The sequence below is a fragment of the Pseudopodoces humilis genome, chromosome 11, assembly GCF_049639895.1.
Source record: "Pseudopodoces humilis isolate 2021_Gansu_Grassland_sample_001 chromosome 11, ASM4963989v1, whole genome shotgun sequence".
Lineage (NCBI taxonomy): Eukaryota > Metazoa > Chordata > Aves > Passeriformes > Paridae > Pseudopodoces > Pseudopodoces humilis.
The window spans coordinates 18,284,509-18,406,059 of record NC_142210.1 but is presented as its reverse complement, the minus strand read 5'-3'; the positions used below and the strand labels follow the sequence as shown (position 1 = coordinate 18,406,059).

At 38.8% G+C, this 121,551-nt stretch overlaps 1 protein-coding gene across 8 annotated transcripts; it reads right to left on the bottom strand.

Annotated features, from left to right (window-relative positions):
* Positions 1–1,692: 1,692 nt before the first annotated feature.
* Positions 1,693–108,066, bottom strand: PEX5L (peroxisomal biogenesis factor 5 like). Of its 8 annotated transcripts, XM_088061023.1 has the most exons (16): positions 107,804–108,066; positions 42,100–42,204; positions 40,762–40,800; positions 30,078–30,189; positions 28,095–28,304; positions 26,909–27,035; positions 26,304–26,400; positions 25,802–25,876; positions 20,127–20,222; positions 13,630–13,746; positions 12,565–12,708; positions 11,663–11,733; positions 10,698–10,895; positions 9,195–9,360; positions 8,669–8,826; positions 1,693–8,067 (listed from the first exon to the last, which is right to left on the bottom strand). In XM_088061023.1, the coding sequence occupies exons 1-16, from the start codon at positions 107,822–107,824 to the stop codon at positions 7,863–7,865; spliced, it is 1,941 nt and encodes a 646-aa protein (XP_087917149.1). In that variant the 5' UTR covers positions 107,825–108,066; the 3' UTR covers positions 1,693–7,862. The 8 variants fall into 8 exon arrangements, with proteins under 8 accessions (XP_087917149.1, XP_087917151.1, XP_087917154.1 ...); XM_088061025.1 differs by lacking the exon at positions 25,802–25,876; XM_088061028.1 differs by lacking the exon at positions 28,095–28,304.
* Positions 108,067–121,551: the final 13,485 nt, after the last annotated feature.

The window sequence follows — 121,551 nt, the reverse complement described above, 5'->3', positions numbered from 1 at the left end:
GAAGACTGAGGGGTGACAACTTTTTATAAGAACACGGGATCAGCAGCTGGAGGAGAGGTAAGAGGTAAATCTGGGCTCAGTGACACTTCTTGACATAGAAGTAGAGGACATGTGACATGTCAAGTGATAAGAAATGTAGAGATGGTTCAGCTTCTGAAGTCTAAACTTAGTGGTCTGTTTTGGTTTCTCTTCTATCACAGATGTCCTTTGTGACCATGGCAACTCAAGCCACGCTGTTCACACCACTTGTGGTGACTGGAAGAGGTGGGAGAGTGGCTCCCTGTACAAACTAACAAGCTCTTTCAGAATTTCCAGGAATTTCCTGTATAGGATTTGTGCCTGCTAGCTTTTGCAGACTGTTTGTGGGAGGCAATATTGGATAGCTGACAAGTTACCACCCTCTGCTTCTCCTCACTGAAGTGGGAGGTAGCCCCTCGGTGCCCCTCAGGTGTACTACAAACTTAACCTGAACAAGGGCAGCCTTGGTGGAAGAGAAATGCTGTAAAATTATTGAAAACAATTACTGCATGACTGACAGCTGTTTGGAGAGGGTTATTATGCTTTCAGATGTCTTTACCAGTGATTTTTGAGCAGTTTTGTATGTAGATTTGGTACTGATGCTTTTCTCTCACTGTGTTTGGCTCTAGGACAACAGTGCTGTGTTCCTGATCTGGGTTCCCTGTGGAGCACATAACCGAAGGATTTTCCTGCTGCTGCTTTGTCAGTGCATTTGAGCAAAAAAAACTAAACTAACCTTAACATCTTCCAGCAAACACACCAGTGTCAAGAGCCCACAGTTAATTTCATCCTAACCTAAGGGTTAGTGTGGATTTTGTGTCTGTTCCCTTTTGTTCCTTGGCGGAAGGTTCTGATTAAAGCCATAGGTTTTAGCCATTTGGTTTTTCTGACTTTCTTCTGAGCTTTCCTTCTGCAGGCAAACCATGGCTGTGTCTGCTGTTTTTCTGGAGCAGCCCAAATGTCCGTGGAGAGAGCCCTGCTTTTTCCTTAGCCCTGTGCTGTCACTGTCGCAGCCCTCATTGCCTGTCAGCTTTTCTGTCCACAGCAGCACACAGGAGTTTTTATCCCTCATGTCTGTGCTTATGTTGGTGTCTCACAGCAAAACCACAGAGTAGGAATGACATCATCCTTGTCAGCACTTTCACCTCATCCCATGAAAGACAGAACTGAAAAATGCTGAGACCCAGCTCCTACAGCAAGTTATGGGAAATTGCTTGAGCAATGATTTCAGTCACTGCATGTTGGCTTTGCTTTTCATAAAGGTTGGTTTGTGGTATTACTTCTGTTTTAATTATTGCATGATCTTCAGGAAATATTCTTACCTACTTTTTTCCCATTTTCCTCATACAGGCTATATGTGCAGAGCCCTCTGGGCCAGGCCTTAGCTGGCACAAATTTCAGTTTTAAGTATAATTGATCAACATGTCAAAATAAAAATCAATTCCTAAAATAGCTCTGACTCAGAGAAACAATTATTTTAGGAAAAATGAGAACAAAAACATCTTCAGGACTAAATATTTATGCAGAGAAACATGTTCATTTGGTAAACAGTAGGACAGAAGACCTCACTGAAAAAATTCTTTCAGTTGGAGACTTAGATCCCTCCCAGTTTAAGTAATTGAAGTCAAGACCCTTTTCTAGTTGAAAAAAGATTTTGAAATATTTGAAGCCACGGACAAAGTTTATTTTTAAAACATATTTAAAAATTGCACAGTTATAAATACAGGTAAATAAATACAATTTAATATGTGGAAAAGAACCCAAGGAAGGCATGCTTCCATTACAGTACAAAAATACTACATTAAGTGTGGTGCTCTGCAAATAGTCATCTATGACCTTAATAAATTTAACACATCCAGTATGCACATCATTCGTTTTTGAGGAAATATAGATTATTTTAAACAGCAGTGCAGGGAAACACCAAATTAAAGCATCAGTAAACTATAGGTCTGTGTTTAATATTATACACAGCTGATAATGCACTAAGCATACAGAGGCAGAGTTACCTGTAGTAAGAAACTGACCTTTTACCCCGTATGTTCTTACATTCAGATTCTGAATCTGGGTCAGTATGAGCCTTTGTGAGGGAATGTAAACATTCAGGTGTCAGGCTGAGCTCCCACCTCGGCAGCGCTGCCAAGCCCTGCCCCTGCACTTCCCCACGGGCACCAGGAGCTCCGGGAGCACTGGAAGAGTGTGCAGCAGCAGGGCTCTTCAGATGGCCCTGGTGAAAGGATCTGCCAACCCTGTAATCACTTCTTTCCTCTACGTTGGCTTAAAAATAAAGCCAAAAGAACTGATGCAAGATTGCAAAGGTTTTCAAACAGTTTACAGCATATAGAAGAAGCCACACAGAATACCTCTCAAAACTATATAGTTTTATTTTACTCTAGATATGTTATACTCTGATATATAAAATATATTTATAAATTTTTTTTATTTTTCTGAATTTACAATAGCTTACTGATATTAAAAAGGCTATTTAAATTGAAGGTTTAGCCAATGTCGATGGCATTCTGAAAATGTAGAAGGGGAAAAGAGATCAAAGCACATCAAGTCTTGACCATGCAAGCTTGCTTAATGGGCTGTCACATATTGCAAGCATTTGTAAAGTTACAGCATATTTTAGGAAAATTTAGATTCCTTCTGTCTCTTTACCTTGCCTAATGCCTGTTACTTTGTGGGCTGAGGCTCTGAAACTTCCCATGGATTCTATGACATGCCTGTTTCTCGTGTTGCCTACGTTTGTTCAAAGTTTCAGTGATCTCTTCATGCATGGCACTCCTGTTTTCTGACTTATTTCACCAGTCCAAAAATCAGTAGAACCATAATGAAGGAATCTGATTCTAGCCTAGGTAAGCTTTGAATAGTAGATAATACTGTATTGCATATCCACCATTTTTATTTTTATTTTCACAACGTGCAGTGCATTTTGTCTTACCACTTTTGTGAATACTTGGTATATTATTAACATTTATTACATAAATTCACTGTACAGACTGCTAAGCTGACAACACTGGTGACCAGAAATCACATTTTTTTCAACTGTGCAGGTAATTCATGCGAAAATAACTAATATGTCTCCTTGTGCAGATGCATGTTTGGGCAAAAGAGATCTACAACCAATTTATGCTGTGCTCCATTTCTCACTGGCTCCAACAGACAATGATTTAGGCCTCAGGCTTTGGCTGTGCCAGTAAGGACAGCAGTTGTTATTTCTGCCATGGAGGCCCGTGCTCTGTGGATGTTCCTAGGATACCTGGCTCTTCTGTGGTTGACACTAGAGATGGAGATGTGAAAATCCAAACAACCCAGATTCACTGTGAAAGCTGTGCAGATTTAGCTTTTTAATTCTTGAGAGGGTACTAAAACATGTCTGCAAAAGCTGTTATACAGATGTCTGTTATTAATTAAACACTTGGAGCAAACATGAAACCCATAATACAAAGTGAATTCTAAGGATGGGATTTTAAAAGGGCTCTGTGTTTGGTCTAGTCTGTTCCAGATAATATGAACAACTCAGATTTGAGTCTGGCAGGTGCAAAGGACTTGCAAAGTGTTCCACAGATGATATGAATCAATAGTTTAAAAATACCCTATGTGTGAGCCTTCTGCATGCATTCTCTAAACCCATGCTCAGGTAGCATTGCTGCATGCTCAGGGTTAACACTGCATAGTGGTTACTGGTTAATGTAGTTGCATGCAATATTGTCCTATGAGGTTTTGTGTCATTTGAACCTCCCCCTTGATATTTTTACAAGTGCTGTGATTTATCAGATCATAAGAAAATACCACCAGATACAGATATGTTTATGTGTGTGCCTACAAGTCAAATCAGTTCTTCAAGCTGACATAAACCAGTCTGTGGCCACAAGGCTCCTGTGTTCATTCCAGTTTAAAGAGGTCAGCCAGAAATGAGCCTTTTGCCTTCATGGCAAAGCCTCACTCCCTGAACAAGCCCTGTGATTCCAGTGCCTGTTCAGCACGTGCAGTGGTACCAGAGCCAGCCCTCTCCTGGTGACACCTGCATGTGAGCTGATCATGCAGAGTGCCGAGCACTCTTGTGCAGGCTCCAGGCTTACAGGGTTCAGCAGCTTGATGGATCAGGCTTCTAGGTCATTCCTAAAGCTTTGCAGAGGACAAGGACAGTCCCAAGCTGGAGTTAGGAAAACGTTTCGTTTAATTGCATGAAATATAAAATTGAAAAAAAAAATAATTCAAAAACTTGGAATCAGTTACCTGGCAGTGATAAATTACCTCTGGAAAAAGAGAGGAGTAACAAGAAAGGGAAACAGGGGTGGGACATGGTGATACACCATTGCAGCACTCTAACTGGGCCTCACCTCACAGATGCTCTACAGCATCCTGAAACATCTGAGTCTCTCCACTGCTGAAAGCAGTAGTCTGTATGTGAAAATGCTTCCCTAGACCTGATCAACTTTGTGTTTGTGATATCTTCCTACCCAGAGGAGTGGTGGCTTCGCCCCTGCAGTGTGAGACAGTGATACTCCCCTGGTAGTGCAAGGAATGCTGGCTCCCATCTTCCTTCCTTGCACACCTGGGCAGGGCAGGGATGGCAGAGGCTTTGACTTGGTCGAGCTCCCAGGGAGTGCTGAGAACAGGACCCAGATTTGCTGTCTCTCACTCTCAGGCTCAATCTGCTACTGTTCAGCACCTGCCTTATTTATCCCACCTCATGCTTGGTTAGAAGCACAAGTAGATGAATTTTCCATTCAGGTTGTTAATATGCTGCAGCCTCCTCACATATTTCCTCTTGCTGTTTCAGGCAAATATACAAACTTGTCCTGAATATTTAAGGAACACCAAGAGGAGGTCAGCTCAAAGCTGTAGCTAATCCTGTCTGCTGCACTGACAGTGCTTGCAGAGGGGGCTAAAGGAGAATGATAAAGCCCAAGATCCTAAGGAATTGCCCAGAAGCCCCAAGAGTTGCTGGGCCTGGCCTATCAGCCAGTCCCCCACAATGACCTGTCCAGAAGTGTGTGAGATGTGCCACTGTCCCCCATCATCTGCCCTGCTTCAGCCTTTCCCAGTGCCTCTGGCAGTGGCACATGGTTGACTGGCCACAGGCTACCTACAACAGGAGAGAGCAGCTGGGATAATCTCCAAGGCCATGCACATCTTTGGACAGGCTTTGTAGCCCATGTCCTGTGCAGCAGAGCTCAGGTGGAACCGAGCCTGCCCTGGGAAGGCAGAGTTCAGCCCTGGTGAGTTGTCTCAAGGTTACACACAACTCATGGCAGTCCCGTGGGTGTGGACATATATCAGCAGATAAATGTAGTTTTGAGCAGTGCATCCCAGGATAAATTGAAAGCTACCTACTTAGTCTGTTCTTTCTGGACAGGCTTGGACTTGCATAAGGTTTTCCTAATAATTTCTGTGTTACTCATCCACAGGCAGGAGGAGATGTTTAGTGAATTGCCATGAGAATCAAATACCCCTTGTCATTCTGACTTTGAGAAGTACTTCTTTTTTGTTGTTAATTTCAAAGATATAAAAATAAAGTCCCTGAACAGCTAATTCCTCTGGGTAAGCACTGATTATCCTACACCACAGCATAAAGGATATTCTAGAAGAACTTGTGTGATGGCAGGGCATCAAGCAAACTCTAAGCACATATGCCTTTGCTTTACAGCCTCTTCTCAAAGCTGCCTCCCTTCTCTCTTATCACTTCCCAGATTCAATTGCACTGCACCTTCTGCTCTGCCTTATCAATAAAGAGCTGTCATCACACATCGCTGTCAAAGCAAAAGAGCAAACTGTTGTCAGCAGATATGCATACAGCAGCCCACTTAGCTAAAGTGACATTCCCAGGCAGTCCCATCCTTAGAGAAAGCTGCAGGAATCAGTTATGAAACACCTGATAGATAAACAGGAATATATGTGCAAACAATGAATCAATAAAGAACTCTTAAAAAATTTTAGTAGTTTTTTGGCATTTCTCTTCAGTGGGAGAGTGAGGGGCAAGCCTGTTATTTTTCTAATGACAATTATTTTTATTTTACAACCTATAGATGGTGATTAGATGCAGTGATTACACTGTCTTAGATGGAATTTTCCTTTAAGTGGTGGCTCAAAATAACAGACAGCTGCAAGAAACTTTAGGTTTGTACTGGTGAAACTGTCCAACTCCCACAGAGCATGTTTCTCTGTGATCTGTGCAGTTGGATTTCTTTTTTTATCCCTCTGAGCTGGATTTTTCTTCTAATGTTGTTTATAGGAAATGTGCTATTTGTCCCACTTTAACACATTCCAGTAGCTACTCTGCACATTGAATTCCTGACCACAGATCAACACATCTAATTACACTTTTTATCTTTCACTATTCAGGAAAAATATTTAAAATACCAGCAACTCAAAATCACCTCCTAAAAATTTCTCTTCCCTCTTTGATTGACGCATTCATCCTGAGCTAAATGTGTTTGATTATAGCAGAATCAATCCATTCATCAGGGATTGGTACTGCCCCAACCCTGCTCCCCATTCATCCAGCCAGGGAAAATGAAGATAGTGTGTTTATATACACATTTGTAAGCAGCTACACATACTGGTGTTATCTAAGGATTTTCTCTGGTATCATGGAGGTTGTGGAGACTTTTGCTGCCGTTTGCCATGAAAGCAGGATCAAGCCTTGGGCTCGATCCTACAAGCATTATATAGACCAGTTTCTTTAGGGAAAGTTCTCCCTTGAGTGTGGTCTGCAGGCAGTAACTCCTATGAATATTTTTCTTCATTTTCAATGAAGATCTGTAGCTTGTTATGTTCTGAAATGACATTTGCATACAACATGTATGTGCATGCACATGCATGTATATGTGTAGTACGTGATGGATGCATATAATAATCTTTCTAGTTAATGCAGTTTATACTCTATTTGCATTTTTAAACATAAGAATACTGAAAACCCTCTCATTGCATTTCAGGAAATGATATTTGGTCCTCTCTGCCAACAAGGCTGTCCTGTACATTCCATTGTTGGTGACTAAAATAAAAGCATAGCACTATTTTACAGGAAGAAAGATTAAAGTGCATAAGTACATAGAAAAGTGCAGACCCTGCCACGAGCTCCATCAGGCTGTCCCAGATCAAGGACAGCTGGTTTCAACAGTAACAATTCCAGAGTAAATTGTCTCTTCTGCTGGCAACACTTGGCTTCCCCTAATGTACCTGGCCTCATCCCACAGCCCTCCATGGACTATGTTCCTCTTGATATTGCACATGGCTTATGAGCCTGCAGAACTGGGCCCAAATTAATCCAGGTACCTTTGGTAGCAAAAAATTGATTGCCAGCTAATAAATATATTAAAAACAAAACACATCCTTTTTACATGCCTCTACCTTCAGAGCTGTGTTTGAAATGGACCTTGAGAAGATTTTTCATCAAAGAAACCAAAGGATAGGGAATCCCCACTGTGGGGCAAAGTGGTGTCAGCATAGTACAATGAGATATTAAGCAGGTTCCTTGGATGCACTGCTTGCCATTCTAATGTGCAATAACCATTATCTAGGTTTCTTCTTAAGATACTTTTCTTTTTACAGCTGTATGTACATAGAGAGATATAGCTTGCATGGGATGAAGATTCTTCAGAAACTGCTATTTCATCTAGTTCAGGGCTTTGTCCGATTAGCCACAGCTCATTTCAACCTTTTGAATTTATTTACACTGTTTTTGTGCTTTTGAACTTTTCCTTTATGAATAATGTCTGAAGGAATTCCCCTACCGATCTACAGTCATGATCTTTTGGAAAATGTGGTCATTGGGGGATGAGTAATAAAAAAGTTCTCTGTTTCCTAACACAATTTAATCAATTTTTGAATCCTTTTTATTACGGCTCTAGATTAAAAGCTCTTAAGAGAATGTCTAGATCACCCACGTTGGCAGCTTGAAATAGTTCTGGCTGGTCCATCATAGACAGAGCAATCCGAAGTGCTGCCCAAATATTGCCTGATAGAGCGGGGTGAGGAACCTGCTGTTGATTTCTGCTTTTCCTTTGCAAACTGAGAGCAGTGAGGAAATTGCTGACAGCCTCTCTGTAGGGAAGAAGAAAAAAAAAGAGAAACAAGCAATGGAATTTGCTTAACAACTACAGGCAAACTTTCTAAAGTTCCATGCCAGGCTTAAATACATTATTTTACTATGTTCATCAGTCCCTTTGTGTTGTTCTTGCTTGATTTTCATCAATCAGGAGGGCATGGCTTGGGGTAACACAAAACTCAGTCTAACCAAACATTTGGGAATACTCCCTGTTGCAGCAAAGCTCCCCTTCATCTTTCCTGACTTAACCTGAGAGCTGGGACCCTGGAATATCACCTTTATTCCTGAAGGATGTTTTTGATGGCATGGATTACTTGAAGCAGTTTAACTCATTTCCCTTTTAAAGATTGGCTCTTACATTTTCTTTCACAAAACTTTTAAGAGCAAGAACAATCCCACTGATTATAAGAGTACTTGCAGGTAAAGCTACAAAAATGCTTTTCAGTCCTTTGTAAAAAGTTACGACAACATTTTACAATAGCTGAGATTATGTAGCTACATTCTGATTATTTTTTTCTTAGATAACCCCAGCTTGAAAATGAATTTTCACTTGGTAGTTGTTATGCCTGACTTTGTTGGCACATTTTTCATACTCACCTGTATGCCCCTAGGTTGATGCAGCTTATCCCCAGGTTGTATCTGGACCTGATGAAGCCAGGTTGTATTTCCAAAGCTCGTGTATAGGCCTCCACAGCTTCTTCACTGCGATCCCCGTTTGCCAAGGTTGCCCCAAGGCGGTTCCATAATGTATAGTCCTGGTGAGAAAATGAGTTTTCTACTGTAGGTGTCAAGAACCAGGCATAATATCTCATTTTGGCTTGCAAAGGAAGGAGGACTATAGAAAATAACAGTATTGTATCTTAATTGACAAGGAATGTGAGGTTCTGACTCATGATCAAAGGCAACTTTATATATCTAATACCATTAATCAGCTCACAGGTAGGAATTGGACATGCATAAATATCCTTCTAAAGAGGGATGTCTTGTAATTAACATTTCTATTTCAGGTCTTAAAATTTTAATGGCAGAAGTGGCATGTCATTAATAATAGCCTGATCCAGACAGGAAAAAGGAAATGGCCTGTAAAGCTAAATTTTTAAAAATGTAAAAGTATAAAATGTACCTCTGGTCGAACCGTTAAAGCAGCACTAAATGCATCTATTGCTCTGTTAAATTCTCCATTCAGGTGAAAAAGAACCCCAAGTCCTGTCTGCAGGTCAGGGTCTATCATATCACCATTCTGGTGAGCAGCCTCCAGGTACAAATCCTTTACTTCTTCAAGTAATGAGCTGGACAAGGGAAAAAAATAACTTAAAGATCCATCATATGGTCATTTACAAATATTTCAATGTTGATTGTATAGCCTGAAATTAAAATCTTTGTAGTGGATTTATCAGAAATGTTATGCTCCTAAAATTTGTGAATGAGCTTCTTCACCATGGCCAAGGTTTACTTCAGGGTGCTGTTGCAAACCCACGTCTGAAATAAAAAAAGTGTGTGAAATGAGGTCAAAGAACAGCCATGAACCCAAGTGGAGTGACGCGAAGGTTTATTAAAAGTATTCAAATTAGATAAGTTTCTCAGACATAAAACAGAACTTAACTGGCAAAAATAGTAGTATTTTTAAGAGGAATAGATAAAGGACCAGCCAAGACCCTTGAAGGAAGATGCCAAAACATAAGAAGACTTCTGTGCCCACTGTAGCTTCTAAAAGCCTTTGCACTGACAGCACCAGATGTCAGCAGGGTGAAGCCAAAGTGGAATAACACACTTAGCAATTAAGCAGAACTTGCATATTTTATTTTCGCTCATACAAAATTATCTTGTCAACCCAGGACTTGTAAGTGATGAGGGTAAAACATAAGGCCTGTCTTCAAAATGACAAGCAGTGAGATAGCCTGAGTGGTTTGGTTCTCTAAATCATGTTTATGCCTTTAATGACTTTATTATGCATCTCACAGTCCAGAGGTACTTGTTTAGTGTCCTCATGAAATCATGATGAAGGGCTGCCAAATGATGATTTTTTTGTATTTAAGATGATTGAAGATGAATCAAATGGCTGTGCTGTCTCTTGGTTAGAAGCAGAACAGGTTTTAAACAAGCAGGTTCCACCTCTCAATACTCTCAGTGAACTCAATTTGCACTGCAAAATGGTTCATTCCTGGATTCTACTGGGTTGGGGATATGGTAAAACAGTAGGAACAATGAACAGCAGGAAAAACACACACATGTAGAGCTGGATAAAGGCTTGGAATGGATGTGGAAGCAGCTGAAGGATGTATGCAGGATGTGGGAATGCAAAGGCAGGAGACAGGGACAGAGGAAAGTGATGGGAGTTGAGGAGAAGTATCCTTTTATAGTTGGTTTTTTTTTAGCTTTTTTCGGGTTTTTTTTGGTTTCTTAACTTCCAGGGATGGTGTAAAAGATAAAGCCTTCAGTCATTAAATCAAATGTTCTCTGCTGGCTTCCCTCTCCTGCTATTAGAGAGACATTAGAGACATTAAAGACATGTTCTTCCATCATAGGGAACAGGCTAGATTTCTACAGAACAAGGGGACACAGTAGGCACCATCAGTCCTAGGGATATCATTAGTATTTCCTCCATGAGGTTTTTCACTGCATTTACCTTTCATCTGCTGTCTTAGACATCCTCCTGGTAAGTGCTGGGGACCCTTTTTTGCTTCTCACTATATACTTGTATTTTGGATTTTGCTTTATCCAGTTTCTCAGGGCTTGATAGGCTTCTTGTTGATGGCCAGTGTTGGTATAACTCACAGCCAGGGCCATCAGAGCTTTCAGGTTGTTTGGCTGCAGTTCCAAGCACCTAGGCAGAAAATATAAGAATATATTAAGATATTTCTGCAGCCAAGCACAATGCTTGAATTGTTCCAAAATAATTCATGTAAAGAAAATCATAATCATCGCTGTTGCTCTTTTTGAAAATGGGATGAGCAAGCTCCTAAATCAAGCACCTCTTAGATTTCTATCGAGGTAAGCTAATAAGGGACATATAAACAAGATTGAGTATCCTTAGGTGAAACAACTTCATGGTTATCAGTGCTGATGCAATGGAATATTGCTTCAAATGGAAGCATAAAAACCCATTACAGAAAGATAACAATAATGATGATATTTTGGAGCTCACATTTTATGTGCAACAATTCTGTGATCTTCACATCTCCACCAACCTAAAAATGTTGGCAGTTTAGCATTCAGCAGCTGAAGGGAGCTCACTCCAATTAAGAAAACCACTTCATTAAAGGACAGACTACAGAAAATATGCCAAGTGGCTGGAATGTAAAAGAGGCACTTCATTTGCATCATGCCTAACTCATATTTATCAGGCCATGTAACTTTTCTTTTGTGCATGCACTTAAATTACTCCATGAAATATTGCACTTATTTAATAAAACAGAAATATTAATTACTAGTCATCCCTCTGAAGTCACTGGGAGTTTCTGTATCTGTGTCAATGCTCTACTCTGCTAAATTAATGCTTCACATTCCAAGACAGGAATGACATTAAATATCCCCAGGTCCTCATTACCCAGTGCTCATCAGACCCCAGATTTAGGACTCATCTCCCCCTACCTTTGGAGGGCCACGATGGCTGCCTGCTCATTTTCATTTTCTGCCTGTGTTATACCCAGGAACTGCCAGGCCTGCAAAAATAATAATAATTTAGTTTGTTAAATATATCCAACTGCAAACAGAGTTACAACCATTATCACTGTTAAATGCAGGGGTGAGGAAAAGCAGCAGATATGTCCAGCACTAACCACAGATTTTTCTACAGTGTGCACACCAACAGTTCCAATCAATGTAGTTCTGAATATCTTCAGGCCTAATAAATATTTACAGCCAATGAATGCATGGGTATTCTGTCAGTGTATAATCAAATGCTGATTTCTTAAATTTGAGTTACTGCACATTTTAAATTTTGCCACAATTTTATGGAAAATAGAGAAGAAGAAATATTTAGTTGTATATTATATATATTAGGGGTTTTTAGGGAGCTTCTGATTCTCAGCTTTTTTAAAATATGCTGTTTAATTTAATGTAGCAGTAGATTCAAAGAGCCCTAGATACAGCATAAATATTTTTAACATTTCACAGAAAACAGACTTTAAATATAAACTAGTTGAAAATAGCAACAGTGAAGAAATTTATATAACTTAAAAAATTTTTTCAACAATCTTATTAAATCAGAAATATTCATCTTTTTTATAGCAGTGTTTACAAGATAGTTTGAAAACATCAGGATATGAAGGGAAGGTTTGAAATATTTCAAACAACGGTGTTTCAAAAACAGTCTCATCCTACGAAGAACTCATTGTTATCTATTTTAAGGCACACATTAATTCATAACCCTTAGAATCCAATGTTTCAGTCAGTCATGACTGGCAAAGGTTTGAGCTCAGAAATCATTCCATCATTCCATGCAGAAGGGAGTTCCCTTTCCCTTTGCCAGGAAAAGGCACAGCAGCGAATACCTCGGCATCGTTGGGCTCTTGGAGAATTGCAGCCTCCAGGTATAAGATTGTAACAGGCAGGTCACCTTCCTTCATTTTCTTCAGTCCTTCCTCAAAAGCACCAGGCCAGTCTTTGAAGGGGTTGTCAGTGTGGAAATAATAACCCTGGAGAAGAGAGATAATGGACCCGTGATGAGTGACAAGTTGCAGGGAATGACAAGTCTAAAAAAATGCAATGACTCACTATTTTCCAGCTGGGTGTAAACAACCTTTGTTCCGTGGAAATGGCACGAGCTCCCCCGTGGAATTTCAATGACAAAAAGTGTAAAAAGTCACATCACCTGGCATTTATGTTTCTGCTCTCTTTATTTTGACTTTAGCTCCATTTTACTTACTGGTACTTGTGCTGGGCTCTCCACCAAAGATAATGTCAACAACTCAAGGTGGCTGAGGAAGAGCAGGACTGACCTCTGAACCCAGGACATCCAATGTGATGAGCACACACCAAGGAGCTGACTCCCTGCAGTGCTCATAACCTCATGGCTGCTCAGTGGAAGTCCTGAAATCTTCAATTAACCTTCCAGAACAGTGATGCAAGCACCTGACTTTATTTTAGTATTCTTTTAAGTTTTGCCTTTTTCTCTTGTTAAGAGTAAACTCTTAAGTTTTTATGCTGCAGTGTAAAGGGTGTGTGGTAATATCACCTGCATAACAGAAATCCAATTAAAATATGGAGTGGAAGGAATGAAGAAAAGGGATGGAATCTCCATAACTTCTATCCTCAATAGTTCTGGCCCAGGTATTTTTATTTGCTTTTCCTTAAGTGGCTGTCTTCAAAAGTGCCCATAAATCCAGAGCTGCTTTGTGATCTTTTCAGGTGATTTTAGGCTGTGTTCAAGTCTAAATATATTCTCACTGTTCAAGGTCTTCTAATCTGCCCCACTCACAGGCAATCAAAGAGGATGAGCTCTTAGGGGTAAAATTAGCTTCCTTGTCCACAGAATTTCCTTGGGTTCCCTGGAAAAGCTGAGGTTCATCTCAAATTTGCACAGGGGGGATGTACTGCAATAAAAAACTTGGTGTTACCTTCTCAATGGTTGAGATAGTGACTTGCCCTGGTGCTTCCTGGTTCTCTGAAATCCAGTTTCTGCGAGCCATTTCTTCCCATTCTGCTTGCATTTTATCCCAAAACTCTGTATCAGACTAGAAGAAAAGGAGGAAAAGAGAAAATGAACAACAAAACTTTAAAATTAAGGTATTTTTTTTTTGAAAAAAACCTTTTGTATTTCTTTCTATCGGTGGTCTCAGTGTCACTTTTGCTGAGCAGTATTAGTTCTATTAATAATCACATGGACTGAAATACTACAGCTCCTGTTTAGAATTTCATATAATTAAATTTAATCTCTTATATTGGAAAGCATTTTGTCAACAGAAAACTCTTTATCTCAGAGGCAGCGTATGTCCTGTTTGAAGCAGGATTTGCAGCAGCTTACACTGCATCTTATTGATGCTAACAGCAAATTGTTACATAAAATTTGAAGGCAATTAATGGTGCAAGTCCCTGGACAAAGAAAAGAAAGAAAAAATAAAAGGAAAAAAAAGAAAAAACCAACTAAGTGCATATGCAAAAGAATAACAATAGATAAAACAGTTTAAAGAGAGCAAGCATTGCTTACTTTGTATATTCAGCATAATTTTCAGCTAAGAGAAAGAGAAATGTCAAAGCTTAGAGAGAGGGTGTTTGCATAAGAGATGTAATACAAATTGGGCTTTTTGACATAGTGGACAAATCTTAATGCTGCATTGTATACTCTGCTGGTGAGAGGAATCTACAAGAGATTATAAAATCACACAGTAAGATTAATATTCAGCTCAAAGATGAGGGAAAAATGCACATACAAGGGAAACAGAAATTATGAAAAACAGATGAGATTTAGGACAACGAATGAGATTAGCAACAACCAGAAGGAGGGAACAACTGTGGCTACTAGAAAATGATGCCAAGAAATAGAAATAGAATTAAGGAAGGGGAGAATCCAAACTGAGGTGCTACTTTTTCAGCCTCCACACACCAGTCATGGGACTCTGAAAAGGCGATCTGTAGCAGAGTATTTGCAGAGAACTACAAGCCTTTCCAAAATTCTCCAGTTCCTACAAGGACATGGCCAGTGTTTCAGTGAGCTGACAGCACTGGGGGCACAGTTTCTCAGCTTATTTATATCAACGACAGCAGCACAAATAAATCTATTGAGATTTTGACAGAACCATTTGAGAGCAAGGTGCTGATCAAAATTAATTGGAGGTTTTGTGAACTGGTCCAGATAGTTTTGTGGGAATCTTTGTTACAAGGCTGACAACTTTGGTACAACTCCACAGCCAGAAATGGCTGGAAAAATAGAGCTTAGATTGTGATTTCATGGTTTGCTGCAACCCTCCTTAGGTGCTGGGGAAAAGGAAAGCATACCATCTTCCATCCAGGAAGAAATTCAGGATTGCCTGAATTCTGTCTTCAATACAGGATGGTCTGAATCATGCAGTTATTGGATGTGTGAAGGTATCTGCTATGCTCCTCAGTGGAAAAGAAAATAAATTGGGAATCATTCACCCTTGGAGAGGAGATTTCACTCCAGGTAATAGAAGTGAACTGCCCCTGACCAATCTGTTACACCACTTCAGGATCTGCTCTCATGCCAGACTTGAAGAAAATACATTCATATAAAGAGTTGTGAGATTGTACTGAAATGTCCATTTAGGGTTTGAAAAGGCTGGGATGAGTCAGATCACTCCCTCTTTAACTCCTATCAGCTATGACCAGAGGCAATTGGATCCCTAAAAATATCCTGTTCAACAGATGCCTCCATCAATTGCTTCTCATTCAGCACAAATCTGCGCTGCACTGAAATAAAAATTATGTGATCGTGTTTTAACTAGCAGTAATTTTGAGATTCAGCATGAAATAAAAAAGTGGAAATTTCCCTTTCCTTCAGATTAAAATTAATAAAACTACCAAAAACTAATCAGTAATGGCCTTATTTAGCCAGATTAATTTATAGAAGTAATTATATATATATATATATATATATAGTATGATATTTATATTGGAATTTTTGCTTGCATTTTCCCCCCAAAAATTCTTTATGAATCAATGGTATGGAAACATCAAATCATATTTCTGCAGATAGTAAGCAAGCATATAAATGGAATTAGGTCTTAAATTCTGCTGTTCAATTATATATTTATAATTCTCACAGAAATTCACAGTGTTTATACTCCACGTAAAAAAACCAGTGAATTACTGTGCTCCCAGGTAACCCTCCTGAATGTCCACCTACAGAGAGTCAAAGGAGAAGGGAAAATGCAATGAGGAGAAGACCAGCTTTGCTATAATCTCTCAGTTCACCCTACACTACTTGGACACAGGACCATTTTGCAATGCTAAGGAAAGATTTGCTTGTTTGGGCCAGGCTACAGCATCCTGAGGACATTCAGCACGAGGGGTTCTGGTACAGAAAAGCTGCACTGAGCCCCTGGACCAGGCACTGACCCAGTGCTGCAGTACCAATGTCAACAGCAGAGCAGTGCAAGGTCCTTGAGGAAGAGAATTGTAAATACTACACACATTTAAATATTGTAAATATTACACTCTTTGCTGAAGGTCTAAGTCTATTTCAGCTGCCATTAGTAGCAATTTTTTCATTGGTTTCAGTGGCAGGAGGGTTAAATGAATACTGAGCCTTATGAAAACCTGGCTTTGGATCAAGGCTGCTAGATCTATTTTTAACTCTATTTGCTACACCACTGCTGCCAATTAACCTCATTTCAGTGTTTTTGCCACCTTAAGGCTGGTGAAGAACTTTGCACGAGCCAAAAGTTTTCAGACCAGTTGAACACATTTAACACACTCTTAGATCATCTGCAGCAGTTAAGAGGAATGACAACCAGGAAAAATGTTCATACCATCTGACTGCTTCCAAGCAGAAAATTCTGCATTTTTTCAAAGAGGCTATTTTTACTCTTAGTATTTAAAAATATGCTGAAGCAGTTAAACAAATGGGAGGCAAAATATTTCCAGGCTCTCTATTTCCTACGATCCAATGAAAGGGGGAAGGAGATGTATTTATAAATTTACCTATTGTCATAACTTTTAGAATTTTGCCTCTCCTGTATTTCCAAAAATTACTTTACAGTATTCCTAATTGACCAATGCATAATAAAGGTTCTGTCATTGTTTTCTGAGTTATTCTATTACAATACTCTGATGTGAAAGACACAGTGAGTTAAACTTGTGTGCTTAACTAGGCAACATTTCTTTGATATTGTCTTGAAACAAAATCTGAAAATTTTCCTACATTTTAAAGATAAAAAATGTTTATCAAGGCAAAGATTCCCACTGTGTTTTGAAAGAGTATCAAATGAAATGCATCTGAATGACTCAAGTTCCTAGTTGCTAATTTAAAATATGGTTTGCCCAGTTTAAGCCCATCCAAAGAAATGTTGTAATAGTGAGACAGGAACATTGTAGGTACAGAAAGGACTCCAACCAGTACTCATGGGAACCATAAAGCTGATGGTCCTGGAATATGTTTTCCTAGGCTAGAACAAATTAATCCCATCTTTTTCCTCCTATTGTCACATAATTTAGCTGTAATGTGCTCTGATGCTTCAAAGCAGTACACTACACAGCAGATGGTTCATGTGACATTGTGTTGTAAATAAAATGATGCTGGGAAGGACAGCTCAAAAATTCTTACGCATAAGCTCACAAAACAGTGTGGCATCTGCAGTTTAATCAGAGAAATATGGGATAAGAAAATAACAAAACACCTTTTTTTCCATCTCAGAGACACAAAGCTGGAAATTTTTGCACCTCCTTGCTTTTATTTTTATTTATTCTTACCCATCACCAGGAGAATGGTGGTTGAGAAAACAATTGTTTTAATGGAATGTAAGTACAGGATGGATTGGAATTCCCATCCTGGCATTTTTTAAAAATTCAAAAGTAGCGATTTTTGGTGAAATAGAGCTAATTATTAGAAAGATTGTGTTAAAAAATAATTCTATTTTTTATAATAATAAAGTAAGAATAAAAGTTCTTACAGCACTTAGAAATTATTGAGACAAAAGATCATGAGGCAAAAATCAAGTACAATTTCCAGAATAACAGAAAAGGTAGTGAGGTCTACAAGCACCCAAACACTGCAGGGGGATCTGGACCCTCTCTAGTAAAAAGCTATTTTACTCACCACTTTATTCTTAAAAGATTCCCCAATGGCATAGACATCTTTAAACCTTCTTAAGAAAGAATTACCTCACAAATCTTCATTAATCTCAAAGTTTGACATCTTAAAACCATTCCCAAAGCTCTGAAGTGAATACAGGGTGGAGGATAAAGTTTGGTGTCTTCATTTACTGAATTTTTAATTAATTCCTTTTGAACTAGGCCACAAAGAACCTGAGACTTACTTCTTTTTCTTGATCAGTTTTCTGGCTAATCTTTCCACTTGGAGCTTTCCCAATCGAAGAATATTACAGAAACATCTAAAGCCTAAAAAATGAATTTTTGACCTGTATCTATTCTCTGCCTAACAAAGCACTAATCTTGCTGAGATGGGCCTCAATTTATTTCAATCACTCCAGCTTTCTTACCACTTCATTTTAGCTAGGATGAAAATTCAGCCCTTTTCATATGCAAATGGAAATAACTGCTCTATAAGGTCTTGAAGAATTCCTTTACATTTTAACTACCTGGCCCAAGGTTCTATTTTAAGCAGAAAGAATAACTTAAGGCTGCCAGCTACATTTGGGGAAACATTTAATTTGATTCTTCTTAATAGCCATTTTTGAGACTACTCTAAAGTATTTTAACAACCTGTCTCTGTTGCCTCAGATTGACCTTTTAGTCTGCAAGACTTTTTATTTTTTTTTTACAATATATTCTCCTCCTTACTTTACTCTGCAAAGTAACTCAATAACGTCTTGTAATCTGTTGTTGGACTCAACTCATTTTTCTTTCTGCTGAGTGTCTGGAACTCCCCATCACACAAGTTGCTGGCAGTTGCAGGAGCACTGACATCATTTGCACCGAGATGTTCAGCATCACGTTCCCTGTGCTGCCTGCACAGGTCACAGCATAGGATCAGCCTGCAGTGCAATTGGGAACATCTGAAGTATTTTAAGCAGTGGCAATCTGAAAGCAAGTTCCCCCCTTTCCTGCCAGGAGCAAATGTGTATGATGTGAGACATCAAAAACATCTCCTGTGCCTCACCAGCAGCTGTTTATGAAGAATTCATTTGATCTGGAAATAAAAAATGCCTTCCATGCTTAGTTTATGAAAGAGCTAATTTACTGATTGTGTTCAGTTTTGTGTGTGCAATAAAATCCCGAGAAACCATGCTAGAAACCCTGCATCTTACCATAGCATATCATGAAAAAAACCTACAAATCAGATTAGTTACTTCAACAAGAAATTCTCTTTCTAGCTAGAAGCTAGTTTCAGGTTTAGGCATAGTTTTGTTTCTCATCAGCCAATATTAATCCAGAATAGTTTGATTGTCAACACTGGAATTAGAATGGCTTAGAACGAATTACAAGAGTATTAAAATACATGTCTAAAATTTAAATTTAAGCTCAAACATCCCTAAAATGTTCTAGATGGTTTGGAGACTAATGAGCCTGCAGTCCATGCTAAAAATAACCAGTTTTGAGGAACTGGTTTCACAGCTTCATCCTCTGCACCCTAAGAACTCATTTTAGCAGCTGTTACATAATTTAGCCTGAAGCTCTGTCCTTGCTGGAATTGAGCTCTCTTGGCTCTTTGTGGCAATGGGGTTTTGAAGGGTTGCCCATGGAACCCCTGAGAAGATAATGATGCTCCAGATCAATGCTTATATCTAATTTTCTCTTGAGTTCTATTAAAAAACCTGCATTCTACTTTGTGTCTAGACAGGATTAATTTGGACTAGTGGTGTAGGACAACACTCAGGAGAGGTTTTAGATGCTGGAAATGTAGAAGTTAGTGAAAAAGAAACCAAAAGTGCAATGGGAGAACTATCCAAATACCTTTATCTTTTCAAACCAAATAGATTTACCAGAAAACAAGAATACTCCTGTGCTTATCATTCTGCCACTAGTTGTAAAAATGTGAAAAATTGTGCATGGTTGGTGCTTATGTACAGCTCTGCTTTACACCAGGCAGTTCATCATTCTGAGCTCTGGTTTCACAGTGGAGGCTTGGTTTGTGTCTGGGCTTAAAGAACTGATGGCACAGAATTGCTGGGGAGAAATGTTTCCCTCTTTTACTTGTGGTTTGGATTAGCTCCATTTATGGGGCATTTATCCATATGCTCTAACAAATAAAAATCCAGCCTAAAAACTTGGTTCTAATGTTTTTTATAGCTAAGGGGTTTGGATTTCCTTTATTTTAAAGAGACAAGCTGTGATTTTAAATTAATAGCTTCATGAATTGCATCTTTTCTCTGCTTTAAATAATCCAATTCCAACTTTCTCCTCTGCTTGTGCTGCAAGATAAAAAGGAAATCTGTAGAACATCAGCTGAAAATGAAAACAGTAAATGAAATAATACCTCAACAGCTGCCTTTGCTCTTTCAAATTCCTCCTCCAAGGAGTGATTTCTGGAGAGAAGAGGTGTTCCCCAACGCTGCTCCTTACTTGACCGTGCCTAAAAAACAAAAGAGTAAATTAGAAAGGGATGATAGACTCTCTGTTACACTTCTGAGTTATTTCCCTAATTGTCTAGAGCCCCAAATGGCTTTTTTCTTGGGGAAAACTACTTGGTTCCCTGCATGAATTCCTCTGAATTCTCTTACACTGTAGCAGAGACCACTTCTCATGGGAAGCAGAGTAATTTATCTTTTCCAGATTTTTCTTTTCACTCAAGATATGTGAAAGATAAGAGACATCCGAGAAAAGGCAATGTAAGAGTTGGACTACAAAAGGAGAGAGCTGACTATTTTGGATGAGACTTTTATATTACTTGTTCCTTCTGCATTATGACTGTAGGAATGCATTCCACTGACTAGGATCCAGGAGGAAAACATTTTTTTCCTTGCACATTTTGTTGGTTTTCCTTCAGGTTTTCTTTTGGGATCACATTAGAGAGCCAGGTTTGCCCTGGATTTCACTGGAAGGGCAAATCCTTTTTACAATCAGCGCCTCCCTTATGTAACATTGGTCAATCCCACTGGAAGCACATAACAACTTTTTCTCTGTTCTTTTTCTAAAAAAAATTTTTTGTTGTTTATTTTATTTTATTTTTGCAAAAAGCACTGTAAAAAACCAAACAATATTTAAGGATGGCAGAAAAGGCACAAAGTGGCCTAATCTTACTAAACAAAGCTTTGACTGCTAATCCCTTCCCTAGTGTTTGTCAAGAGGTTAAACTCATTAGCCACTTGTGTGCCCGTGCTTCCAATTGCATTAATTTCCCTGATTATATTTCTGATGACTGTACTTGTAATATTCAATTTCGGTGAACAACACTGCTAAAAGACTAATTTTGATCATATCAGACTCCTTGGGCTGTCTCTGCAGATGTTGGAATGGTCACTGACATCAGACACGTTTCTGAGCTCTCACATGTCACGTGTGATGTATGGACAAACATTTCTCCTGGTTGTACACATATGGCTTCTCTCCCAGGAAGGTGACATTCATTTGCCAAATGAGCTCTAGGATTTCTGTGTTGTTCCTGAGGCTTTGGTCTCCCAGAGGGTGATGAGTGAAATGCACATTGAGTGGGTGAAACACACAGGGTCAGAAAACAGCGATACAACACAATTTCTGTGAGAAGCACGTGGTGGGCACTGCGTGGGTTCTGCGCTGGCCTCTGGACTTTGCTCTGACAGGAAACTCAGAGTGTGAGGGAATGTCTGCCCTGAGGATCAATTGCTTCTGCTTTCACATCTTCTACCTCTAGTCCCTGTTTGGAAAATGTTATTTTCCTTTGGTGAGGCCAGGAAAATATTTCAGGTTCTCATTTGAAACAAACCAAAACCCAGTCTTAGACATAAACCAGCTCTTTTCCAGATGAATAGAATTTAGGGCAGAAGAGATAAGAGGTTCAGATAATTCATTTGTCTGCGTATCACATGATGGCATTTGTCACTCAACACCCATGGAACCAAAATTATGGTCTTCAGAGAATAAACTAAGGTTGTCTGGAGTAAATATCTTTGAGGAAGCTGCTTGGGTTTAATTTAAAGTTAGCAAGAGACCTTAATGTCATCACTTTGTTTGCAATTTGTTTAACTGCCATCTTCATTCCTCTTATTAATTTTAATTCCAGTTTCCCTCTATTACTTCTTACTTTTTCCCATACTTTTTAATACACTATATTTTCTCTGTAGAAAGGTACTGACTATTTTAATCAGGTTTTAGTGACATGAGGACATTTAATGATATAAAAGCATCGCAATATTAAATGTTCTCAATATAAAACATTCAGATTTTAACCTTTTCTGTCACTTTTACTGTACCTCTTAATTTTTTATAGCCATACAGACAAGCAAAGTGAGCCCTTTATTCCAGTACCTGTCTTGCTGCTTCTCTATGCAGAAATCAGGTGATCTCCTGTCTCCCACTAATTATGTTTGCTTCTACACACTGCTCTTCCCCCAGTTCTGCACAGGGAACACTCCTGTTGCTTCAAACTGCCTTCCAGCAAAGTGTTGTAAGTGGAGCCTGCATTCTTGATCTGAAATGTGTGATTTTCCAAGGGATAGTTTTGCAACAAATATATTTATATATAATATATTTGTAGAGATGCCTTGATCACCAGCTCCTTTTTATATATCCCTTATTTTAATTGTTTTGATTCCACTGTTGCATCATATGGAAATATTCTGAGGAATTGGCTAGCATGTTTATTTTCAGATCAATAAAACTGAAGAACATTGTTCCTCTTTGGAATCCCAGAACAAATCCCTATGTGATTATAATTCCTAGTAAATAACTACTGCTCCTGAGACTGCTCCTGAGGCAGGTTGGCCAGTTTTAACAACTGGCTTTATTCACATTGTGTGGTGCCAATTTTACAATCAGAGTATGACATGGTAATTCAAAACCCTTGTAGAATATCACAAATCAACATTTATCAACTCAACCTGTAATCTGATCAAAGAATTAAATTTGTTTTTCTTGACACAGAACTCTATTGATAGGCTCTAATTGTGCTCCTGGCCTTTTCATTATTTATGATTGGCTCCAGCAAACCATTTGATTACTTCTGCTTTTTACCCTTTTGTTTCCAGTGACTGCCATTCCTTAGGTGAAGGACACTCCTGGAAATGAGGATGTTCAGACTGAGCTGTACTGCAGGAGGGCACAGTGAGCTTCCAGGGGCAGCACAGGGGCGAGGGGGAAGAGGACAAGAAGCACTGAGATCCCCTCCACATGTCAGAGCATACATTGTCCCCACATCATCCCCACAGAAACAGATTTTCTCCTCCACTACAGCAGGAGGGGGAAAAAGGTCGTTAACAAAAGCCACATAAGCTGCATTTGCGTGCAGACAATGCAGAGTGCTCCTGTGGGTTGTGACACCCAGTAGTGAAGAGCCCATGAGAGCCCAAACTTGCTGCCTTTTGCCAGCCCAGGGTGAGGGGATGGGAGTGGAGTGGCAGCACAAGACCTGCACAGCTGCAGCAGGTGTTGGGGTGGCACCCTGCCCTCCCCTGGGGAGCCCCACCAGGGTCAGCCTGTGTCCAAGGCTGGACACTGGGTGCTGTGGTTTGATATTCTCACCTCTCTGCAATGGAGATGCTGTGGCTGATCATGGCTTCTGTGCTCAGGGACAAACCTTTCCATTCCAACCCCTTCCTGCACTTGTATTCTCCTCATGTGCTGTTGGACCTTAACTCTTGGTGAGAGGCTGAAACTGCAATCTTAACTTTTGATCAAGTCTTCAAATAATGAACTAAATCTGTCCCCTGCAACTCCTCATTTCTTTAGAGTAAGCGGCACATCCAAGCAAAGTTAGGGCCATTAGTCTTTCTGTAGCTATCTGGGAGAAGTGAGGAATTAATTTTGAGTTCTAAATATTGTTGCCTCAAACTGGAGATTTATGAGTTTTACAAGATTTTCACTATACCTTTGTCTAAGAGCATTGACATGTTAGAATTAGGTACAGATTTTTAGCATGACAGGGCTTTTGTACACTCTGTGTGAGAAATTAAATACTTAAAATGCCCAGGAAAATATTTAAAGAGTTAAAACATGAGCAGACTTTATGCATAAACAATGAAACATATTATCTCTCCCTGCAGTTTATAATTTTAAGATTAAAAATAAACCTTCAGAATCCTCCCCTCCTCCCCAAACACTGTAGGATATCTCAATACCAATAAAAGCATAACAAGGAACTTTTCAGAATGGCAGATAAAAGAAAGAACAAGGATACTTTGGGAAAATGCCATTTAAGAGTTTATAATATGTAAAATATGATGTGAGTAAATGATGAGAAGCCAGATAGCCACATCCAGTGACAGCCACCAGTGACCTGACCATTACAGCCTTCAAACACATTTCTCCCTTCGTAGTTCAAAGCTTATCTTTTGGATTTTTTATTGGCACAAGTGTTGGTAAACAAGGATTTTGTTAAGAAGATTGTATAATTTTAATGAAAATATGACCTACTTAGCATTTCACTTTGAGGAGCTAAATGTAACATGTCAAAGATGAGTGATGAGGTGATTGGGAAACTGCTGATGGAAAACTGCAGCAAGTTTGATAAGATGAAGTCTTTAGGGTATGGCAGAATATGTTGCATTTGCAAAGGTTACCCTTAAGTGAGATAGACAAGACCTACAGAGGACAAAGTATGGCAAACATATGCTTTGATAAAAGCCCTAACGTGATTTCTTTTGCAAGCAGATTAAGAACTCGCTCAAGACAGATGAGCCTGTGTGTTGGGAGCTGACAGCTTTGACAGTCCAAGTACGAGCAGGATGAAGCAGGCAGTGAACAAAACCACATTTCAGAGTAACCTACCTAGAACAGGAACACATTGTCACTTCAGGTCATTTCTCTGCATTAATAATTGCCAGTTTAACATTTTGTTGCTCAAATGGACCACAAGTTTGAGACGAGCAGGTTACAACAAACCAAAACAAAACATGAAATGTACCGAGACAACAGATAAGAAATTTAGTCTCTGCTTTTTTTTCAAGTTGGCTTCTTCAACTTCATGGTTTTTTATTTTGAAATATCAGTCATTTTACAAAACATTATGGAGCCCCGACTGACTGAATTTAGTAAACTGAGTGAAAAATGTGGATTTTTGCTTCTGCAATTTTTCTAGTGGAAGATAAAAGGGAAATGGATCATATAAAGTAGAGATACACTGCATTTGTAATTGCTTTTACAGAAAGCCACAGCATTTAAATCCTGTGACTGTCTACTTGACTTACACACATCTTGGTTGATGTCCTTGGCACAAATGTCCTAGAATTTAGAACTATTGGCTGAGGAACAGCTTCCTAAAAAGGGTCAGAGGTGCTTCAATATGATCTGGACAAAGCATGTGAGAACACACCATCCATTTCAAATGGATGCATTGTGTAATAGATCTTTTCCATTACTAAGATGTACTAATCTATTGTAGAGAAATATCATGCATTACAACTGGTGTGGGGCTTCCAGAGGGGAAAAAATCACCCTGTTTGTAATGTAGAGATGGCAAGGAAGTAAAGGACATGTTTTTTCCTAAGAAAAACCCAAAAATTGATCTGGTAACTGGGTTGTGTTTCTACTTTCTCAAAAAAAAAAATAAAATAAAATGGTGTATAATCTCAGGATACACATTTGGCAAGTAGTGCTTCATTTTTCTATTTTCAAATGAGACTATTATTTTTCATTAATTTCCAGATTTTCTATCTGACAGAAAGTTTTTGAAGTCCAGGCCTAAAAATAGCTGTGGAAGGTGAGAAAATTTTCAACTAAAAGCTAATCCACCAGAAAACTCTCTTCCTCCTTCCAGTGGCAATGGTTGAAGTGTTTCAGTTAAAAAGTAAGAAGCAGCCAAGAAGGTATTTGATCTATCACTACAGGTACAAATATTTATATATCACTACAGGTACAAATATTTACATCTGCATTCTGATAGACCAACCTGATCTATTGGAATGCATACATAAACATTTGTACCTGTATGTGCATACACACATGCAACCCTCAGTAATCATTTCCAACAAGACCTGTCCAAGACACAATACAACAGTGGAATTGGGCAAATCTACAAACCTTTAGCCCAGAGCCCTCCGTATTAGAGTTCCTTTTCCAGCAGGAAAAAGTCCTGTGACCACACTGCTCCCCCACCTGTGGAGATAAACTGCTAATGAACATTGGTGTAATGATGGCTTCACGATTTCCTTAGCAATTTCCCAGTTCTGGGGATTCCTGCCTGACCAAGAGACCTAAAGGATAGATATTTAACATGGGCAGGGAACCACTAGAAGCCTGAATTTCAGAACTGGAGGGAGGGAAAAAGATGGTGCTGTAAACTGTAGTTTGAAGTTTTCCCCTCTGTACAGGAAGGTCACAGTTCACTGCAGTATTAAATTCTGAATGTTTCAGATGCTGATAGTTAATTTCATAACCTATTCATTTCAGAGGTGTGTGAAGATATTTTCCCTGATGATCCTGAAAATATCCCTTGAATAGTTCTCCCAGAATGTCAGTGGTTTGCCAGTGGGAAGTTCCTCCTTGCCTTTTCATTGTTAATAAATCTACCAAATCCTCTTACCTGTATTGCAGGTGCAAGTTCTAATTCTGATGCTGAATCAGAGTCCAAGGCACTCTTGACATTAGTCAGCTCAGACTGTGATCTGTTTTCTGTGGACCTAGAAATAATGCATTTACACACTCAGCACTAGGACACACTGCCCTAGGTCTTTCAGGTTCACAAGCACACAGTGATTAATTAGATTATTTCTTTTAGCTGAACTGTTTAATTTGCAGTTATCAAAAGTGCCTGGACCCTTTGTGTTCTCACTCTTCTATTTCATGGGCAGGGAAACTGAGGCTAGACAAAGACATGAGACTGTGCCTCAGTTGGTGTCTAGAAATCAATCACCACAATAAAGGATTTCACTGCATGTCTCTGCAGAATTCTCACCACCATTTATTGTTAATTATTAACACCTGCTACTTTCCACAACATTAAAAATTGCTGACAAAATGGCATTTTATAATGCATTTGCTAATGATACATTGTCCAAAATATGTACTTGAACACATTTAATGCCATCATAACAGGTTTAATAATATGATTTGTTATTAAGCAAGAGTTTCTGTGAATTAAGAAAGCTGAGCTGAAAATAGTTTTTTAGGGAAAGCAAAAAGCTGTACCATAAAATCTCTTTTGATGGAGCTCTGGATGATGATGATGTTCGCTCTGCAGAAGGGTGGACCTTGCTACTCCTGTCTCCATGAAAACTGACATCATCCCATTTCTCTATCTGTGTCTGAATATCAACTGAAAAATAAAGAATAGAAAAATATGAATCTTTTAAAGAAACTACTGCTGAAAATTTTATTTCCTCTGCAGAGTGTGTGTTATAAAGAAAATAATGCCATCAAAGCCTATATTTTAGTAAAGGTCCAACATACAGAAATATTGTGCACCTTTCTAGTTGATATGGTGTGAAAATATTTGCAAATTCACATTTTGCTAAATCTGTTAGCATTCATTGTCAGAATGTCAGTGTAACTCAACTTAAAATCAGTGATTTGTATGTAATTTAGACAAATTGCAAAAATGAAGCTTCTTTTAGAGACTAAAGTGTAAAAATGACTATGTAGGCAACTGATATTATTCAGTCATGTGTCTCACTCACTTTGCAAAGATCAGATGTTCAGTTCCTGTTTGAAGATAAAGGTCTCTAAAAGAATTTCTGTGCTGATGAATGGAAAATTTGCTGCTTTGGTATAAATTACATTTACCTTGCAAATTTCTCAGTTGCACTGCAAGTAATTTAGTTTGGATGGAACTAAATCAAATTCACCTTTTCCAAAGCTTGTCAATAGATCAGACTTGGCAGGATATTGAGCTGTTTTGGGGATTTTTTTTTCTGTCTGTATAAATATATCTCTCTTGTCAAGAATGGATTTTTTTCTCTCTTATGCATAGATAAAACAGTATTTACAAATATAAATGTGCATTTCTGACACCTGCAGTTCTGAAAAGAACATCAGTATGGGCTGCCTCTCATTTGTGTCCTTTACCAATTTCTCATCACACCCCTACAGATTTTTCTACCATTTTACACACCCTAAATTCCTTTTTCCAAAGAAATTTCTAAACTTTATTAGCACACTTAGTGACAATAGGTAGAATGGCAAAGGAAAAATGTAAAATGTGTTCAGAGTATTTAAGGTTTAAAGTGTTTCAAGAAGTTTATAATGGGGAGCAAAGATTACACTGCTGAAATGTGGTGCAGCAAAAATTCTCATGTTCATTATTTTGTGATAGGAGCCAGGAGAAACTTGTGCTAAGCAGGGCCATGGAGCACTGATAAAATAGCTACACTCTTACCTAAATCTAGAGAAGACTTGTCTGCAACTCTGACAGCCTGGACTTTCTGCTCAGAATCCACACTGATCAGGTCAGGATTCTCTGTCTTCTTTCTGTGGGCTGAAGCTTTTAAGCCTTCACTTCTTGAAGGATTCTCTGATTTCTTTGCTTTGTTTTGGGTTTGTAAGACAGGTTCACTAAGATCCAAGAGATCCAGACCTGTTGATAATACTTAGAGACAAAATGTTAAAATTCAATGTGGTTTTAATTCAAATAGCTCACTTTTTAAGATTTTTTTTTATTTGGGGAAAAAATTACTGATGTGCTTGCATTTGGCTAGAATAAGTGTGTATTTCCTGGCTAGAGATGATGACCAGTATATTAAAATATGCCTGGGGATTTCAAGTGCTTAACTGAATGCAGTTTAGTGGATTTGCAAAAAAGCCTTTCCCTCTGAAAATCTTAAAGATTCGCGGTCTTATGTCTGGGGCCTTCACAGGTGAAGCCCTCTTTTGTTAGGGTTCCCTGCTCATTTGAGCTTTTAATAAGATTTGGTTTAATCTTATGATTTGTTAAGTCCTGGTAGCAGCTGCTTAGGGCAGTGCTGGAGCAGACAGCTCCTGGGGGGGACCTGGGTGATAAAGGAATGATATTTGTTAGTAGTTTCTGCTGTTGTTGTTTGTCCCTTTGGCCACAAATACAAAGTCTAATGACATTTCTATTAAGGATTGTATCAGTATGAAAGGAATGTTCAATTTCAGCTCTTCTTTTAAAATTTGCCTAAAGAGTAACATTCACAATTCTTTAGCATGTAAAAGGTAGAAAAACTCCTTCTTTGTCATTGTGTTACAGGGCAGGTGTTTTTGGCAAATGTATTTGTGTTATCTCTTGCAGTGCTTTATCTGTGTTCTTGGAAATCACTGAATTTCATCAATCTCCATAGAATACTTTTTTATTTTATTATTAAATACATCTAATTAACCCCCACATCAATCTGATAGATATTCAAGGCAGGTGCAAAATGTACAGGTGCACTTTAAAACAAACACCATTCTTAAACAACCTGAAATAGTTCTATTCATCCCTCTAATATCTTCAGCTATCTTTTTTAAAGGGAGAAAATATTACTTACAATATTTATCTAATTCAGTATTTCAGCTTTTGTTACTGGAACTTGCATGCTGCTTTAGACACATTAATTAGATGTCAAGATAATCACTCAGCTGTCAATTATTCATTTAATAATTTACATATATATAAATTTTAATTAAATGGCTTCTAACAAGCCAAGTCCTTTTATGAGGCAGCAAGAGACCACAGCAGAGCTGTGCTGATATTATTGTCTCTCAGCTGATCTGCTCAACAGCATCGATTACCTTTGCACAGATACGGGGTAGGAGGGGGTAATTTCTAAAAATACTTCCAAAAGGACAATATACTTCAAACAGAATTCAGTATAATTCAAAAGGTTTTTGGGATTCACTCTTAGTTTTTATTACCTTCTGTACTGCCTTGTTGCAACACAAAGGAGGTAAGAAATATATAATCATTTCACTAATAAAGTGTGTGAACTCAGCCTGGATAAACTCCCCCTTTTTCTCTCTAACATCTCATCCAAGACTCCATTATAAAAACCTCTTCCTAGAGTAACGAATATGTTTGATTGAAACGTGGGTTTTCCCACAGGTTAAAATTTTTCAAAACCAAATACAGAGAATTGATTCAAACTCACACGTACATCCTGTGAGACTTAAACAAATTGCATTCATTTCAGCCCCAAAGATCTGCTAGAAGTGATGTGATTTGAATCACATCAGATTTTCCCAGAAATGTAATGAACAAAGTGTTTCTTCTAACAGGTCAGGCAATTACAATTTAATGCCAGCTTGTGATTTTGTGCACACAGTAACAAACCAAAAAAATCACTTGACAAAAATGTGCCATAATTAAGCTAAAACTAAAACTATTTTTCTCTACTGAGGGATAGTAAAGAATGTTGTTTACCTGCAGTATTCGATGTTACAGGCCTTGCAACAGCTTCTGGCTTAGTTTCACAGAGAAAGTCATCAATGGAGGGGCTCAGGAGGGGTCTGCTCTCCTGTTGCTCATTCACCAGCTAGCAACAAAGAACCCCAGGTCACAGAGTGTTCTTGGGATGCAGAATTTACAGAAATAAAACATATTCTCACAATATCATGTGCTTTATTTTTAATTGTGAGAGTAAGATATTGCAATTAGACAATGCACAAATAGCACTGGGATTAAAATAATAATAAAAAAAAAGGTTTAGTTACTATTTTGGGGCAAAATGATATTCCAGTTTAACAAATCACACAAAAAATAAAGCAGCAAGATGATTTTTCCTTAGCAGTTATTGCATACTATTGCTTATAGGGCTAAAGTTACAGGGCCTGATGCAGCTCCCTTCAAATCCATGGTGAAGTTACCCTTCTCTATCACCAGGAGGCCAAGCAGGGCTTTGGTTTTTTTTGGAAGTGGCCTTTTTTTTTCCCCAGAGAACTTCCACAATAACATTTCATCTTGCAAATAAGCATTAGCCCATTAAACAATAACCTGCTGAGACAGAAAACACTTCTCTGCCGTACAACAACATGTGCATGACAGTGGATGGAGCCTGGCGAGTGTATGAACTTCCTGCATGAGTTCTGACTGTGGAAAGACTCATAAAACACTTCTTTATTTAGGAAAAGTTTTATGTTTTTAATTGGATGAATGCTTGTTTTTCTGGTACCTGACAGAAATCTCTGTGTTACAAGGAATTTAATGTATCAGGAATTAAAAAGATAAAACTGTACAAGTCTCAGAAATAAAAGTCTCCTCTTTACCATCTATCTCTGCTTAGAGGATCAAAACCTAAGCTGAGCTGGAAGCATGTCTGATGGTGTGCCCTGCACTTACTTTATCTTAGTATCTTAATTTCTTTATCTGAAAAAATGTTTTCCCATTGTTGCTTTTCTCTGGACATCTTTGAGCTTTATTTTATCCTTTCCTTCTTCTTCTTGACCTTCTGTTCTAGCTCTTTTTCCATTGTTGAATTTTCAAAATTTTATTTCAGATATGTTTGAATTTTTAAATTTAGTCCATGGACTAAAACTGGCCAAAAAGGTTATTTACTCATTCTCATATTTGTTAAATACTGGCCCTGAGCTACTCCAGCAGGAGGATTATCTCTAAAGTTATTACAGCAAACCAGATGAGTTTCACTGCTGTTCAGAACTTGATTTCTGTGTTGCAAAGCTGCAGCAAAATGCTGGAGCTATTGAAATAACAAGCCCACTATTTCGATGGATCAAACCTTTAAGCTGATATCTAGCACTGACTTGCTGTGTGTGCACAAATGCATCTGCACAGCACCTCAGAGTTTTGCACTGAAACCTCAGGTTTTTGCACCAGTTTCCATGAGCACCATGGAAGACAGATGAGTGTTTGCCTGCCCAGCTGGGTGCAGCACAACGTGCAAAGGTGGGGATCTGAATTTGGAAATCTGTCAGTGATGCTGTCCCAAACTCCAAATATACATGTGCTAAACCAGACTGCAGATGCAGCTCACCAGGGAATTCACCATGAGGGGTTTAACTCTGGATTGCCTGTCCAGGTTGCTGTCTCATTCAATGCACAGAAGGCACCTGCTTCATTTGGTGAGTCTCAACACTTGATTGGAAATTGCCTTTATATCAACTGCACACATTTGATTTTCATCATCCCCAGGTCTACAAATTTACCTAATGATGATATGTATGACTTAAGTAGATCTAATTTATCTTTTTATGATTTTGTGACAGTCCTTACTCATGACTATTTTGAAAAACATGTGGATGCCTTACGTTAAGAGTTGAGTCTTTTCCAAACTACTTTTAGTAATTTAAAAGTTTATCCCGATATCAGCAAAAATTGCTTGTATATATTTTTCTTTTTGCATTTACATCACATAAAGTCCTAGACCATGTGGAGAGGGACAGGAGGGAAGAAAGAAGTTCTGTAGGAATCAGTGTAAATATAAAAACGTCATAGAAATGCTCTGTTTCTGTATCTATAAAATTATCAATAAGGTACATTATCACAAGATCACAAGATTCAAATGCTCTCATCAAGTTTCCTATTACATTCTATGGAAATTTTCTTTAATAGGAAAGAATGGGGGAAGGAAAAAATGAAGATTATGAGAACCAAAGTACCCAAGATCACTCATTGCAGACAGTGAAGAATAGAAAATCTGAAGACCACCTGGAAAGGCAGTTTTTTGCCCAAACCTGCTGCACAGGTCAGAGGATAAACTCTGGGAAGACCAGAAATAATGTTAAGAATCAAAGCCATGGAGGGGAAGGAGACAAGACTTAATAAAGATCTGAATTTTACCAAAGTCTAACTGAAGTATGAGGTCTAATATTTTTTTTTCCTTTTCAAAGATGGTTATCACATCAGAATTTTCTTTATTATGTTCATTAGATTTATTACATTTTAAAGGAAGACTAAAAGAGTTTTACTTGCTTAGGCTAACAAAATGAAGATTGAGTAGGAATGTAGTTATTCTTCATCTACACATAAAGGGAGAGTCATCAGATGACACTGGAGGAGCAAAATTATTTCAGCTATAGAGAAATATTGGCCTGATAACAGAATGCTAAACTGGGCATGAGAACATCTGGTCTGGGAATTCAAAGAACTGAACTATCACAACAGTGAACTGTGTGAACAGTACTTTTTTTCTTACTGTCGGGGACAAAATGCCCACCTGTTAAAAATGTCTTTTGCCAAGCCTTCTACACTGCTGTTTATGATGTGACTGTGACCCAGAGGATCCTCCCTAGCCCTGTGTCCTCTGCTCCCATGGCTAAGGACTAGAAGCTGTAGGAACATCTTATTGAGAGGTTTGTTCCTGTGAAAAATAATCTGCTTTCAACTCAAATTTTTTTTTGTCAAAACAGATTGCAAAAACATGACCACATCTCCTAATTCTCAATAAACACAAACTACGTGTGAATAGCAATAGAAAATATTAGAAAAATACTATTTTGATGTGAAGCAGACATTTGATGATGAATTAAGACTTAACAAGTTAGAGTGCCATGAAATTATATTTTTTTCTGTACAGAACTTGGCAGTAGGGTAGGTTTCTGACATTAGTCTGTAAGAAATGTCACTTTTTAAGCCCTTGGTCTCACACTTGGAATTTTATTTTGCTGCCTCATATACTGTACCAAATTTATCCCTCGCTTAATACTGCTCAAGTTATTAGAGATATATCAGGCATGAGTTTGGAGTAGTGCATAAAAGATTTATGAGATGAAAACTGTGATCTATATTAAACCAATAATTTATGGTTCTCAAGCACCTTTCAGGTTGAAAATCACAGAATGCCTTAAAACATTCATGAATCAAGCCTGGCCCCACTGCAGAGCTGAGGAGTATTATCTCTGTGTTGCAGATGAGGGAAGCAAAGTGAAATTAAGAAAGTCACCCAACATCCCTGGGGCTGGAGAAGCAGCACTGGGGGCAGGAGCCAGGTGTCTGACCCCACACTGGATTTCTGTGCTCAATATCTGTACACAAGCCAAGTGGTGCAGACTCAGCCTGGGAGAATGGGGGTGTCTCAGTACTGATTTAGCCAGTGGGTGCCATAAATTCTCATAATGTCTCCAGGAACTTAAGTTCTCTCTATAAGATTCACTTTAATTAAAGAAGAAGCCCATGCACTCCTTTAATTGAGGGGTGTGTGAAATCTGTGGAGGCTGATATTCCCTACTACCAACACATCTGAAGATGCTCATCCATAGGATAAGATACTCCTAAATTCAAATGAGTCTTCTGCGAACAGCACAGCAGAAAAAGGTGGTTTTCATACCCAGTACTGCTGGGTATGTAATTTTTCATTCCAAAAAGCATGTAAGTGGGGCTTTTGGGTGCTTGGGAGAGGTACTGTGAGAGTCAAAAGTGTCTGACATCAGCCCCACTGCTTCAAAATATGCAAAGCAAGGATCATTTAGCAGTAATTAAGGTATGGTCCTTCCATCCCATTTTATATCCTCTCTTACTGCATTCCTGATCTTGATCTGTTTGCAGTGCACAAAGCATGCAGGTTTGTTTCTTTGTAAAAGTTTTACTAGGGCATAACATAATGCTAGTCTTTAAGATGAATTATTTAGACTTTAAATTGGGAGGGTTTTCAGTCAGGCATGGGTAGCTAATTAGCACCTATGTTTTGAGCACAGAGTGAACTAGTTCTCTTAAATTAAGTGCCTAAATTCCCTCCATGTTCAATGGGGAGAGATAAATGCCTAGAAAAGCAACTCCAGAGGGAGATCGTTCCTGCCCAATTTAGGCTGTCCCTTAGGAGGCTCTCAAAGGCACCTACCTTTCCCCCTGGCTATATATGGGATTTATTTTAGAAGGACTGGCTCAAAAGGCATCTAAAATTTAGATGTAATTTCCTACTGAAGTGAGTTGGATTGAATTTTGGATTGGATCCATTTTGTTGCCTGAGCCTGATTGAATTACTCATGGCACTAATTTAGGAAACCCCAAACTACTACAGGGTAATCCCCTGTACAGTTCAGCAGCAAAGCTGCTCCTGGGCACCAAGAGCTTTTCCTGCACTGCCCACTCAGTGTGGTGCTGCACCAGTGACATGAGCTGCTCCAGACACCTCAGAGAGTGGTGATGAACATGTGGCCATGAGCATGGGAGAAGGCAGGAAACATTTAACTCAGGTTTTCTACTGGAAAAAGTTCATATTTGAACTTTGCTCTGAGAAACTTGTCTGCTCTTTGGGTGACACTGGAAAAACAGGTAGAAGAGTCAGATCAATTCCAGCAGCTTGTAAGTGTTAGGCAGAGACACCAGCTAATTCCAATCACTAATAATTTTTAGGATACACAGCAATAGTTTCCTGACACACAGGTTCTCTGCACACACCTGGCACCTCATGACCTTTGGTGTCACTCACTGAGATAAGTGGAAACAAATAAATTGATTTCTATCTGGCTCTTTCTAAAAACCTATAAATGGGAACCCCAACTAAGAATGCAGGCTATTGTCTTCTAGAGCATAACTGGAAGCATTGGCCTGTCAGTCATGTCTGTGGATCATTATCTTGGCAGGATAAGAACTGAAAGACCTTTCCTGCTTGCATAGGGGTGTTTGGAGAGGGAACCCCTGACAAACTCAGTAGTCTCATGATAAAAATTAAATTGCATGAGTTTTGTTTTTCTTCTTTTCCTCACTTTTCTAGTATGTTTATAAATATTTTACAATCAAAACTACTGCTTCATACACCTTATTTACTATTGTGTAGTAAGTGTGATTACTTGGCTTTTTGCCCCATCCTTGTGCCAGAGTGATACATTAATTTTTCTCTGTCACTCTACTATGAATACATGTCCCAATGAAGCTGAAATGAGAGCCAAATATCTGGTTTTCATCAGAAAAGAGAATCAACTCACATGGCACATGGTATAACTGACTTCCACTTCATGTGAATTGTGGGAAGCTCTAAAACTGAGATGAGTTCATTGCACCCTCTTGCAAAGAGCACGCTGGTGTTGCTGCTTCTCTGAAGACCAGCCCTGCTCACCAGGTGATAACCAATGCTCTGTTGATAGGCAGTAGGAAGTGTGTGGTGTGGCCTGTGAATCAGGGGTGGCAATTTCTTATCTGAAATCACACAAACCAAGTCACCCCCAGGGCTTCACACAATCAGCTGTCGGGGTTTGTGTGAAGTCAGAGAAGCTGTGGGAGGATCGCTGGAGACACTGCATTGGATATTTGAATTCATGTGCCAGCTGTGCTGTTCAAAACCTTTGCTTAAGTTGCATTTCCATAAAGAGCAGTTGCATTTCTGGGTGACAGCTCTGGTTGTGATCTCTGTGTCACAGCAACAGCCCGCCTGTGTTTCTGTGTGCTGCCCTGTACAAGTTATGGTGTATTATTGCAAGGTAAAATTAAACATCTCACAGCTCAATATCTCCTTCCCCTTGTTCAACCTGGTCTGGCAAATGGGGGTTTAACGTGAGAGCTGGGTCTGGCTCCTGCATTTTGGCCTGGCTTCAGCCAAGCACTTAAACATGCTCTTCGAGACTCGAGGTTAAGCACGTGCTTAAGTGTCCCGCTGGATCAGAGCCCTGGGGGAAGAGGAGGAAAGGTACTCCTGTCAGATTTTAACTGTGACTTACAGTTTGGTCTGTACCCATACAGAAATGTGATTTATTGTAAATCTGCCTCTTGCATTCATGCCAGCCCCATACACTTCTTTAAGTTAAAGGAAGCTGTTATCAAAAATGAAGTGCCTCTCCCTCCTGGGTGTTAGAAGATTTTATTTATCATTTAGCCATGAGTTTTCTTTGTGGTGTTACCTGGTGATTTCTGTTTGAGCCTCTCCCCTGCCCTATATCATTATCTAGGCTGAAGATTTACAGCAGTGATCAAAGACAATATTTTGTCATCACCATAGATAATTTGAGATCCCTGCTATATTTTTGCATATGGGCTGTAACTGCTTGAAAAAAAAAATTAGATTTTTCTAATCCTCTCTGTGGATTTTTCTTCTCAAAGTTCTGCAGCATCTGTGAGTTAGGCCATGGTTTTGGATGTGTTACTGTGTCTGGTCACAGGAACCAAATCATATGCTCTTGTTGTATGGCCTTTCCCTGTCATGGCATGTCTGGTTGCTTTGGGATGTTTTCAGCAGCTTGGAGAGCTTGGAACTCATAAGCTGTTTGTGAATTGCAATTCAGTAGAACAGTTTCACTGGAAAAGCAGCCAAGTTCAGTGAATCTAGAACTGTAGCACATGGTTTGCAACTCTTAAACAGGACAGTATATTCACACTTGGAGTATTCATGAATGAAGAGCCAAGAAGTTTCTGAAAAATAACTCCTATTAATTAATATAAAAGACAGATATAAACTTATGTCTTATATTATTCACAAAAAAAGTTTGTCCAATCTTTCTGTCCTTAAGGAATAGTAAGGAATTTCACAATGTATGAAACAATGTGGTTAATTTTTTTTTTACTTTATTAAAAAAAATTACACCATCAATTCCCATGGTAATGTCAAATTAAAATTGTAATTTTGTGAAAAATGTATTTAATTTATGTGACAGAGAGATCTATATAACTTTAGGAAAGCAGCCAATTTATGGCTTTTAAACATATTGTCAAGGCAATCTTATTGTACTCATGAGAATATTTCTGCTGAAATTATGCATATGGCCCTAAAAGCAATAAATGCTGAGCAATATTTAACTTGGAGGTAAAGAACCAATTAATATTTGTACTGCTAAGCATGCATTTATTCATTTTAGTATTTCTTTCTTTTGCTCTTCAAGTATTTACCCTGTCCTAATAATAGATGAAAAAGAGATATCAGTAGGAATTAGGATGTGTCCCCTGATAAACTACTCAAAGCTTTTATAATAAATCAGATTTGAGATGGACAGAAAATACTGCTAATAAATTTATCATGAATTCTTTAAAAAGAATCCAAAATACAGCATCTCAAGCCTAGTTATCCTAAGATCAGTGAAGAAATTGCCACTGTTCTCAGAAGGTTGATTGGAATTTACAATGAATTCTTGCACTCCACAATTTGATAATGACAATAATCAAAATGGGCATGATTTTCGTGTTTTTTACCTGAATGTGTATCATTCAGTTAAAATGGAGTTAATTCTGGTTTAGGTTGGTGTAGAAGAGGAGGGAAACTAATTACATCCACTGGAACATCCCACCATTCTGTTATAATCTTATTGAGAAAACATTTATGGAGTGGGCTGGAAGTCAGTGCAAGCCTAATGCTAAGAAGCTTAGAATGAACATGATTGATTCAAATGGGACTGTTAAGTTTATATGGAAAACTGTGATTATGCAATCAAATTCATGTAGTGAGCCCTTGATACACACATCAGAAAATCTGCTAACAACATTCGGAGCTGAATATTAGCTATCTTTAATCTGTTTCCTCTACAAAATTGAATGAAAGCATTGAAAAATCTCCTGTTATAGATTAAAAAAATCCCAAACAACCCACCCAAACCCACAGAAAAGCACCAGAGGAAAACAAACGTAAAAAAAAAAGCCTAACAAAGCAAGCAAGAAAAGAAAGCTAAACCTAAGCAAAAACATACCACCACCACCAAAATAAGTAAAAAAATACATACATAGGCACATAAAAACATACATAGAAGCAAATGAAAATCGAAACACCAAAACAATGAAATTTAAACAGTGGAAATGTTTGAGTATTTTATTCACAAGCCCTTAAGCAAATATAAATGTGCTTAGATCAACTAAATATTGGCATGCAAATGAAGTTCACTTAAAAAAAATAATAGTTTCTACTCGGAATGCTAACTAGTACCTTACAGACCATAAAAAAGCCTTAAGCATCCGGTGGAGTTAATTAGGGTGTAGTAATGAAACATATCTCTTTTTCTGACGTGTGCCATAGCCGGCATTTTTCACAGGGGAGGATGAATTTCAGAATGGTTCTTATAATATAATTCCAGCTTTTAAAATTTCTTATTTCCAATTCAAATTCTAAACCCTAAAGTGTTCTGTGGGTTAACTTTATAAATTATAATTGCTCAGCATCAAAACTCTGCTCTGAGCAGTGTCTGCGTGGGTCCCATAAATTTCAAGAGGCAGCTCCTATATTTTTCAGCTACAAACAGAAGTGGGGAATAGCTTTCAAGATGTATTTTGCATTTCTTTTTCTTATTGGTGAAGTTTTCATGAACTCCCATTTCTGTTGTATATAATTCCAGAGTATATTGGCCACAGTATATTGTCATGGATATGAATCCCCTCCTGCAGGTCTTCTTTCTTTCTGTTGTCTTTATAGGGATCCTACCATGAGCAGCTTTCCAACCTGTGTACTCTAACAACGAATCTAAATTAGGTGTGATGGATCTGTGACAAATAACTCCTGTGACACTGTGAGATTTCTTTTGTTTTTGCTGGAAAAGTGTTTAAGCATGAACTCTTTTACTGCTCAATAAAGCAGTTAATCATATTTTAAAGTATAAGTCTGGGTCGAAGTATGTGATTGAATCAGATCCTTTGAAGTTCATTGACCTGTAGTAAATTGGGAATTTCACAGCTGACTGCACAATTAAACTTTGACTTCAGGGCATATTTAGGTTTAAATTTCTCATTAGAAAGTAATTCTGAACCAAGATTTTTTTTTCTCTCCTGATGAATGCAAAGAAGCTGTGAAGAGGTTAAACAAGAATTTTATTTTGCAATTAAAACCAAATTTATGCGTGATTTTTCTCATTTATTTCTCAACTTCAGGTAGAAGTTATTGGCTCATAGCCTAATATCCAGATAATCTTTGAACCTTCAGCAAACTTTCTTACATGTTTTCTAGGTTCCATTAATATGAAAAAAATGTCTTTTTTTCATTTGTCTCAGTCTCTTATGAATTATCTTTTAAAAGATAAAGGGAGACAGCAACATGGATAGAGTTATAGTCTACAAAATCCCATTAGAACTGAAAGATCACCCTCTTGATGCTTAAAGTATTAAATTTGGCAACTACTGAATCCTTTTTCACACCAGTAAGTGTGAAGAAAGTGACTTTTATGGAAAGTAATTGAGACAGAAAGACAGGATTACAAAAAATAGATACTGAAAGGTCCATTCAATTACCAGGAATACCCCTCTGCTCACTGTAGTACACTCATTACTGCTGGAATGGTGACTGAGATTCCCAGTTGCCAAATACTGCCACAGCCCCACAGGAGTCTGTGCTACTTTTTTTGGTTCTTGTTATTTGAAGATTTGCCTCCAGTTTTGATGATATAAAACCATATCTGATGGTATAAAATAATCCGTGAATTGGAAACAATTTAAATTTAATTCATAGTGTTTATTCAAAAAATAGATGTCATATTTTAAAAGCTGGGCTTTGCTAGGAGCATCACAATGAAATGGGACTATTTATCTGTCTTGTTCTGTGCTGGATATGTTTTTACCATTTTCCAGAGAAAGAGAGCAAAGAGACATATTTTAAATTAGTAATTCAGGGGCCTATGTACATTATCACTATCAAAAAGCAGATTTAGAGACTCTTCTTCATGTATCAGATTCCAGTTATGCTTTCTGTGGAGTCTGTCTCCACAGTCAGACATAATTAATCCTCCATTCATCAAGGATTTTGGAAAAGGGGGATTTCACTTTTTTTTTCTCTTAGAAAAGCCAGTGCTCCTCTGTCTGGGCTTGATCCTTGCAATTCAGTTGCAGGTTTTTTGCTTAGGTTGGAGCAGCATAGATACTAAATGCATTAAATTTCTCCCTAAGATGTGGACCTGCTCACACTGGGTTCGGTTGTGGTGAGAATTTTGGAAAGACCAGGCTTTGTCCTCCTGACCCATCTGGCTAGGGAAATTTACAGTCAATTTGGAACTTGTTCCACCCCATGAGCAGCAACCACATCCATCTGTTTCATCATGTAAAGAGCAGAGACAGACAGGATGGGGATGGTTGACACAGCAGAGCGTTTTCCTGCGTGGATGGTCGGGGTGAGGGGTTCACATGGACACACTGCAGTGACAGCACCTCAAACCAACACTTCAGCCAGACAAATAGGGGACAAATGACATATGCAATATGGTCGTACAGCTGCACATCACACATACATGATGCAGAGATGGTTATGGAAAATACTCACTTTTTCACTTGATTCTGCTTCCTTTTGGCTTCTGCACCCCTTTGGTGCATAGCAGGGAAGTAGGTATTTGTGTTTAGTGGAAGAAATTACACTGACTAACAGACACAAGCATTTTACTCATAAATTTATCACAGACTATTGCTGAGGAGACTGACAGACAGCCACTACAAATGGTGTGTTAAACATTTAATGAACCCAGGCTGAACTCCTGGCCCTGTTGAAGCCAAGGGAAGTTTTGCATGTCAAGCTTTTTTGGGGTGCAGTGAAGGTTTAGAGGGGGCTGCATTTTATGTGGGTTTCTAATTGTTTGTTAATCACTTAGTGGAAAATTAGAAATGATGCCTTAAACAGACCATCTTTTTCCTTTGTGCAATTTCTTCATAGACGTTGGAATTCACCATGAACAAAACCTGGCGTTCAACAGGGGCTGAGGAGGAAGTGCCAGACCTGGTTTCCAAATTAGTAGATGGTATTTCTAGAATGTGTATTAGTGCAGCACATCTGTGATGCTCTGCCTGAGAAGTGCGTGCTAGTGTGTGTGGCTCTTAGAACTTTCTAAAGTACAGTAGCTGTTATCCTAAATCATGAGTGGAATAAAACAGGATTGTGGATTTCATTTAAGGCTCTCACATAAAAACAGCTCCCAGCAATTTCCATTCCTGATGAGCTGGAAGTATTTGTGTGCAGTAAATATCAGCAGTATACTAAATGCACTTGCCTGGGGAACAAATTCACGTATGTGAGCAAAATGAGGGAATCAAATCCGCTCTCGTACGAGAGTGCTGTGATTTACAGTAGCGTTCAGTCACTGTCTATAAGAAACTAATGGAACCACCAAATTCTTGGTGGCTACTCCAAGGTATGTGTAAGGTTTAGTGTGGGGACATATGTCCTTTCTTTGACTGAAGGTGTAGAAATGAAAGCAATGAGATGTGCAAAGTCACATATTCTGATCCAGACCAGGAGCAGAACCCCAGTGAGAGTTTAGGAATGGGAGCTGAGACATTGGAAATGACATTACTGTGAACTGGTTGTTTCTTATTTTACATATGCACCGAATGGGAATATTTTATATATGAATTGCAAATGAGTATTTATGGCGTGACAATTGATGGCATGATTAGAACCAAGATTTTACACTAGCTTTAAACAACTTTCACGTAACTGAACTGGGGGAAAAAATGCATTTTTTGCTTAAATCTTCACGTCAAAACATCTAAACCCCCAATATTTACCCCAGGCTATTTTCCCCCCTCAGTGAAGCAGCGGGATGCCACTGGCGGGGCTGGGGACTCGCGCAGCGCCCGCGGCCCCCTCAGAGCCCCGCGCTCTGCCCACCTGGGATGCCACAGTGAGGAGGGGCTTTTCTTCTGCAGACTCCTCCCTCGGAATCTCCTTCATCACCATGGCCACAGCCTTATCGGCCGCCCTAGCGCCTTTGCCCTACAACAGCGAAACCAACAATGGCGCCAAGTCAGCAGCGGGCTCCGACCGCCTCCCGCGCACGCGCTCCCGAGCCGGCCCGGCGGGACGCCGGCCGCGCCCGCGCCTGGAAGCAAAGCTAGGTTGGAAGCAGAACACGCACTGTTTAAAAATAGTAAAAGTAATAATAATATAACAAATGGTCCGTCAACCCAATAGTTAAGGAGGCAGTTGGGGTCTAGCCGTGGTCTGGTGGCTCGTTAGAGTTGCCCCAGTGAAGTCAATAGGAATCCGGCGCTTTCCTGCTGGGCCGAGGCCTGCTGGAAGTTCCCCTGTGCCAGCCTTCCGCAGGATAGGATCCCCAGAGCAGCAGGGGCTGGAGGATCACCCCGTTGATTTAATTTTAGTTATCCAAATGTTTATACCCAAAATATCTCTTTGTGGGTTTTTGGATTTTGTTCTTAAAAATAGTGTCAAGTGGAGTTTTCAAATAAAGCACAGCTCCTTGTTGTTCACTGAGGCAAACTCTCCCTGAAACTTGAATGTATAATCTGGACCCACAGAGTTTATAGCTCTAGTAACATTCTAAAAGGCAATTTACATCATATAAACAGTCTGGGTTTTTGCTAACAGAACATACGGAGCCAAATTCTGCCATCGTAGACATTGCTACAGCTCTCCCCAAAATTATCATTGTTGTAGAACTTACAGCAAGGATTTATTTTTTTTTAAACTTCACTTTTCTTATAATTCACTTAATACATTTTAAATATTCTGGTCAAAGTTAAGATATTTTGACATTATTTAATATACATTAGCCAAACAAAAAGTGTACCAACATTATGTGCCATGCTGTTTGATGCCATTCTTTTTATTTAATGAGGGTCTTTATCATCTTGAATTCATGTGGGTTTCTGTAGCTTGATCTTTGGTCTTATTTTGATCTCTGCCTCTTGCAAGTGACAGAGAAGGTTGGAGCTTACGCATAAAGCATCACAGCAGAGCTGTTTTATGCCAGTGACCCTGGGCAGGTCCTTATTATTATACTCTAAAAGCTCCCATTGATTTCCATGGAAGTTTTAGCTGTGCAAAGACTGCAGGATCTGGCTCCATAAAAGAAGTATTTTACAACTGGACTTAAATATATTTAAATCCTTAAAAGTCTATTAACAGAAGGGATTCTTTGCTAAGACATCATATACAAGAATTATCTTCACTAGCAGTGTATTCTGTGTCAAGAAAAGCCCCACTCTTGCTTATCCCAAACTACAGACTGTTTCAGGAGCATTTCATCAATTGCAGGTAAAACCATTATGTACTATTACATGTTCTAAACTGATTTTATTACTGATCAGGTCAATATTAGATTAGCTTGCTTGTGCAACACATCACAGATACCCTACAGAGAGTTCTTTGCATGCTGCAAGAAATTCTCAGAGCAGAAGTGTCATAAATGATAAGCATGCTGGATTTGTGATGCCTTTGATATCCAAAGAACTGCAAAGTCATTGTAAAATTAAATATATTAAGTTCAATGAAAATTACTTTTAATTGGTAAGCATATCAAAGGTTCTGGGCCAATTACGTGTTTGTTCATGATTCATATGACATATTCCAGGTCTATGAAGCTTGTTTCCAGTATGACACATGAGCTATCATTAGCTAGCACTAATAGCATGCTATTGGTCTTTATAAAATGTAGTCCTTTTGTGCTGAGTGCTAGAACAAAATAGTTTATCAGCTAGGAAGGATGCATTGGAAAGCATGCAGTGCTTTTTATTTCTTGCAGAGTAAAAACCCACCAAAGCAAAGGTCAGGTCACTTTTTTGAAGACAGAGCCACTTTTTCTTCAAGGTTTCACCTACTGCCTGAAAAGAGTCATGATACTCGTATTAGTGCCTGCTGTTCATCCTCCACACACGTAACTGCAAAGCCCTGGGAGTGGCTGACACCAGATATAAAATGTCTCAGCAGTTTAAAATGGCCATGCTACAATGGAGAAAAGCAACCCAAAGGATACCTCTGTGCTATTTTTTTATGAGCAAAGCAAGTGGTTTAATGCTACCTTTTTTTAAAAGTTAGATCTTAAACTTTCCTGTGTGTAAGTCAGCTTGACATTTCTGGCTGCTCAGCCTATGGTATGTGAAACATTTTGAAACTAGAAACTGGTAGCAATTGCCTGGATACCGAAGAGAAAGACAATGCAGTTGAATAGCTTATATTTTCAGATTCTGATAGAGAGGTACACAGGGGAACAATTCACTGGAAAATACAGCTTTTTATTCTATTGACTAGAAATTAATATTGCTGTCCTATGTAAGGTAGGTAACCTTGAAAATTTTGGTCTCTCAGCCCTGTAGAGACCACTGTGGAACCAATTCTTGCCTATGAAGCCATTAGGCTGAAGAATTGGAGATAAATAAAACCAGTTTTCCTATGGTCAGGGTAACCTTGTTACTGTTGTCAACTGCAACTGAAATTAAAATCTCCAGCACATTTATTACAATAACTGTTATAGAATTTTTATTTTTTAAGGTGCTATTTACTTAGTCTCCTTCAATACTAATTGTTGTTTCTTAGCAAGCCAAAGAGTTACATAAATTTACCTGGTACAGCATTTTATTGTTCAAACCCTGTAATTCTGTAACAGCTAATTTTACACTTGCCAGGACTTCAAAATGAACAGTTTGTTGGTGGTGGAGGTTTGCAAGGTAAGTTACTTGCTCATGTAAACCACAGTTTAACAATTTAGTAAATAAATTTCATCATTCCCTATTGGTTTGCAATATAGAAATGGAAACAATCATGATGTAGAACATGACAACCCATGTGCAAATCATGACAAATGTGAATTGATGAAGGAAAAAATGCGTGATTTGATTTAATGGAACATACTGATTAAGAAAAACTGAGAAATGTGTCAGTATTTCAGTATTTGGTACATTAAAAAAATGCAACAGTTCCTTTAGGTAGTATCTCCACAGCAAAATAAGGAGTAGAGCTCAGAGTATTCCCCTGACGCTAAATATTTCTAATAGCATTGGGTTCAAACTTTAATAACAATTTCTCTAAGTTTATCCTTTGGGATCAGGTAATGGATAGTAACAGAGATTTCCATATGAGTATGCTGATTTAGCAGGATTTTGTAAGGAAATATTTTTTATTTTCTGCTGCTGTTTCTGAATAGTTCCAAATTCAGTTTTGTACAAGGCACGCTATTTAGATGTGGTACTTTGTAATGAATATTTAATTAAACTACTGTAAGAGCATATTAATGTAAATTTCTTGGGCAGCATAAAGTTGATTTTTTAATTTTTTTTTTTAATAAGTGATGCATATAGCTTTGTAACCTTGCTCATCTATGATAAAGCCTTAAGTGCTTGGGACCAAGAGATCACCTTCAGGTCCAGATGGGTGGATCAGAATGGACACATGGTCACACTTGAAACATTACTATTTAGTGCAATACTCTATAATTCTGTAATTATTTTCTTCATTACAGTGATTTGCAAATTTGTTCTTGCATATGAAAAGCCAACAGCCAGTGCTTTGTAAATGTTTGACATTTTGACAACAGTATTTAAACTATAATGATTAATTGCAGAAATTCTTTGTTGTCATCTATGCAATAAAAGGATTTTATCTAAAACCATTTCATAATTATAAGTTTGCTTTTGACAAATATTTAAGGTACTTAAATTCACTTTTCAGGAATATTTATAGCATCTGTTCTTGTGAGAAAGTGAGCAGAAAGAAATGATCAGATTTTCTTTTTTTTTTTTATGTATACATGAAGAAAGTATTCCTTCTTTACACAAACCTGTGCTGTTCCATTTATTTTCCAAAGATCCTACCAAGCTGTTTCAGCTTTAATTGACACACTACAATGCATCCCTCTTCACAGATATTATCTCAACATAGGCATGTTTAAATTTAAGCTTCTGTAAAATAGAAATTTTAAGACAGTTTTCCTTAAAGGAATTTGATATAATAAAAAAAAAATTATCTTCAGAGAGTGCAGGTACAGGTATGGCAGGATTTCTGGGCTCAGGGACATCTCCCTTTGTAGCTGAGGAGAAACAGGATAAGACCTCTCTGCATTTATGAATGTAATGCCAAAAAGTATGGCCAGATGTCCTGACCTTTCTCACTAGGCTATTGAATTGAAGTGTTTGAAAACAAAATAAAAATAAAACCCAGCAGTTCAGGACATCTTGAAGTACCGGTCTGCACTTTAAATATCTTTATTGGTTGGGAGAGCCTTTGTAAAGCAAACTTTATGAAAGGTGCATTAGTGAAAACTTTAAGTTTTAGCAGCTGTTGTCTTCCTGTGCTGCTGAAGGTGTTGGATTTGGAAGGCTTGGCTGCCCTCCAGATCCCCCAGCAGCTGATGTATTAGAGTACCAGCTAAGCAGCCTATTCCAAATGGCTTTAGGCTCCACAAATCTTCCCATTTTGTGCAACTTGAAAATAAAAATGAAGGGAAAAACTTGGCTTTATTTTTTTTTAAATTTTGCAGTGCTAAGATATCTACTTCTCAAAATGAGCACACAAAGCTATACAATGGTACAATGGGAGTTCCAGTGTCCACAATACAACTTTGAGCTCTTGATTTGCATACAGTCTCTTTATGACTTCAATCTTTCCCCTTCTCAGGCTTTTATGTTCATGTTTTCTGCATATGTCTTTCTTCTCTTCTATACTTTTCTGCTTTTTTCTAGTGGTGTTATATCTTGCACTTTATATACAATTAAAAATAATGAGGAAACGTATGGTGAGGCAGTTTTATGGAACAATACAAAATGGATATTTAAACAGAAAATTCTGTTTCATCAAAGCTGGTGGTAGTTTTTTATTGCAAGCCTAATGAAGTCAGGTATATATCTGAGATAAATGGGAACACAATTCCTTTATGCAGTACTCGGTTGACCATGGTGAGGAAATGTGAACAAGCTCTCAGTCCTGAACTGGAAGCAGCATTGTCAGGGTAGAGCAGCTTTCAGAACCTGAGCTACTACTTTGATATTGTATTTGTATTATTTGGAACCTCTTATCAAACTCTCTGTTAGTGATTATCCACTCTTTTGACCTGTGACCCTCAGTAGTTTATTCTTACAAGGTTCTGATGAAATACAGACAGAGTTGGCCACAGACAAGGAAGCAGCTATAAGAAGACTTGCCCAAGAAGTAATTTACAGTAAAGCAGCTAAATCCATATTGGCTGAGTTCACAGTGTTCTACTCTTCTTTCATCCCTTTACCCATTTTTTCATTCTTATGTTGATGGAATAATAGATTTCAGTGTTACTATGGAAAGACTTGACTGCATTCGAGAAAAATGGCAAAGAAAGGGACAAAAGCAGATAAAAGGCAATCAGCATAAATATTCACATTTCCCCTTACTGGGCTGTGTCTTATATCTATTTAAAAGTCGGTAGGGTGGTTAAATTGCATTCCAGTTTGAGAAGCATTTGCACTGAAATGGCACTGTAAGGTTTTCTGTTTATTGACACATCACGTGTGCTCCCTTGAGAAGCTGTCTCAGTCTGAAGCCTGAAGATTCATTCCCAAAGCCAAGTGGGACAGTTTCCAAAACATCTCTGGAGGAAGCTCTGCAAGACCCATTTTGCTCTCAAGAACTTGTGCAAAGTTACTGTACTTAACACACCGGAACACAAATTATGACTGGAAATTAATAAACAATTCTGTCAAACCTAACTCATTCTCTATAAGCTAGTATGATTCCTGCAGGCTGAGAGGAGGAGGAGGATGTGAAATAAGGTTTTTCTCACTTGAATCAAAGAGTTTTATTTGGAGTATAATAGGAAGTGCACAGTTTGAGATAACAAGAAGATAACAACACTGTAGTGTTGGAACAATAATGATGATTTAACTGTAAACAGGAAATCCAGCCAGGAATAAAGAGCAGGGCTGGTAAGAAGGAAGTCTGGGAGAGAACTAACTACTTAGAGGTTGTTTAAGGTTCTGATCCTTTTACAAATGAGTTATATAATATATCTTCTTGTGATAGAAGGCTTGGATGAGATGCTTTGCAGTCTTTTCTTTCTTTGCAATTTTCATCTTATTTTAATAAGACCATTGTGAATATGTAGAAACTATTTTTTTAGCACTTATTTGATTGACTTCTTAATAATTTGGAATTGCATCACCAAAGGGATGAGTTCTTTGACTGCACAATGGTATATGACTTCAAAAATCTTAGGAAATAGCTGCAGGATTTCTTTCATCTCTTCTTACTCTGTGTCAAGGAACTTTGTGAAATTGTTGAGTTTAGCAACTGGCACTTTAAAATTTGTTTGGTATCTTCAGCAGAGAATTAATACTGAAGCATTTTCTCTCCCATAATTTCAGTTCCTTTTATGTTGACTTCAGTATCATGATCCCCATTGATAATATACACATAGCAACAGAATTACTTGCTATTATTTGCTATATTGCCATAATGACCCATGTGCTGAATTAGAATAATTTACCTGTTCAAGTGAAATTCCAGGAGATCAGATCACTTTCAAAATAAAAAATTGTGACTAAAGTGCTGTCTGTTGTTTAAATGTTTACTGCACACATGATGGATTTTGCTCCCTCATTTCCTCCCAGCACATGATGTATTGCTCTTTGAAGTGGTAGGGGCTCCTCACCTCCTGCTACACAATTTTTATGGTTTTGTTTCAAGAGACCTCAGACTAACTCTGCAGTCTGTTTAGGAAAAGCAATGAAACAAACTGAGAAGTGGTGGTATTTTATGTGGAAAAATCAGCAGCTTATCGGTGAGCACGAATATAGTCTTTGTAGGAAATGCAGAATATGAAACATTGCTCCGAGTTAACTGGAACAGGCAAGCTGTTACAAGGCAGCTGTTTCTGAGCCTGTCTTTTAGAAACTCTTTTATAGGTGTAGCAGTAAGGTGACCCTCAGTGAAATTAACAGCTGTTCTTCTGTACCCTCAGAAAATGGTTTGAGCTACAGAGCTTGAGACAAACATTTAACTTCTTGCATGCTTGTCACAAATGTTTATAGATGTTGGGAATCTTGTTTCTGACAGTTTTGCTTAGATCTGCTTTTGTATTATCTTTGTCTTTAACTCTGCCACTGTGAGACAGGTTTCTGTACTCCCAGTTGTGCTGTCCTAAGAGTCAAAACACTAATTTATTGACATTAATTTAGCAAAGGCAGTATTGACCAGAGCAAAATATGGAGTCAGTCATGGCATAGCTTAAAAGTCCTATTTATTTAAAGAAAATAAACCCATACAAAGTCAGCTGTTTCCAGAAGCTGTTGTGCCTTAACTGTAGTATCTTGATATCACTAAATTTTCTCAATAATAAAATGCACGTGGATATGGTAACATAGAAGTATTTTGGCCTCATGTGAAAGGTGATATTCAAGTATCTTGAAGCAGTCTGCCTTCAATTTCGGAGAAAAAAGTGGGTCATCTCTGGGATGATCAGTCTGTGGGTTGATTCTCTCTTTTATTACATCTTCACTTGGGACAAATGAAAAGTGTATGATGATACTTGATGTGTAAAAGACAACTGGACATATAACTGTGTCTGGAATATGATGCAAGTTATTTTTAAAAGAAAGTTATGCAAGTTCTGCTGCTTAAAAAGTATAATCTATGCTCTGCCAGCCTGGAACATAGAAATATGCATTTTTTCTGGTGTTTGCAGATTTTGTTGTTCTTGTTTCTGATATCATTATTAAATCCTGAACTTCACAGTTGTACACCTGTGTAGCCAGAAAAGGAATTAGGTCCCATTAGCCCTATTTTTTTTAGTGCAGACTTTTTTGTAGATTGGGCAGACACTTATCAGACATTTAGAATGAGAAAAAGACAAGCAAAGGAATAAACACAATTTAAAAGATAAAGGAATCTCTGACAGCTAGAAAAAAATATTTGAATGCATAATAATATGATCATATCCTACAGATACAATTCTGTGAGAGTTTTAAGATAATTTTCAAGTCCTGAAAATGTGGGTTTCTGCACAGAAGGGAACTGGTACTCCTCTAAAGAATATAATGGAGATGTTTATCAAAACTGCTGGAGGGGAATAACCGTTGCCTGTTGTTTCCTTTTGTTTTACATCACCAGATTAAGAGTCCAAATTGATTATTTTCATAGTCAAGGTTTTACTCTTTCTTTGGAAGTCCTCAAATAATTCAAATTATGTTGAATGAGGGTGACTGTTCAGATGCCCTGTTATTTTAGAATCAGATAAAATTCTGCATACTGTTTTGAAAAATGAGATATGTATTTAGATAAATGAATTGGTATATGTCTCTTACTCGGTACCTAATCTCAGAACCATTTAAAAATTGTATTAGTTCTTAAATTACTTATTTTGATTGTTCTGGTTTTGTTTGTGAAGGATGACAGCTTGGGCACTGAAGACAGTTTGTAATGCAGTGTCACCACTATTAACTCTTATTGAAGATTAGGATGAAAAATCTCAGGATTTGAGTTCTATAAATATGGGGTAAACATTATGTGATCAAAATTCATGTCCTCAGTTTATTGTTTTCATTCAGATTCTTTCATGGTTTGTGTATAATCATACCAGATTTAATTCTGTTTGGGATTTTTGTTTTTCTCTGGCTTGCTTGTTAAACACCTTGCTCAAACGTTATTAAAAACAATGAAAGTTTTTATAAACATGAAATGCTAAAATATATTTAATCCCAACATAAAAATATATGTGCTTCTACCATGTAAAAGGCTAGAAAGATGATTAGGCAGAGAATAAATGGAACAAAAAAGTAACAAAGGGTAGCTGGAAGTTTGTGATTTGGTTTGTTTTGAAGCAGATTGATGTTACTACCTCATCATCTATGATGAGACCTGTACATATTAAATAAGAAAAACTTATCATACTGGATGGCAGGTTTGAAAACAACAGATCAGGATAGTTTATGATTGAAAAATACTTTTAAGATTTTTTTGCTTAACCTATATGAGTTCTCTCCAGCCGTGGTTCTACATGCTGCCAGGATAAATTTTGCCTTCCAAATACAAACATTTGATTTCCACCATAATATAAACTCTTGGTACCCTTTAATTTATTATGTAATATTTTTTCTACAACCTTAAGATTTCAGTCCTTTCTACAGTGAATGATGTAAAAGTAGAACTCTTTTAGCACTTTGGTAATAAAGGGTCTTTATGCTGTATCCTTGACCCAAAATTCATTCTGAGTCTCTTGTGCTGTGTGTTCTTTGCAACAAAGGGTTCAGAATCTGGGTGTACTTACCTCCAGAATAAAACCCTATTTTTAACCTGTATAGTAGAGTATATTTACTCCCTTATTTTTATTCCCTAAAAAGAGTAAATTGTCATTTATCAGACAATGGCGATAGTAAATGAGGAACTGGAATTACAGTGTTGTAGCAAAATAACTTCATGTCCCTGACCTAGACACGGCCTCTGCATGCACTTTCAGCTTTGGAATGATCTCATCAGAAGTACCAAAGTATGTTAATGCTGCAAAAGCAGCATTAACAGCATCATATAAAAGCAGCATTAGCAGCATCATATAAACCCATTTGGAGAGGATTATGCTACTGTCCCTTCATTTACACAGTTTGGAAACCTTCAGGGAGAAATTCTTAAAATTGAGGTATTATGATTGTGCTTTTAAAAGATGTTCCTAATTCTCTGACGTGTACTCTTAGTGTGGAGAATGGACTTTTCTACTCTAATATTGCAAATACATTATGAAAATGAAAAAAAAAAAACAAGTAGGTGCATTAGTAATTACTTCTAGACCTAATCATAAGTTCAGCTGCCTTGGAAAACTATAAGTTCATTCTGAGCAAAGACTCATAGAATGATTTGATTTGGAAGGGATCTTAAAGACAATTTAGTTCCAATTCCCTGCCCTGGGCAAGGGACACCTAGATCAGGGTGCTCAGAATTCCATCTAGCCTGGTCCTCTATCTTTACTGTTTAAGATCATTTATTGGCATAATGGGACAAATCAGTTGCATTTGTAATCTGCTCTTTGGTGTGCATTTGCAAGTATTCTATACTCTTTTTTGCTTTGGTGGATTTAATTTCATTTTCATATCAATGACAGTAATTAGCACCTGGCCTGTTCTACAAGGAGCTGAAAGCAATATCTCTATTTCTGATAGCCAGCACATCACTGATATCAGATATTCTCCATACTGTTCTGCTTGAATAGTCATGTTCCTCTCCTACAGATTTTTTTTTACCTATTTATTTTTGCATACTTATATAGTAAAAAGTATACATTAAAGCAAAAAAGAAAATTATGCACTTATTCACTCACTTTATACACACCTTTTAAATGTGTGCTTTAAGAGTGTATAATGTTTATAAAGTGCAGTGTTTTGCAGTCCTCTTGTGCTTAGGTTGGCAAGTTCCTCATTAGGGAAGCAAGTTCTCTGTTTTTGTTTCTGTAATTCAACAGTATCACCAAATTCAGTTGTTAACTCTCAGTTTGAGGATGTCTGCAGTGCAATTAAAAAGGTGGTGAGTCCACACTTTTTTCAGCAGCTTAGTTTGGCTGGTAGTGTAGCAATTTTGTTTAATAAAAACTCTGTGGGTATCTACAACATGATTTCTGTGACCAAGTAGTAAAAGCAGCTGGTAACAGCAAATGGCCCTTATGAAGAAATTCTTAATTCTCAAAACATCTTAATTAAGATTTCATATGCAAAAAATTTGCTAAATAATCAGTTATATTTTCCAAGAAGCTTCCATTGTGATTATTTTCTTGTAAATGATGTAAATGATGTTACTTGTATTTCAAAACTGGGTCCTGGCAGATACAAAACCCCTTGGAGGTACAGTTGCTCCAATTAATGGATTGTGCCTCTTCAGCTGGGATGTCAAATCTTGCACCAGTCTGTCCTGTGTAGTTAAAGCTAAACTAAATCTCCCCTACACCCCAGGGCACAGTAACCTAAAGCTGGAGAGGTTAAGCAGCCTGACAGTAGCACAATAGCTATTGTCAGAAATACTTCTTCTCAGAGGTTCCATAAAAAAAAATAAATCTATCTCAATTGTGCAGTGCAGTCCTATACTCTGCTGATGTCTCCTTCCACAAGATCACATTTATTTGCCACAGACTGTTCTTGAACATCAAAATCAATCTTGCTCAAGTGAAGGAGCAGGGATGAGGGACCATCTTCTGAATGGCTTGTAGGCAGCCTCAATAAATGTGCTTTTTATCAGAGAATGATCAGGCTCATAGCTAAAGGAACGGGGTGCAGCAGCTCACTCATGTCTCATTGTACCAAGGACTAGCCCAGGATGGGGCTGACAAACACCTGGAGAGGGGTTGGGTATTTCTGGCACCCCAGGGTGGGTGAGGTAGGTGCTAACCTGGGTGTAGAGTTTCAAACATAATTATTTGTATCAAATATGTTTATATATATCTATCTTTCCTTTCTACTCAGTGAGGAAAGCAACTGAGCCAGCACAGGGAAAGAAAGAAAGGTCAATTTGTTGTTATAGTGCTGTAGCTAGTTCACTATCCTGTCTCTTTTTGTATTTAGGAACGGAGAGTGGCCTTAGATAGCTTCTCTAATGACAGTGCTATGACTGACTGAAATCAGTCCATCAGTCAGCACTCTGGATTTTTTATTTACTGAAACACTCTGCTGCTTCATTTTGCTCTGAAAATCTTGTAAATAAGGACGTTTTATCCCAAATTCACTTTTTCCCATTAAGCGTGAGACACTTCTTATTAATGAAACCACAGTGAAATAATATGAAAGATAGCATTGTCAGCTCAGATCGTTAAAAATTACTTGAATAAATACACAGGCATATGCTTAGACTGGCAAAGACTAGAAGATTTTTTTCAGCCCAGATAGCACGAGCATAATTGAGGAATAAAAGAAGCTGCCGCAGATGGTGATAGCAGTGAGAGGCCCAGTGACATGTGCTTCAACTCCAAGTTTGCTACAGGGGAGTTACTGAGGTAGGATAACACACCAGAGCTACTGCCAGAATCTCAGGCTCCAAGAAACTTGCTTATTAGCTAATTAGAGCTGCGTATTCATAAAGAGAGTGAATTGAATCTGTCCTTCCTATGGGGAGGTGTTCACGGGGTGAAAAGCGAAGTGAGAATTGTGTGTCTGTCCCAAGAGATCAGTGCCAGAGAGGATCCAGCAAAGATGAGGGAAGGAGGATTTCCAAGAGTGAGGCAACCTGTGGTACTGGCACTGTGTAGGCACTGCCTGGTCAGGAGGAGGAAGAATTACCTATAATTATGTCAATTGCCCAGTAGGATCGGAAAACACTGGTGCTTCCCTGGAAGGGAGGGAAGGAGGCTACTCCTGGGTCACAAGGCAGCCTTGTTTGAAACCCTACCAAGCTGTGCTTGGTCTCAAAGCTGAACTAAGAGTGTCCACAGCAAGACAAGGATTTTTTTTTCCTCTCCTGTTCACACCTTAACATGAAGTGCCTGTGGAGACATTGGCAACTGAAAAAATTTCAAGCAGCTGATTCCTGGTCAGGGAAGTGCAAAGGATAGCTTGGAGTTTTCACACAGCACTGTCCACTCATCAAACTACACCTGAGTTTTTACACACAGTTTGCCTCATTTCATTAGTAGAGTAAGAGTTTTTTTGGTCAGTAACAGTGCCAATGGTTGAAGAGATTTTGGCTACGGCAGACTGAGAACTTTTATCTTAATACATGAAAAACCATCTCCTTTCAAATGTTACCATGCTATCCTGAAAGTGTTGGAAAAAACCTTTCTCTTTTTCATGCTCCTGTTCCCTGAATAGTGAAATAGAGGAATTACTCCTCATATACCTGCTGAGGCTATTTCTGTTTTCTCCAATGATTTGTTTTTGGGTTTTTTTGGGTTTTTTTTGTGTTGGTGTTTTTGTTACATGCTGACCTTTTATTTCTCTATTGTCTGTGACAATATTGTTGAACTGTGTATTATTTCCATATACAGGCTTGAAATATTTTTTTTGCACTCTATAAATATCCTTACATTACCAAAGGCTGTGAGGTTTTAGAAACTCTCTTAAAGATCTGCTTGCAAATGTAAAAATATGCACGTTCTATGCACAAGGATAGCTGGAAATCGATTGTTAATTAAAAGAAGGCATTGTCTTCTGTGCAAATGTGAGCTCTGAGAGTAAATGCAGACAAGAGACACACAATGAATGCATCAAGTGCTTGCATTTTGTGACTAAATTTGAAATTTCAGTCTGAATTTTCCTGGTTTATTTATGAACCAAAGGCTCTGTGCACGATTGGTTTTCTGTGCACAAGAGAAGGATCAAGAACAAAAGACGGTTTTTCTTGTAGCTGCCTAATTTAGAGCTCCTATTACTGAGCATGACTTGTTTGTGACTATATCAAGTTAGCCATTTAACTCTAATGAGGAGTATTACAGATATCACCAGATCAGCAAATTATAGATGACATTTTAAATGGTTACAAATACTGTGGGAACCACAAGAAGGAGAACTTTCATCCCAAGGTTTTTTTATATCATTGAGAAAGCGGCTTTGAGTTTCTGGGCTGTGTGATACCATGTGATATAGTAATTCTTAGTAATTCCTAGCTTTTGAGGTTATGGCATGCCTTGTGCTCACCTTAGCTGACCTGATATATAACAGATAGAAAAAGTCTTTGTTTTGTACATCACTTGTATCTTGCAGGGAATATCCTCTAAGACATATATATATATAGTCAGAGGAGCATCTTTGCTGACTCTCTGACCTTTCAGCTTGGAGAAAACCAAGCTCAGATGGGGACATTGATTCGCTCCCTCCACCTTCCTCATGAGATACATCCCCAAAAACCATTCTGCTGTTCACATCAATGTGTCAGCACTTCACTTCTCCTCTGGGAGTTGATGGTGCCGAATACTCCCCCGGGCAGGGGTTTCAGCAGCCTGGAGAAAGGATCTCAAATGATCTGGAGGGGAATGTTTTATTTTGGGAAACTGCTACCTTTCTTCTCCTGGGTTCACACTTCAGGGCAGGTGTGATGTGCTGAGAGCATTTAATGTATTTTCAGTTTGCATCTCCCTTTAGTGTCCTTAGGATTCTCTGCTGGACGTCCTCTTTATTTTTTGATGCTACTTTTCTACTCTTTCTAGTGCAGCCCAAAAGGCAGCAGAGCACCTGCTATCACAGTAGTGTTCTATTGAATGTAGTAGTTGAACTCCAGATAATCACTTGCTGTCTGCGTCTAGTATGAGTTCTATAAATCCTCCTAGGAAATAATCTGTGAAATAGCAATGAAGGTTAGTTTTTTATCCTTAATTTTATTTTGCAATAAATCTATTGACACTTGAAATTCATTGTCTGAGAATTCCATGTTCAGTGAATCAGAAATTCTGTTACAGAACTAAAATTAGATATTTCTCTTTTCTTTTGTGACTAAGATGCTTGCCCTGATGTGTATTGCCCTCTACTCTGTTTCTTATACAGAATACCATACCTAAAAACAAGAGGTACTCTTTCTATAGGGGGATGGGAAGTATTCTCTACTGAAACTGCTGATTTGGAGTTACACTGTGGACCAATAAATCTCAGCTGTGGCCTCTTAGCGACACAGATCCCGTTGCAGTAACTATCATACAGTGTTGGCATTTCTCCTTCCATGTTTATATATTGATTTAATATCGTTATTTAGAAAAATATATGAGAATGGTCTGGAATAATGATCACCTTACAAGATGTTCTGAATAAAGCAGTGTTGAAACATAGATTTATCAGAAGAACTGCTGGAACTTCTGTTCATTTGGCACCAGCACCAGTGTAAATGCTATGACAATACCCTTGTAAATGTTCCTATCCAGACTGCATCTGCCTGTTCTGGCTTGTGAGTCTTTGGCTCATTGTCTGACTGGAAAAATCACAATGAAAAAATTGTTTCTTTGACCCAGAAGTGACTATCGATGCCATGCAAAATTATGAAAGTAGTTAGCTTTGAATCAAATGGGATTTTTTACTAAGTCCAAGTTATCCTGTTGCAGAGGTGACAGAAAAATATATAGCTCAGAAAGAAATCAGTAACTGAACATTTGTAACTGATATCTCAAAATATTTTCCAGAGAAGACTTTCTCCAAAAGCTGGAGATATTATAAACCTAATATGTGCTATATTTTTCCTGAAAAAACTATGTATATCTAATGTTTATTAAAATTGTATGCTGAGTCATGCTGAACAAGCCCTCTCAGTGAAAAGAAATATGGACGTTTAAAACCAACTTATGTATATTCAACCAAAAGGAATTTCTTGGTTTTTTGGCTTTTTTTTTAAACAATGCTACATCAATGTTTGCTGCATTAGATGCATCTTTCTTCCTTTGTTTGGCTTGCTGCTTCTATGGATGAACTCCAAATGAAAATCTCCTTTCTCAGTTGTTCATTTTGTAAAAATGACCTAATGTTGGCAGCAAGTGGAATAAAACCAGCAGGACTACAGGGATGTAAAGGAATTTCTGAATTTTATTGCAATGTTGGGGGTTCAGTGGGAAATTTTTGCAATGCAGTTGTCATCTTTACAGTAGAACAGAACAACTTTTGAGAGCTTGATGTTTTTCGCCCTGGGGTCCTAATGGGGGATGAATGTAAGGAAACACATCTATAAAGGACTATTAACTTCTTGAAAGTTGTTCAGAGTTGTGAAGGCCAGAGCCAATACAGCAACATCCTGGCTGAGAGGATTTCAGTGTAAAAGACAAATTGAAAGAAATCAGGGAATGTAGCACAAAGGGTAATGAATAAGCACAGCTTATGCATGTCCCTCACCACTTTAAAGAGAAAATATTTTTCCACAGTCTTTTCTTTTTTAAACTAATTTCAGTTATAAATGTGAAATCAAAGATTAGGCTGTCCTTTTTGCAATAACTGTGTCTGTAGTCTTCTACTCCTTTCACGTATAAAATGATTGAAATAGGAGTCAAGAGCCACAAGCATCATAGAGATACTTTGTCTCATCTAGGTTGCTGGGAAATTATGATATAAAATTAGCTATAGAAGAATAACAGCATTTGTGCTCAGAGAAATCCAGAACGCTAGCTGTTGTTCTCTAGCAGTTATCAACTATCAATTATCAAAATGGCTAGAAGCCAGTTTAAAATACTACAGATTCTCCTGTTGTGAGGTTTTATACTGCTGCCTATCTACAGCTGGTACTGCTGTATTACAAGCCCCTGAGAACATGAATGTGGTGTGCTCTTTAAGTACTTCCTAAGTCTGAGTAATGCAATTACAAAACCAGAAACTATACCCTGGATTGTGGTTGTAGTTAATGTGACTCTTGTATAAAGATAAAAACTTGTCTAAGATATAACAGCCTATTTTGATGTGTGTAAGGACTAAAAAATGTACATTTAAAGCCTAAATATAACTCCCTGTCTGTTAGGGATGGGACACAGGCCAGCCTTGTTATCTGCCCTCAGAGCATTAACCTGGAGGCATTTAGACAGCGGTTGTGGCTTGACACTGTAAGACGTTAAATGCTCCCAATCCCATTGCATCCTCCAGCTCTAAGGGGTGCTCAGTAAATCCCCTAAGCAGGAATTACATTTAGCAAAAAAATAAGTCCTCCTTCTCTTGTTTTAATCGGTTGAGTTCCTGAATTAGTGGAAGCATTTAGAATCCATTAAAAATGAACATTGAAAAGCAGCCCAAGTTTGTATTCAGTCAGCACAAACCCATTTGTGACTGAAATTTCCAACTTTAGGCTTTGCTTGATTCCCTGCGGCAAACAAAGCTCATAATTGTATTGTGAATGATGGGGAAATATGATAATGAAACATCTGGAATATTTAGGTAGAGCCTGGAGATAGCCCCAGTTGGTGTGCAAGTGTGCACAGCTGCAGCAAGCCAGAGCTCCTGGGTGGTAAATACTCCTTATCAGGTCCTTGTACAGGTTTAAAAAAAAATAAAAAATAAAGAGCTGTTGGTGAGGTTCACAATCCTATTACCAGTTTCACCACATCTCCCTGTTCCAAATACCATCAGGGATTGTGTATACTTACAGAGAAATACTTGTCTCCTGGTTTCAGGAGAACAGAGACAGCTGTTGTGAAAACTGCCAACATCAGACAGAGGAAGAGAGAACAGAGATAATAGAAAATGCCAGAAGTAAAGAGAAAGAGAAGACTGATGAGATCATCAGACCTCATGAAGTATGTCATGTCAGAGGTGTTTGACATGAAGTGAGATAACAAGCACACAGCACACACTGAAAGCTTCTCTGCTTACATACTCACATATCTGCAGCACAATTTTACTATTTTTTTAAGCACTTTTCATAGAATGGTTGGGATTGGAAGGGACCTTGAGGATTATGAAATTCCAACCCTTCTGCCACATGCCAGCATACCATCCACTAGCTCAGGTTACCCGATCCAGTCTGGCCTTCAACAAGGATGGGGCATCCACAGCTTCTCTGGGAAGCCAGTGTCTCACCACCCTCTGAGCAAAGAATTTCCAGCACCCCCAAGTCCTTCTCTGCAGGGCTGTTCTCAATGTTTGTCATCAAAAGCTCAGAGGGAAAAACCCCACTTTTCCCATGGACTTTGTCAGTCTAAACTTCCCAAAGGATCTGCCACAGAACCTGTAGCATAGAGAGTTTGAAAGGCATTGGGAGCAATCAAGAACCTACAACACGTGGAGGTCAGCAAATATAGCTGTATTATAAGGAACTCATCATGGCAGTGCACTTTTATTTGCAGTTACAGGAAATGATTAAAACCTGTGGATTTCAGAAGAATTCCACTCAAGTTAGGGCAGTCTCACAGCAGCTGTGGAATTGGAAAACCAGCACAGCATGTTGCTCTAACTTAGCACCTCCCACTTCCAACTTGTCCTATGTACTAACTTTGAGGGAAGCTAAAACAGAGATAACTGGCTTTGGACTTGTTCTATGTGTAGTTGCATCTGCCTCTGTTTCCCTGGTGTGATCTGTTTTGTAAGAATGTATTTTCAATAACTAATAATTCTGTTGAAATGGACAGTTAATTGACATATGCTTGTGCAATTTCTATTTTGTTTCCTAGTCCATGTGTTGTCTTTTTCAGTCTTTTTTATGTTATTTTTAATTGTATTTTTGTATTTTCAGGGAGATAAATCTATGTTTGGCATATGCCAGTGAGACGTGCAAGTATATGGAGTTGTGCTCTGTCAGGACCTTGTCACAAGGGAGGAGGGATGATGTTTGTTTACAACCATGCAAGAATTACATTGGTTAAAGGTGCCTTTGCAAGTTCTCCTGTCTGTTCATTCTCAATAGAAGCTTTGCTGTGATTTTCTAAAGCTCAAAAACATCCTGTGTCCAGTCCTTGGCATCTTCTTGACTACAAATGAACCTGAACTTCCACCTTGAGAAAGTTCAGATAGGTAGTAAACAGTGAAAATTGATTGTCCTAAACTCCAGAGGTACATGGCACAAATATGGCCTGCAGTAATCCTATAGCTCTGCATCTCCATGCACTGCACGTGGTAAGAAAATATTGTCTCCAGCTGCTGCCTGCAAAAGACTTTCTATTCTGAGGCATAACATTTCTCTGTAGGGATACATTAGCTGAATTCATATATATAGCCTGTCAGAAGTCATAATCTAGAGAATTAGGCTTTTAAACATTTGTGAACTACCTTGTATAATGAACTTCTTATCCTGCTGCTTAAATTATTGAAAATACTCAGTGAAGTGAGACACTTAATTTTTGTAGAGTGAAATCTTTTTAAAAGACCAGTTAGGGAGAAAATTCAGCATCTGCAGAAACACAAATATCAGAGTTTCAAAGCTTCTAACTATTGCATGACTGTATTTCAACAACATGCAGACATTTGCAATAAATCACATTATCTGTCATGCTTTCCTAAAAGTACACAAGGATGTAAATAGGTATGAAAACTTCAACTGAAAAGTACCCTTATTTGCAAAATTTTGCAGGATCTGTGCTGCCCTGTTATTTTACCCATTGCATGTGAAAATATCAAACAGAGACAAGTTGCTCAGGGCAACCTCTCTTCTTGAGACTAAATGTCTGCCACATAATCAAACACAGCAGTAAAAAATTCCAATAAAAACTGGAATTGAATTATTAACCTCTAGAGTTCTATATCAGCCTTAAAAGTAGTCGGTGGAGGTTTAGTCTTCACAATCCTCCTCTTACAGGAGATTTCCAGCTCTCAGCGTGCAGTCTGGCAGCAGTAAGTGCACTGTGGCTGGGAGCAGCTGTTCATGATGGTATCCAGCAGCTGAAAAAAAACCCCACTGAGAATGCCAAAAACCAAAGTTTTAAAATCTACTCTAGAAATGTCCCTCCACCCCCCTTCCCTTGAAAGACAATTTATTCACAAAAGTTGAAGTTAATTTTGGATGAAAAAAGCATAAATCAAAATGTAGATAGTTTTCTGCTTGTTTTGGGGTTGGTTTCCCCATCTCCTCCCCCTTTTTTCTCCTATCTATATCTTTGCACCTTCTGAAACTAATCAGATGCCTTGGCACACCAGATTGTGTGGCTCCTCAGCCCTACATATGTTATAAATTCAGGATCCTCTTTCTGAAAGGCTGGGGTGTGATGGGATGTCTCCTGTGAGTCTGCCACACCTGGAAGGCCAGGTGCATCCTTCATCCTAATTCTGTCTTGGTAATTTTTCAATATGCCTTTCCTGGAGCTGGTAGCTCTCGAGTGTCAGATATATCTTCGTCAGGAAAATGTACTTGTGCTTTTGTTGCGGTGTCTTTTAGACCAGTTTGGAGTACTTGTGATTCTATATTCTCCTCTTGGAAAATGTAGGTGGACTTTGACATTCTTATAGAAGCCAGAATTGTTGATGGATGGGTTGAAGTCAGAGCTTCTCGTGGGTGTTTGCAGCCCCTGTGTCCATGAGTGACACTGAAAGACAGCTGGGAGCTGTCCCCAAGCCCAGCCTCCCTTCCTGGGAGATGAGGTGGGAAAATCCAGGTACAAGTGAAGGAGAGCACAAATAATCTGTTTCTTTTTACTGTCTTCTGGTCTAAACCCATTTTATGTAACTCTTACCTGCCCACATTGAGGTCAGTGGAAGTAAGGGGCACTACAGCATGGGGCTGGAATTGAGTCACTGGGAGAGCTACTTATGAGACTATTGGCTCCTCTGACTTCCTTAAGAGCTTTATTCAAAGGAGTTACTAAATCTGCTTTGCCAGAGGGAACGCTTTGGTGCCCAGATGCAAGTAAAGAGTTTCATCTTTCTCAAAGTGTTGTGCTTGGTGTGGATCCACAAGAAAAGCAGCTGAAGAGGTGGCCCAGAGAGCTCTGCCAGGGCTCATCTTTCCACTGGCTTCCCTCTGAGAGTGTTTGTAACCAATTTTATGAATATTGCTGCTGGTGTAATAGCTATGGTTTGTAGGCACAAAAACTTCTTGTGGTTAACTCAAGTGCTCTGATCCTAGTCTCTCTCGAGTCTGGTTTAATTCATTTGCACTAGAAGTGAGAGATGACCTTTACCAGATCTGTACCTGACCATACCTGGCATTGGATCTTTGCATTTTGCTTATTGGTTTCATAGCATTTAATTAAAAATGCTTCAGGGTATGCTCTTAGCTATTGCAAAATTGTTGCAGTAAATGATGGATGTATGGATTTTTAAAAATCATCTTGTCCATTACTTCTTATTTTGACTTGGCTGTATTTCTGTCATAAAAATAATTTTTAAAATGTATTTTTTAATAGAGCACTAATGAAATCTGCAGTCTGCATCAGAAAGCCCGTTGATCTCTTGTCAGTGGGTCACACAATACTGGCTGATTATAATTTTCTTTTTATGTCAGAGAACGTATTTCAGTGGAAGCACTCCAAACTTAAACTAACTTGAGAGTTTTAATTAAATGTCATTTGCATTTGGCTGCTGCTGTCTGTGTGGGGAAGAGTGGGATGACACAGCTTCTTGGTTTCTGTAGCTGTGCTGTGGTGTTGCTGAATGAAGCTTCCTTTTTGCCTACTGTAGGAAGGAAGACAAAGCAAAATACTTGTTCTTTTATTGTAACTGTTCATTCCTGCTGTCAGTGGGATACGAGGGACTTGCATCACGTGAGAGGCAGGAAATCATTCATATTTAGGAAGAATATTGTTAATACTTATCCCAGGAGCCTGATTGCATTTCCCAGCTAAAGCCTATGATTAGATCAGTCACTAGATATCAAAAATACAAAGGTTGTCAATGCTTTTTTGCAGTTGTTATAGGTTCAGTTAATTTCTAGGTCCTAGAAGGGATATTATAATATGTGATTCTGTGTAAGACTATCTCCTGCAGATTTATAGATTCTTTGTATGACATAAATACAAATACTTTGCTGGGGCTAAGGGTTTTGCACTAGGTGATCTCCAGAGACCTTTCCAAACTAAATTTTTCTATGATTCTATTCCCTTATCCTGAATTTAACCTTTGCTTCTGTTTAAGTGAAGAACTTTTATATTTTAATAGCGGGCCCAAGGTGAGGGAGCACAGCCACCCGAGGTGCGAGTCATTCAGAACCTGGGTGAGAACTGAGGGACAGTGTTTACCAAGTTGCCCGAGGTTTCTGTTCTGCAGATGCCATCTGGAAAATTACTTCCTTACAAATAGTGGGAGTCTTTAATCTCCGGTGTGTCATATAAAGTATGTACTGTCTGAGAACCCTGAAGACACTTGCTGCAGCACACGGGGTCCTGACTCAGGGAAAAGCAGCTGTGAAGGAATGTGAATGAGCTGGGAATTTGAAAACACTCAAACTGATAGAGAGAGTAATTACGTGTCTGAAAGGGAAGGGTATGAAACCCCATCCCTGTTATGAACTTGGATGCAAAAACCGACTGTTCAGCACAGGGAGGTGCAAGACCCAGCAGGATGTCAGGGTTTTCCTTCTTCCTGCTCACCCTCCTGCTCTGGTCAGGGCCCTTTTAGTCCAGAGCAAGAAGAGGGTCCCCCAGGAACAGCCCCCCAGGAATGTTCTAATTGCAGATGGCAACGGCACTGCTGGATCAGCTCCTCTTCCCGTCTCTGTCACTTTGATTAATTTTAGCAAGGATGTTCTCCAGCCTCAAAGCTGATGATTTAAGATTAGCCTGTGTCAAAGAAACAAAAGTCTCTGATACATTTCAAGATTGATGGATAGGAGCAGTCCTCTGGTGCAGAGGATACGATGGCTCATTATGGCATTTCCAGAGGAAAAAATCGTTACATTCTGCATTTGTTATACAAGGCAATGATTTTTAAAATTATAAACTGTTTGTTTCAGTATGAAGAGGAAATGATTCTGTTTAATAATTGCTATCCACTGATATTCTTATTAAAATAGGGATATCACCCTTTAGCGGGTAAAAAATGTCAGAATAATGAGGAATGTGCTAAACAGACAACAGGAGTTTTTTGCTGGCAAGGTGCTAAGTGGTGAAAATGTAAATGCCTGACCTTTAGATTTCTGTTGGGAGTTTTGAATGTGTGTCTTTGTTTTGGAAAGTGAAATTGTTACATGATTTTTGAATGGAATTGATGAACTATAATGGCTGCAGAGACAAAAGCATGAAATCTGTGAAAAAAAGGTGAAAATTAAGCCACTGAAGAAATAAATTTGGTTTCTGTGTTTTGTCAGAAGACTATAAACAAGAAATAATCATAAATGGTATTGGTCCCACTCCAATAATTTCATTTTACTGATTTTTCAAAAGCTATATTAAAGCTTCAGTTGTTATCCACCCATCAGAAACATTTAAAAGTACAGGTAAACTCTGAATTCTTCCTCTAAAATAACTGAACCCTACAGAATTGCTAGCTACGTTCAGGACGATGATTCTACTGAAGATTATTGTCTCCTAGGAGATAATGATTATCTTCATTTTCACGCTTCTAGAAAATTCTCAGTACCTTACAGAATCACTGAACTAAGAAATTAATTTCTGTTGTTTGTATTAGAGCAATAATGTCTCCAGACTCACTGGTTTAAAGTACCCCTTTGCATACTGATATCTATATCAATCTGATTTTTTCCCATGTAAAATTCTAACAAGAAAATGACCTCACGCTTCCAGTTCTTGATTTTCATCTTTTCTTGTGCTGTAGTTGATTTAGATCATAAATTCTTCATGTTGGTGCACATCATTTGGTGTAAGTTATCACAGAAATACTGTAATAGATCCATGCTCACCAAATTTTCCTGCTGTTACAAGAATCCACCCAGTTCTTGTGTACCCGGAGCAGCCAGGCTGTGTCTCTTCTCCTAAATAGCATGTTCTTTCCACTCATATTAGCAGTGAAACAGGCACTGGCCCCTATTTGCATCCCAGCATGAAATCCATGATGAGGCATAACAGAAAACTAGCCAAATCTCAATGTTAGGCTGCAAATTTTGGATAATCTTTTGCCTTAGTAGCATGCTGCTCTCATAACCACTGAGGAAAAAGAAATCTTCAAATAAAGAAAGCATGCCTAAAAGGCTAACAGCTTGGAGTGTAAACCTTTTCCTCCAGTGGGAATTTGACATAAATAATGAATCATAAACTACTTTATAAATGGCACTAGAGATGGGTTGAGTATTCAGTCTGTCCTTCTTGAGAAGTCACATGTGTACAGTCCTTCATTTTCAATTCCAGACTTTTTATTCAGAATTACTGAATGAATTCTCATGTAAACATATTTCAGTCTACTGAAGAATTACAAATGTGATTTCAATATTCAGCTTCTGTGTGATTTGTTACTTTCAGGATGTGGTGTTGGCTCTCTCTTTTTCATGACTGGATGAAAGCAGCTCTAGCAAAGTCTCGAGAAATATTATCAGAGCTATAAACATTTTTTAAAAGCTGATAGAGGAAGGCTGGCTGAGTAAGGGATCTTTACATATTCTGTTCTGGGTTTCCTAAGCTGAACTTTGCCAGAGGCATTGTTACAAGGAGAAAATATCCTGTATAATATTTAATGTGGTGAAATTTAAAGCATATGTATGCGTATGCATTTCTGTGTCAGGACTTAAGCCTCAGGCATTGAGGACACTTCTTCAAACCCTTCTGCTAAATCCATTAAGCATTAGCCTCTGCAGTGCTTTGCTAATAATCACCAAGTTTTTTAAGCTAAAGGTGGTAAAGCATGAAGGAGGAAAGAGTTTACCAAGCAAATAAATTGAACTCTGTGAACATAATTCACATTATCATGTCACAGATATTGGTGTTGTTCCAGAATTGTGCTGTCTATGCTCAGACACTTTGGGTATGAATATTACTTTGTTTTGTCTTGGGAAAAATATAGGGAGTAGGGAAATGATATTTAATACGATAAAATGTGGTTGATGATGTTGCCAAAAGCTGAAAGAAAGAGCTGTGCTAGGATGTACTTGGTGAAATGTATAATTTACTGCAAGAAACTAATTCTCCTTGCCTGTGTATACTGTTAATCTCTTCTTGAATTTATCTCCTCAGAAAGTTTATGAAACTCTTTGTTTACTGAGTTGCTTAATGCAAATTTCTACTGAGTTTTCAAGTTTTTTGTTTCCTAAATTGGTGTAGTACTTACAGGGTGAGTAAGGGTCAGGCTTGGTGCAACTGTTTGCATATGAACACGTGGACTCTTTTAATTAAAAACAAGACCTTTTTTTTTTTAATTTCCAATTTTTATTTTTTTTGTCACCTACTTAAAACATTTTTGAGTATTTTCCACTGTCCAATCTGTAGAAGACTGAAATTTTGTTGAAACTGAATATTTTGGACATATGATCTTTCCTTGAAGGCTTTCAGGGCTGCTATTGTACACACAGCCAGCTTGTGCAGAATTCTTCCAAAACCAGTTATACTGGAAATCAAATGCAGATTTTTTTTTTTCCCCTTTGGAAGAAACTTACAAGAAAATAATAAACGTTTCTTCAATTCTTCTTGCATTTTTCCTACCAAAGGTATTGAACTTCCGTAAACTCATTGTGAGGGGATTGCTGTATTAATGACTGAAATTTAGCAGACTCTGAAATGTGTTTTAGGTCCTGAATTGCATTACAATACAAGTGTTACTAGGTGGATTGGCATTCAAACAATTTCTAGCAATTTACTAGAAAACTTCTCAATCTTATTCCTTTGATAGCTTTAAGTCAGGGAAGCTTTTGAGTTGCAGATGCCTTAAAATTTTGAGAATTTTGAGAAAAATATGCAGACCAGTGTTTCTGTTGGTTTAAATACGAGTGTTGATTGACTACATGTGCAGCTTTTAGGTGTGTGTTTCCATTTGCATGTGCAATGTCAAAAGTATTCATTCTTTGCTAGGGAAAATGAGATCCCCATGAAACCAGGCTGCACCATCCCCTTTGAGATGACAAAGTTATTTGCAGATGCTTTATGAAGCAATGCATGGTTTATTACCTTCTACTTTTATAGACTTTTTATGTTCCCCCTGTTTTTCTGGTAAGAAAATGATGTTATTCCAAGACTTGTCATCTTCCTGAAGACTATTCAGCCTATATTATATGACTTGAAATAGAACTGGAAACTAATAGTGTTGCCCAAGATGCAGAAACCATTTTCTGAGAAATTATCAGTGACGGGGCACACTGTATTCACAATAAACCTCAGGAAGGCTTCACTACAGAAAACCTGTATGGTTCTGCTTCAGAAATGTAGCCACCAAGCAAATGAGATAGTTAAAGAAGGCCTAGACATAAAGCTGCTGAGTAAGTATGATTTATTGCAGTGCTTTGTTTCTCAGATTTGAATGCTTTTAATTTTGTGCGTGTTATGTAATACCACTCACATATTTTTCTTTGAATAAATCAGGATAAACCCTAAGGAGATTTTTATTGCTTCTAAAGATGTTTTATGAGTGAGGTTATTCTTGTGATCACCTTTCTGTTACTTGTGGTTATCACTGCACTGTGTGAATGCTTCACAAATATTTATCTTCGCATTCCCTTACCAGACCTGTCTGGGCCCTGACAAGGACAGCATTAACCCTGCCTGTCTCTGCATATGAATGCTGGCCCTGGAAGTCATCCTACCTGGGCACTGGAAATCACACAAACTGAATTTTAATGCTCTGGCCTGCACCATCTAACGCCTCTGAAATCCAGTGCTGCCTGTTCAAACACAGATTTCTGAATTCACAGCATAGGCAAGAGGCAGAGACACCCCGCACAAATATATTAAGATAAATATTTAAGTCTTTAGCAGCCTGGAATGACTCAGTGAGTAGCTGCATTTTTGAAGCATCTGAGTTGACCAAAGCTGTCAGAATCCTCAGCATTTTGTGTGTTGCAAAACATTTTACCTCACGTTAATTCTTCTGCTCCTGTTTAATATATTTGTATGTTGTTTTTTACTTTTTGCACTTGGTAGATGTATGTTTTATCTTGGCATCTGGGAAAGAATCCTTGATTGTTACTGCCTGGAATAACTCCACTTGTAACATCTTGCCATTTATACCCCTTTTTAGCTTGTATTTCCCTACTGACAGGGGAATGCAAAAAATAGGGGAGTTCTTTTGACACTTTGGGCATCAACATTTCTGCTGGAGGAGGAAATATAGAGTATCCTACAATTGGCCATGCAGTACTGTTTAAATACTGGAAGCTTTGACTGTCTTTGAACTTATAAATAGTTAGGGAAAGCATTTTATTATCATACATTAATATCTAGAAACAGTGAAGAAACAAGTCCCTATAGAAGTATTGTCTTCCTTGCAAGTGCAAAGTGAAATTCTTTTATGCTGTGACTGAGCATATCCCAAATAATTTTAAGCTACTGATTGATTTTCTCTTCCTTCCTGTAGGCTCTTTGGTTTAATAAAGGGTTTGAGCAGTGGAATGCAGAGTGACTGATTTTATCCTGTGATTAATCTCATATATGACAGTTGAGGGATACTTCTGGCTTTTTTACCCCATATTTTTCCACAAAAACCTTTCATTTATTCATAGCTGTCTCATAAATGACTGCACAGATGACTAGATGCTGTTTCTAATATTCCTTCTTCCACAGTGTGGCCAATAAATCCACTGGTAATTACAGGGAGCTTCCTTTATGAATGTTTCTAAAATAATTCAATCGACAGCTGTTCCTCCACCTAGTGAGGCCTATTGACAATAATCCATTTGAAGTGCACACCTTCAATGCCATTCACAAGCATCTGAAGAGACAGGGCAGCTAGAGGCTGAGGAACAGAGGCATTGATTTTCCAAGGGTCAGGAAAGTGCAGGGCAAAGCAGAGGTTTGAATATTTTTCTCCAGTTCATGAGCTCGCTTTCTAATCAATAAATTGTTCTTGCTCTCCTGGGTGGGACGTGTGGGCAAACATGTTTGTAAATAATTTTCACTTGTAGATGTGTGTGTGTGTGTTTCTAGTGGTGGTTGGAACTTTTGCAGAGGGAATTTAGGCCTTACAACTGTGACATTGCCTTTGTTAACTGCATTTCTAAGTCTCTCTAGATATCATCCATGGGTTTTCCTTCCTTGTGAATTTTCCCTCACTCTGAGCCACAGGTTGAAAACCAGTGGTGTGGACTAAGAAGTAAAGGTGGTATTTTTGTCTCAGTTTTGTATTTTACTGCTGCTGCCTGGATGGCTCTGTAGTCTCTTGGATATTCTGGATCATTGCTCCTGGCTCATGTGTTCCTTGCAATAAACTGCTACTTAAACCTTTGCCTTTAGTACCCTTATGGTAAAATTTAATTTCTTTATACAGTTTTTTATCCAAATATGACCACTACTGCATGGCAAGGAATGAGATGAGGTCTTCTCCAGTAACTCGTCTATCTTTGGGAGTAACTATCTGCCATCTGATCAGAAACCACACTGCTTCCTGTAACTTCACACATACTCATCCTTGCAGAATCAACCCACTGAAAACTGACAGTAGAATTTTGGGTAATTGCTGATAGAAAAATCTATCTTAGTATCTACTAAAATTGCATAATTTGGAGGTGAGCAAGAGCTGCCTGTCTTGCACACATGAATTTCCTCCAGTTCATCTCTCTAAAGTCTGTCCTTCACTTACTTGCCTTTTGCATTCTCAGAGGTGTTATTTGGGCTGAACTTCCTATCTGGAAGCACATGAACTCAGCACCAAGCAAGTGAAAAACCAAACAAATGTCTCCTGCTTTTCTGCTCACCTTCCTCTGATTGCTCCTGTCACTCTCCTACTCCAGGTCGTAGCAGACTTGTGAAGCAGACATGAGGCAGGAGGGCAGAGCTGGAGAAAATCAGCAGCAAGGAGATGTCCACAGATAAAGTACAAACGTAATTTCAATCAAACCCAACCTGTCTGTTACTTGTAACAAGAGGGGATAAATATAATCTGCATAACCTTCATATATCTTCAGTCATTTTCCCACAACTTAGTTCTGAGAGGAACGATGCTTAGATCAATGTCCTTAGGTTCAGCTCCTGGCTCTGCTACAGTCTTTTTGTGAAACTTTGCCCGGATTTTTACTGTTTCCATTTATCACCACTAAATGGACAGTGATAGCTATTTGCCCATTTACAAAATAAGAATAAAATTTTCAAAAGTGGCAACTTTTTGGCAACAGATGTTTCATTTAAAACACAATTCCCGTTAGATTTTTTTCCCAACATTTTGGTTAACCAAAAGATGCAGATAAGGGGTTTTTGATATTTTTGAAGTTATTTACAAAGGTTATGTTACTGATCCTAAAGAAAGTTGGGAAGATGGTTGTTTGGTGATTCTGTGAATACTGCAAAGCCTCATCTTTAGGAACTTAATGAAGTGGGACTAAGGCTCAGACAAAAATAAATGGCTTGAGCTGTAAGAAAACACACTCCATGTCTGCTTGTCTACCCAGGGATCAATACTGGATGAACACTGTTAAACATCTCCATTAACGACCTGCTTGATGGGCCACAGTGAGCCCAGAAGGGTTGCAGCCACTAAATTGGGAGTGGCTGAATCACAAAATGGTTGTGCTGCTGTTTAGAGGGATCTCAAGAGGCTGGGAAAACAGGCTCAACAAAGCAGAGTCCTGGATCTGGTGAGGAATAACCCCCTGCACCAGTACAGACCTTGGGGTGCCTGGCTAGAAAGGAGCTTGGCAGAAAAGGGCCTGCAGGTTCCTGGTGGGCACCAAACTGGGTCCAGCAAAGGGCAGTGAGGATGATGAAGAGAACTGGAGTGTCTTATTTATGAGGAATGATCGGAGAGAGCACCAGAACAGGTTGCCTAGAGAGGCTGTGGACTCTCCATCCTTGGAGATATTCAAAATCCCAATGGACACTGTCCTTGGAAACTTGCTTTAGTTAACTCTTCTCCTAGCAGAGATCTACATAATCTCTAGAGGTTTCTCCAACATCAACACTTACATGATCCTGTGGAACTGATGAAGAATGGCTGAAGTAACTGGGGCTGTTTTCTATTTGGTGCAGTCCAGGAGAGCGAATCCTTGTAGCCTGGTGTGTTAACTCATGACAATTTCATGTGTCTCAGCCCACAGTGTCCTTAATTATACAGTTAATTTTGACAAATTTATGTAGTCTTTGATGTGAGAATGTGTTTTTCATTTGTGGGGAATATGGCTCTGAACCCTCCCTGAACCCTTCACTGACACTTCCTCACAAGCTCTCAGGTCTTATTGTGACGAGCAGGTCCAAATCTTTGTATACTTTCACATTTATTTTAAAAATATGCATGTTAGCTTTGAAAAGTTTAAGCTTCTATTTTTTTATGTACAGTGTTAGCATATTTGTGCATGAACAGTGGTAGACATGCAGAGCTCAATGTGTAAGTGTGACCTCTGGGGCATTCTGCCTTGGCAGGATGCTTCTCCCTGCTGGAATAGTTAACCCAGCTATGTTGGAAAAGCCAGAGGAGAGGATTGGAGGGAAAGTGAAACAAAGGTGCAAACTATTACAGTTACCTGATATTTACTCTCAAGCTAAAGGGCTCTGAACAGGAGAACCCAAGGGATCTTTTTTATGACAAAAGTAACCTTTCATTCCAGGGTTTTTGCTAAGCTTACACATCTCATATCTGAGCACTTTGCAGGCCTTGCTGGTATAATTGTATCTGCAGGTGATGAAAAGAAACAACTTTTCCTGCTGAGAATATCACAAACAGATGCTGAATTCACAGTAGATTACAATACACTGAGCTTTTTCAGTTTTTTACCAAAGAGGATGTGAAATTGTTGAGACTACACACTATTATGTTGGAGAAATCATAGCAAGACTAGATATTTTCCACAGTTGTGGAGTTTATTGCCCTAAGCTTGTTGAAATCTACATATTGAAATATATCCACTCTGCTAAGAAAAAAAATAGATATATATAATACACCAAACTTTCTAATTTACATTAATTTTCAGCCAATGATTGTTCATGGGAATTCTCCTAACGCATATAGTGCAAAGTTTGGTCATAAAGGATTGTCCATGAGGATTTAGCTTGGAGGAGTTGAAACTGAGAGAACAGTTTGGCCACAAAAGAGAAAACTTTGTACTTCCAGTCCTAATGAAAGCTTCCTGTTGATGTCAGATTCAAATGCTGCTTTTTCGATTCACATTAAGGCTAGCTATTGATTTCAGCATAATGAAAGAAGAACAGCAAAGGCAGTATTAAAGGACATGTCTGCTGCACACGTGCATGTGTCTGGTTAGGACTTGAACAGTGTAGGGGCTGGAAACTTTGGATCTTGGAACCATGTTCAGGGTCAGAAAAGCACAGATTGAAGCTGAAAGTCAGTGGGTGATTATGATGAGACACTAACAGCTGAAAAATGTTTAAAGAGAAATATCCATAAGCCATACTAATTTATCTGTCCTCGGCCTGTACTAATAGAAACTGTTCTGCATATTACATACAAATCTCAACATTCATGCTTTCTGTATTACAATAAATCTGTATTTACTGAAATATTGAAATACAGCTTTTCACAGCATGGAAATTTGCATTTATTGGCATTCCTGTCCTCTTCAACAAGGGGTGCCTTGCTTTATGTACCCATCACAAGAAAGAGGTGAGAACTTAAAAGACTGTGCTAGATTAAAGCCCAGTATAAATTAACTTGCTCAAAGACACCACCAGTCACCTGCTTCTTGCAGCTTTCATTAAGAAGCAGATCCCTCTTTGGAATGCAGATTTGGTAACAGCTAATTAGTTTATGTAGCTAATCTTTTACACTGCCTTTCAGGTTATGAAGATAAACTAAACAGGATGAATAGGAAAAAAACCATCTACATCTTGCTGATAATAATCAATCCCTAGACGTTTTCCCAGCTTAATGTATATTGAGACATCTTTCAAAGCCAAATACTGTTGGAACAGCTGAGAGAAGCTGCAGAAAAGTCTTGAACAGTGATTCACATCTGCCTACTTTGGACTTAAGTACAGAAGGGCTGCTTACTGTAAGATGCTTTTTAGCATTGGAATTGGGGGCTTGGAGAGATCAGTGGCAAAGAATGATCCAGGCAATTCTAGGGAGGGAAGAAGTCACCTGATTAATCTGTCCTGTTGTGTCATGGCAAGAATGAATGCTGTATTCACCTCTGTGAAGGCAATTTTCAGCTAAGTGAGATGTGGAGATGGAAAAGCCCATTTACAGTGAAAACTATCAGATGAGATTTTTTCAGCTTGCTGTTACTTAGACTTACGTGGCACCAGTCAGGTTTCAATGGACATTGTCACTATCAAAATATTTTGTTTCTTTAGTAACTCCTTCTTCAGTCACTAAGTTTAAAGGTACTTCCCTTCTTGATTTAAAAATAAAATAAGTTCTGTTTTTGCAGTATGCTTTATTTGTAGTTCCAAGTGAAGCAAAATCAAATCAGCTCAAACATGGCTTTTTTTTTTTTAACATACAAGTAAACAAATAAATAATTCTTCTTTGTATGTGCTCAAGCACTCTAGGAGTATGTTTGTGCTTCCCTTTTTTGCATACACAAATATTTTCAATCTGAGGAGTTTTATACTTTCAAATTCCTGAACTAGTCCTACTTGCAGGTCTGTATCTTCTGAAAATTTGCTCTCTGAAAAGAACACTTCAGATTTAGATTCAGTGTTGTCCTAATGTGGCACTGAAAGTCAAGAATTTCTGAATTCTTTAGGAATATGAACCAACTCATTAAAAATAATGAGACAGTAAAAATAAAACTGTCAATTATTCTGCTTGCTTTGTGACTTGTTAAGTCTACATTTTAAGGTTCCTCTCCACAACCAAGAAAAGCAAAACACATTTTTCCAGAATCAAAAGACGTGCAACTCTAGAGGCTGGCTGTTTTAAAAAGAACAGAATGAGACCAAAAAGCAAATTGATGAAAATGGAAAAGGATGCAAAAAATATTAAAAATGAAATTTATGGAAGAAAGCTCCTTTGTGTGGTACACAGTTGTGGATGGAAGTCAGCTGGCATTCACTGTATGTGGATATTTTGTTTATTTAGCCAGGAGCACGTGTACAGGAAGGGGACAACTGATGCAGATGAAGTGACATTTGTGTGTAAAAATGTGCATTCAATTTGTGTTTTATTGAATGCTGTCAGTAGATGGCTCAGTGAATGGTAGAGCATCTGTCTTTTTTAACATAATTAAATTCTCACTGATTTGCATCTCAGATTTGTTCTTTTGATAATAAGCTGTTCTGCGGATGTGACATCATCCATTGAAACTGCTCAGAACATCACACAATTATTAATATATTATCACTAAATTGATAGTGAATGGTTTTCCAAGTCCTAAAATGAAAGACCAGATTATTTCACAATAAAAAGGATGTAAAATAGCTAATTACTTGGACTGAATTGCCTAAATGATTTTGTTCTGCACTTTGTGTGTTAAACACTGACAAATGAGGGCAATTAATACAGTGCTAAAGTCCAGAGTGTGAAACTTACAGCACATAGTGCTAAGAGAAGTTATTTCTTCTCCTTGGTACAGCAGTTTTTCAGTCAGTCTCAGTTATTAGGGCCCACCTGTTTGCATTTCAGCCAAGATTCCAACAATATATATGTTACCATGATTTATTGTGTCAGTACTGGCCCATGTGTCTTGCATGTGTGGGACATCCGTAAGTTGCTTGTGCTGCAAAGCTCATGAATGCTTGTGAGATCTTGTTTCATGGCTTTACAGCAAGATAGTCCATATCCCTTAAACCTTACACAGTCTCCAAAAGAGATTATCTTTCAAATGTAATAAATATTAATTACATGTTGTATACACGTCCTCTTCTATGCACCGCCTCTCTTTTGATGTGGCAATTTCCTTTAGGTGGGCAGAGTTTAGATGGAAAATTTCTACTCTGGTCATGTAAATTCTAATTTTAATTTCTCTAAACAAATGCTGTCTTGTCCAAACAGCTTTTAAATGAAGTAAAGGCTGTTTGTTTGTTTCAGAGGGTTTGGTTTTTTTGGTGAAGAAAGGACATCCTGCACTAAAATTAATTATTTTGCAGTTTCTCAGTTACCTAGGTTTTACTTCTGGACAGTCCCATCTTGATAGGTCTCATTCTGCATCTCTAAAATTAACAAAAAAATGTTCTTGTGTCTCTTTTGCCTGCTTGGTTTAATCTGGGAGGCCTTTGGGGAGCATATTATGTTCACACAGCATCCTTCTATTTCCTCCAGGAGTGCCAGGGTTTGAATAATCATCCTGTACCCCATTCTTTCAATTTTCCAAAATTGTTGTGTCTTTCTCACAGCATCAGTGTGCTGACACACCAAACTCTAGGATACCCTGGTGTAGTAGAAGCCATTCTTACTACTTTTTTATTGAAGCAACCCTAATTTGTATGGAATAAATGTTTTTTCATCCCTGTTTATGAATATAGAGAAAAACCTAGTGGGAGGAAAACCAAGAAGAGAATACCCTGAGTTTCAGACCCTTGCTTTACTGATCACTTCATTTTTTATTTTCAAACAATCAGCAAAAGAAAGACTAAAACTCAGGTGTTTTTCTTTCCAGCCTATCTACTTTGGCTGCTGGGTTATATCCAAGTTTGCTTTTATCCCTCTTCTGACTGGTGCTATGAATATTTAATCAACTCCATGCACAGTGAAGCAGATTCGGCAGGAAGGAATGAAAATTCCATTAATACAGCAGATTGTCCTACATCTGCTGGCTTGGGGACACCTTGAAGGTGGCAGATGTTGTTGTGGATTCCACAGACACCCTCGGGAAGAGGGTACCTCTCTTCTGGAGCCTGGAGTGCTGGAGAAGGCACTGCTGCTCCTCTGTTCTCTGTAACTGGGGAGGGGGACTTAGGGCACCTCAGTTTAACAGCAACATTCCAGGAAAGGGGTCTGAAGAAATCTCTGTCTCAGTAAGAAGCCAAACCTGCCTTTTCTGAGCAGTGGATTTCCTGAGCAGCTCCAGCTCTGAATGACTGTGAATGGTGATTTCAGGCACGCATTCACCTCAGGTGTCTGGGGCACAGCTTGAGCTGAGGATTTCAGGAGACAATGCAACACTTCTGTGTTAGATGATGCCCTGTTCAGCACTACTGTGCCTCTGTGCTTTTCCTGCCCTGCCCAGGTGCTTCATGGCAAGATTAGAATCCTAATGAGCAAGTGTTTTCCAAAGATTTCATCTCTTCTCTCTTTTTTTTTCTTCTTTTTTTCAGCTTAAAGCATTGCTTTGTCTACAACAATTTTCATAATATTCACAATAATAAAATAAAATGGTTGCTCAAACGATCAAAATCACTGCCATTAGTAAATGGAGCAAACAAGCTGTGCTTTTAATGATGCAATTTGAAAAGCACATGTCAAAACACAAATGAAACAGCTTATTAAAGATCACACCCATTAGGGTAGCAGAGCACAGTGCTGTTGGGTGAAAGGCTGTAAATAAAGAGCTCTGACTTCTGTCTCCCTTGTTAAGCAGCACTTCATGAGACCTTCTGCAGTACTTGAGCTGCACAGCAACAATTGCAGGTACAGTCAAGAACTATTTTGGTCCTGTTTTACAGCGGAGATAATTCAGAGCAAAGAGAAGCACAAAAGCAGAGGGCATACAGAAATATCCTTTGTTTCTTTAAGCTCAGAGGCAAACTCTAAACCCAAACCATTGATCCCACTACTTGTATGGCAAGAAGGGCAGAGAAGAGCTGGGATGTGTGGCCTTTTCTGATACAGTTTTCTAGTAAACCCAGACAAGACCAGACCTATGTGAGCTGAGTGAACCTGTCTCTGCTCCCATCTAGACTCAATGTTGTTCTCTTTCCTCTGAAGCCTCTAGAGGCATTTGAAATGTGCTGCCTTCTCCCTCAGTACTTCAGGCAGTGTCTCGTTACAAGGTGACAAATAACTCACCTGTGGTTTGTGCAGCTCGCTAATACCAGAGACAGAAATAAAACCAGCCAGAATTTTTCTCCCTATTCATTTTCAGCTTAATGAATAGTGAATGGAAATATTTTCTATTAATGAGCTTTGATGGAAGCTGAAGCCTGGACAGGACGGAAAGAAAATAGAGAGCAGTGTCACCCTCTGTACACAGAGACACATTCCTCCCAGGTAGTGCTGTTTGTCAGCTTTGATGCTCCTTTGGATCCTTTCTTTCACCTGCATCACGCTCTTTTTCTGCACTCTTGTGTGCTTAGGATGATCTTTCTGAAACAGGTTGAAAAGCTTCATGCCTTTCTCAGCCTAAATGCCACTTTCATGGTCCTGCTTTCAGGAAGGAGTTGTCTAGCAGCAGAGTCAGAAAGAATTAGAAGACGGCAAAGTCTTGTGCTTGATGAATAAAAACATTGCTCTCTGGTGCAATAATCAGTGCTGCACTTAATCTGCTTACTGTAGTTTGTCTAATAAATACCTGGTTCTTCGACTCTCACATCTAGTTAGATGTAAATTAATTAGGATAATTTTGACTGACACTGCTGCTTTGTTTTTCTGCTGACTTATAAAAAATTGTTTCTTTTTGCTTAGATGTTCAGTTATCTTTTGCTGTGGAAAAATCTAATTGTCAGCTATTAGTGGCACTGCCAGGAATCACCATGGAGGCTGGTCTCCACTTATTAATGGGATTGCTATCTGGTATTTTCTCTAGTCTCATCATTTTTCTCTCCTCTCATCAATTTATAAGTCTTTCTTTACACCTCTTAGCTTTCAGGCAATCTGCCTTTATTCCTCTCCTGACCTTTCCCTACTGGCCTCAGCAGTTTCTTTCTATTCTTGTTTGGCTCCTTCTCCTTCTCTTCATTTTAAGTGCAGGTTCTCCGTCACTATTTGATCTCTCAATAGTGATGGCCTTTTATTCACTGCACTTTGTTTCTCAGTCTGGCACAGTCACACCAGCAACCCAGACTTGGGTATCTCCCACATGCTGTTCCCACAGTCTTTTTCTCTCAGGATCTGCGAGAGGAGCGAGACCTTGCAAAGCAATGGTATTCCACTGGTTATTTTATATGTTTAGTAAAAACACACTGGCAACACACTCTTTGCTGTTGTATGGAAACTGTAGAGTAACTATTGCTTTTTTGAGAATTACCATTTGCAGCAACAGCCACAGCCAGCTCTTTGAGGAGAGGGGCATGGGAGGGGTTGGAACAAATCTTGTCCTTTTCCCCCCATAATCTTAACCAAGGCATTTCATCTGGCTTTACATGGAAGTTCAAAATTTCAAAATAAATTTAAAAAATTTCAAAATGCCCCTCTTCTTACTCATTTCCACACTTATATTATAACAGCATTGTTATCAATGTAATAAGATTAAACTGAAATTGCCTGTATTGAATTAGATTTTGCTGAAGAAAGCATCTTGTACCCAAAAGCATACTTGTTTTTTTAAGCTGTATCAGCTAATCTAATAAAAGATACCATTTTCACAAAACTCTCTTTGCTTATGCCCATTCCTCATATCCTCCTAAATCAATAAATAAAGTTAAGGGTATCTAAAAATAAACCTGGCTTGTTTTGTGGCAGGTTCCCAGGCACACCATGCAAAATACCTTGAGAATCTGGCTATACATCTGCTCAGCACTATTTCATCTGGGAGATGACTGCTAGGAAGAAAACCAAGGCAGAGACAAGGACCTGAATTTATTTTTTTCAGAATGTAACTTTTCTCACTTTGCGTAAAAGACTTATTTCTGTATGGACAGTGAATCCTAGAGCCATGTAAAATGGCGTGGTAAATTGTTTACTGATTCCTTCCCTATGAGCATAACTGTTCAGAGCAGTACAATTTCACACACCACCTGATACTGCAGATGTATTTCATTCTTGTGTGCTTGATTTGTACTGAACATTTCAGTATTGCTGTAAATAAATGCAATACATGGCAGGTAAAGTGATTACAAGCACATTTCAGTGTAAGCTGGAGGCTTTCAAGCAAATATCTCTTAATGATGTGGTGACTAATCCATAGCCCTGCAGTTAGTAAGGCACTATTCCCTTGAATTTCATACAATGTAATGAAAATATTCATACTTGTATCTAACCTTTCACGCCTTATCTGAACACTTAGGATTCTGAGATGTGGTTATAACCTTACAAATGTTTATTCTGTAATTATTTGCGTGGAAAAGAAATCACAAGTTCACAATATTTTACTCTTTTTTTTTTTTTTTTTCCTGATCCTCTCCCTCCTTCAGTTTCTTAAGTGGAACTTTCTAAGTGAATGTCAGAAAGTTTAGAAGTCCTCCAAATGGTTCATCCCCAACTGTTGATTTAGTGCCCATTATTTGAAATCAAAGATCTTCTAGGTTACCACAATAAACATGAGCCCAGCATGGTACTGGGGATGCTCTTAATCACCAGGAACTGCAAAGTGCTTCAGAAATCTGAAATTTCTTTGGGTCATATAATGACTGCCTTGTGGAGAAAGATAAATGCCCACCAAATGACATTGACAGATATTTGGCACAATATATCTTAGAAGGTATTATTTTCTTGAACCTCCCTAGCATGTGTTGTCCTGTTCCAGAGATGTTGATTGAGATACACAGATGGAGTATCGTCCTTACATGTAGTGTTTGAGGTTCTGAAATCCTTAATTTCTTAATTTTTCTAAGTTGCTACTTAGAACTCACAGTTGGAGTTATGATTTGTGTGCAATTAGTCAGAATTTAAACCAACAAACTTTTTCATTTTGCATTGACCACTGGAGCCACTTGGTTGCTATGAATTAAGAGAAATCTACCTTTATCCTCAAAAAAAGATACCAGAACATTGTTTCCCCTAACAACATTTCAGCTAAAAGACAAAAAACCTTTTACAAAACAGTCTGCTTCTTGAAGTTGCTTGTGCTTTTTTTCCTTTGCACATGTTCTGAGATAATCAAACCTTTGAGAAGGTTATCAAATCCCCACATGAAGAGCAATCTTATGGCTTTAATCCTTCTTGCCTATGTGAAAAGTAGGCAACCTGGAGGGAAAACAACATGCCTTTGCTGGTGTCAGAACCAATCGTTTACATTAGTCCTTGAAGATTGGTCTACATTTTCAGTTTTCTCCACCACCATTCAAACTTCTGTAAAGCAGAATGAGCTCAGCTGGGGAAAACATAAATTTAGAGAGTGTCAAATGAACCTTTTTTTCTTTTAAATCTACCTCAGTGTACAGTAGGAGAAACTTTCCCCTAAAATAATAGAAAAAGAGTATTTACATTGATATTGTAATTAAAATCATAGCTCTCTCCCAGTTTATCTGTGAGAAACTGTCTGGAACCCTCTGGAAAGTGTTTCCCTACATATAAAATATTAAACTGATGCAAATCAAGCTTACACTGCATTATATGAAGTGAGCATTTGATAACTCCTCTGTGACAGCTTTCAGCGCTATTGCTCTCAGATTGTGTTTAACTTTAATATAAATGATGGCAAAGTGCTGTTGTGGGTTTTACTCAGTGTCTTCAGAATCTAGGACATTACAATAAAAGAAATGTGTATAATCTGTTTTCTGTGTTAATAATAAGCTACATGAATCAACAGAATTGTTGAGAATTTTGACTGATTTGGGTCTGACCTACACCCAGCAGCTGGACTGAGGTCACTGCACTTTTCCTGTTTTGTGTGATTTCTGCCAGACTAGGAAGCAAAAACCTCTAATTGCCTGGTTTTCCCTGGCACATGACCTGGAAACCTGCTGTGCTGTAAAATATAATACAGGCACAGTCTGAGGAGGGGAAAGCCCAAACTACCAGTGCCTATACTCAGGTTTCCTCTCTGCTCCCTGTGGATCCAGCAGGCACAAGGCAAGAAGGAAAAAGCTGGTTCATGGAGAGCCACAGCCAGGAGCAGACCTTGTGCTGTAAAGCACCAGTTCTCACTTCTCTCATTAGCAGCAGTGATCAGTGATGAGATATCAGCATCCTCATTAATTCGCCCTCTGTCCTGCTCGTTCCTCTGTGATTTGCACTCCTGAAGCAACTCACCAGCCCTTGCTGCACATTCAAAATATGATGTTCCCATTTAACCAGCAAAGCATATGGGGCTTTTTGCATAAACATTGTTAGGTGCTTGTACGCACTTACAAGGCAATAATCTGACTGCAGTTATTATCCAATTAAACTGACAGAACATGACAGGAATAATAATATCAGTGTAATAACTCCAAGGGAGAAGGTGTTAGTTAAACACTGTCTATATCCCAAATACTTTTAAAACTTCAGGAGTTAAGGAGATTTTAATGCTATGCTTATTTTAGGAATTACTTGGTACAGTAAGGTGTAAGTCAGATACCACTCTTAGAGTTCGCAAACAGATGAAGTCTTGTAATCAAAATTATGCAAAATAAGTCCTGATCAAAGTGAATTCTTTTACTTTTATATTTTTTTTTGCTTTTGCAAAAGTGAGTTTTGATCAAAAAAAAAAAAAGATCAAATAACACAGATTCTGATCTACTCCTATGGCATGAGCTGATACTAATTATGGCATTTGTGACATTTATGTAAGAGTGGAGCTCACAGTTGTGTAAGGGCCAGGTTGATTGACAGTGTGGCATCTGAGATTTTTTTATTGCTGTGCTGAGCAGGCCAGTTTGAAAGGCAACTGGGTTTGTACTGGGCTTCCAGTTTAGAAATTGCACTGAAGAGGAAACTACAATTGAGAAACCAGAGCTAGGTGACTGTTTGAGTGTGTTTGTTAAGGGGATTGGGAAGAATGTAAAGGGAAAAGCTTTCCCTCTGATTCACTGGTCTTCCACAACACAGCACATCTGGTCCACAGGCTCTTGATCAGTGGAAAAATCCTGAGCTTAGCTGGGAGCTCCCACCTGCTTCACACGCTGTCTGTGCCTCTGGTGCTGCTGCACAGCCCTGCTCCCACAATGAACTATCCAAATTCCTTCTCATCTACAAAGAATCATCTGGTTTTAGGGCTGCACAACTGCTTTTGTCCTTTTGTTGGACTCTCCCTCCTCAGGACCTCAAGCCCAGCACTGACTCTGAATCCTAGGATTTGGAGCACTCTATGCCAGTCTAGACAGTAACAAGAGTGGTTCAGGCTTTCCAAAATATCACTCATGGAGCTCTCAAAAGCAGCCATGCACTGAAGATGGACTAGTGACTGAAGATAGAAGCGTTCCTTTATGTATTTAGGACTTTTCTCATCCTCTTAGGTGAGCTGCCTGTGCAGAGATTGTCTCTGATACATGGTCCAGTACAACGTCTTCAAGAATTTGCATAAATATTAAATAAGCAGCTCAATGATATGTAGTAAATGACTGTTTGAGGGAACAAAGCCTCAATGTGATGGATTTTCTGGCTTGCAGTGACAGATCTGATGTCATGCTCTATGCTAGAGTAGTTACATTACTTCATGCTGCTGGCACTGAGAGATCCCAAGCACTTCCATCAGCAGGGAAGGCAGGAATAGCTTTGAGAGTGGTAATGTTCCCTACGATGTTAAATTAGATTGGACCCCTTGGACAGCCGTTTCTGTTGCTTTTTTGTTTTTAGGAGACAACTGGGTAGATCTTAAGATTATCTAATTATTAAGAGCGAGATTCAGACTCGCAAGGAGGTAATCTTAAAAAAGTCTTGTTTGTTGCTAACAGGAGTTGGGCACAGAAGGCAGAAGCTGATGCTGACTAGTAGCAATAAGTGTCTTTAGTTGACTGGTATAACTTAAGCAGATATTTTGAGACACACAATCACTATATACATGGACTGTTACAGACACACTTTTTGTAAACATTCAGGTCTTTAAATCTCCAATGTTCATACAGTATCAGTGTTTTCCAGAGGAGTATTATGTAGGGAATAGCTCCTTCCTGTGTCCTAGTCTGAGGTAAAGGTATGTCAAATAAATTCTTAGTGACAAATCTGCAACGAGCACTAGACTGCCTCTGATTTTTTCCAGACAGCATCACTTATTTTTTTGACAAAAGAAACTGCTGAGAATGGCTAAGACAGCAAAATATACATATCACCCAGAGACATCAGCACAGTCTACCTGCCCTCTGCTGACTGCTTGTTTTCACATAATTCTGCATATTTTTGCATAATGGGCATCCTATAATTTCTATGAGTACATTTTCAGTTTAGAGATTGTAAAGCAAAGTACCTTCTCTCTCTCTCAGCTATGGGAAGCTTCTTCCGAAGCTGTCATTACCATGAAGTTAGTGCTGGGTTATACAATTAGGAATAACTAATCAGACAAAGCAGGTAACAGTGCTAAAACACCCCAACCATGTGCGTTTGAAGTGAATGATCCATCCTGTTTAGCTGGGAATGCACTGAGGAAAGCAGCAGCTTGCCTGGCTCTTGTTTCTGTCAAGATCACTTGGCTTTCTGAAAAATGTATTCTGAACAGTTTCTTGGGCTCCACTGAGGAACTGGAGTCTCATCCTTTGGTTTGTGCTACTGCCACTGGAAGTGGTCACTGTCCTCTGCCACCTTCTGAATCCTGCCTGGGAATTGTTTGGAAGACTGCAATCTAACCCAGGGTGAAAGCCTGTCAGGGACCATTACTGCAGCCTAACAGAGATTCTTACAGTCCAGGCCTTTTTCCTGACCTTTTACCAGCATAAATAAAACCTGTAGGGATACAGCATTTAGCTTAATTTTTCAGACTTTGTGCTCAGGATTACTGCCTGGAGGTTGTTAGCCATGTATGAGTTATTATTCTAAAAAGAGGCAAGATTTTGAAAAATGAAGCTTGAAAGCTCTTTGAGGCTACTTTAATATAACTGCTTCCTAAACCTGAGAGGTGGGAAAATGCTGCACGTTATGCTGCTTTCTCTGCTCACAGCTCACGATTGCTCTCCATGACTTGGTGTTTTTGAACCACTTTTAGAGCAGACAGACAATGTGTTTCAGAAAGATTTATGGTACAATTGCAGTATACTGGAGCATCAGAATGAGGAGGCAGCAATGTTAAGGTTTGCAATGGAAGATGAAAATTGTACATCTGATTAAATGTCTGACCACAAACTGGTTTGCTTTTGTTCCAAAAGCATGAATTTGTCAGTGTCCTCCTGGGGGACGGCAGAAGTTTTCTGTAGATCAGCCTCATTCACATATGGCATGGGCTTTCTGGAATTGCAAATGCCATGTTTCCTTCAGGCACTGGCTTTTGGAAGAGGGAAGGAAGTGACTGAAGAAAAAAGGCAGCATTATTGAGTGGGATTCTGGAGCCAGTGGAGGCTGTTTGTACAACCCAGCAACAGGCACTGCACCATGCAGTAAGGGGAATAGTCTGCATTTGCTCTCACAGGGAGTCTGCTGATTTCAGAGGCACCTAGGGAGCTAATTTGGGAACTGAAATTTAGGTACACAAGTTCTGATGTGTTTTACCTCTCAGTCTGCTGTGCAGAACTGACTTCCTTCTGTAGCTTTTACCATTTACAAGGTGGAGATAAAACTACTGACCTGATTTCCGGTGACATTCCGGAAATAAGTGAGAATTGTTTAAGATACTCTACTGATAAAGCCTCACAGGTGTAAGAAAGGCAGCAGGTACAACACTTGTCTCTGCAGCACCTCTGACCCTGGTGATTGCACACCAGCCTCTACCCACACCTGGGCTCTCCCCTCTGCCTCTCACTCCTTACTCCCACCAGCATTTTAAGGCAGAACTCTGACCCCTGTCACACCTGCCCTTCTCTGCCTGTGTATGAATGAGAAGCTGTGTGCATTTACTGAGTATTTGTCAATTTTTTTCCTAAGTCATTATGGTGATACTGGTAAAAATGGAAGAATTAAAGGCACCAAAACCTTGTATTTATAACATACCCACAGATCAACAAAACTAGTGAGGGCTTTCTTCTCCTGATCCAAGGGCCTGTGTCCAAAAACAACTCGGAGAGACCACAGGGTAGTGTATAGGCCATCTGTCTACAAATCTATCAGCTATGGTGAAATTTTGCAATAGTTTTCCTATTAGGTACAATGTAGCTTGAGGCTCCCCATGTATTTTTCAAAAGACACTAAATGTGAGGTGATTTTAATTTTCATTGCATGTGTGTGTGGAAAACAAACAAGGCTTTGAAGTTCCCTGGTGAGTGCCTGCAAACCTGGGAGTAATGGAGTTAAAGACATTCCCCCTGTAGCTTTCTCAAGATAATCTCACCCCAACTTTTATTTTGTTTTTCTCTCTCAGTATCTTTTTGCTCACTACTGCCAGCCAGAAAAACAGGCTGAAGCTCACTGAGATGAAGTAGCTGGGTCACACTGCAGAAAGTGCTGATGTGAGCTGTTTCTTAACAGGTTGAGCTGTTATTTTCCCACATACCCTCTGGATATGCTGAAACAATATATTTATATTTTTTTTTAGTGTGGGAATGTATATGCATCTTGGACTAAAGCTATGGGTGTATGGAATAATTTTTAATGGTGCAGGATCTAGTATTTACTGTCCTATGCCTTAATAACTAAATAACTTGCTATATTGTAGTAGCTGATAATTTCCACTATTTCGAGATACTATTTCAACAGATTGTATCAAAGGATCTAAGAGAAGTATTTGACAGGCATCAGTAAATTTAGCCATATGATTCATCTCTCTCAGATGGGTTGGTACTGTCCCTGAGGTGTTTTTATAAAGAGAGGGACTAAGGCATAGAGAACCTCAAAGAAGAGGAGCGTATTTACAGGCACAGTGAACCTTGTGTCCAGTGAGACTCATTATTCAAACACCTTGGGATCCCAATAGAAGATCTTTGGTGTATGCCAAGCTGACAACACACCAATAAATATTGGTGTGAAATGTCGATTTATTGTTTTGCTTACCCTGTGGTCTGTATGAAATAACTTCCAACAGGACACTAAAGCTTTGTGTTCAAGACAGAGGGGTTAATAAGAAAATACCGAAGTCCAAACATAGAGAAGAAGAATTTTTAGAATTGTTTTGTAGATGATATTCTGGTGTTTGCTGGTAGTTTTGTATTGGTATCATAGATCTCCTTTAATTTGATTTTTCTGGTTATGTATATAAAAGTACATATATAAATAAAAGCTTGCTTTTCCAAAATGCACTTAGAATTTTAGCCTTAGTGATTACCTCTAGTGAAGATACAGCTATTGATTTTCTGGGGACAAGAGTACTCTTATTATGTAGAGGTGACAGTCCTACAGATTTTCATAACAACACAAAATTATTTTTCCATTATAGGTCTGGTAGGAAGGGAGAATGGAAATTTTTTTGCAGTCTCTTTCTGTGACCTTCCAAATGATTCTGTTTAATCCTACATTTATCTGCCTGAAGCATTAGTCATACAAGTTGCCTATTTAGAAAAGTTCTTTGCTTTCTCTATATACAAATGATCTAAACTTCATGTGAAAACAGATTTTGATTGATTTCTCTAGTTCATTCTTAAATCTACTATTGGAGGTTAGTCACAAAGTTAAAGCCACATTTTCCAAGTAACTATGGCCATAGAGCTGAGTATGTTCCAAAGTACTCAGGTTGGGAAGGGTTCCTTACACAACTAACTATTTCCCACAAGGCTCACATTATCTTCCCAGTTCTACATGAAAACTTTATTCTTTAAATACATTTCATATTTTAGATAAAGCGAGAAATCCTTCAAGACACTTGCACTTCAGATTGCTGTACTGATAAAATATATAGGGATTTATTTTAAGAAGTTCCAGTCAGAATGGTGCATCCTCTGCAGTGTGAACTGCAGCAGTTGTGGCCTTGCCCACTCATTGCCACGAGCTCGATGTGCAGATCGATGCCAGCAACCAGAAAGTTCCCCCAGCTGCAGACTGGCAAAGAGAGTTCTCTGCTCAGTGGCAAAGAGAGTTCTCTGCTCAGTGGCAAAGAGAGTTCTCTGCTCAGTGGCAAAGAGAGTTCTCTGCTCTCTGGCAAAGAGAGTTCTCTGCTCAGTGGCAAAGAGAGTTCTCTGCTCTCTGGCAAAGAGAGTTCTCTGCTCAGTGGCAAAGAGAGTTCTCTGCTCAGTCCTGGCGCATTTGAAAAGATGGTTGTCTTCCTTCTGGCATCTGCCCATTCTAATTTTTCCTTAGTGCTTAGAGCACAATATATACAGATCCACAGCTTCAAGTGAAAAGATAAAAGGTCATGTTCATGGCAGGGTGCTCAAGTTATTTTGTTGGAGCCATTGGAAATTTGTTATTTCTTTCCACTGCGTAGTCACTGTTTGATGTATTGGTGTCTCTCGCTCTGAATTAACTCCAGCTCACAGCCACTCCATACAGAAAGCACTTTAGACACTGTTTTTTTCTGGGAGGTGATGGAGTGAAAGGGGAGTATAAGTATTTAAAAGAACATGTACTATTGCTCAGTAAAGTGATTTAACATCTGTATTTTGTTAACTCACACACAGCCATGAGCAGTTAGCTCTGAGTTACACGGAACAGCCTGGCAGAATCCAACAAGTCTGACACACTGGAAATCACAAATACCTCAAAGGCTGTCTGGGCTATTAACATATCCCATTCAGTTTCTGTGAAAACTCTTCAGCATAACCTGGTATGCTGAGCTGTCAAAATGTTATTTAAATAACACTGATGTAGGAGACAGGCCTCCCTTAAGCAAAACACCTGGCACACAGTAGCTATTGATAAAGCTTTTATTTTATCATCTAGCCATTCAATTTCCAGTATTTTTAACCATAATTTCACCCCTAATTGTAACAAAGTAAGCTTCAAAAAGAGATTGTCTCTCCCTGGGAATTTCCAGGTAACAGCTGACACTGTTCTCCATGCAGAGCTGCTCCTGTGACCCCCAGCTGGAGCTGGTCACGGGGCAGGACACAGACTGTGCCCAGTGGGACACTCTGGGAAGAGCTGTGCTGCCAAAGCCAAGGGTCAGGCATTAAGGAACTCCTCCATCAGCTTCCAACAATGGCTCAACAGGCACAGAAGGAACATTTCTGTCAGTACTTAGGGGACCCAGGTGAGCCTTAAATCAGCTAAATGCGACATTGATGCCACATCCCAGTGGATCCAGTCTGCCCTGTCAGTGAACTGGCCAGAATTCTTGTTTGGGGCTTCACTGCTGGCATTCCCAGCTGAGGGGATCCGAGTGGATTTGCTCACACAGTGAGCAGAATGGTATGTCTTGATTAGGGCTCATTTGAATAGCTTTGTTTTGAGTAAATACAGCTGCAAGGGAAAGGTGCAGGCACACAATCTTGTCGGTGAATTATTAAGTATCAATTTTTGCTACTGGATACATACAAATAAAGTACTTGGGAGAAAAAAAAGCTGTTGGTCAAAATGTTAGGAATTCAAGGTAAGGCATGGCTTGGGCTAAGTCAGGCTGACAGCATCCAGGCAGAGATTCATTGCACTAAGGTCTGCTGAATCTGCTCTAAATAAAACAAGTAGGCTTTGCTTCATAAACAAGTGGATTCATCTACTGAGTCCTTGAAGAGGGATTTTTTTTTTGCCTTTGTATTGTCATGAAGATATAATAAAATCATCCCTTAAGTCCTAATCCAGCATTAAAAATATATGGTAGATGTATTAAGTTTGAATTAATGACACTGAATAACTTCTGTGAAGGGAAGTAAATATCATACTGTCTGAAATACATAAGCTTCTGAAATACAGTATTTCCTAGCTGATTAGTCCAAATAAATATTCAAGCGTTTAGTAATGTACTTTTCAGGCAAGGTCAGTCTATTTCTGTTTTATGTGAACACAAAACATTTCCAAATCAGTGCACTTCATTTTGGTATTAGTTTCACAAAAATGACTACTTTCTATGCCAAGAAATGAGAAGGGAATTAACCCAAGACATTGGTGTCTTCATTGAGTTAACAGGGTAGAAATGAATCCAGAGAGTGCAACTGGAAAGCATGAAACATTGTTTTAAGTGCTGGGAGTATTGGCTTGGTCATGATAAATAAAGCAGGGGTGGTGATATTGTATATAACTTCCACAGAAAACAGGGAAACGATAAGTTGGTAGTGGAGTCAATGCTTCTGCTATTCTGACCTGTGTTTATCATTACCTTGATTTACCAGCACAGAGCAACTTCCCCCTTTCAGCCTCCCTCTGGTCTTTTCTTGGCTTCTCTCCTGGAGAGAGGATTGTCTCCAACTGTAGTCTGTTCCGTGTCTTTAAATATTGATTATTCTTCTTCCCAAATCAGGACACATGCTAACCTATTTCTTTCACTGACAAGTACAAACTTCCTTGTCTTTTGCTTCCATTCTTAGTGTGGGTAAAAATGGTTCTTCCATGTTTTGCAACTGGTTGAATAACCTTATTACCTTTTCATGTATAAGAGAGGAGTTAATTATCTGTACCCTTGTCCACATCACTGCTTGTGAGGATTGTTTCCAGGCTTAGAGACTGTCAGTCCCTGTTGTGTTAATTGGACTGTAAAGGCTCTCATTGCCAGGAACTTTCTGAGAAAATGCTAAAATAGATGGATCAAAACTACCTCAGAGGAGGTAAGACTACATTTTGCCTGATGTAATATAGAGATACACACTCCTGATATACATGTGAATAGATTTTAAATTTTCTCTGCAGAGCAGCCCTCCTGTTCATGTGACCCAGCTGTTTTCTAAGATCAGAATTGATCAGAATTCCCTCCCACAAGACTAGAGGTGAAATCCTGGTTCCTCCAGAGGCAATGGACACTTTTACACTGTAAGATCATTTTGAGGCTGCTGATGCCTTGAGGGTTTTTCCTCCAGCTCCTCCAACTGCCACTTTTGTCCACTGTAAGTGAACTGGAAAACTGAGCTGGGAACAAGAAGGCACTTTTGACTGATTCTTTCGTGTGCTTAGTTACACAGTTCCTGAGTTAGCTGCACGCTTCATGGCTATAAATGTAATTTCAAGCCTTTCCATTACAAACCGCTTACCTGAGAATTGTAAAAATATTATCTGCTTTATTATATTACTCTAAGGTAGTTTCTAATTTGTATTTCTCATGTATTTTGTGTGTGTATGAAAGAAGTATTTTGTAGATGCTAAGAATACTTTGAACAGTTTGGAGAATTACTGCAGGAGTATTTGAGCAAGTGATTGTAGATTCCCCATCACTTCAATCTTCAAGCTAAAATAAATGCTTTTCCAGAGTATGTTCTGTTCAAATTCAAATGATGAAGATCAATTGTGCCACGTGTGTGAAGTCCATCAGCCTGTATTATATTACAGTCCATACAACAGGTCAAGATCCTTCCAGCCTCAAAATCTGTCAAGGTGTTAGAACACAAATTTTTTTCTAACTTCAAGTGTAGTCCAAATGTCAAAAACATTTTCTAGTTTTGCTATGAGTTGTGCACCTCAGTGTATGTTTATTTATAGCTTTTCATTTGGAACAATGTTGTAATTCAATAGGAGCTTCTGCCTTCTGCTGCAGTTTTGTCTCCAGCTGCCCACTATATATTTGTAGATTGGTGAAAAACCACTAAAAGTTTCTGAATGATCAGCTTAATTTTTCATTTTTCCAGTAGGCTGAGGTTCTAGATTAGCTAATATGTCTTAATTTCCCTTACAGCTGTTAAATTAGATTAGAATTTAATTTGGAACTATTTTGTGTTTTCTCCTTTCTCCTTTGGGACCAACCATATGGAAAATCATAAAATAAAACACCTTGCATGCAGCAATGAAATAACTTTCAATAAAAAGGAAAGTATTGAAGCAACTTTACTAAGTGACTGGAATTGTTGAAATGAATTACAAGTGATATCTAAATGAAATTTTAGAAGAGGCTGTCTAGACCTACTGGAAAAGAACATGTTAACTGAAGCTCTACGTCTCAGCAGAGTAGAGCAGAGTACCATTCTAATCAAAGAACAGTTAATTAATTCATTCTTCTACATGTCAAATGATTGACTAGAAAAGAAAACCCTCCATGAGGATGAATTGTATGAAATGGTATTTTTTTTTTTTTAAAGAGCAGAAATTTGCAGTGAGAGAAACTCAGATCTGCTCTAGTGAATAAACCACAAGTAAACAGGAAGTGGTGGCTGAGGGCTGGTTTATGGCACTCTTACTCCAAGAAAAATCTTACTCCATTAGCAGCACCACTAAATCCAGCAGTGCTACTTGTGCAAAAAGCTCATTTTTGTTCTTTTGTCACAATCCGACGCTACAGGAATATAGTTTGTAGACAGCGATGAAATGTTTTTCCATCGCTGCTCATCTGCACATTCATAATACATCAGAAATACCTTTTTTTTTAGCTCTGTATCTATTCTTGGCTATGAGGTTTTGATACAGAATTCACACAACATCCTGCATCCCTGATGTTTTGTTCCTACCCCAACTGTATCTGCCTGCATGTACCATTTCATTATGTACATCTAAGCACTGACGTGGTCAAAAGGTTAATACGTTGCAGGGGAGGAGGAAAGGGTTCCCAAAAGGTTATGAGCCTCCCTAAGGACTTCACAGCAGCCATGATACCTATATTCCTTTTAGATGGTAATATTTGGCAACACGCTTGCATGGTTAAATTATTATATATGCAGTTTATATTCTCCTAGTTTGCTCTCAAAGCCTCGCTGTTCTGAAGCAAACTACTGCTCGGTGACAGAAGATCCAGATCTCGCTGCTCAGAATCTGAGTGTTTGGAAATGACCCTCTTTTTTTCAAAGGTGAGAAAACATTCTGATTCCTGCACCTTACAGTCTCTCCTGCAAGCTGCTCGTTTCTGACTCCCTTTTTTTGCATTTAGTCTCTTTACCACAAAATACAAAATCCTCTTAACAATTTTTTCCCCCCAAACTTACCTTGCAGTATTTTGGTAGCATATTAGCTTGCACTGGACTTTCTTCCCTGGAGCCTGGCATCAGAGTCCAAATGAGGTCATTAATCTAAAAAAGTGGAGTGGTCTCATCCTACTAGCCCTGGTTCTGGAGGGTGCCGCGCTCGGTCCCGTTCCAGTGAGCTCTGCAGCCTGTGCTGAGAGCCAGGCTCGGGGCTTCCACAGCAGGACTGCTAATGGTCAGGAGTGCACAGCTTGAGCACTGCTGTGTCAGTAGCAGGAAGCTTTTACTGTGCCTGGGTTCCTGTCAGTGCTACTAATTCAATCATACATATGCAATAAATTCACATGAAAAATTAACAAACACCTAGCCAGCAGCAGTGCCCTCTGTTCATTCTTTTATTTTTCTAAAAAAGAGATGTAGCTTTCTCTTAAAATGATTGGATTTAATGGTTTCTTTATTTCAGTATTTTGTGAAAAAAAAATTCCTTTATTCCTAAATAGCTTCTCAATAATAATCCATGCTTTTATTCCTAATATCTTCCATCAGATTCTCTTCTAATTACATCTGTATCATCACATGAACTAAAAGGACTGTGCAGATGTTGGGGTGGGGTATAGCTCAGCAGCTTGCAGTGATCTATTCCACTCAAGATCTATTTGATTTGATTCTATTTTCCATCTCTAAGATCCACTACAGATAATTTTTGGTATCATTAGTAGTAATAGCTCTAAAGGTAGTGCAGCCTAATGAGGTAAAAAGAACTCAGGACTCCCTTCTCCTCCTAAACAAGAATCCCTAGGGAATTGAGATCCAAGTACCACATCTTTCCTTATTACCTTTTTTGTGAGATTGGTGATGCTCCCTGGAGAATTGGTCTGGGATTCTACAAGCAGTAGCCTACAGCTCACACAGCCTAATGACAAAGAGCTGTATTCAGAACTGAGAACAACTCTAAAGCAAAAGTTCTGGTCTTTAACAGCAGGTTTTGTTGAAGCTGTCATTCCTAACACAGCTTGAGAAAAGAGGGTGAAGTGAATGTACACATCCTCTGCCCATGGGGCAAGCTGAGATTTATAGCAGCTGTTAAAGCAGCTGGTGACCACAGTGATATTCAGGATGCCTTTGGCATATTCCTTCTCCCATAGAAGTGCTCCAGCCCTTGGGGCCATATATGTCAACTGCCAGGTCCCTCTCACAGCTGCCTTTTGACACTGTAATAAACTAAAAATCACATGGGCAAGGATGTGTCCCAAGTCATACAAAGGAATTAATCTTAAATTCCAATGTCCACCAAAGTGTTTCCTCTGAATGTAGTTATGGAGATTAAAGTATCTTAATTCTCTAGAAAATGCCTCCTCCTGAGGCCTTTAACTCTTTCATCAGTCTTTGAGAAGGTTACCTCACTGTGTTCTTCAAAGTTTCCAGTTGATATGTGTTAATTACCATGCTAAGATCCCTTCCATGCTCCAAGTAGTGTGCTCTGCTTTTTCTGACTGTCCCCCCATTTATGGCCTTTAATTTAGAGCTATTCAAACTGGTTCTACTGCTTGGCATGAACTCTTCTGCTTCACAGCCTTTTCCAACTCTGTATCTTGAAAAGCCACTTTGAATATCTAGATCAATACAGCAGTTGGTTTTTTGCAATTGCTCAATACCAGTCTGTTCCTTGCCCTCTTATAATTATCATATTACATGTTATTAGACTTAGAAAAAAAAAATCATCTTATTTTAGAAAAAATGCTAGGGGCAATACATTGTAATTTTTTCTGCATTATATATGAAAAACAGAGGAACCATAATAATCTTTCACTGTAAGGAATAGCAAATCCAGCAAGGTCAGCTTGTTCCTGAAGACTCTGCTGGAGTGGCCCATTGCAGTAAACTGATTTGTGGAAATCAAGAGTGGCCTCACAGTGCTTTTCCACTGAATCTATTTCTTTTGTTGTGGATTTGGAGCATACAACAGTTATGAGGTAAAGCATTGAATGAATTGCACTACAGTTGATTAGCCAGACATAAATAGGATTAGACTGGGACATAGTGGTGCAAAAGAATTTGTTGTAGTTTCACAGAACCAATGGATAAAATCACAGGGGGGTCCTGTGCTATCTGCAGAAACACATGTTCAACCAGCTCCACTCCTAAAACTCTGACCCCTGGCTCAGAATGGGATTTTCCTCCTCCTCCTCCTCAGGCCCTGTGGCTGGGGTTCAATTGTGCCATCCTGCCTCCTTTTCCAGCTGTGCTGTTACTGGGCAGGATGCTCCTGACTGGACTTTGCTTCAGAGCTCCTCTGTTGTTTTCAGTTTTCCTTACCCATTCAGGGCCCTCCGTAACTGTGATAACTGATCTGCTTCTCTTCCCTCCCATGAATTACTCTTCTGTCCATCTCCTATCAGCAATATCCCAGAAGGAAGAGCTACATTTACTTGGTCAGGTTTCCATGTTCTGAAGAGAGCCCTCTTGAATTTGGGGCTGCATTCATGGTATGTATTTTCCAACTCCCCTACTAACTCAGTTACATGCAGTGCACTGAATCCTGTACCATGAGGTTACACTCCAATTCCTGAGTGAAATGTGGCAAAAAGTTAGGAATCAAATATAAAAGTTATTTTTAAGAAGACTTTTTGTTTTTGTAAGAATAAAACAGTACCTTAGTAACTAAAAACAAAAGTGCTCTCCACAACTGGATGGTATCTTTTAGCATACATGCTGCCATGGTTCTCTGCCAGTACTAAGTATTAATAAGAAAGTGACACAGGACAGAAATCTGCAATGGATTTCCTCTGGAAACTATGCTTCTCATATTTCAGAAATTATTTTGGTGTCAATAAACACAAACTATAGGGACTGCACAAAAGTAAAGCTGCAGAGAAACAAATGGTAACCAGATACACTAAATAATTGCTTCTCCTCTTAGATAGTGAGAACCTGTAAATATAAATCAGAGTACAATCAAATGTAATGTCTGTAATATATTTATTTTTCCTTTATGAAAATTATTTGAAGAGAAAAAGAATTATAAGTGCAGTTGAACGCTTAAGCAGTGATTCTGTTCCTTTTCAAGAAGTCAGCTATTAAGACTCAAAAAAAAAAAAAAGACAAATTTAAAATTTTCTTTAACTAGTAAACTTAAGAGTATTTTGTAAAGCATTTGCAGTTCTTTGATACATGTATATTTAATTGTCAGCTGAAGTGGGATTGATAGTTCAGACATCATCTCTATGGTTTCAAAATAAAACATACACCAGAATGTGTTATGTAAGTTTTTACCTGTAGATGAGTGTAAATGTTTCTATTGTACTCCTTGCTGTCCAAAAGAATGTGCAGTTCATAGCAACTACCTTCTTGTCTGAAATGGTAGATGGGATTTTAATTTTTAGAACTGTTGTTTTAGCAAGAAAGATCAGAAATCAAAGACAGCCTGTTGGCAGTGATATATTGAAAGCACCATGCAGACATCATAGTTGAAAAATAATGTTGGTTGTTTATTGTCTATTAGTGTAAGCCAAGAATTCTATTTCCTTGTGAACAGAGCTGTATAAAAGCCACTAAAAACCTTATTAGTTTTGTATTTGCAGATATGGGAACACTTTGTACATAGGTTTCAGCCATTTGCTAAATTCAGGTTTGATATTTGTGGTCTCTAGTCTGTGTCTTTCATGTCTGGTTGGCCACATCAGCAGCATCTACTCTCTAATTGTGCAAATGACTCACAGGATGGAACTCCAGCATGTTTGTGTGCATGTAGGAATAGTAAATACTTGCTTGTAAATTCACATAAAATTGCCTTATTTGGTGCTTAGCAAATACACAGAAACAATATGCAACAACCTGAATATAGAGTTTTTCTGTGATGATTAATGAATCTGGGTTAATAATTTGGAATTATTCAACTTTTTTATTTCTGGTATTTGTCAGTGACTACTTGAGAAAAAGGCAGTGGAATTTGCTTTGACAAATATAAAACACTTTGGAAATAGACATTCATTTTTTGTGTAATGGCAGGAAAAAATACTTATTACCCTGCTCGGTAAATTTAGTGATATGCTTTTATATATCTTTTTGTAGCCAATATCCAGTGATCTCACCTATTTGGAAACTCTTTTGCTGGTGTGAGTCTTGAAATTTTAAGGTCTGAGTAGCAAGTGCTCAGTGCACTACAGCACAGAACTGATAATGACTGAGAGCTGCAAGTCTGTAATGATATTATCAGATTGTGATGGAGTGCTCAGGGACATCTGTCTCCCTGATACATTGTGGGATGCAAATCACAGATATGAGATGGGACAGGAACTCCAGAAATCAGATCCTGAGGTACTTTTATGAGCCTGAATTAATCCAGAAATAATTTTCTGACTCAGTACAGGGACGGAGCACTGACTCTAAGATGTGATCCCATCCAAAAGAACAGTCCAAAGTGAGTTCAGTAGTTTTTCCTGACTAGGACTGCAAAACTGAAAACTGAATTCTCTTATTTAAGACCACATGCTCTGCATAATAATTAACAATAAAGAATACATTTGTTTCTGGAGCTCAGTAGAGAAAAGTGAGCTGGTGGTAGTACAGAAAAAGAGCTTAGTCCTGGCTCAGCCAATGTCAGGGAAAATATCCCTACTGGTTCTGATGGGTTCTAGTTTATATCCTCATGCACACAACATTTGATTATTAAAATACATTTAAGCTTCCTGTTACACAATGTTGACACAGCTGGTGATTTCCAGCTCTCGATGCCCACTTGCAGGAACATGAATAAGAGATGGTGAAAGGCTTCAGTGTCTCTAATGTGAACCAATGAATTTAGCTGTATGGGGGAAATACATTTCCTCTGATTGTAAAGGTTTTAGATGAAGCAAAAACATGAGTTCAGCTGAGTGGGAGACTTGATAAGAAAGCTGGCAGAGAGAATATTCAAACTTTAGAGCTCAGCTCTACTCAAAATTATGTTTTGGACTTGGCAAAGTGGCACAAATTTGTCACTGCCTGTGTGGGCCTCTTAGCAGGAGGTTACTCAAACTGTGAAGACAGTCAACCCCTCTGCAGCTGTAACTAGAAAACTTTTGACTTCTTGAAGTTGAGTATTTTGGTCTTTCTGATCAAGAGTTGGAGTGTGTTTCTGCTGAAGTCACAGAAATTTGAGAAGGTAATGTCTGAAAGACTTCTGAAGACGACTTCAAAGGGGTGACTGAGAGGGGACCTCATTAATTTGTATAAATATCTAAAGGGAGGGGGTCAAGAGGACAGACCAGGCTTTTCTTAGTGGTGCCAAACAATAAAAAAGGAGGTAATGGGCAGAAACTGATGCACAGAAAGTTCCACCTGAACATGAGAAAGAACTTTACTGTGCAGTGACTGCACACTGGAACAGATTGACTGGAGGGGATGTGGAGTCTCCCTCACTGCAGGCACCCCAGAACCATCTGGACACAATCCTACAGTGTGTGCTCTCAGATGACCCTGCTGAAGCAGGATGTTGGACTACATGATCCACTGTGGTCCACTCCCACCTGAACCATTCTGTGATTCTGTTAAGACAAGGAAGGTGTTGTTCCTGCACTGAGGATCAGTTTTCTGTCTCAAAAGCAGCATTTCATACCAAATCTCCCAGCAACTGATTGTGCTTCATCTTAAAGTAATTAATTTTTTTGCTTCCAGTATTCCAATTGGAAGGCTACTGGAAAGTCTTGATTGCTCTAATGATCAGAAACTTTCTTCTAATTTCCAACCTAAATTTATTCACAGCTGGTTAATATCCATTTGTTTCTGTGCCAGTTTTGTTCTTAGCTAATTTAGGTTTTTCCATATCTGGTGTTTATCTCCCTGATGCATTTACATGCTGTGATTATGGTCCTGCTGAGCTGTCATTCTGCTCAATGAAATAAGCCAAAATCTTTTGGTCTCTTGTTAGATAGAGTTTCCCTTCTCCTTGATCATCCTTCTTTGGACCTGTTTCCATGCCTCTCTTCTGTACTTCTTTCTCAACTGAAAATCTGCTACTGGCATTGTCAGCTGGCACTGATATTTTCCTGACTATTCTGGAAAGAACTCTTCTAAAACTAGATCTGCATCTGTCTTTTTTATGGATGTATTTTATCGACAACTTACAGCCATTACGTATGTGCAAGTGGTTCTTCACAGTAATTTCTAAATCATAGTCCATGGCTTAGGGTAGGCTTTTTGTTATTGATGATCAGCACTGTTAAATGAAATTGTATTTTTATCGTTGAAGTACAGAGGGGTTGCTCTGTGTAGTGACTGAAGCTCAGCAGTAGCGAATGTTTCCCAGTATTGACGATGTTTTCCAGCACTGAGTAATCAACAAGCGCAGTCACCATCTTCCTGTTTCTGGTACGTTTATGGATGAAACATCAGAAACAACCACTTCCAACAGTGATCCACAAAAGCCTTCCCTATTAAACTTTCCTCAGTCTGACAGTCCTTCCTTTAGTGCTCTATTTTTCATTTCCTTGTGAATGAGTTTCCTGCCTTCTTTACAGATTTACTGCTGTTCTTTACTTTCTCCAGATTCAATAATAATTTCTTTTGTAACACCGTAACAAATGCTTACCAAAGATCCTATAGATCAAGTCAGTTATACCTCCCTTGCCTAAAACCCCATTTACTATAACAGAAAACACTGTTGCATTAGTCTGACATTATGTTTTCCTGAAAAATTCAAATAGCATTTTTTCTTTTTTTTTCTTTTTTTTTTGGATCTAGTTTGTTTAGTGTTCCTTGAAGTCTGTTCCTGAAAACTTTGAGGATTACAGAGAGCCATATGGGTATCTGGGCTGTTAGTTGTCTTACCATTTTTCTCACCTTATCTTAAATCTGGTATATTTTCTGTTGTTCTGTTCACATTCATAACTAGACTATAACATATTTTCAACCAAGTCTCCAATTTAATATAACACATTTCTAGTAGCTGAAGAATTCATACCCTCTTAAACATTTTGGTTTTGCACTGTAAATTAGGTTATCCATAATACAGATGCCACTTCGAGTATGTTTTGTTTCTCCTCCCCTTTTTTCGTAACAAAAAATTCCCAATGATTGTTTTAATATACTTTAATATATTTCTAAGATCAAAATAAGCTTTACTTTAAGCAACTTGTATTTTTCCTTCTGCCTATGAGGAACTATCTCCATTCCTTTTGTGTTCTCCCTACTCTGTGTTAAGGCATAACCTCAACAATTTAACAATTGAAAATATTAGTTGTGAAACTTCTGAAAAAAATTTTTCTCATTTTCTTTGAGTCCAGGCTCTTAATACAACCAACACCTTTTGTTTTCTGTCTTTCCTGAACAGCATGTAATCCTTTCTTGCGAGTGCTACAAGGATTATTTTCTTTCACTATTTCCATGTAGTATCTAGCTGTCTTCTAATAATTACAAATCCTTTTGTTTGCACAGGTTCAGGCAATCCTATGCATCCGTTCCAGCTGTATGTACACCTTGTGTACATTACCTGGACTGGGTAGAGTGGTAATATCAACAATGTTTTCTACTGTTGAGAACCAAACCAGCACTCACTTCCTAGTTTCCATACTTTTGCATTTTTTTTCTCTGTTGTACATCATAATTTTCCCCCTTTCTTTTATGTAACATTCTTTCTTGTGTTCCTTTTTCAAAGCCTTCTTAAAATTGTCCTGGTTCTTAAAAGGAGTGTTAGACAACAAATAGCAAAAGATGAAAGATGTCATCTACATCTCAAGTCTGCAACTGGAAAATTATATTCCTTGTTAAACTTCCATGAATGACAGCAGAAATAATCTGTCACTTTGATGAGACACATGTCAAGCTGTATTTTTTATTTCATTAATCATTTCTGTCACATTTCTATCATAACTCCTATGACAATGGTGTCCAAGGCCATATTGAGGACTAAGGTCATCCCCTACCTAGCATAAATAATATGAATCTGTTCTTTTGTTTAAAATATGATATATTTTTTCAGATTTTATGAGGTTCTGACAGATTATTAACAATTCAAAATGTGATGTTTACTCTCAGTTTTACATAATACTCAGAAATACTCAAAAAAGCTTCTATTTATTATATCTTTGTTTATTCCTACATTAATATTACCAAAATTGACCACGGGAAATTCTGTGAAGTTAAATATTCAGCATTGCTGATTAAGAACCATATGTATTTCAGGCTAGGCTTAAATGGGCAAGTATTTCCCCTCAACTGATTTTTAATTAACAGTGAATAAGAGTTCCTGGACCTTTTATTGATACACCTACTAGTCAGAAAATGCTGGATTTGAAAACGCATTTTGTGACAGCTTTCCTGCCCTTATCCAGGAAATGCTGTATTCACTGCTTGACACTATTGGAACCCCACTGGTGACATTGGGAAGACAGAAATGAATGTGAAGAAGGCTTGGAAGCAAATTACTCTGTTTTTTTATAACACTGTAATTTCAAATTAGATTCACTGATATAAAGGTTAAGATTCAGCTGGCTCTAATGTTGGGGAGGCAAATTTTAAAGTTTGTTTCCTCAGCTTTAAAGTCTATAAAGCCAAATGACTGATAGTAAGTGCATGTCAAAATAATTCTGAAGGCCTCATTTTTAAATGTCAGTGGACAAGAGCATCTGAATTTCTTTTATGTATCTCATAACAGAAAATGAAGTCATAATGTATTCAAGAAAGGTAATTTGTCTGAATTCATTGCACAGCACCTTCCTTATCACACGTGCTCTTCTTGTTGTTCTAAATGCATAGATGTTATTTTGTTCTAAATGCATATTTTATTGAAAAATGCTGTCCAAAAGTGTTGGTAACTTGTATTCAACATCCATATTGGGATAAGAGGTGTAAAAAGGACATGATATGAAAAGAACACATTCCCAGAAGAGAGCAGACTGCTCTAAGACAAGTGAACATGAAGCAGTAGAGTGTTCCACATTTTACAGAGAAACTCACAAAGACTATGGTTCTTTTCCTGTAGGGATTGCCAAAATAGAGAAGCATGTGAGAAAAGTGAATTTATGGGCACAGGTCTACCCTGCAAATGTTGTAGATAAAATTCAGGTGGTTATTTTTTTTAAAGCTGGCTACTTCCCTCCTCGTGACAGTCCCCTATTGCTTCCTAATCCTCACAGAGTTTGTGAAGAGGGAGCTCTGCTGGTGACCAAATTTTCCACCATCAATTCACCTCCTTCTGCTCGTGGCAGTGAGTAGAACTTTGCTGTGGGACACTTTTTTTTTGTGGCCAAGTGCTGCAGAGAGGGGACTCGACCCCTGCTGCACACAGCAGTCACAGCCTGGGTGAGCTGGCTGGAAGGAAAACACAGCACAAATGTGGCAGGAGACAAAGCATCTCATGAAAGCCTTCAAACCCGAGCAAGGAACAGAAAATTGAAGTTTGGTACGAAATGTTTTGTTTTGAGAGGAACTGCAGTAATGCTGACACATGACTAATCGTGCAGACTTTGGGAAAATCACATTCAGGGGCTAACATTAAACTTTGGGTTGTGATTTGTATTTCTGGGCATGGGTAAACTGATGAGACATGAATTTTTTTCTCCATTACGTATAATGAGTTTCACTTACTTGGTATTTTAGAATTTACTTTATTTATATGCAAATAAACCATTGGAAGTAAAACTCATGTACCAGTGACTCAGAACTTCAAAGCCTGAGAGCAGAGCAATGAAATATTAGACTGTTTATAATAATTCTAACCTGGCAGAAAAATTTGCTGAATTTGGTCTTTATGATTCTTAGCCATTTTATTAGAAATATTACTGGACAATGATGAAAACCCATAGCTATAGAAAGCCACCTCCTAGTTTACATGCCATGACACTGATTAGGAAGACAAATGCTTCTCATAGTTTTGCAGCATCACCTATTTCTGAAACAGACTATGCAAAATTAGATTCTGTGATACAAACAACTTCTATGTACTTTGTGTGCTGAGTAGATTAATTCTAAGTACTAATTCAATGCTTTTACCTTTTTCATTTTCAACATTTGCAAAAAGAGTAGCAAATTAAGCTGGATAGACGATTTTAAATGGACCTGCTTTGTACCTCAGTGCCCTTTTTTAAAGCTTGCTTAGAAACAAGATTATTATAAATTACAAAATATTCTACACCCAAGTTATGAGACTGCATTTCCTAAAGTCTACATTTCTGTATTAATTATTTTTTCTATCCTTTCATGCCCCTTGTTCTATCAGGACAATTCATCCTGATACAGCTGGTGGACTTTATCCCAGCTTTTTATCCTCCTTTGCTTAGTAAACTGTGACAACAGTGGTAGATTAAAGAAATAAAGTACAGCATGGTTCCTGAGTAAACAGTGCCTCTTTGGTGAAAGTTATATACTGGGTTTAGACTAACATTTATATTAATATATGACAGAAACTACGCTAGGGAATGTTGTTTTTCTATGTTTGGAATGAATTTAATTCCAGACTAGAGGGGTGGATCTTTAGTTAGTTAGTAAAAGTTCTTCCTAATTTACATCCAGTAAAAATACAGCATGAGCCAAGAATTTCTGAGCCTTTGCAAGATTTTCTACTAGGCTCTCGTAAAGCTGCTCAACAGCTTCAAGGGATGCTTTTCTTTACCAGCTTTGCAAAAGCTCACAATTTTTACAGTTTAGGTCTGCGCCTTCACCAAATGCAATTTATCATCTACTTTCTTTGAATGAACCTCATTCTATGAAAGTGAGTTCATTAGCTTTACCTTTTTTCAGTTTACAAGCAGTTCATGATCTGCTGTTCAAAACTTTGTAAGAACTGCTACTGAAATACTGGAAAATATCAAGGCAAAATGGAAAACATGCCACCATACAGACTACCCTAGTATTGTGGATACTTTTAGAAAAGATTTGTAATAATAAAATATTATCAGTTTATCATAATGTAATTTCACCTAGGCTAGGAGTTATGATTCATAGACACCACTAGAGATCAGTTAGGATTCCAGCCATGTGCCCAGATTTTTAAAATTTTGTAGCTTAAAGTTATTAAGTTTATGTTGGTACTAACAGCTGAGCAGAGATTCAATTTTGTGTTGTATCAAATTTTGCGTTGTGCATATTTTTTGTGGGCCATTTCATTAATGTAAAAATGCACATCTCTTTTTTTTTATTATTCATAGCTGTTTAATAGCTTGGGGTTTATTTATTTTAGGTAGTGTAACCAACACTAATATTACAGTATTTTTAATAGGTTTTTAAGTAAACCAAAATGGGATTTGCTGTTGCAGTAAATACTGAGACTGTTCTGCTTCCCTTTCCTCAGTGAGTTAGCTGTGTCTTAAATGTTGAGAAATCAGTGCAAAAATGCCTTTTATAAAATATTTAGCTATGCTTTTCAGGCCCACTAAAACATGTGGAGCTCTTGAAGTGCCTTCTTGCAAGAATTTTCATGTACACATACTTATTTTTTTGTAGACCCGCTACCATCATATAGGTGTGGGTTCATCAACTGAAATCATAATGAAATGTGAATTATTAACATGGATCATTTAATGCAAATAGGAAATGCCAATGGTACAATGTTAAATATCACAACACAAGAATTAAACTGATTGCTTATGCAATTAAAAGTTTAGGAGACAAACTATCTGATCTGGAACTCAGCCAAGGCATTGTGACTAACAAGCCTGCTCCTGCAAAAACGTGCCAGAGGATCTCTGATAGCCCTGTGTGGTCAAGATTTCTGCTTTGTCTAAATTAAGCCATCTTGAAACGTAACACTGCCATATATAAAATTCCATGCCAACATTTGGCAAAGCGCTTCTCCTGTTCAAGCATTTGTGCTGGGGAAGGCTGACTAAATACAGAATCAGGGCAAACAGTTTTGAAAGCATTTATTTTGAATTTCATAGGAAGCCAAATGCTGTGCAAATCCCATTCTGTGACTGAAATTTGCCCCCTGTTCATTTATAGAACTTTCATAAAAGTCAACAGGAAGACTGGTACCAGGTCCATAATATACTATAAAAACTTTAAAACATCTTATAGTTGGTTGTTAAAATGACAGCAATTTCAGAGCAGTGATTGGGGGTTGAACTCACTTATGTTCTGCTTCCATCTGGTCTGCTACAGTTTTGTTGAAGATGGAAAACAGCACACACAGGATTGTACACATTATCCTAAGAGACAAATAGTCCCTTTCACCTGTACAGTTTAACATTTAGACTTGGCTCTTTTGCCTTATCTGTGAATCCCAGGGTGTGCTCCTGTAACCATCAGGTTCCATCCTGCCAGAGCCTACATCTACTGAATTAAACAGGACTTCTTACATAACTGAGGTTGTACATTTGTAGGCAAACAAGCTGTGCTGAAGTCCTGAACTCCTCTTTCTCATGCAGAAGCCTCACTCCCAGCCCAGGAGGGGCAGCTGGTGCCTCAGGACCCACGGCAGTCCCTGCTCTGCTTTGCGCGGTCACTGCGCAAACCCAACCGGTCGCTAAACACGGAGAAATCAAATGCTTAAGCTCATTAGGATGGTGAAACAGCTTTGAAAGAGCTCCTGCGCCACTGGACTCCTCTGCATCCTAGTGCTGGTCATGGTGCTGGCTCTGTGGAAAGCCACTTCTCCTGGTGTTTTACCTGAAAGCATGTGGAGCACAAGTGGTGACAAAAGCCAATCCTACAGAAAGGCACCTGGAAATGTGAAGGCAGGACACACCTTCTTTTTAGATATTTTAAACTGCCTTTGGAGTTTTAGCTTAGCACCTCTCTAGTTGTTTCTGTGTTGTGAGGTTTCACTTAGAAACCAGTAAGAAATCTAAACTTAAAATCTAAAGAAAATCTAAATCTTAGAAAATCTAAACTTAAGTCTTTGGAATAAACTGTCATTTTCTGGCTTTTGGGGAAAAAAACACCCCAACAAACCTAATCTGTACTATAAACAAAAATTTAATAGATACACACATTATGACCTGATGTGGTAAAATACTTTCGGTGCTGGACTTCAGCAGAGCTTAAATGCAAAGTACATTTCATCTACACTTGCACAATTTGCTGAGCTTACTCAGAAATTTCCCACTGAAGCTGATAATGATTGATGCCTCTTCAAGATAGGTAACTTCCCAATCTCTGTAATTATGCTTATTACCTTGCCACCATTGTTAAGGTTCTTCCCTTTTAGAATTATTCCAAGAATGAGCTGAGTTACAGTAGATTATGAGTGAAACATGGGCTCTGCAAACATATTTTAAAATAAGTGGACTATGGAACGAATTCTGCAGATTTTACTTTTACATCTGAGAGAACAGAACAGTAGGAAAAAGGGAAATGATTACTGGAATTCTAAATCTGATCCTACATTTGATCCCGATAACTTCAGAAGAGCTATTGCTTTAAAGAGTGTAGGATCAAGCATTATATATTGGCCCATCATTTTGCATTTGGATGTACCCAGGTAGCGTAGTTTACCCAGCTAAACATCCCACCTTCTCTTCAAGAAGAGTAAGTTCTATTAAGGGCTCAGTGCTTTAAAAATGAGATTATTTTTGCTTAGAAGTTCAGAGTGCTGACTTATGTGTCTGACTGAATCCACCCAAATTGGGATGGGTTTATGGTTCACCTTATTTTAGATTAACAGGTAACTGCAAATCGTTCTTCATAACTTAGTAGAAGTCTTAGAAGTCTTGGGTAGTAAGAAAGGACCTATAATGCTTAAAATGTGCTGACATTTTTCTTAGCGTGAGGTTTGATAATGTATTTGTATGGTAACTTAGTTTATGTTCCAACATGGTTTAATCAACATTACAGTAGATCATTTCATTAGAAAGAAATTAGGTTTTTATTGTCTTTGCCTGACTCACTTAAAGGCTCTAATTAAGGAGATACTAAACAAGAAAATCTCTCCTAAGGCTTTAGGCTTTGTCGATGTTATCTGAAGCTCATTAATGCTTCCTGTTGGGACAAAAATATATTCAAAAGTTTGGATGATGAACTGAGGTGGGCTTTTGTTTTTAAAAATGACAAGTGTACTCATAAGTAATAGTATTTTTACTTCAGCAAACCTTTTAAGAGAATTTGATTAGAATTTAATTATATTTGAGCTAGAAAAATAAAAGTACTTTGAAAGAAAAAAATTAAAGTACACCAGTCACAACATATTTGCATGTTTTGACCTTATTTCCTATTCCCATATTTATTATCTCCTATATTCCTTAAATCAAACTATCGTGAGTTTGATTAGAATGTTTTAATGACTCAGAAAATTTACAGTGCTGTGAAACACCTTAAGATTCCATTAGATTTCCTTTTATAAACTGCTGTACTGTACATCTGTTGAAATCTTGCAAGATGTAACTCACAGCAAAGAACTTCTGCCTTCTTCAGGATGTAAATACCTATTTGGCAATGTCCCATTCAGCAGCATTGTTTATAGGATTGGTTTTGTGTCTTAACCTTATTATCAGAAATAAACGATAATAAGCATACTCCCTCCATTGATTACATCTCTTGCTAGAACCTGTTTGCTCTCCTATTACAAGCAGGATTATGACACATTATTTATCACTGCTGCGACCAGATAACACAAACATGAAAGAGGAAGCGGTATCATTCAGTTCTGGAAGGCAGTGCTGAATCAGAGTCCTCTCCTAACTCATCTGTTCCGTGCACAGCCCCGGCTCTGGCCATTCAGGCAGTGTTTAAATGCTGTGCAGAGTCACAGTGAACAGAAGTGGTCAGCTCGCACCTCCTGAGGCTGCAGTTCCTCCCTGAACAGCCTCAGTGCTAACACCACCACACCAAAGCCGGTGCCACTGGGAGTGATAACAGCATTTGAACATTCCTGCCAGTGAACACCGAGCCAGACTGGGTCCAAAGCAAAGGAATTAATCTGGAAGATCAATGTAAACCTTTACTCCACTTTGTTACCTCCTCCTTCAAAACAGACTTGGCTTTCCAAGGAAGAGCCATGTGAAGGAGAGCGGGAGTCAAGGTTAAAGCCATCAGGTCCAAGGCAGTAGAATGTTTTTCTCAGGGATGGGTGTATTCTGCCAAGGCAATGTAGATCAGTAGGATCATGAGACAAGATTTCTGCCTAAAATCTTGAAGTCTCTTCGCCATGTGTTTGAATTCATTCTACAAAGTCATTCCGTGGCTTAGCAAAATCAATCCTCATCCCGTGTCGGGAGGGAAGAATAGAAATCCATCACCTTTAAACACAACACACTGAGCAAATCGACAGTTTTAGTGTGATGTGAAACCTTTGCAGATTTTACAAAGCAAGCGCTCTGTCTTTTCCCTTATTGTTTGCCCTTCACTTGACATAGAGGAAGAGATGCATCAAGAGGATGGCAGGAGACATGTGTCGCTTAAAGCATGCCGTAACAATGTTTGCCCTGGAATACTCCCTTGAATCTGTTTGAACAAGCAGGTATCATACGTGGAAAAATACACCGAGAACTTCACCTAGTTACAAAGTTGACAGAACCCCTTTGCCATCCTCCCCCCCGAGCAGCGCCAGCCCCGGGCACGCCGCTCCCTCTGGCCCCGGAGTGCCACGGTGACACCGCACCGGGTCACTTGTTGCACGGTGCCAGGGTGGCATCTCCCCTTTGGCTCAGCCCACCGCAACTTGCCGGAGCCGCGTTTGAGCGGAGCCCGCTCGGAGCTGCCGGCGTGCCGCCCGCGTACCTGCATGTGTCCCTGGTACATCCTGCCGTGGCTGCTCCGCTGCCCCTCCGGCCGGCAGGATGGCTGTGCGCTGTGCTGGGGGCACCGCTCCCGGCCGCTCGACTACAAAAAAGAAAAAAAAAAAAAAAAAAAAAGGAAGAAAGAAAAAAAAGAAAAAAAGCCTAACCCTGAACGAGCTATTTTTGGCTAAAGCTCCGTTTGTCCTGGCAGCTCCCGTACTGGTTTCAGTAACCCAGAGCTGTTTGCCGCCCTCCTCTCTCCTCGCTGCCTCTGTTTCCCCCCGCGAGGCGGTGCCGGTGCTGCCCAGGGGCCGCTGCTCGGGGGTGCTGGGCAGGCGGGCGGACCCGGGCAGGGCTGCGGGGCGGCCGGGCGGGGAGAGCCGCGGGGCGGAGCGGGGCCGCCGCTGCTGCCGGGCCTCGCCCGCCCGCCCGCGCCGCGCCTCGTCCCGCTGCAGCCGCCCCGGCCTGGCGGCCCCGGCCCCGGCCGCCCTCCCCCGCCTCCCGCCGGTAGCCCCGGCCTCCTTCCCGCCCCCCTTCCCTCCTCCTCCTTCCTTCTCTCCTCCCTTCTTCCCTCCCTCCCTCCGCAGGGGCAGCGCGCAGCATCCAGGGAACGCGCGGAGCCCCGCGGTCACCGGGCGGAGCCCCCGGGATCCCGCTGGAGCCGCGCTTCCCCGGCCCCACCGCCCCGCCAGCGCTGGCTGCTCCCACTGCAGACATTAAAGGAAAAAAAATACAAAACAGCCCGAAAAAACCCCCAAAACCAGCCCTACTAAGCCTAACAGCAAAAATCGGAACGTCCCGGAGCCAGGACTCGGCAGAACCTGAGTGTGGCCCACGGAGCCTCCGAGGGTCGCGAGTTTCGCGTCCCCGCGGGAGCGGAGCGCAGGGAGCGGCTCCGGCGCATCCCGGCCCTGGGCGCTGCTGCGGAGCGGGAGCGACGGCGCTCCCGGCCGAGATTAACCGGGTTTCGGCAAAAGGATCGGGCCGGGCCCTACCTTGTGCTCTGCGTATGAAGAGCGAACGTGATCTGTTGTGATTCCCAGAAAATAGCAGGAGGCTCTCGTTCTGGCTTGGTAGTATCGCTTAGTAGCGTTTTTCAACGCTTGCCAAAGACACTGTTATATAGGCAAAAATCTGGCACCGGCCCGTACGTGCAAAATTCTGACCTTGTAAACTGGCACAACAGGCCTGGCTAAATCCTGCAGGAGACACCTGCATCATCTTGGATCCAGATATTTTCTCTACTTCGCCACCTCAAACCTGAAACTCCCAATCTGCTAAAAGGAGCCGCAGCTTCAATTTCATCGTAAATTTCTGCCCTACCCAGTGTGTCTATATTCAGTAGCACAGAAAACCTCCAGTGCCTAGAATTTGCTAGATTGTATAATTTCTTGGCTCTGAGCTCTCAAGTTTCACTATTAAACTACACAAAACTTTATGATGCTTCTGATAGACCAGAGCAATCCAACCTGAAGAATGCTCCTGTACTAGAGCAATGCAAAATAGATTTCTTATCCCTGAAACCAGCACATTTGTATCATCATAGCTCTCATTTCAGCTGACTAAAAAAGCCTTTTTGAAGTGTTCCCATTCAGCTAAAAAAATGAGTTTTTGGAGAACACGAGTTCTTAAAGTCTTCAGTGATGGCATAAGCAAAATCTATCCAATTATTTTTTTTTTCACTTAGGCTTAAGAGTTTTATCTTTTAGATAGATAGCAAAAGTGACAGTTCTCTTACATCCAGTGAATACGCATCCAGCTCCCTGAGATTTTCAGAGCAGCTGAGGAGTTTAGCCATGTATTGGTGATAAAAAGAAATAAGAAATGAATATTTTTTTGTCTAAATCCCTTAAGCTGCTTTAAAAACCTCAATTAAGAGCTGATGAGCTTAAAATACATCTTTTTGGGGATTGGAATCTTTATGGGATTTTCTGTACATGTTAGACATATATTACTGTAAAACTTCACAAAGGGTGACTGCACTTAGGTGAAAATACCAGATTTGAATGACCGTAATTTCACTTAAAATACAAAATATGGAGAACATATTTTTCAGATGTGAATATTTGGCTGCCTTTGTGCTCAATTGATAACTTCAGGTCTAGGTGAAAAAAACCAAGACCTAGTTATACTTGGAGCCCTGATGTCTTTGCTGTTTGTTGAGATTTATTAGACTATTTAGCTTTTAGTAATCTTGAAGTTGCAATTTTTCACTCTGACTACAGTAGATCCAGAGTGTCCATTCCTGTGTCAGTGTGCAGGTTTTCTGTAGTAGCAGAATGTTTCTAAAGCACTTGAAAATATCTTCTTCTTACTGTTTTTTATTGTTATTGTTGTTTTAAGTCTGAGGCTCTTGTGTTTTTCTCGGGGGGAAAACTGGGGGACATTTGTCAATGCCAGTGTGTAGCAATATCTCTTTTTACTACATCTAAGTATATGCATTGTGATTTAATTTTTTCCTACAGGGTATGAAAATCACACTTACAGTAGAAGAGTTATTAATTTAGCAATGGTTATTCATGCTATGTTATTTGTGAGTGAGGGACAAACACTGGTAGAATTTGTCAGGATCCATATGCTAGAGATTAACAATGTAGTGTGTTACAGGCATTTTTCCCAATGCATCTGAAGCAGGTGCATTCATTGCACAATTTGTTGATGTGATGGCATATTGATGTCACACTTTGGCAGGATTTGAGTGATCCAGCAAAGCCAGACAGATCCAGCTTTTGCCTTTTTCCTTTGCAGGGGCTAAATCGTTTGTCAGTGGTTGGGAAGAAAGCTGGCAGAGCAGCAGAGCTCTGGGCAGGGGCTCCTGCTTGGAGCTGTTCAGATATGGTCCAGCCCAAGCCACACTCACTGCTCTGCTTCCACAGGTGTAAACCCTGCCTTGGCTCTTGCTCCTCACCAGAACAAGCTTCAGCGAGATTGTTTCTCTCTCCATCTAGCCCTAATCTAGAATCAGTCCATGATTTTTATTGCTCAGTTATACTGCAGTTTAAAAAATGCAGTGCTGGGTGGCACAGAAAGCATTAATGTGCAATTCTGTACCATACATATGAAGGCAAGCTCTTTACAGCTTAGAAACAGGTGAGTGCCAGCATTCATGATCTTCTCTGACTCTGCTCTGTTTATGAATGTGAAAATCTGTTTTGGTACAGGGCATAGATAATTTCACAAGGTTCACTTGCTTAAAATGCTTTGAAAACATTTTTCTTTTGTGGCCCCTTTTGGTCTGTCTGTGTGGCTGCATTAATATTTGAACCAGTCATGTCTATGTGCTATGATCTCTCTAAGCTTTGTTGTTTGTTATGGCAAAAATGGAAAAAATCATGGTAGAAAATATGAAAGTCATAATGTTTGTTAAGAAAAAGAAAAGTCACCATATGGCTCAACAGATTTTCATTAATATTAAATTGTCAGGGGAAATTTTGAAGGAAGTCAAATAAAAATCCTTTATTTTACAAATAAATGCTCAGATTTTGTTTTTGAATACATTGCTGGGGCAACTGGGACTATTGGGAAAGCTGTAGACAGTAATAGCAGTGAAGGGGCATTCTCAGAAATACAAGGTGCACAGGGTGATTTTGGAGAAGCTGGCAGCTACCTAGTTACTGTCAAAACCCTGACACTTAACTACCCTTGAGAGGTGGTAGATATTTCATTCCTTTAGACCTTTCTGATATTTATGTCATCCTGTAAACTTTAAAAAATACTCTTAAATCACTGACTGTGAAACTGCACAAGCCCATTTATATAGATTCCAAGTTAACAACACTTATTCTAACATTCTTCATTAACAGGCAGGGTCTGTTATTTCCATGCCAAGAAACCACATGGCAAGGGTAAGTCACAATTTTTATTAGGAAAATCTTGTACTGATAAATAAGGCTGCACACTTCATGTAGAAAAGTGAAAATATCCTTGATGTGTTGTGTGCAATGAAGTGTTCAAAGGAAGAGTTTTAAATGCAAATTAAGGGGGATAAGTTTGTAGCATTGGAGACTTGGAGGGGCCACTTTGGGGAACTTCTGCCTCTGGAACTTCAGATTTCTGTATCCATCACTCAAGGTTGCTGCTCTGATCTCTCTGAATCTCTGGGGGTTTCTCATGTGTGACAACAGATTGTGTTGCCAGCATCCAACAGTAGCACATGTTTGGTCATAAAGACACAGATTTGCTTCTTTGTTCAATAATAGATTAATGTTTTGGTGCATATACATTGTATAAAACATCAGTCTATTAGCTCATGTAACCATGGAGATAAGCAATTTGCATACATGGAAACTCTTTGGGTTCATTTATGCCTAGTGCCTATATTTTATTAAGAAATAGATCTTTACAAACATTATCATTAATAAATATTTTCATTAATGCTATTTTCTGCTAACTGAGAATAATTGGCCTAATTTGTGAAAACATGGAGCTGATTAAAAATTAACTACTGAATATAACCTAGCTTTTTCTTAGACTCAAGTGAGGATGCAGAAAACTGTCAAAATTTATATATTAATAGTGTTAAACTTTATCAATAACATACAATTAGGATTTGTAATATTGTTACTTCTGACAGATTCTAATTACTCTTTATACTTTGTTTTCTAATGGCAGCTATAAGGTATGAAAGGTACAATCACACATTAGTGAAAGTGCTAATTATATTATGTGTATTTACACATTCCTTTCCTGTGCTAATGTGTTTATATATGTTTAGGGAATACATATAAAGAAGGTTTTTGAGATTCTTTACATGCTTCAATGAATAATAAATTTGAACAAGACACAATCCAATGTTAATTTAAAAAAGCTGAAAGTTTTGCTAATGGTGCATGTACAATGTTTAATTAAAAAGACTCAATGTAGAAACCACCAGCCACAGTAACAAATGGCAATTAGACAGTAGCTAGTGCAAGTAGAATACAAAAAGTAACATTTTTCATTATGTTGGAGTCACAACAGTTTTATTCACCTGTAGCTCTGTATCTCTTAGTAAATACCAACCTAGAACTTGTCAGCAGAATGAGGAATAATATCACATTATTACAGATTGTAACCAGCATAATTGCAAACTCCCCGTCCTGTTTCAGTTGGAATTCCTGTTGTTGTGGCCCTGTTTTATGTGTGGCCCGTCCCTTGTTGCCCCAGTTTGATGTGCAGGGTAAGTGCTGTGAGTGGCACTGGGGGAGCAGTGCCGCTCTGTCCTGGTCAGCTCTCGTTGTACGTGTTGGAACAAGGCTGGAGCTTCACAGAATCACAGAATATTTCTGGTTGGAAGGGACCACTAGAGGTTATCCAGTCCAACCCCTCCCAAGGCATGGACACCTGAAGCAGGTGACACAGGAACATGTCCAGGTGGGTTTGGGAAGTCTCCAGAGAGGGAGACTCAGTGCAGCCTGTCCCAGTGCTCTGTACCCTCAGTGTGAAGTTCTTCCTCATGTGAAGGTGAACGTTCTTATGGTTTAGTTTATACTTAGTCCGTACTCTCCTGCCCATATCTGAAACAAGTGCTGTGGAGAAATTGTGACTTCCTTGGGAAAGGTGAGCTCTGAGTGGGTTTGCATTGATCTCACTTTTCCCACTTGTAATGAGCTCAGCAGGAGCTGAGAGAAGATACAAGCCATGGTCATAGAGTAACACATCATCCACATCAAATCATCAAATCATCAGGACAGGAAATTGCCTCCCAGTAGGTCTGTCCTAGCTTTACCCTGCATGGTTGTGTTTCTTAGCACCATAGTTACTGTTTGTCCAGCCACACAGTCAGTTCCTAGCGCAGGAGGTTCTCTGTTTGCAGAGGAGCTGGTTTGGATGTGTAATGATGCTGTTCTCCACACAGAAATGCCTCATACAGAAAGGATCATCTGACAGTGCAGAAAAAGAGGAGAAACCATGTCTCTCCACTCTCACCAGGCACCTGATTTCAGTTCCCAAGAAAGCTACATGTCAATAGCCAAGTGGCCAATGCTCTTAAGTTTTTCTGAATTTGGACCCTGGCGTGCATCTGCTGAAGTCAGCACAAACCTTTCGCTGACTCCATTGAAACAGGGTGACTGCATGGACAGGGGCCTCATCTACACAACTGCTGCAAACTTGTGACCCAACCATTCCTCTTTTTTGAAGGAGGAAAAGTTTCATGGAAGATTTAGAACCTCCAGGGTTACACTGGTTCTGCACTTGCTGTGAATGCAATGTACCACAAATGTATTTGTCTTGATTCTGCAACCACTATTGAATGTCTTAAAATGTGGAAAGTCCTCAACCCCACAGATAATCACTTCCAGTTCTTATCTTATTATTTGAGTTTTTACTATTGACCTGATTTAAACATGCGTTGATGAAGTTTATACCCTTTGTTCTATTTGCTTTAGACAAAATTGATGTGAAGAAGGAGATATTCCATTTTCTTTTGTAGCTGCTCTGTACACATTTTAAGAAAATTATTGGATCTTCCTGTAATTTTCTCTTTTCTAAAAGAGTAAGCAATGCCAATTCTTTAAATCTTGTAACACAGGTTGGGTTTTCTAGATCTTGATCACCTTTTTTTGTTTCTTCTCTCAGACTGGTTTACTTTAGTAATGACCCAAACTGGACAAGTACCAGAAGAAATTCTTCATGTGTGTTACACGCAGTATTTCTGTTTCTACATCACTCTGTGCAGTGTTGCAAAACCAGGATACTGCTGAATAGTGTCAAGCTTGTGATCCTGTTACCTCTGGTGATATTACTGAATCATTTACTTAGCCACTTTTTTTTTGTGGTTGATTAGTCCTACCTAACTTTAGAATTTTGATGCTGCACTTAACCACTTGTATTCTGCTTCTTCAATACCATTTCCCCCCTTTATCTAGATGTTTTTAGATTTTGAGCACATCCTTGTCTTACAATTCTCGTAAGATTTTTCTAGATTTATTTTCCCTGGAAAATTTACTAATATGCCTTCTATTCCTTTAGCCAAGTCATTCATCAAAATACTGAATTACATGCTGGAATGCCACTCAGGAAAACCCTCTAGTTTGACAGTGAATCATCAGTTAACTGTTTTCTGAGTAAAGCTAAGCTATCATCCAAGTGAGATTTTTCTAGATTATATTTTTCCCCCAGCTCTTTATGACTAGATTGTAAAGATCTTATTAAATATACCTACTGTGTTTTGCCTGCCTGTAATACCTGTGGTAGTGCTGTACAGAAAAATCAGTCTGAAATGCTGATTACTCCTCCCCTTATTCTCATCTAGGTATTAAAATAATGTCTTTGTTACAGTTTTTTGCTGTAAATAGAAATTAGCTTCCTAGCTATTTTTGCCCCATTTTTAATGCTAAGCACCGTGTTTGTATCTCTTTATAAGTTCTGTTGGATGCTTTTGAGATTGCTCCTATTTATTCTCAGAGTATCTGGGGGCAGGTTTGATCAGGTGCAGTATTCTGAAGACAACTAACTTGCCTAAACACTTTCAAGCCCATGTTTTCCCATCGCTACTCTAAGGTCTGTTGTGCTTCCCATGACACCTGAAAATCTTAGGTAATTGAAATCTATCCTTTTTTCAGATACCAGTAGTATTTTATTTTCATAAAGCTCACTGGAAGTTCCAAAATGTGTTTTAGAAGCTGCATAAATATGCAGGCATTTATCTACTCCAGGCTCCTGATGTCTGTGCTGGATGGGTGAATGTATCCAGCCTGGCTATGATTTACAGCTAGATTTGGTATATCTGCACTGCCATTATATCAGTGAGTGCAATGTAAACACATAAATTTACCCTAAATTAGGAAAAATTGCTTAGATAGAAAACTTGCTTATAGAGCTCAAGAAAGTCTGGCTTAAATGGTTGAGTATTGCTAAAAATGTTCCTGCTCTACTAGTACCTAAAACATGCTGGCCTGGAAAAGAAAGGAAGATTTGAAAGAATTTTCTTCTGATCATTTTTTTTTCTTGAGCACAAAAATTCTCTCCAGATCTCAAAGTGAAAATTTGGCTCTTTAATTAGGTTTTATCCACTAGTGATTGCTGGTGATACAGATGAGACACAGTCCTCTTAGTATATTAACTGCTTTTCTGCTTGTTGTACTTAACAAACCTTCAGAAATTACTGGATTCAGCAGAGCATCCATTTAGAGCAACTCCACATGGTTACTGACATAAGGGACTTCCTGCCAGCAAAAGGTTTAATGTTACCATGTAAATCAGGGTAGGCAGCATGAAAAAGATATGAGGGTACTTTGTTCCTCAGATCCCATTCAATATAAAAGAAAGAAATATTTTTATTGAAGTAGGAATATTCTTACTCACTGGAGAGGCACTGCAAAACAGAGGAGTTAGAAAACCCAAATACCTGGGTTTTAAGAATTGTCTTTAAACTCCAGATCTTGAGGCATTTTGGGAGTAAGTGCTGTTACCAGCATTTTGTGCAGGTAGAGAAAGAGATTGGGAAATTCTGTCACTGTCTGTGGAGGTTGTTAAACAGCTCAAAAAGCTGAGACACTTTATGATCAGCAGTTCCAAAAACATTCATCAGGGAGTATTCAAGGAACTGCTTAAGAATGTCTCTGGACTGTTAATGTTGTTTTTTATTAATTGATACAGCCCTGGGAAGGCAAATACTGTGCCAGAATTTTAAATGGGATGGCTTCATAATTACAGGCCTTTAAGTCTGGTGCCAATCTCTGGCAAAATAATGGAAGACTGATATGGGATATGATTAGCAAAATAATCAGGAATAATATAATATATGGCAGTACTTATTGGTTTATGGAAAATACATCTTGTTGGACTAACTCAATAACTTTCTTCTGATATATGAGGTTTGGTTGATGAATGTTCTGGTGCTGATGTAATGGACTTTCTTGGGGCATTTGTCATGATACCACACAACCTTTGATTAAGGAATGAGAATAATGCCAATTCAACTGGGCAGCATATTAAAAAGACCTAAAACTGCTTATCTGGTATTCTTAATATGCAAAGTGGGAATTATCTAATAGGCTCCCTTAGGGATTGTTGGGTCATGCTCTGTTTCCTATTTCTTTTAAAGAGTTGGAAATTATTTTAAAAATAATTAATGTTAAATTTATGTAGATAGAGCAAGTTTTGGAAATAAATTTACTGTATGAAGTGATTAATAAATCATACACACTTCAGTAAAACTGAAGGTAAACCCCTGTCTTTTGAAGGGCAAGGAACTGGACTTTGATGATCTTTATGGATCCCTTCCAAATCAGGCTATTATAGGGATCTATGATTTTAAATTATATTTGCAGGATGAGTGGCTGACCTGAGAAATAATAACTCAAAGGTATGTGGGGGATCATGATAGATAATTGGGGGAATGTAGGTCACACCAAAGGCCTAAAGGTGGCCTAAAAAGAACCTTCCAGCAGTGTCAGTAGTGATGTGATAACTTCACCAACAGCTGAGTCCATGTGGAGATACAGACTCATGTGTCAGAAAGGAACAGAGAGCTGGTGAAGGCTTAGAGAATGATTAATGGACTGGACATTCTGTACAGCAAGATACTCAAGCACTTGCTTGTTTAGTTTAAGCAGAGGCAATTTGTCCCAGCCTGTGTCTATATAAAGGCATGGAGTATGAGGCTGGAAAACTTGGACATAGAATACAAGGAAATAAAATAGTGTAAAGCTGGAAGTTGGGCAAAGGTAGACTCTAGGTACACATTTCTGTAATAATGGTAATAAACCATTGAAATTGTTTTTAAAGGATCATTGTGCGCTCTCTACCTGGAGTTTTTAAAGTCAAGATTCCTTGGGGTTTCTTTTTTCTGGAAAATATACTCTACTTCAAGTAGGAATTGGTTTAAACTGAATCTATAGTTGTGTTATGGGAGCATTGTGTCCTGTAATTGATCACTGTGTTCTTGATCACTGTGTTACTGATCATTTTAGAACTGTTTTTATCATTTCTAAACTGATATACTCGACCTACTCAGTGGGATAGTACCTGTTCCTGCTGATTCCCAGCCTAGGGGGCTATCCTCTACACCACACAACTTCCTACTAATTAAGAGAAAGATTGGAAATTCTTAAATATATATATTTTTTACACTTGCTTGTACATGTGAGAGTCCTGAATCCCCACCCAGCGTGGGAGGTTAAGGGGAGCTCTTTCCCCATCTGTGCACCTTGCCCAGGAGCAGCTCTCAAGCTGTACTTTGTGCTGGGGAGTGCAGCAGTGTGGAAACCCCAGCCAGGGCCAAGCTGAACCTCAGTCTGCGGCCTCTAGACAGCTGATGTCACTCTAGGAAGGCTCTTCTTGGAAGCCAGGGCTGATCTCCCAAATACACCCCATATCAGATGAAGAATGTGCTTTCCTCAGTTCCCTTGGAGCCATCAAAGCTTTTTTCATTACAATTTTTTGGCTTTCCTCTGCTGCACCAGCTCCCAAGTCATTACTTTCCCCTGCTGAGCAGGAAGTTTGTGTTTCAGATGCTCCTTTTTCATAATGCAAGTTCAATTTCAACCCCTAACAGTATTTTTTATTAATGATATGTTATTTATTTATTTATTTATTTGTTTGTTTGTTTGTTTGTTTACTGAAATTCTTGTGTTGGTTAAATAGTTCCTATCACACAGATCAGGAATTGTTTGCTGACAGACAGAAAAGGTGTACTGGCTAAAAGGGAGGATATAAGGAAATACTCTTCTGAGACCTGCTTTTGTGGGATCCTGAATGTCTGTCCTACCAGCTCAGAAGGCCAAATCCTTATGTCCTTGCTCAGATGCTTGAATTTGAGGAGTGCTCTGAAATTTTTCAGTCCAGCTGGGCCAGTTCCGGAGTGATTCAGTGTCACCCCTTAAGTCATTTGGTATTCTTTATGTTTGATGTGGTGTCATGTGGAGAGGCAGCACAAGGATCTCTGTATTTTACAGCATTTCACTGCAAGAGAGGCAGCCATGCAGAGAAATATGTACATCACCTCACTGATAAGAGAACAGATCCTCATTTGATTCCAGCACAGGCTGGTGGAGGGAGTTGTGAGGGACACCTGCCAAGGGAAAAGCTGCTGGGTCACCAGTTATGGTAATACACCGGCTTCAGTTCATCTTCTGCTGTTACAAAAATGGCAAGACAGGATTAATAGCAAGGAAGTAACTTTTAAATAGCAGGAGTTTGTAAATGTCAGGCTCAGCGTGTCAGACTAGTCTGCCACAAACAAATTCTGCTGCATTTCTCTTTTTGAGTTTTCTGTCATTCACAAATAACCTGTGTTTCAGGCTCATTATTTAATGGTTCTAGGCATATTCATAACAGAGATACTCATTTTGACTACAGACAGGGAAAAAAAGGCATCTTTTTTTCAATTGCCAACAAAATAGTTTCTTAACATATTGGAACATGTAGATGGTAGCAGACAAAATTTGTCTGGGGTTCTTTGACAAAGGGAGAATGAAAAGCTCACTCTGGATTTTAAATTTCTTTAAAGAACCTACATCAGCAGCGATCAGGTCTAACAGGCTGAGATGGGGTGAGAATAATCATTTGCATCTTACACTTACGTGAGAAATATCTCTGTAAAGCAAGTGATTAAAGTGCACCATTGGGCTCTGAAGTCTGTCTTTTGAAAAACTGATTCTTTGAAAGCTGCTTTCTAGTTTGTCAGTGTCAGGGAAACCAGTTTTATTTTAGGAATTCTTTCATGTCTATATGACAATATAAGACTCCAGTGCTGGGGAAATATTTTTGCTGTGGCTTTGGGCCAGTTTGACTACTTGTCCCGATTGTGAAGAATAGAATAAAAAACCCACTGGACTAAGAAGAGGTTATTTTCAAAGCAAACATGACTGATACAATAACACAAGACTCAGAGAAAGACATGAGGTTTGCATTTAGAGATCTCTCGGTGCTTTTGTAAATCTAATCCCCCAAAATAAGCCCTTCTCATTACAAGCAGCTATGTAAGAGAGATTCTGCACAGCTGTGCAACTGAATAAAGCATAAAGTTTTACAGGACAGTTGTTACAAGTTTTATTTGTTCACTTTTTGTTTACTTTTAAAGTGAATATTTGATTCTCAGTAACGATGAATTTTCATAATTTTCAAAAAGAAACACTCCCTCACTTTGTCAAGGATGTCACCTGGTCATGAAAACTGAGGGCTTAGACCAGGAATTTATCTAAACTTTCCTAGCACTGCTTCTCTTTAAACTTGTCACTAGTGCAGCCTCCCTAGGGCTGCCTTCTCAGCTGTGCTCTGGGGCAGAGGTGTGTGAATGTCATTAGCTGCACATGTCCCAGGGCCAGCAGAGAGTTATAAACTCTGACAAAAAGCTGTTTCTGACAGCTCATCTTAATGGGGGATTTCAGATTCAGAAAGTAGCATGAGCAGATGTGATCAGGGAAAAAAACCAAACCAACAAACAATGACTAACAGGTACAAAACCACAGAGCTATAACTATAAATTCAAACCAATCATTGTGTTGTGCTCTCTTTCACCATGACAGACATCCTTTCACTACAACAATACAGACACAGCAATAAAAGCTGGAAAATCCTGGAGCAGATCCTCAGCAGGGATAAATTCTCACAGCTCCATGACAACAGCATTGTGATAATTTATACCTGACAAAGGCCTGCTCTTTACAGAACAACTCCACCTCTTTTGGAGTGGAATTCATCTTTTTGCAGAGGTATTTACCTTCCCTGGTGTAGGCTTAGCAAGTAAATCCTGCATGAGGGGTTGGAAGGCAAATAGGTCTTGTGTTGCTTTACTGCATCAGAGCATTTCACCTGCTGTGTTGTGGCATTGTTCAGAGGAACGATTTGGCCTCCAAAGAATTCCTAACAGGAAAGGCTTTGCTAACTAATGTGAAAGTCAGCTGGTGCCCCTTGAGATGCTATAATTAAGATACAGCAGATGTTGAGACTTTTCTTCAGAAGGTACTAGTGATTAAGATATCATGTGTAGTAGACATATGCATTTGCTTAGATACAAGGGAGAAAATAAGGATTATGTGAGATCCCTGTTTCATGAGGCAAGGAGGAAAATGCAATGTGTGCTGGGAAATTTGTTTAGACAAGCTCATGGCAAAGAATTAACTTGGGAAGTGTCTGGCTGATTAAGAGCAGAAACGTTGCTGACGTGTGGGAGCAGGAGGGCATGTAGAGAATTTGTACTTTGGCAAAAGAACTACTTGATAGGTCCAAGGAGGAGACATCAGCCTAATTGTTTTTTTAATGCATTCCCCTTCACTCACTTTATTTGGATTACTGCATATCATCCTGCTTTGCTCTGTAACCAAATGAATAGATGGAGGCACTTTGGAGAAAAGTTTGGGTCTTGTCTTTCTCTACTTTGGAAGCTCTCAAATCCCTTGACCACCTCTGAAGAATGGAGTGATTTTATCTGAATTTTTGCTTTCTTTTCTGTATTACTGCTTGTCTGCAGTTTTCTTTTGCTAAAGATACCTTGCCTAGTGTGTATCTACTCCTTGTGACAGGGTGTTTCTTTCTGATGTGCTAAAAATCCTTCCAGCAGCTGATTCTGGAATACTGATGTTCCAGTCTCTGTGCCTCTTCATAAATCAGATCAAGGAAATTGCTGCTTAAGCACTGTTTATGCAAACTTTGGTTCAGAAACTGAGTGGAGTTTCTGCTAAGGATTCAGAAAATGCACTTAGACTGTATAATATTGAAGTCTTTGCTCCAGTGATGGATAAAGAGACTTTAATATGTTCAATTAAAGCTTCACAATTCTTCTTGTGGTAACAGATTGTGCTATCACCCTATGAGAACTGTGAA

What these genes read in the sequence shown, in the direction of transcription:
- PEX5L (XM_088061023.1), bottom strand. Translation starts at nt 107,824, where the DNA reads ATGTACCAGGGACACATGCAG. An exon ending in AAGCAGAATCAAGTGAAAAA is followed by an intron (nt 30,190 to 40,761) that starts GTGAGTATTTTC and finishes CTTTGTTGCTAG; the next exon opens with CTGGTGAATGAGCAACAGGA. An exon ending in TGTAACATCGAATACTGCAG is followed by an intron (nt 28,305 to 30,077) that starts GTAAACAACATT and finishes TTTGTCTCTAAG; the next exon opens with TATTATCAACAGGTCTGGAT.